The sequence below is a fragment of the Grampus griseus genome (genome assembly GCF_964374135.1).
Source record: "Grampus griseus genome assembly, chromosome: 4".
NCBI classification, from domain to species: domain Eukaryota; kingdom Metazoa; phylum Chordata; class Mammalia; order Artiodactyla; family Delphinidae; genus Grampus; species Grampus griseus.
In genome coordinates, this window is record NC_138997.1 from 2,370,226 (window position 1) to 2,514,404 (window position 144,179).

At 39.7% G+C, this 144,179-nt stretch overlaps 1 protein-coding gene across 1 annotated transcript; it reads left to right on the forward strand.

The window, feature by feature from the left end:
* The first annotated feature begins 468 nt into the window (after window positions 1-468).
* TMEM144 (transmembrane protein 144) lies at window positions 469-49,362 on the forward strand. The gene is made up of 13 exons (XM_082653579.1): window positions 469-541; window positions 5,744-5,840; window positions 13,499-13,670; window positions 15,769-15,891; window positions 19,186-19,285; window positions 20,909-20,989; window positions 27,792-27,873; window positions 29,735-29,811; window positions 32,019-32,137; window positions 35,110-35,229; window positions 37,243-37,340; window positions 41,759-41,812; window positions 47,303-49,362. The coding sequence occupies exons 3-13, from the start codon at window positions 13,562-13,564 to the stop codon at window positions 47,384-47,386; spliced, it is 1,047 nt and encodes a 348-aa protein (XP_082509705.1). The 5' UTR covers window positions 469-541; window positions 5,744-5,840; window positions 13,499-13,561; the 3' UTR covers window positions 47,387-49,362.
* Window positions 49,363-144,179: the final 94,817 nt, after the last annotated feature.

Genomic DNA, 144,179 nt, shown 5'->3' on the forward strand with positions numbered 1-144,179 from the left:
AGTATTTTCATTTTCATTTTAGCTCAATATAAATTTTATTTCAAAAACTCTTCTTTGATGCCTTAGTTATTTAGAGGCGTGTTGTGTAATTTCCAATATTTGGGGATTTTCCAGCTATCTTTCTGTTATTTATTTCTAGTTTAATTTCATTGTGGTCTGAGAGCATACTTTGTGTGACACATATTCTTTTAAATGTGTTAAGATGTGTTGTACAGCCTAGAATGTAGCCTATTCTGGTTAACATTTTGTTTGAGCTTCCTGAGCTTCTATGTGAGGTTAGTGTTTTATGTGTTGTCTCTTGTGATTGGATGAAATACAAAACTGTCTTTCAGATCCAGATGATAATGGCGCTATTCAATTCAACTATATCCTCACTGATTTCATGCCTGCTGGATCTGTCCATTACCAATAGAGGGGTGCTGAAACTGCAAGTGTAATAGTGCATTTATGTCTCTTTCTCCCTGCAGTTTTACCTGGTTTTGCCTCATGTACTTTGATGCTCGTTTGTGAGGTTCAGACACAGGATTGTCGTGTCTTCTTGGTGAGTTGACCCTTTATCATTATGTATCCCTGAAAATTTCCTTGTTCTGAAGTCTGCTTTGTCTGAAATTAAAATGGCCATTCCAACTTTCTTCTAATTAGTGTTAGCACTGTGTATCTTTCTCCATTTTTAATCTGGGTCTTTATAATTAAAGTGGGTTTCTTGTAAACAACATGTAATTGGGTCCTATATGTTACTCACTCTGTCAGTCTTTATCTTTTAATGGTGTATTTAGACAATTCACATTTAAAGTGATTATTGATAGTGGTGGATTAATATGTACCATATACTTTTTTCTATTTGTTGCCCTTCTGCTTTGTTTTCTTTTTTTGTCTTCCCTCCTTTTTTCTGGCTTTAATCAGGGATTTATATGATTCTATTTTCTCTCCTCTCTTAGCATATTAATTATACTTTTTAAAAGATTTTAAGGGTTTCCCTAGAATATGCAGTAAACATTTATAACTATTCTAAATCCGCTTTCATATAACACTATACCTCTTCACAGGTAGTGCAGGTTCTTTATAATAAATTATTCCCAGTTCCTCCCTCTTATCCCTTATAACATTGCTGTCATTCATTTCACTTACCCATAAGCTATAATCACCCAACTTATTGTTGCTATTATTATTTTGAAGTGAACTATTAGATGAATTAAGAACAAAAATAAGGTCTTATTTTTACTTTCATTTATTCCTTTTCTCACGTTCTTCCTTTCTTCATGTAGATCCAAGTCTCTAACTATATCATTTTTCTTCTCTATGAAGAACTTCTTTTAACATTTCTTCCAAGGCAGGTCTACTCATGAAAAATTTCCTGTTTTTGTTGTCTGAGAAAGTCTATTTCCTCTCCACTTTCAAAGGATAATTACACTGGATACAGAATTCTACATTGGTGGATTTTTCTTTCAGCACTATAAATACTTCATTCCACTCTTCTTGTTTGCATGGTTTCTGAAGAGAGAAGTCTGATGTAATTCTATTCTTGCCTTGCCATAGGTAAGGTATATTTTTTCTTCCAGCTTCTTTCAATATTTTTTTTTGTCTGATATTCTACAACTTGAATATGATACACCCACATGTAGATATTTTTGTACTTATCCTGTTTGGTGTTTTCTGAGCTTCTTGAGTCTCTGGTTTGGTATCTGCCATCAATTCTGGAAAATTCTCAGCCACTATTACTTCAAATAATTCTTCTCCCTCCTCTCTTTACTGTCTGGTATTCCCATTACTTATATTTTACACTTTTTTGTAATTTTTTCATAGTTCTCGAATATTGTTCCTTTTTCAAAAAAAATCTTTTTTCTCTTTACACTTAAATTTGAGATGTTTCTATTGACATATCTTCAAGCTCATAGGTTATTTCTCAGCTGTGAAAAGCATTCTTCATTTTGTATTGTTTTTGTTTTCCAGCAGCTTCTTCTGATTCTTAGAGTCTTCATCTCTCTGCTTATATTACACATCTGTTCTTGCAAGTTGTAAACTTTTTCGAGTAGCGATCTTATCATGTTAATTATTTTAAGTACTTTAAATTCCCAGTCTGATCATTCCAAAACCTCTACCATATCAGAGTCTGGTTCTGATGCTTGTTTTATCTCTTCAGACTGTGTTTTTTTCTTGCCTTTTAGCAAGCATTCTAATTATTTACCAGCCACACATGATGTATCAGATAATAGGAACTGAGGTAAGCAGGTCTTTAGTGTGAGGTTTTATGTAAACATGGCCAAGAGTCGGGCTGTGTTTACTGTTTGCTGCGTCAGAGGTTCCACTTTCCTTTAACATCCTTTGTTCTGTCTGCTGTCTGCCCTTGTGTTTACTTAGAAACTCCTTTCTGAATGGTGTCTGTGTCCTGAAGCTCTCTCAGTTGTAATCCACTGTTATTGTACTGGAGAACTTTTAATAGATCGTAAGGTATTGGGAAGGAGAGGCGTTCTATAATCTTATGATTGAATCTCCCTTTTTATCCGGCAGGAATCCCCAGGCTATTACCTTCAGAATAGTTGTTCAGCTTTTTTCTTGTTGTGATGACAGGCATGACAAACTTCCAGCACCTTCAAATGTCCAAGTGGGAAGCAGCAGTTCTTTTTTTCCCTCATGTGAGAGAGGGTAGAAGAGGCACAAGTTATCTAATTGTTCTCCCTGGAGGTCAGATGGAGCTCTGATATTGAAGTTTCCCTTGAGGGCTAGCCTTTGTTTCAGGAAAAGGAAGCTTTGGGTATACTTTAAAATGATTGCTTTCTCCCTCCCCTTGCCAGAGGCAAGAGAGAATTTTTCTCTGATCTTCACAGGACAACCTTGTGGGGCTCCTGAAGGTAAAACTGGAAAGTGTGGGTGCTCCCCTAAGGCTGAGTCCTTGCTCCCCCAGAGTTTTCCATTCTCAATTAAGTCCACCCTCAGTCTCCAGCTATTCACAGATCACAGATTAAGTGTCTCCACCCATGACTGGCTCTTGTTCCTAGTCAGCTGGGATTGTCTTGAATTCATTCACCTATTTCTTCAGTTTTCAGGGAGGTGATTTGTCCTGGATTCTCTGGTAGATGTAAGAAGAATTGTTGATTTTCAGTTGGTTCAGCTTATCTCTTGTTGTGATGGCAGCAGTGACAGTTTCCAAGATCTTCATGCATCAGAGTGGAAACCTGAAGTCCTAATAATAATATTTTATATCCATTATATCTTTTGATGACATGAAAGGGTGCCAATGAAAGATTAGTCGATCTAAGAAAGAAATGGAAAATTTTATTCAAGCCAGTCTTGAGGATTATAACTGAGGAAGAGCATCTCAGAAAGCTCTAAGAACTATTGTGCCCATTAGAAGTCAAGGCACAGTTCTCTAAGTGTTTTCAGACAGAGGGCTGTACATCAAGTGACAAATTACTGGCAGTTTAGATGATCCAGATCTAATCGGCATCGTGGTGGGACATGTGATCCCCTACAAGGTCAGGAAGGAATGTTGTCTTTTAAGGAGCTGTCTTGTTAATGCTGGGAGAATGTTGCTCGTTGTGGTTGAGCAGGTATTCCTACAAATGGGGGAGGTCTGGCCGGTGCATAATGCGGATACACAATGCATAGTGCCGGCAGAGAGGGGGCCAAAGGTCAGAGAAGGCTTTTTTATGTTTAAATTTTTCTTGTCTTGCCATTAAATACAAATTTTTATTTCACAAGGTTGCGGAGCACAGGCTCCGGACGCGCAGGCTCAGCGGCCATGGCTCACGGGCCCAGCCGCTCTGCGGCATGTGGGATCTTCCCGGACCAGGGCACGAACCCGTGTCCCCTGCATCGGCAAGTGGACTCTCAACCACTGCGCCACCAGGGAAGCCCCACAGATCTTATTACTGGCATTTAACCTACAAGAAAACGGAGGCTGAAGGAGATTAAATAACTTTCCCAAAGACAAAGGGCCAGTAGATGAAGCATAACCCACATCTTCTAGACCTGCCAACACAGACATGTATGTTCAATCATTCATGCACCTGAAGCAGTGTGAAAGGAAAACTTCCACGTGAGAGAGGAGCGTCCACATTTCAGTTGGCTCTGTGGCCCGATATAAAAAGCCCTGCCCTGGGATATTCCATAATAAATGTCCTCCAGCCTGACTCAGACCCCAGCTCCCGTTTAGATTTTAGGGAATTCACAACAGTGGGAGTCTCAGCTTCTCAGTATGAATCTGGAGCAAGAACTAACCACGTGACCATTCACCGAGGTCTCTTGCAATCACAAAATGAAGCAGTGCTAGGCTGCATTTAGGCTCCATATTTTTGGAAGAGAGAGTTTGTCTATGCGTGTGTCTGTGGGTCTGTGGGTCTGGATATGTGAAAGAGGAAGTTATTTCATTACAATTTTTCTGAACTGCTAAATTAAGCCTCTCCCTTAAGTGAAAAGCCTTAGCTTCTTTGATTCTTTAAATGACATGACACGTTACCTTCCCACCTGCTTAAATACACTATAGCTTATGAATGTGAATAATATTTAAAGCAGGACTTCCTTCCAGGATTTCCTCTGCCTTCGGATTTTCCTTATGTTTTCTCGTGGTAACTCCACAACCATTACCAACCACTGCAATGTCTCCGTGTGCAATGTCACTTCCTCAGAGAGGCCTTCCTTGACCTCTTAGACAGGACAGAACCCAGCACTTCCTCTTTCTGAACCTACATGTTCATATCTGTGTCCCTCGCTATTCTGGAATCTTCATGAGGGTGGACTCTGCATACGTCACAGCTGCACCCCCAGGGCTGACAGTCTAGGATGGACCTTTCTGCAGGATAGAGATGTTCTATCATCTGCAAGTGATTGCTGAGCACTTGAAAAGTACAAGTGAACTACTGAATTTTTAATCCCAATTTAAATTTAAATAGCTATAAGCTGCTAGTGGCCACATATCAGATGGTGCTAGTGGCCACATATCAGACCACTAGAGGAGGACTAGAGCAATGTTTCTCAAAATCTAAATCAAGCTGTCAGGAATCTGCTTCTTGATCCATGCTCCAGGTAATTCTTACCAGCAGTAAAATGTCACAACTGCTGGTCTAGAATAGGCTTCTCAATCCTGGCTTCACATTAGACCCACCTGGAGGAGGTTTTAAAAGAGAACAGTGTCCCAGCCACACCCCTAGAGATTCAATTTCAGTTGGTCTGTTGTGGGGTTCAGGTATTAGTATTTTAAAAACGAAACAAGACAGAAACTCTCCCCTGGAGGCCGTTACAGGCAGTCAGGCTTGAGCATCTAGAAGATCTGTTCTCACTTGACCCTCAGAATAGACCAAATAAATACACAGATAAACGGTCTGGGGGCGTTTATAAAGGATCAGTGATTACAAGTGAAATCTTGTGATGTCCGAAGAGATAATTAGTGACATTAGTGGTTCAGATGAATTTCTTGACGTTCCATGAAAAAAAAAATTCAGCTTTAGATAATCTCTAACGACTGTGTGAAATTCCTTGTCCTTTTATCCATAAACGGTACAAATCATACCAAGCTCTGGGACATCTGGAGAGGGTGACACGCTCAGAGTTCCCTAAGCAATCATCTCTTAAAATACACAAAGGCCTCTCTAGTTTGCTGGTTGATTGACAGAGGGCCTGGTGACTTCACATGGAGTCACATGACCGTGCCCTGCCCAGCAGCTGGAAGAAGGTGTTTTCCAACCTGCCGCTCCGGGCAGGTCCCGGGTCTCCTTTGCTAAGTCCTCCCCGTTCCTCCCCCCTCCAGGTGCGTCGGTCACCGTCTCGGCGGTAAGGAACGGCGCCCGGACTAGCGCGGGAACGTGGGTGCCGGAGTCCCGCCCTCCCCTCCTGCAGGTGCACAGGTAAGGGTCCCACAGTAAGTCCAGACTGGCCGGGTGCCGGGCGCAGAGGGAATCAGGCGGGTGCAGGCTGGGCACCGGCGCGGGAGGCGGCCGCGCGGGTGCAGAGCCCAGGGAATTTCAGCCCCGGCCCTGGGCGCGGCGAGGACCGCAACTCAAGGAAACCCGAGCAGCTTTGCAGGGGGAGTGTCTGATGATTTTTCAAAACATGCTCCTGATTGAAAAAAAAATCAAGGCTCAGAATAAGTAGATTCAAGCACTGCTAATTTTAGCCAAGACACTGGAGGAGCTTGCCAGGGGATTTGAGGAAATTAACATGAAACTAAAACCGAATCTTAGGCGAAGAGGAGCAAACAATATTGATCAGCACGTACTAAACGCTAACAAAAAGGTCTCCGTAGAGAGAGGTTTACAGGAAAAGGTTTAAATTACTACGAGAGATTTAAGGGAGAAGCACTATTCAATGAAACAAAAGTACTAGAACAAAAATAAATGAATATAGTTTAACAATATATCAGCATATACTTACACATGTGAAAACTACTTTAGTCTAAAGTATATTAAGTTAATTTAAATTTTATTCAAAAGTAATTTGAGCCTTGTTAACTCAACAGGTTTGCATTTTAAAAAAACTGGGTCTAGTGTGTGCTAGAGTGATATTTTTTTCCTTTCCACAGAACTTCATTGATTTAGAATGAGGTAGATTCTTCCTTAAAGATAGTAAACATTGCCAACCCACAATGAAATCAGATCACATACTTCCTGAAATGTACCAGAGGGGCATGCAATAAACTTCATTTATCTGCAGGTAATAACTAAGTAACACTGGCTGATGTTCACTCAGCAGTCAAAATGCAGTGTATGCACCGTGATTAGCACACCAGATTATTCTTTCAAGGAAATCTGAGAGGTCTAGGGTTGTCAGTATTCTTCAGTGGAGACATCGTTTTGCTCATGTTGCAATTTTTTTAAGCGTAGACATTCTCTTCGCAATGTGCTTATAGAGGGGTTTTTTCCTTAGCTGATTTTAGTTCAAATGGAAACAAAATAAGTTTCTTAGCTGGACTTAATCACATGTCCTTAGTCCTGTGATATCCTTCCTGGATACCTCCTGCTCCTCTGACCTATTGCAGCTCTGGTATTTTAGCAACAATCCACTAGCTTGACCCTTGAGCCAAACCCACGTAAGCTATTGAGGGAAGCCACAGGGCTGAAACTTTCTTTGCATCTAATAGTAAGCCTATTATTATTTTTACTGAAGTAGTGTTACTGTGTCAGTGTTTAAATGTCTTAGCATCTCTTCCTCAACTATGGTCTTAACAGCATTTTGTTTTATTTTAAGAAAACACACAAAATTTTAAATAGATATCTTTTTTGCTAAAATTTATTCATCAATTTGAAGTTATTCCTGTTTGGGGTTAAACTATGTTTAATAATACCAAAGAAGATATATTGTAGGTAGTTGTATATTTGACAATTCTCTGCAAAGAACCCATAAGGAACAATACGTGAAAAAAAAATGAAACACCTTAAATGTAAATATTTATCATTGTAAAATAAAATAATAAGGAAAGGTAATTTCAGGTGTACTTTGTTCAATACACATCCACAAGAGGTTATCACTATAATATTAAATTTGGGGAAAAAACCCACTAGATTATTTTAAATTCCATTCCAGAAGATTTATGTAGAGAAGTGAATGTATCAAAAGATCAATGTGCAAACTGATTTCACAATGGTATTGTGGCATGACTCTGGTTACCTCCTGGGTTAAAAATGACTGTGTTATCTTTTTCTCATGTAGCTTGTACAACTAAAAAAGTGAATTATGCTCAACACGCTTTTCCAAATGTTATCTTATGAAAAATGTCTGGTTCTTAGCTATCTGGGTTTTGGCCCTTTAGGAAGCTAGCACTTTTTAATAAGCTCAGCAGTGTTGTCCAGTAGAATTTTCTGCAATGATAGGCGTGTTCTACGTATAACCTGCTCTGTCCAGCATGGTAGCTGCCGATTGTATGCAGCCGTTGAGCACTTGAAATGTAGTTAACTTAGCGAAGGAGCTGAGTTTTCTTCTTTTACTAAATTTTAATGAAAAGTTAGTTACCCGTATGTGACCAGTGGCTCCCGGATTGCACAAGCATCTGACTAGCTGTTCCCCTTTGTTCTGCTGGCTGGTTGATAGTATTGCGCAAGACACAACTGCTGATCTAGTGCTGTCGGGGAGTCCTGAAGGTATTTTTCAACAGCCTTCATCTGGAAGGGATTTAAGAGATATGTTTTTTTCATTTCATTTTTAATGCCATTTGTTGCTTTGTTTTCATATTACGAGCAATACACGTTCACTGCAGACTACCAGAAACACATAAAAGCGTAACGTAAAAATTTGCTATCTCCCATAATCCCCACCCTCCAGAGATAACTATTTTAGCATTTTGACACATTTCCTCCCAGTGTCTACCTATTTTTTTTTTCAATTGAGGTATACTTGACCTACATCACTCTGTTATTTCCAGGTGCACAATACAGTGGCTCGATATTTCTATGCATTACAAAAGGATCCCTACAATAAGTCCAGCTGCCATCTGTCACCACACAAAGTTATTACAATATAATTAACAACTTTCCCCTCACTGCACATTTCATCCTTATCCCTGGGACTCATTTATTTTGTAACTGGAAGTTTGTCCCTCTTAACTCTCTCACCTATTTCACTCACCCCCCGACCCTGTTCCCCTCTGGTGACCACCTAGTTGTTCTCTGTATCTAGGACTCTGTTCTTTGTTATGTTTGTTCCTTTGTTTTGTTTTTCAGAGTCCACATATTAGTGAAATCATATGGTATTTATTTTTCTCCATATGATTGATGTCACTTAGCCTAATAGCTTCTAGGTCCATCCATGTTTTCACAAGTGGCAAGATTTCCTTATTTTTATGGCTGAGTAATATTCCATGTTGTGTGTGTGTGTGCATGCATGTGTGTGTGTGTGTGCGTGTGTGTGTATATATATATGTGTGTGTGTGTGTGTGTGTGTGTGTGTATCACATCTTCTTTACCCATTCATCTGTTGCTGGGCACTTAGGATGCTTCCATATCTTGACTGTTGTAAACAATGCTGTAATGAATAGAGGTGTGCATATATCATTTTGAATCAGTGTTTTAGTTTTTCTTCAGAATGATACCAAGAAGTGGATTTTCTGGATGGTATGGCAGTTCTACTTTTAGTTTTTTTGAGGAACCTCCATACTGTTCTCCATAGTGGCTGCACCAATTTACATTCGCACCAACTGTGTAGAAGGCTTCCCTTTCTCCATACCCTCTCCAGCATTTGTGATTTATAGACTTTTTGATGATGGCTGTTCTGACAGGTGTGCGGTGATATATCATTGTGGTCTGATTTGCATTTCTCTGATGATTAGTGCTGTTGAGAATCTTTTCATGTATCTGTTGGCCAAGGGTGTGTCTTCTTTGGAAAAATGTCTATTCATATCCTCTGCCCATGTTTTAATTAGGTTATTTGTTTTTTGATATTGAGTTTTATGAGTCCTTTGTATATTTTGGATATTAACCTATTATGAGGTATATCATTTGCAAATATCTTCTCTGATTTAGTAGGCAGCCTTTTCATTTGATTGGTAGTTCCCATGCCGTGCAAAAACTTTTTAGTTAGAGTAGTCCCATTTGTTTCTGTTTTTTAAAGATTTGTTTATTTATTTATTTTTGGCTGCGTTGGGTCTTCGTTGCTGTGCGCGGGCTTTCTCTTGTTGCGGCAAACAGGGGCTACTCTTCGTTGTGGTGTGCAGGCTTCTAATTGCGGTGGTTTCTCTTGTTATGGAGCACGGGCTCTAGGTGTGCGGGCTTCAGTAGTTGTGGCACACAGGCTCAACAGTTGTGGCTTGCGGACTCTAGAGCAGAGGCTCAGTAGTTGTGGCGCACAGGCTTAGTTGCTCCGCGGCATGTGGGATCTTCCCAGACCAGGGCTCAAACCCGTGTCCCCTGCGTTAGCAGGTGGATTCTTAACCACTGCGCCACCAGGGAAGTCCCCCATTTGTTTTTTTATTTTTGCTTTTGTTTCCCTTGCCTGGAGAGATAGATTCAAAAAACTATTGCTAAGGCCAGTGTCAAACAGTGAACTGCCTATGTTTTCTTCTAGGAATTTTATGGTTTCAGGCCTCACATTTAAGTCCTTAATCCATTTTGAGTTTATTTTTGTACATGGTATGAGAAAGCAGTCCAGTTTGACTCTTTTTCATGTAGCTGTCCAGTTTACCCAAAACCGTTTATCAAAGAGGCTTTATTTTCCCCATTGTATATTCTTGCTTCCTTTGTCATAGATTAATTGACCACATGTGTGTAGATTTATTTCCGGGCTCTCTATTCTTTTCCATTGATCTATGTTTCTGTTTTGGTGCCAGTACCATATTGTTTTGATTACTGTAGCTTAGGAGTATGAAATCAGGGAGCATGATAACGCAAGCTTTTTTCTTTTTTCTCAAGAAAGAAAAAAGCTTGTGTCATCTTTGACTTCTTTCATCAGTATCTTATAGTTTACTGAATATGGGTATTTTTGCCTCCTTAAGTAGGTTTATTCCTAGGTATTTTATTCTTTTTACACGATAGTAAATGGGATTGTTTACTTAATTTTTCTTTGTGTTCTTTTGTTGTTAGTGTATAGCAATGCAAGAGATTTCTGTATATTAATTTTATATCCTGCAACTTTACCAAATTCATTGATTAGCTCTAGTAGTTTTCTGGTGGCATCTTTAGGATTTTCTATGTATAGTATCATGTCATCTGCAAACAGTGGCAGTTTTACTTCTTCCTTTGCGATTTGGATTCCTTTTCTTTCTTTATCTTCTCTGATTGCCGTGGCTAGGACTTCCAAAACTATGTTGAATTATAGTGGTGAGAGTGGGCACCCTTGTCTTGTTCCTGATCTTAGAGGAAATGCTTTCAGTTTTTCACCATTGAGAATGATATTGGCTGTGGGTTTGTCATATATGGCCTTTAGTATGTTGAGGTAGGTTCCCTCTATGCCCACTTTCTGGAGAGTTTTTATCATAATTGGGTGTTGAATTCTGTCAAAAGTTTTTTCTGCATCTTTTGAGATGATCATATGGTTTTTATTCTTCAATTTGTTAGTATGGTGTATCAGCTATTATTTTTTTAAATATGTTTTTCGCCCCTTTTCTCTCCCTTCTCATTCCTACACCCCTTAATGTGAATGTTAGTGTGTTTGATGTTGTCCCAGGGGTCTCTTAAGCTATCCTTCTTTGTTTTATTTCTGTTTTCTGTTTAGCTTGGGTGATTTCCACTGTTTTGTCTTCCAGTTCGATGATCCCTTCCTCTATATCATCTAATCTACTGTTATTTTTTTCTAGTGTATTTTTTATTTCAGTTATTGTGTTCTTCACCTCTCTTTGGTTCTCCTTTGTATTTTCTAACTCATTGTTAAAATTCTCACTGTTTCATCCATTCTTTCCTCAAGTTTGTTGAGCATCTCTCTGATCATTACCTAAACTCTGTATTGGGTAAATTGCTTACCTTCACTTCACTTAGCATTTCTTGTGGAGTTTTATCTTGTTTTTTCATTTTGAAAATATTCCTTTGTCACCTCATTTTTCTGGTTCTTTGTTTTTGTTCTTCTCTGTATTAGATAGGCTGGTTATATTTTCTGATCTTGGAAAAGTGGTCTTAAGTAGTAGACATCCTATTCATCCCAGCAGCACACTCCCCGCTGGTCACCAGAGATGTATTCTCTAGGGGTGCTTCTCATATGGGCTGCATGAGTCCTTTTGTTGTGTTAGGGCCAACTACTGTGGGTGCACTGGAAGGTGTGGCTGGCCCTCAGCCCAGTTGATTGCCAGGCCCTGCCTAGTGCAGAGGCTGCTGGCCACTGGTGGAAGGGGCCAAGTCCCAGGATGGCTGGCTATGGGGACCATGTTGTCCCAAGGCTGGTGCCCACTCACTGGTTGGTGAGGCCAGCTCCTAATGCAGCTGGCTGAAGTGCACCAGGGGGTCATGTGTCTAGTGCCAGCCCAAGTATGGAAGCAGAGACTCCGCTCTTAAAGAGAGAATGCAAAGTCTCACATGCTGTACTAGTGGTCTAACACTAGCTCCATGACCCCTAATGCAGAATCAAGTCCTGGGGTGGCTAGCTGCAAGCCAGGGGGTCCTGGAGCTAGTCTTGTCCTGCTGATAGGCAGGACCAGGTTCTGCAGATACTGGGGACTGGGGAGGGGGGCCACCTATGGCTTCTGCTGGCTTGCTAGTGGGTTGGACTAGTCTCTGCACTGCTGGCTGCTTGGCCTCGGACATCACAGGACTGGTGACAACTGGCCTTTGGGTGAGGCCAGATTCCAGTGCTGATAGGCTAGTGGGAGGACTTCAAAATGGTGCTTGCTAGCACCAGTGCCCTAGTGGCAGCATGAGCTCCTGAAAATGGCTGTTGCCAACATCTGTGACCCCAGGGTGAGAACTGCTTGCCTCCTGCCTCTCCAGGCGACTCTCCAAGATCAGCAAGAGGTCTGACCCAGGCTCCTTTCATATTACTGCCTCTGCCCTGGGTCTTGGAGTGTGTGAGCTTTTGCATGCACCCTCTAAGAGCAGAGGCTCTGTTTCCTACAGACCTCTGGTTTTCCCAAATGCAAGTCTCACTGACCTTCAAAGCTAGAAGTTCTGGGGACTCATCTTCTCTGTGCAGGATCCCCGGTCTGGGGAGCCCAATGTGGGGCTTAGACCCCTCGCTCCTTGGGGAAATCTCTGCAATTGTGATTATCCTACTGTTTGTGGTCACCTACCCACGGGTGTCGGTCTCGACTCTACTGTGTCTTCACCCCTCCTCCCATCACCTTGTGGTTCCTTCTTTATATCTTTAGTTGCAGATGATCTTTTCTGCTAGCCTTCAGGTCATTTTCATTGATAGTTTCTTTGTAAATAGTTGTGATTTTGGAAGGAGGTAGGCTCAGGGTCTTCCTTCTCCACCATCTTGGTCACCTTCAAGAGATTGTTAAAGAGATCTTTAGGAGATTCTTCTATCTGTTCAGTTTTTTAAAAAGTCACAAATATAATTTCATGAACTATTTAAACTAATACACACCTAGGTGGTGCTACTGTTGAAGAAAAGTGCCTTTACCTCTAGGGGATCCTGAGTATATAGCAACAATACAACTTAAATGTGCCCTTAAGCTCGTGTTAAATAGTAGAACAGCTTGTGCTCAGAAGGCACTGATAGGTCTCAAAGTCTTCACCCGTGCTTTGTCATTGACTTGTCACAACAACCAATTGAACTGAACAGGATCCTGGTCCACAAATCTTCATGATACAATCTACCCACACAGAAGAATTTCTTTACAATATCATACAAATTGTATCCAGGTTTTGGAAGAAGTTAGGTTTTCAAGCTCTGAAGACAAATTTTGCTTGTTTTATTGTTTGTTTTGTAGGTCAGTGATCAAAAAATATTTGTTGCCAACATAACTGAAAAAATGAATGAATGAACATGGGGTGTGAATGTAATACATAATTTCATAATGTCTTAACTTTTTATCTGGAAGGACTCTTTCCGTACTTTTGACAAACTCAATAAGTATCATGTATTGATGACAGTTTGCTCACAGATTCACAACTTTTTAATTGTTTCATTTTTATTCCTTTTATTTCAGAAGCTCTTGAAAAGTACATCAAGTTGAAAGTGAACCAGCTTGCTCTCGGGCAGGACCAGAGCCATGAGCAATAATGGAACAGACCTCACCACTGGTTTCATCTCCTCTATTGTAGCCATCCTTTTGTTTGGCTCAAACTTTGTACCACTTAAAAAATATGAGACTGGCGATGGTAGTTATGTTTCCTTCATTGTTAGTCTTAAATTAATTTTAAACGTGAAGTTCACTTTTTCTGTCTTTTTTAAATGATGGCTATAAAAATGAATTTTGCTGTACCTGAAGCCAAGTGAATAGAGCTTAAAAAAAATCATTTGGCAATGCCCATGCCATGTTATCTGACTGCTAGTCAGTATAGGATAACCTTAAGATTGTGTTTCATCATAAAGCTAGGATGGGGAAAGCCTTTTAGCCATATCTGTTATGTTTAGAAAAGAAGGAAGTTAGCTCTACTGATAACACTTGTTTTGCAAACACAAATTGCCACCACAATTGATATAATAGAAAACAATTTGCACCTAACACGAAATCTGTGTTTGCCTATGAGCAATGTTGACTCTGACAAACATTAGGTGAACACAGAAAACTGCACCCAGATGAACAAAGATGCATAGCAATGCACAAAATGTGCTCACACACACCCCTTCACACAACCACCAGGTCTGTTACACCACACCCTTACACATCTGGTGTTCAAACCCTCATTCACCACCTTCCCAATAATTCACAAGCTACAGCATTTCTGACATCCATTTGCATAAGCCAACTTCAGATCTTTTTTAAGGTAAAGTTCCATATTTATTGCAGCATTTGTGAATGTCTTAACCACTTAACCAGTGTAAAACTGCACTACCATCTTCTTAGGCTCCTATCTTTTCTTAATAAGTTGTTGATGGAGTTTCTGAGTGTTGTGTCCTTAGCCCCATTTTCCCCCTAAGCTCTGCAGGCTTTATCACATGATTTTACACAGTACGGTGATGTTTAGGAACACACATGTCACATTATGGTAGAACTGACTGTAATGTGAATTATAGGGAAGGAGAAGCAGTAGTTGTTTTTATCTACCTGCCTTTCCTGTTAAAGCCAGGAGGAGAAATTGGAGATGTTATGGTGAAAGCCTGGTGGGAGGCATTGTGTTTTCACTCCAATTTATGTCTTTTTTTTTTTTTCAACTTTATCTCAGCCTTTTTTCTTATGTCTTTATACCACTAAGACAATAGAGTTACAAATCCTTTCCCTCCAGAGCCTTTCTTCTTCTCCCCTTTGGAGTTAGAACAGGAATGAAAAGTGCTAAAAAAAAAAAATAACAAAAAACATACTAAGGGTTAGAGGACCTGACTTTTGGGTGTTCTACAAGAACTGTGTGATCCCAGACAAACCTTATCCACTCTTTTGTTCTCAGTTTCTCTTTTGTAAAATGAAGTTTCCTTTCATCTCTGTGTTCTTACTTTTTTGTCTTAGAGGTTAACAGCCTTTTTTTCTCTCCTCCACCGTGAGATTGAATAGAAATAGGGAAAATTTTCCAATAGAGTCAAAAGTGCTACACTGAGTTATAACTACCTTAGTATTTTTTCCAATGTCGATGTTTTCTGTATCCTTTTAATCCCTAAACCCTCCTTCTAAGCCTCAGAAAAGCACAGATACACCTCATATCACCATGTGACCTTCAAGTAACTGGCAGAGCATAGGAAGGGGAGTAGCCCTGACCTAGAAGGCTAATTCTCAGGTCTGGAATGTCTGACTCAGTGCAGACACTCAACTCCAAGTGCATGAGACCTACATATGGCCATAAAGGACTTTATGTTTATCCCAAAATGGCACATACGATCCCCAAAGTTTTAAATTACTATCATGCTATTGTGAAGTTCTTAATGCCTTGTCTTTGGTGAGGAATGGCACTAAGTATAGCATCTGAATAAAAGTATATAGTCTTGGTCTTGCCAACATTCTTTGGTAGAAAATTTTTGATCCCTGTTAAGCCGGAATGCACAGTGTAGAGCAAGCTTTGGAGTCCAGTTGAGTTTAAATTCCAGTTTTACAGACTGTTAGCTATTTGGACAAGTTGCTTCATCTCCGGTTCATTTTCTGTCTTTGAATTAGGGTTAATTATGATGCATAGTAGTTACAAGAAATATAATAAACATGTAAAGTGCCTGGCATAGAGGCATGCAATAAATTGTGACCATTACTATAATAATTCACTGATATTCCTAAGCGCACTAATTCCTTAGATCAGTTTGAACCAATGACACCAGTTTTTTTTTTTTTTCCAGGAATGTTTCTCCAGTGGGTACTTTGTGCTGCCATATGGTTGGTTGCCTTGGTGGTCAATCTGATATTACATTGCCCTAAGTTTTGGCCTTTTGCAATGGTTGGGGGCTGCATTTGGGCAACAGGTAATATTTGATATAATTTATTCTTTAATCACTTTATGCTATGATCCAAATAAATCTGGTTCCTAGTAGAAGGAAACTAAATGAACAATTTAGTTTCTTTCATTTATATGCTCCATAAATATTTTTGGTACGTTTCCTGACTCTTTCCTTTTAATGATTTCTTTCTTAGTTCCTGGTAGATAATTGTGATAGTAAAATTATTACTATATATTATATGTATAATTATATAAAATTATTATAGGAAAAATGTTTCACTTACTATCTGTTCAAGCATAACTCATGTATTAGTTTAAGTGCTCTGGTCTTTCTTTCTTTCTCTCCCATTATGTTTGTCAGAAAATATTTATTAAACAGTCGTTTCTACTACTATCATCTTTAGGACTTGTCCTTAAAAGTAGACAAACACAGACACATTATCATTTCAAAAGCACTGGCAGAAAAACAAAAGCAAACAAAAACCTTCCCTCTGTTGCCTTCTCACTGTTGCCTGAAGTTATATAACTAGAATTTACACCTTTGCTTGGCCAATCAGGAATGCTTTTCTTCTATTAATATAAATACACCCCAGGAGAGTTTTCTTCTCTTTAGCAAAGAGAATCCCAACTATCAAGGCTCTCTAGAGGCAATTTGATTAAAAGCAAATGAATTTTTAAACGTTAAAAATGTATTAGGTAACTACTTAATTTGAATCTCTACAGAATTAAGTGATTTAGTGAAGATGATGAGTTGGAGGACAAAAGAGTTAACTTTTAAATTTCCACTAGAGTTGTAATTATTATAGCTCACTTATACCTTCGTATGCTTATGATTGTCATGTCTAATGGGAGAGGGGAACAGAGAAAGCAACCATTCATCCTGCAGATCTTGACAACCACCATAGTATCTCTATTCACCCAGCAGGTCCCACTGGGAGTCGGTGGGTTAGAGTCTAGTTTGAGAACTGCTGCAGACGGGGATGCTGTAGGTTACAGTAGCTGATTGAATGTGGGGAGCAGAGGAAAGGGAGGACCCAATGGTAATGTAGGGATTTTCTCCTAAGTGATTAGGAGAGTGATGGTGTCATTGACTTGGATGAGGAAAACGGGGAAGAGAACGTGTCCGAAAGGGAAAATAATGAGTTCAGCTGGGACCTTTTGAGCTGAAAGTTCCTGGTGTTGGAAATTTCTTTTTTTTTTTCTTTTTATAAATTTATTTACTTTTGGCTGTGTTGGGTCTTCGTTGGTGCATGCAGGCTTTCTCTAGTAGTAGCGAGCGGGGGCTACTCTTCGTTGCGGTGCCCAGGCTTCTCATTGCAGTGGCTTCTCTTGTTGCGGAGCACGGGCTCTAGGCGTGTGGGCTTCAGTAGCTGTGGCTCACGGGCTCCAGAGCACAGCCTCAGTAGTTGTGGCGCAGGGGCTTAGCTGCTCCGCGGCACGTGGGATCTTCCCGGACCAGGGCTCGAACCCGTGTCCCCTGCATTGGCAGATGGATTCTTAACCACTGAGCCACCAGGGAAGCCCAGGAAATTTCTTATCGAGACTAAAACTCTGGAGAAGGTCCAGGCTAGCACTGGGAGCATGTGACTCTAGCTGATAGCTGAAATCATGAAACTAGTCAAGTACCCAAAAAAGAATATAGCAAGAGGAGGGGTGTGTTCTAGGGAAAATATTCAGAGGGCATCTAAATCCGGAAGGTCTGATGAGAAAGAGAAGCCAGAGAAAGAGAGAAACAGGAGGGAACTGGGAGATGAAGAGATCTTGGAAACCAAGAGAGGGAACCTTTCCAGAGGAGATTGACTGAGACCAGACAGCCAGTCAAGAACTGGAAAGACGAACCATGAATTTAGTCCTGAGCACGAAGCACTGGGTGCAGGACTCCAGAAGACAAGTGGGTGAGCATGGGAGAGCAAAGTCTGGGCCGTACTGGGACAGGGACATCTGCCAGCGGTTGGCCCTGGTTCGAGTCGTAGGGGATGGTCACTACCGATTTTATCATTGACCAGTTTCTGCAAAAAGACATAAAACAGAGACCTAGGCTAAGGACGAAGAGCATTGGTGCAGTTAGGCAAGGAGCTAATTCAACATTTTCTCTGTAGGATGTTGCCCTAAGCCTGGCTCTTTTAGCAGTCATAATCATGAGTTTAAATGCCAAAATATGTGGCTGTTTTATTTTTAAAATGACGAATTGTGCTTTACTAAGTTTGTCCAAATCCCATAAGCTTTTTTTTTTCATTTTTATTAAATCTTTATTTTGTTTTATTTTTTAAAATTTTTATTGGGGTGTAGTTGATTTACAATGTTGTGTTAGTTTCTGCTGTACAGCAAAGTGAATCAGTTATACATATACATATAACCACTCTTTTTTAAGCTTCTGTTCCCATATAGATCATTACAGAGAATTGAGTAGAGGTCCCTGTGCTGTACAGTATGTCCTTATTAGTTATCTATTTTATATATAGTAGTGTGTATACGTCAATCCCACTCTTCCAATTTATCCCTCCACCCCCACTTACCCCCTGATAACCATAAATTTATTTTCTACATCTGTAACTCTATTTCTGTTTTGCAGATAAGTTTATTTGTAGCCTTCTTTTAGGTTCCGCATGTGAGCAATATCATATGATATTTGTCTCTGTCTGACTTACTTCACTTAGTATGATCATCTCTAGGTCCATCCACATTGGTGCAAATGGCATCACTTCATTCCTTTTTATGGCTGAGTAATATCCCATTGTATATATGTACCACATCTTCTTTATCCATTCCTCTGTTGATGGACATTTAGGGTGCTTCCATGGCTACTGAAAATGCAAATCAAAACTACAATGAGGGGTGAGCTGTGACAAAGCGAGAGAGAGGCATGGACATATATACACTACCAAACTAAGGTAGATAGCTAGTGGGAAGCAGCCGCATAGCACAGGGATATCAGCTCGGTGCTTTGTGACCATCTAGAGGGGTGGGATAGAGAGGGTGGGAGGGAGGGAGACGCAAGAGGGAAGAGATATGGAAACATATGTATATGTATAGCTGATTCACTTTGTTATAAAGCAGAAACTAACACACCATTGTAAAGCAATTATACCCCAATAAAGATGTTAAAAAAAAACACAAAAAACTACAATGGGGTATCACCTCACACCGGTCAGAATGGCCATCATCAAAAAACCTGCAAACAATAAATGCTGGCGTAGATGTGGAGAAAAGGGAACCCTCCCATGAGCTTCAGCTGAAATTAAAATAAAAATTAATTCAATTGATAAACTTGTTTTCTGTATTGGAAATAACACCTTTCTCCTGTATATTTCATCTACAGGAAACATTGCGGTTGTCCCAATTATCAAAACCATTGGTTTGGGCCTTGGAATCTTAATCTGGGGATCATTTAATGCCTTAATCGGCTGGGCAAGCTCAAGGTAACACAAAGCAAAGTGTTTCAACTATGATTCTCTGCACTCACCCTCTGTGTAAGGCCAGTGCTAAGCATGGGACTAGCTGAGAGGAATAATGCTTGGTTCCTACCCTCACAGAGGCCACTACTGGTAAGGCATACACATAACATATGCTACCTTGAATTACTATTTCCCTTAAGTTCTAAAGAAGTGATCTGACACTCTGATCAAGATAAAGTAAAGAATTGTCTCTAGGGAACAAAGCAGGGAGAGAGAAAGGACACTGATATTTATGTTCCCTTTCTATGTGTGGCAGTTTGCTGGACATATTATATACATTATTCCCATCTCATTTTCACAACTGTATGAGGTAAGTGCTATCTTATAAGAGAACTGGCACACAAAGAAGATGAGGGACTTGCTGAAGTTCACAGAGCTAATCAGGCATGGTTCTAAAGCCCATATTCTTCCCTCTGGGGTCTGAGCCAGTGTCAGCAAACCCTGGTCCAGCTTCCCAGCCATTTTTGTAAATAAAGTGATATTGGAACACAGCCAAACACATCCGTTTAAGGAGTGTCTGCGGCTGCTTGTTCCCTATAATGGTAGAGGTGTGTAGTTGCAAGAGGCCACCTAGCCCGCAAAGCCTAAAATATGTACCCACTGGCCCTTAAAGGGAAAGTTTGCCAACCTGCAGCTCTAGAGCTGAGCTGTCCAGATCGGGTCACCGCAAGCCACATGTGGCCATGTGTATTTAAATTTAAATTAATTAAAATGTGACAAAGTTAAGCATCGAGTTCCTCGGCTGCGCTGGCCACGTGTCAAGTGCTCTATCACCGTATCTGGCGGAAGCTGCCCTATGGTCTGGTGCAGCCTGGGAACAGCTTCATCTTCTGAGAAGATCCTTTTGGACTGCACCACCCTCGGTCAGCATTAAGATGAACGTTCAAGTTGAGTTTGGGAAAATAAATAGAAAGGGGGCTTTCACTCTAACCTTGCTTTCCGGGCCCCTCTTCCCACTCAAAACACTACAACAACCTCAGTTATAACAAAGCCAGCTAAGTTCCAGTACATTCTTTCCTGTCCTTTCCTCATCCCCGCCCTGCTTTTTACAAGTGCTATTGTCTTTTTCCCGTCCTTGCCTCCTTTCTCTGGCCCTGGGTGGTTCACAGTGATGGTCGGTGATGATCAATACAACCTCAAGACATGGGGAAAAAAAAAAAAAGAATTTAAAGGGATGCCAAAGAGCAGCGATCTTTAACCAAGCAGTTATTGAATCTATTTCAAGTATTATACAAAGTAGCAGTCAACTCACCAGCATTCAATTACCCACTTAATCTATTTTTTCTTCCTTCTTCCTTAGTCTTAATGAGAAAGGGACTTTTCTTTTAGACAAGTACTTTTACATATACTAGCTCATTTAATCTTAAGAAACCTGTACGTGAGGTGTAATTGGAGGTGTAATTGTCCCAGTTTTAAACATGGGAAATTGAGGCCCAATAAAGATAGTTAACTTATCCAAGTCACAGGTAGGAGGTGAGGGACCTAGGATTTCAATCCAGGAATCTGACCCCGAGTCCATGGCCTTAAACACTGTGATGAACACATATTCAACAATATCTTCTTTGATATGACTCTTTCCATTTCCAGGTTTGGCTGGTTTGGAATGGATGCAGAAGAGGTGTCAAAACCACTGCTCAATTACATCGGAGCCGGGCTGTCAGTAGTAAGGTACCTGGCCATTTTTATGATTTAACTCTTCTTCCCAACATTCAGGACACTTGTTAAAGATCCTGATGTGTGGACATTGCTTTACACCCACGTCTCATCAATCAACATGATTTTTTCTCAGATTCTTCATTTACATTGACAGGCATGGCTTCAGGGGACAGAAAGTATCAGCTCTGGGGTCAGGGGCCCCAGCCTCAGTGGTCAAAAGCTCTGAGACCCTGGGAAACCTTTTAGCTGCTGTGAAGCTTATTTTCATTATCTGTAATATTCAGAAAAATCATAGCTCATAAATGAGGATCAAATGGAGTTAAAGTATTTTGCGAACTAGAAAATGCTATAAGTCAACGTTATTCTGGCTTCCTGACGCTCTGAAATAGCCACTGATTCTCTCTTATTACTCAGGTATTCTTTGCCACTCAGTTTCCACTTTCCTGTCACGTCACTCAGCTCTTCTCAACCCGCTCACGTAACCACTCTCTCACCTGTGACAACACACACTCATGTAAATACCTGTTTGGGGATGTCTAGTTATATTCACTGGCTGAATGGAAGTGTTCAGCCCATAAAACCATCACAGAATTAGGTCACCTTAGATTCGGTCCCTTTTCCTCTCTAGACTCCATCTGTGTTTCCTGTCAGCGCCTCTCATAATGGATAGTATTGCCTGCGAAGGTTTTAGTCTTTTTTATTCTTCAGGGAAAGAACACTGTATTTCCCTTCCTCCTGCAGTTGATGGCTTTTCTCCAAACACATTCAGCAACAATCTCTTTGTCGTTGAAATGTTGCCTTAGAGAGTTCTTCCAGGCCAATCGGAGAGGAAATAACATTGATTCTTCTAAAATAGCAGATTCTTGACATTTTTGGTTAGAGGCAATTTTGTATATTTTGTACAATTCACAGAGCATTCAAGCTTTGAAGAGCTCTCTCAGAAAACATTTCTTTACGCCCCAAAATTGGAATGTAGAATGCCTTCGTCTTGACTTAATGATAATTTGAGGCCAATTTATCCACTCCATCAGGCTTTGTTTTTCTCCACGTTCCTTCTCCCTTTAGAAAGTGTACATTCTCTAAAATTACAAATTATTCACGTTCTATCACTTCTACTTGTGTGACCTTGGGCAAATCACTTAATTTCTCTAAACCTTGGTTTCTTCATCTGGGGATAAAGTGGGGCTAATAATTGCACCAGCCTCATAGGATATTTTGAGGATTAAATAAATATGTTCAGTGCTATGTGTAGGGCTAGACACATGGCTAATGCTCTATATGGCGGGTAATTTTAATTACAACAGTCACTCTTTTAATTAATAACTATTTCATGTTTGGTTACTGTTACCCCTTTGGGTCTATGTTGTCCAACTCAACAGTTAACTAGCCAGCGTGTCTGGGAGTCACCCAACTTAGTCTGGATCTTGGTCTGAGGCAGGAAAAGGCAGTGATCTCTTCTGTGGTGCATCCTGGCTCTCTTCTAAGTTTCTTTTGTTGACCTGAAACAAATAGACGGCCAGATTGTCCCCAGCAAAAATGGGTTTATTCAGGACCAGCAGAGAATTGCAGTTCAGGGTCTGCGACCATGGCGAGCCAGTACAAGTCCCTCACATCAAGGGAAGGAGAACGCTTTTATAGAGAACACAAGGAAGTTGGGAGGGTTATAGTAAACGAGGCGTCCACGGCTGTCCATTGGCTGAGGCCTGGCCAGGAAGGAAGAGGGGTCTGTCTCTTTCCCGTTGGGCTCTGCTATGATCCCAGGGCATGTGAGCTCCCCATTCTGCTCTCTCGACTCTATTTAACTGAGTTTTCTGTTTGTTAATATTTTTTACCCTTTACTAAAAGGAATTTCTGGAACCTTTCCATTTTAACTCCGTTAAATCAGTTTGTTCTGAAAGGAATTCATTGAAATGACTTGGAGTTTCGTAGCCAGTATAAGGAAACTTGGAATCTGGTTACATTGGTTTAGGATGTTGCTTTTCTTTTTAAAATGGAAACAATTGCTCCCATCCTCTGGACAGTCAATTGTAAAGCATTGCTAAGGTCATCTCTAGCCTTACATCTTCCCTACGTGTTATCCAGGTTAAGTATCAGTCAGTTTCCATATCCAAAACCACCCCAGGCATCTTAAACAGCAGAGGATATAGCACAGGGAATTGTTGACAAAAAGTGTTATAAAGCCCAAAAGAGCAAAGGGAGAAGGTGGCATCACCCAAAGCCCCAGGGCACCCACCCCAGCTGGCACTGTGGGGAGAAATGTGTCTGCCCTGAGCTGCTGACACCCCTGCAGCCACCCAAGGCAAGATGATGCCCGACCCCACCCCACCCCCACCGCTGGCAAAGCCGGGATGAAGCACAATTTGGGCAAATGTAGTTTTCAGTCTTCTAGTCCCCATGGTTCAGGGTGGAAGTGGAGCGCATGCCAAGAAAAAAGTCCAGGACACTCTCTTAGACGTGCTTCAGTGAAGATCCAGGAGTCGGAGTTCTCAAGAAGACAGATTTCCTTTTCAATTAAAAAAAGGCTTTGAGGACTTCCCTGGTGGCGCAGTGGTTAAGAATCCACCTGCCAATGCAGGGGACACTGGTTCGAGCCCTGGTCCGGGAAGAGCCCACATGTCTCGGAGCAAATAAGCCCATGTGCCACAACTACTGAGCCTGCACTCTAGAGCGCTCAAGCCACAACTACTGAGCACACGTGCCACAACTACTGAGCACACGTGCCACAACTACTGAGCCCACGAGCCACAACGACTGAGCCTGTGTGCCACAACTACTGAAGCCCACGTGCCTAGATCCTGTGCTCCGTAACAAGAGAAGCCACAGCAGTGAGAAGCCCGCGCACCACAAGGAAGATTAGCCCCCACTCGCAGCAACTAGAGAAAGCCTGCAAACAGCAAGGAAGACCCAATGCAGCCAAAAATAAATAAATTAAAATTTAAAAAAAAAAGGCTTTGATTTATCCTTGAATCTACTCTCCGTTCTTTTCTCTACTTCCTTAACTTGCTTCCTCTGTAGAGTTGTGTTGTGAGGAAACCCAGATCTTTGATTCTAGCGGTTAGCTTTCTTCAGAGCCACAGTCCTTACGTAGAACTGCGAATCAGGCTAAACATCTCGACGTGCATGCCCCCCGGGTGCCTCCTACTCCGTCTCAGGTGGGGCTACCTGTGGAAGGGGACCCTGCCAGGTCAGGGTTTGTGCCAGCCCTGCACAAACCCTGGGCTGCTGGTTCCTTTCTATTTGCCCTCAACATTTCCCACTCAGAATTACTTTTCTTACTTTAGCCTTCCCTGAACACTGGTCCCTCTTCCTGCGTTCCTTCTCTCCGTAGAAGGTATTAGCCACAGTCATTCAAATTCAGAACCTCGGGCATCTTGAATTTTTTTTTCCTTTGTACCCGACCCCATATCAAATCCTGTAAAATTCTTTCTGAACCTTTCACAGGTTCCTCCTCTCCTTTCCCTCGGTCCCATACTACCTACCCACCTGTATACCATAAAAATCTCACATCTCAGTTCCCTAGTTCCATTCTTTCCTGTTGCCAGTATGACTTGCTTGTATCTGCTCTCAAATCAGGACATCACTCTTCTATTTAGGAAGCCCTGAAGGCTCCCCACTGGATTCAGAATAAATCTGTCTTGTTAATCCACCATGTCCTCCACAGTTAGAGATTCAGCACTTCTTCCTAGCACAGTTTCGCCCTGGGTTGTCAGTTCACTGACCCAGGATTACTTATCATACCCGACACTTCCTTCAGCCCCAAAAGCCCTTTCCTCTGCCTCCCTGAAATATCAGTTAAGATTTCCCATCCTGTATGAAGTTTTCTTGATTTTCTTCTTCCTAATTATCAATAGAATGGATCACCCCTAGTCTCCCATTGTATTTTGCACTTCTTCTATTACCCACATTCTCAGGGTCTGTGTTGTATTATTCAGACAATCCTCTTTATCCTTAAACTATGAGATCCTGTAGGACAAAGGCTGTTATTTTCTTTGTGCACCATTTCTCCCACCATCACTATCAGACTTCGCTGCACAGTGCTTGATATATAATAGATGCTTGTTGAAATCAGTTGTCAGTGTAGACACACACGTGAGTTTTACTAATAGTAAGTGTATAGGGTTGCAAATCTAGGGAAATTGGAAAGGTTGGAAGTATAGAGAAGTACCCTTGTGTATAACATATTGATTTATTTTTAAAGTTTCCCATGCTTTTGAAAGCATTCACAGACTCCATCATGGAACTTTGTGTTTGACACACTGTACCAAGTTCTTCAAGTCTGTAGCCCGGAAGACCTTGTAATCTATTTGGCTTTGTGTTCATATCCATAAGATACATCTCATTACCTTGTCCTAACTTAGTGCCACCAGATTCCCTCTTGACCTAATCGAGCTGGATTCTTCTTTCTGACTCACCCATTTCATGTCCAGTATACAGGCTCAGACCACTGATTCCTTAGTCTTCATTTCTTCCTCATGCTCAGCACCCCATCTCCCATCCAATTTGTAGTGAAACTTCTCAACTAACGTATTTTGAGATTTTATCATGTGCCAAAAAATACCCCGAGAATTTTGTAGCCATTACTATTTAATTCTCATCACAGTTCTGTAAAGTGGGTATATCTCCATTTTTTATTTTATTTATTTATTTTTATTTATTTATTTAAAAAAAATTTTGGCTGCATTGGGTCTTCATTGCTGCGCGCGGGCTTTCTCTAGTTGTGGCGAGCGGGGGCAACTCTTTGTTGTGGTGCACGGGCTTCTCATTGCAGTGGCTTCTCTTGTTGCGGAGCCCGGGCTCTAGGCACACAGGTTTCAGTAGTTGTGGCTCGTGGGCTCAGTAGTTGTGGCACGTGGGCTTCAGTAGTTGTGGCTCACGGGTTCTAGAGTGCAGACTCAGCAGTTGTGGTGCACGGACTTAGTTGCTCTGTGGCATGTGGGAGCTTCCCAGACCAAGGCTTGAACCTGTGTCCCCTGCATTGGCGGGTGATTCTCAACCACTGCGCCACCAGGGAAGTCCCTCCCCATTTTTTAGATGAAAAAAGTTGAGGGTCAGAGAGGTTAAGTGATTTGTTGGAGGGTCACACAGTTGTTTGAAGAAGCACTCTAGGGCTTTTCTCTGTGTCCTTCAAGTATATTTCTAACATATCATCCTCTATTGCTATTAGAAAAACAGATGGGTCTATACAAAGCAGAGGGTTTTCATGGTAACTTTGAGGAGAAAATGCAGTTGCAGTGTCTAATGTTAGCTTTGCGAATTAACATATATATGAGCACACACACATGCCTATTTAACAATTAAGATAGACACATATAATCAGGTTTTATGCATTCAATTTTACTGAGTGTCAGGTACTTCGAGGACCTTGAAGCAGATGGAAAATGTGGTTCCTATCTTCTATTGAATTGGAAAGTCTTTAGAGAAAAAAGATTACATGGACCTGTGGCAGATGGTCTGGACCGTGTGATGACGATTCTCAGTGTTTTGGGAATTCAGAGAAGAGGACAATAGGGGAGGACCAGCCGGGGGTGGGGCTCCCTCCTCACAGTCAGCACTTCACGTCTTCTCTAGTTTGGGTAAGAGGTGAGGACACGGTATGTCCAGCTAAGGAAGGCTCACAAGCGGGACGTACAAGCTTGGAGCAGGGGCTGGTCAGGGAAAGAAGTCCATGGGAGAATTATGTTGAGAAAGGTTGAACGGGGCATGAAGCAGAGAGCAGTAAAAATCAAAGCAAAACTTGAATTTCCTATGGAAGGGAATATGGAACCATTCACGTTTATAAAGCAGCCAAGAGACTGAACTAAGGAAGCTAACTCGACATTTTAAATTTTTGTACAAAAGATAGCATATCTGGGTTCACTAGTCTGCACTCAGCTACCTATACTATTTCAGTCTCATGTGTGCTTTGAAAACTTGTTATATTGCTTTAACTTTTGAACCATGCAAGTGTTTTTAAAAAGGAATATCAAAAGTATACCAAAGTTGTTAGTTTCCTTCAGTTAATTTAATATTTTAACATATTTTAGCATTTTGGCGTGGTTCAAAAGTCAAGGTCAGTGAGGCATTTGTTACAAAGATACTGGACATGAATAGTCAGTGCCTTGGGAGAGAGAGGTTAAAGGGCAAAAAGGCATTAGGCTTACGTGTGTTTTTATCTCTTAAAATATACTCTGGAGGTCTTTCCATATCAGAGCACAGAGGGCATCCTCATTCCTTTTTTGTGGCTGTGTCATATTCCACTGGATGATCATGAAGGTCGGCTCACCTGAGTGTGTCTGTGCTTGTGTTAGAGGTCCCGGAGCGGGACTGGTAGGGACAAGAGTGGACACACCTATGCCTTTAGTACATGGCCTCAGGGTCTCCCCTGCAGGGGTCACACAGTTCTGCACTCACACCAGTGGTACTTATCTCCTCGAGTTTGTCCAATTGAGGATGTTAAGCTTTGGGGGAGGGGGGTTGTCAATAGAACAGGTGAGATATATTATTTCAAGGTGTTTCCATTTGTGTTTTTTACCGTGTGATTCCAGGGTTAAGCATGAATAAAAAGAAAGATGGGGCCATTGACTGAAACAAGAAAATCAGGAGAAAGATCTGATTTGGGAGGGAAGCTTATGAGTCTAGCTTTTAAGCTGTTGTAATTGAAGACAAGGAGAGATGTCAAAGAGAACAGCGGTGCTGGAGAAATGGCAGGACCCCTGAAGAGGCAGTTTGGAAGTAATCATCGTATCATTAAGATACGATGTTTTCCCTTAAGTTCAGGCAACTTAATGTGAACCAGGGTTGTGATAAATGTCACTAAAATTTATTTTCTTTGCAGTGCTTTCATATTTTTGTTCATCAAAAGCAAAATACCAAATACCACATATTCTGTGGACACCACACCATTAATAACAGAGCATGTGAGTAGAGAATGAGAACCACCTTGATCTGAAACGTATAATTAAGACGAAAGGAAAATGCATGAATTTGAATGCAGATAAGCGGGTAATGGGGTATTTTTTTAAAATCAGGGCTATCTGAAATATTTTAGCATATTTATTATGGCTAGGTCTATGTAGCCATCAATATTTCCACAGTAAAGATGCTCAACAAATACAGAGGTCTACTTCTTTTTATTAACGGTAGATCCCTACTAGGAGATGTGCACACAAGCCCATATACTGAAGTAACTTAAGGATTTCCGCAGTACGGGAACACTGAATACTGAGAAGGAACACGAAAATGACTTTAGAAAGGGGGAGGAAGGAGGCTTTAAAGTAGGATTGGGAGAGGGCAGGGGCCACAGATAAGACAAAGCCAGTGAAAGGGTAAATCAAATCACACGAAAGTGGGAATTAGACTTGACTTTCTTCTATTTCTCTTTTCTGCCGTATCCCATTCCACTCAAAGGTGAAGACAGGAAATAAGTAAGGAGTCACTGTTTTGACCCTGAAGAATATAAATTAGTCTGGAATAGCAAGTCTAGGTTAAACAGGGGCAATCTTTACAAGACAGCCGCAGCACTAGTGCCAGCGGCTCCACATACAGAAGTGGTTCCAGGGCAAACCGCCACGGCCATGAGCACAGACTCCAGCACCACGGATGCTGAGTGTCTCGTGTGCCTGCCCAGGGCCCAGTGCTGGCTGCCGCCACCTCCCACCCACACACAGAGGCGCTGCCTCCCTGGAAGGCGCTGCCTCTACTCTTTACTTCAAAATGAATTGCTTCTTCCCCTTCCTTCTTCCCCTATCAAAACTTTTATCAACTAAGGTGACAGAAACCTTAGTTAAATTGACACTAAAGTCAAATGATAAGTAGCTTAGGTGTTAGAGGAAAGATGTATTGATCCGTAGGCGTCTCTGATCAGGGAGATGTTTCAGAGAGAATGAAGGAGTGGGATGGGGAGAAGGTGTCTGGTATTCCTTGCCCACTTTAGGGACCCAGATACCTCCTAACCACCTTCCCTGCAAACAAAGGGGGAAGAAAGGAAAATAAATGCAACTTGGCAAAAGCTACAGAGAGGGCTAACGACCTTAGATTTTTCCATCAAGACGGAAGTATGTAAGCAAACTTAAGTTTAAAGATACATAGAAAGTATTGGTTACGATGCTGCTATACATCACGAGCGGCTCGTGGGGTGAGAAAGCGTGATTGCCAAAGGAAAGCTTGACTTAGCACATAACGAAGAATTCAAAGGTACAATAGTTTCTCATCTCTTATGAAAGCTTTAGGAGTATGGCATCAAGGAAACTTCAGCTAGGAGACAAAGATGCTTACATTCAATAGTAGAAATATTCTGAATTTGCTCATAACTTTTCCTGACTTAGAATATTAGCTAATCTCAAAACAAGGCTGGAAATGTTTCGTTAGCTAATATAGTTAAAGAGGCTGGATGACAATATGCCTACTGATCTTAGGTATTCCACAGTAGAAGAGTCTAAGTTCTAATTTCTTTACAAGTTATTAAAATTTGCAAATAGAATGCAAGCATTAATAACTTTTGTTAGCTTTGACAGGTGTATCAAAATAGCCATTTAATAAACTGTGAAAAGCATTTGAACAGAGAAGTTGCCCACTGCCAGACCATTCTGAGTGACAGAGAAACAGAATCAGAAACATCTGAGTCTAGAGATGCCCACGGAATCAGTATGCAGGGTGACATGGTCATATTTTAAAGTGCGTTTGAGAGAGAAGAGAAAAACGCTGAACATCTTCTTGTCACCAGTGTGGTTATCAGTTGAATGCTGTTTTCCTTTTGATTTTTGCCAATGTTTTCAATAGGTGGTTAACAAAACTCAAGACCCCGATCCTGAACATTCCTGGGTGGATAAACTTTCTACAGTGCAAAACCGCTTAGTGTAAGAAAAGGTTCTCTTATTCTGTTTTATATTTGGTTAATGCAAGAGTGAAGTCATATTCATCTGAGTTCAAGACGAAAATGGTAACACAAGCTTTGACTTCCTAGCTCCATGGTAGAGAGACTTTCGGGTCGCTTGCTGAATTTTAAGGTACAGAGGACCTTGGTCTCGGTGCTCCAAGGAATTCCTAAGCCACTGCAGTGTCTCTAGCCAATAAGTAGCTGACAAAAGCAATCTCATTTTGCAGGACTTTCATGCCTAAAGTAAAAGTAAAGTTAAAAAAAAAAAAGAAAAAGCAAAGTAAAGTAAAACCATAGGCCACAGAGTATAATGGCCAGTATGCTCCCAGCCATCCCAGTCGAATTAGGGCCACGTCTCCATTACATTATCCAGGATGCTCTCCACTGGAAATCCCTCCACTCGTGTGTCAGACAGTTTTATAATCCCAAGATATTTATTGTCAAATACAGTAGAATATTTTGTGTCTGTGTAGGCCCTAGCGCCCACCCCCAATTCTTTGTATCAAGACCAGGAGAGTTAGGTTCAATGACAGCCCTTATATTTTAGGGTTTTGGGGGCTGACAGAGAAATATGAGAATGTTTATGTTTTATGTATGAAAATTTTGTATATTTTATATAAGAAATATGGATATGTAATAGTATGTAGCTTGCATTTTTCAGTTGAGGGATGTTTTAGACTTTCTGTGGTGACACCTCAAGAATAGGAGGCATGTCCTCTGTTAGTATATACAGTGACCTCACAGTGGGAAAGAGGCAGTACTGGGTGCATAATAGATGCTCAATAAATATTTGAATAAATGGAATGAATGAAAGAATGAACTAACCCACACGCTTTGGAAGAAATAAATACGTTGCTATTTTTGCTTTGGAATAAAATAGATATATCAAACAAAACATTTTTCACAAAGCATTGCCTTTGTTAAGGGAATATTTGTTAAGAAGAATGTTTTCAGTTGTCTCATTGGCCAGCCTAGTCTATTAATCTGGTCCGCATTTGGGACCCTCCTCCAGGACCAGATGGTCTAGGCCTCCCCAGGATGCAGGGGTTTCCATCATGAACAGAGCTCACTGGCCATGTGAGTACCTACAGTCTCATATTCCTTAAAACATCACTAAAATAGACTTCATTTTTTTGGGGGGGCCACACCCTGCGGCATGTGGGATCTTAGTTCCCCAGCCAGGGATCGAACCCATGACCCCTACAGTGGAAGCGTGGAGTCTTAACCACTGGACCATCAGGGAAGTCCCTAAGCATTTGTTTTCAAGCTTGGAAAGGTATGGTTTTTGCCTAAAACTCTTTCCTGTTTCATGCTATTGTTCTTTATATTAAGCCAAAGGGATTGTTGTAAAATATTATTCACCTCCCTGCCAAAACCACTGGAAGCCCTTGCTTCACGCAGATATGGCCCAAGTCTGAGGGATCAATGTGACCCTAGTGCTTAAGGCAAAACGTTTTCTTCTTACAGGAAGTAATGTTTTACCTGAAATATTCAAATGATTTTGTTAGGGAATTCCCTGGCGGTCCAGGGTTAGGACTTGGCGCTTTCACTGCAGGGGGCCGGGGTTTAATCCCTGATCTGGGAACTACGATCCCACAGGTTGTCAGCACAAAAAAAAAAAAAAAAAAAGGTTTCTTAAATTATGTTATTAAATCAGCACTTCCCCTTGACCATGCCTAAGACATAGGCAAGTCTGTGGATCTCAGCAGTTGTTTTGAACAAACGTGTGTTTGGTCCTTAGTCTATTCTGGTCATTATTATTATCTGTGCTATTGTCACAGAGGGTTAAAAAAGAAGCATAGGGCACGGTGTCAGTCTACAAATACTGCATAATTTAACAAGAGAGCCAGGTTTATTTATGTCGCCTGTAGAATATGATGGCAATACTCTCACCTACGTAATGACAATTTATCATGATAATCCACTGCAGCGTCTGTAAATCATGTCCTTCCACCATTAGATGGTGGAGGACGGAAGCTGCATCACAGCAAGGTGGCGTCAGATACCTCGACCCTGCAGGGCACTCCTGGGGCTTTTGTTTGTCACCCCACTTGAGATAGATGGGTGATGGCTACACAATGCCTTGTGATTTCCATTTTGAAGCATGCTTTTGATATGATCCCACGTGTGCGTTTGGCAGAAACATTGCTTTGGGCCCAGATGAATAGTGATTTATTTGTTTTTAAGGGGCTGCAGTCTCGCGGTAATATCTGGAATACTCTATGGATCCACATTTGTGCCAATCATTTACATCAAGGACCACAGCAAGAGAAATGATAGTATATATGCAGGGGCAAGTCAGAACGGTGAGAGGAAAAAGTTATTTTACTTTATAAATAAACTCACTACCCATGTATCTAGTTAAGAGTATAAAAAGAATGGGACTGTGGTGGATACTGGTACATAGATTTGTCGATGAAAATTCAATTAACAGTCAAGTTAAGAAGCGAAAAAAGGGAATTTTATCTGAGCCAAACTGAGGATTATAGCCCAGGGGACAGACTCTCAGAAGCTCTGGGAACCGTTCCACCTGTTAAAAGGCAAACGCACTGTCACATACGTTTCCGAGACAAAGGATCGTACATCAAAATGACGTACCGATATTTTACGTAAAGTTCACCAAGGACACATAGTCCACCGTAAGCAGCTGCAAAGGAGCAGCAGATCACCATGGCCCGCTGCAGAGCTGGGAAAGAACAAGTCTTTTAAGAAGTTATCATACATTGGTAGCATCAGGAGCAAAAAAGAAATTGATCTTTCCGGTCAGGCAAGCACTCCCATTCTGAGAAGCTCCAGTTAAAGTGTAATGCAGATGCGTACCTCACATTAGGGAGGGAGGAAGCCCAGACAGACACAGAGAGAATTTTATGTCTAGATTTTCTCGGCGTGCCTTAAAATAAAATTTCATTTCATCAGATTTGATCTTACTTTGTCATTGCAAGTGGTGAGTTAGAAGGGCACGGGAAACTAAAAATAAAGGACTGTTGGAATATTTTCATGTGATCTTTAACATACAAATAGAATCAATTTTAGGCAGGATTCGTTTCAGCTACTTGGATCTTAACACATGGTTTCTGGCTTTGCTGCAAGATTTGGAGATTATTTTCCAGTTTGATGATCTCTAGGAAAATATGTATTCTTCTCCTCTTTAAAAAAAAACAAAACAAAACCCTGAAGTGTAGCACATAGTACTTTAAAATCAAATAAAGGTCAAAATATAGCCTGCTTAGTATATCATTTTTCGAGCACAGAGTAACGCATTGAAAGGCCCAATGTAATGCTGCCAGATTATCTCAGTTTCTAGCGCTAGAATTAATCTCTCAAGACGTCACTTCCACACAGTGTGCAACAGCCTTCTGCAGGCTCCGAGGAGGTGAGAGTGTCTAATTCAGGATCCTGTGATTATACTGAAACGTGGCTTACACCCACGAAACGATAAAAGAATGATATCGTGGTTAAGACAGTTCTACATCCGTGGCACAGGAAATGAATGTCATCTGTGATCCAATAAGGGAGATTTCTGGAGGGCAAGTCATGAGGGAAAGATTGATGGAGAAGCTGGGATTTGAACTCTAAAGGAGCAGATAGACTTTGAGTGACTACCATGGTCTGTTTCTTCCTTTTTATACTCAGCCCCACGAACAGTACTCAAACTTTTATTAATTTCTGTCTTTTTTTAAAGATTTTATACAAATACCTTTTGTATTTTTATTCTTTTCATTTTAAAGGATAAAAACTAACAAAAGTAGAATAGCATAGGATAAATTAAGAGAGAAGGAAAAAAGAGTGACAAAAAAAAGAGCCATGAATGAGTCGAAAAACTGTGCTACACTTGTACACTTGCTAGTGATGAGTCATCATTTGGCTCTAAGATTTCTTACAGCCACAAAGGGAATCAGATCAGTCCCAGAATTCAGCAAACACAGGATAAAAACAACTAATTGTTCAGGAGTACAGTTGTTCTTGGTACTGGGACATAATAAACAATGTCCTCAACAATCTCTTCCCATAAATAGTACAATCAGTTCTTAGGGATCTTTCTTATGACAACTCAGATGTCGTCTGATAGAGATAACACTTTATTCCAATTTATTCAAAAATAATTCAAGGGGGCATATTTTTTTAATGTCACTTATTTAACAGTCACATAAATGGTATATGCTCTGTGCTGGGCACTGTTCTAGTTACAGTAATAACTCAAGGGACCCTCCTAGCAACCCTACTGGTTGGATACCATTATTATTCCGGTTTTACAATTGAGAAAATTAAGACAGAGAGAGAGTAGGTAACTTACCCAAGTCTCCAAGTTAACAAGTGGTGGATTGATGAGTCCCACCAGGTTGTCAGTGTTTTAATCACTAGATTACGCTGCCTTTTCTGGTGGTCTTTGGGTAGATGTGTTGTGATATGACTCAGAAGTAGGATTTAAGACTATAGAAGAAGAGACAAACCCTTTGACTTTCAAGATTTTCTGGCTAAACAGGGCCACTCATCTTTCTCCAAATTTAGTTGAGACATCGAGCCCAGTGTGACCTTCCCAGTCAAGAACCTGCATTACACCCATCTGTTTGGCCAAAGGACCCTCTGCTTTAAATAGTCAGTGGAGTTGGATTTCTCAGATATTGGGCCACCATCTGTGTTATTAACTCCCCCGTGTAATTAGGTTTATAGAAAACAAATAAAATCCTCTTTGGAATAACTTCCTGAATGTCCTTCTGTATAGCTGCCTGGGTGGCTGCCATCTGCAGCCTGGAAGCTTGTCTCCAGATTGATCAATACACCATAAAAAATGAGCACTTCTAAAATTTTTTTACACACCATCCCCCAACTACAGTCTACTTGGAGATTTGCTACAATGGCTATAGCCATCAGTAAAATTAGGTCTGATACCGATTCTTAAAAAAGGAAATATGTTCTTTGTTATAAAGCAGAAACTAACACACCATTGTAAAGCAATTATACTCCAATAAAGATGTAAAAAAAAATAAAAAAGGAGATATGAACGTTATAGTCACATAATGTTTGTTGTTTCTTATTTAGCTTTCCAAGATAATCATAAAAGCCAGTCTTTTAGATTTGATTATAGTAACTAACTTCTTACTATTTTAAATATGTTAATTAAAATTCTGTATAAATAACATGTAGATGATAAAAGAGAATTAATGCTTCCTTTACATTTAAAGTTGATTTGAGTGAGTTCGTTTTATTCTTAGGACTCTAGATGTATTTGAAATGACTAAACTGATATGCTTGAGAGTTTTCTAACCTGTATTTCCAGATTTAGACTACGTTTTTGCACACTTCAGTGGCATCTTCCTTGCAAGTACAGTCTACTTTCTGGCCTACTGTATAGCCATGAAAAATAATCCTAAACTATATCCCAAAGCAGTCTTGCCAGGTAAGAATATTAACGACAGAAACTCTTCTTACTCTGTGAAGTAAATCAGTGAAAGTATCATGCCCTATTCATTTAGCTTGAATAATCGTCTTCTGGAAACCAAGCCATTCTCTGTGTGAGTCCGTTTTTGTGTGTCTGTGTGCGTACGTGTTCATTCCCTCAGTGACTTTGGCCCAGTTCACCGCCAAATATGAAGGATTTAAAAAACATGAAACTGGGTTTGAAATGCCAAGTCATTATTACAGAACCTAGAACTTGAACAATGAATCTAAGATTGTTTCCTGTGCTGAAACATCTTGTGTATTGAGTATCAGACTTTAGTATTTCTTCTTCACCAACTAAGGATGTATATTGAGAGCCAGAGTCCTGGGGCTCTCTCTATATTTTTATTTATCTATCTATCTATCTATTTATTTATTTATGGCTGTGTTGGGACTTTGATGCTGCCCTCGGGCTCTCTCTCTTTGCAGTGATCGGGGGCTACTCTTCATTGAGATGCATGGGCTTCTCATTTTGGTGACTTTTCTTGTTGCAGAGCACAGGTTCTAGGCACGTGGGCTTCAGTAGTTGTGGCTCGTGGGCTCAGTAGTTGTGGCGCACAGGCTTAGTTGCTCCACAGCTTGTGGGATCTTCCTGGACCAGGGATTAAACCCATGCCCCCTGCATTGGCAGGTGAATTCTTAACCACTGCACCACCAGGGAAGTCCTGTATATATTTTTAAAGTGTCAACAAATATGAATCTCCAGTCACTTGGGAAAATAAACATTTTCTCCAAAAATTTAGGGGAAATTATTTTAAAGTTTAAAAAAGTTATGTTAAATGCACATGCTTTTGGATTTAATCAGTTAGGCATTGGTAAAAAAAAAAAGTGTATATATAATGAAAAGTTATAATTTCTCACTTATTTAAGAGTTTGCTGTAATTCGATATGGAATATAGATCCACCAGTAAAATTTTTTAAAGAACAAAATAAAGCATATGTCCGAGATTCACTTTGAGTGCCTGATTCATTTAAGCCAAAGTGTGCCACGGTACCACTATACCGTTATAGAAAATGGTAGGATATTTACTGAATGTCTAGCTAAAGTATCCTGAAAATTTTAGCTGCTATTTTTATTCAAATTCCAGGAGGGTTTTTTTCCCCCCTTAGCTAAGCATCATCTTGAATTTCACATATTTTTTATATTGTCACTAGGGAAAACATTTTCTCCAAAAAGTTAGGAGAAATTATTTTTGAGCTTAAAAATGGCATGTTAAATGTACATGCTTTTGAATTTAATCCACAAGGCATTGATGGTAATATATCTGTGTGTGTGCATATATATACATACACACACACATATATATAATGAGAAATTATATGTATTATAAATATAATGAGAAATTATAATTTCTCACTTATTTAAAAGTTTGCTATAATTCAATCTGGAATATAGGTCCACAAGTAAAGTCTTTTAAAGAACAAACTAAAGCATATGTCAGAGATTCACTTTGAGTGCCTAATTCATTGAAGACAAAGTGTGCCACGGTACCACTATACCATTTTAGAAAATGGTAAATATTTACTGAATGCCTAGCTAAAGTATCAAAACTTTTAGCTGCTATTTTTATTCAAATTCTAGGAGTCTTTTTCCCCTTAGCTAAGCATCATTCTGAATTTCACAGATTCTTATGGTCATGGTTTAGAGTAAATGGTGTTTGCAGAATATGTTCAGACCCAGTGTCTTCCCTGGGTCCCCCTCCACTACCCAATCTTTACCTCAACTACTATTTTGGGTACTTGATTTCATGTCAATAAGGTAAAAGGTGATCTTTATACCCACAGCAGTCAAGAAAAGAGAAATCATTTGGTTTCCAAAATGGTCCCAAAACATGGCTAAAAAACCCATGTTGGCCGTCAGTGTTGATAGGAGTGTGTTGATCTGAGCACTTTAACATTCCCGCTCTACCTGGAGTGTGGATTTTTCAGGAGGGGAGGTGGTTGGTAAACGTGTGGTGTGTGTGTGTTTCAGGATTCCTGTCTGGAATACTCTGGGCCATTGCTACCTGCTGTTGGTTCGTAGCGAACCACTCCCTCAGCGCTGTGGTCAGTTTTCCAATCATCACTGCTGTAAGTAGCTGAACTGCTTTTCCGAATTTTTGTTTTTCAAACGTAAATCTCATTTTTCTCAAGCATTCTTAGTGAATCACTGAAGCCTGTCATGGAGTTTAATTTTTCAGGAGTATAATTAGTATAACAGATTCATGTAGATAAACTGATACCCTCTAATCTCATGTCCTTGATCTCTAAGGGAATATTGCTAACCTCATTTTAGCAGGTTTGTTAATCTTTGATAACCTTGCAGTTTTTGTTCGGACGTTTTACCTAATTTCGTTTGGGATACATTGTAATTTGCTACTGATAACAATATTCATCTCTATATAACAGTTTATAGATGTAAAAAATGCTTTTGTGTGTATTATCACACTTGAATCTCATGACAGCCGTGTGAGACAGAAAGTATTTCGGCCCCTGTTCATAGGGCCCGTCAATATTTTAAGGAAGGCTTTCAGGAAGTGCTGAAGCAAAGTATTGTCTCTGGATGGTAGCATTTATCATGCATTCGTAATGCAGTTTGCTTCATCTGATGTTTTTAGGTGCCAATCATGTAGCACATAGGTAACAGAAAAACAAAAATGTTTCTTTTGACATAGGCAGGACAGGTATTGTCAGGCTTGCGCCCATTTTGAAGATGAGAAAATTGAGGCAATAGCTGACAGAGTCGTCTGAAAGAACATGGCTACGTGGACATCTCAGGGTTTCTCAGGAGAGAGTTTCTTGCATGCAGGACTACATTTTGCCTTTAGTATAGAATCCAATTTAGAATGTTTCAGGTTCCTTATGGTACTAGGACCGAGACACACACACACACACACACACACACACACACACACACACACACACACACGAATTAATTGCTTTAACGTTGAGCTCTTATTTCTACTCTAGTATCTTAGATTGTTAAGTTGTTTACCTGCCTCCCTGCTTCCTAAATCATCATCATAAACAAAATTTGCCTAAAACATTTTAGCAGCACACCTGTGCAAGCCTACAAAACTGATCTTTTCAAACACGTCGTCTGGTCTAAAATACAATTCCATAAAAGTTTGAAACATCCTTAAATTTTAATTTAAATTCTGGGTTTCAAACAGCATATTTTGACAGTTCTGTGTTCATAAAACTGTTGGCTTTATTTTTTATTTGAATTTAGTGGTACACTAAAGTGAACTATTTTAATAGGTTAGGTTTTTTTTAATTTAAAGGGCTCACATTTTGACATTCTTAATTTCTATTGCGGGAAAATGTTATCAACATTGAGCAAGTTATAAGGAATATATATATATATATTTTTTTTTTTTTTTTTTTTTTTTGCGGTACGCGGGCCTCTCACCGTTCTGGCCTCTCCCGTTGCGCAGCACAGGCTCCGGACGCGCAGGCTCAGCCGCCGTGGCTCACGGGCCCAGCAGCTCCGCGGCATGTGGGATCTTCCCAGACAGGGGCACGAACCTGCGTCCCCTGCATCGGCAGGCGGACTCTCAACCACTGTGCCACCAGGGAAGCCCTATGAGGAATATTTTTAAGTTTAAGTCCTCATCATTGGAATGGCGAAAGACCCAAATTTTTTCACAGAAAGGGTTTGTTTCTCATTATTTCAAAGATATTTAATGCTAGAAGTGACCATATAACAGGAAAATGTAATGGGCAATGGGATATATCACTTACCAGTGAAATGCTTAAAAGTAAATTTGTAGAGCAAAGTATACAGTATGATATGCACCTCGACTAGGGATGCAAATGTTATTTGACAGTCATATCCCACTACATAAGGAGGAATGACACATTAAAATAGATGCAGTCATTAATCACATCAAATTTAAGCAACTTTTTGTATAAAATACACAGATAGAATTAAGCCACACAAGACAAACAGAAATACAAATAGAAAATGAAAACTATGATACAAGTGAGAAAGTCAGCAAATAACACAGAGAGTAAATAGTTATGTGATTAAACACTGTTTTACTTTTGCTTGCAAAAGGGAGTGAGACAATGTGATAACTAATTCTTTTTAACTGGTAACATTATTTCCTCAGAAAAGACCAGTTATTTTCTAACACTAATATTTTGTTCGCTTTTGTTTTTTAAACACTAAATTCTTAATAGAATTTATCCTATGGAGCCTTATACAGGGGACGTGGAACAATAATAAATAATATTCTTCACAAAAATTTTATAGTAGATAGAGATATGGTTTTCCTCCTCCTGTTTCTTGTATTAAGTTATGGTAAAGACTTCGCACAAGACAGTAAAGCCCAATTCAGTGGAAATAAACGGCTACGGCAGGTGGGGTGTAGGCAAAGGGCCAGTGGAAGTGGTCACTGTGGCATTTGGAGACTCGCCCATCAGAAGCGTGATTCTCAAACACTGTGATGAAAGCAGGCGTCTCACCCACCACGTGTGGCTTCCTCTGGCCCCTGAGGATTGTTTCCAGGAGGGACAGGTATTTCCGGGAGGTGAGGGCCTAGGTCTTTATTGCTACTGGGCTCTTGCTTGGTTTCACTGTCATTAGTTCAAAGACAGCCTTATCTGTATGCAGAAAAGATTCGGCCCTGCCCTTCAGGATCTTACCTTCTTCTTCATTTTATTTTCATGGTAGAGCTAGACTGGTTTTAATTTTAACTTTTTTTGCTGGAAAATTTCAAAGATACCCATCACCCAGCTTTAACAATTCTGAATACGGTCAGTCTTGTTTCATCAAGAGTGCATTTTTCAAGTCCCAGCAGCATACCCTTTTACCCTAGGACATGTATTTCCATTCTTAGGACCCATTGGTGACTAGACTGAGAGTTCCTTGAAAGCAGCATCTACATTGTTTATTGGCAAATATTCCATTAAAAAGAAAAAAAGAAAAGGAAAAGAGAAAGGAAGGAGAACAGCCCACGTAGCAGGACAGCAGGCTGGGTACCTGTGGTCCCGGTCTTCCTCAAGGAATTGAACGGCCGAATCAGCTTCTCAGGAAGGTGGAGCCTCTCCAGATGGCTCACGCTCACCTTCTTTTCCAAGGCTGACTTATAAATGTGTAATTTGTACTCGTTTACGATAGAAAACTACGCAATCCCAGTGCCAGGACAGCTGTGACTCTTATTTAAGATGCCCTTCTCCGTTGACCGTCCTTTGCCAAACCAGGGTCCACGCACACTTAGACTTCTGCTTGGTACCTCTTGGTATTGTCTTCTCCCACGTACTCTGAAGGGATTAAAGAGGATAAAATTCTTGAGTGACTGTCATGACAGCATTAATATTTACACCCTATTCTATCATTTCCTCCCATCCTGCCCCAGGTCACTATGAATCTGCGAAAGGGCCCAGGTGCTTCTTGTTCGGTTTGGATTTTGAGGCTTAGGACCATACGTCATTGGTAGAAGACAGTTCCTTTGACCTATTTCTCTGGCTCTTTTGATCTTGACTTTTCCAGATCCCAATAAACAGAGAGTAGTGTGTTCCTATTGCTTTGCTCACCTGCCAGCAGTGGAGTCCAGCTTTGCTGAACCAGTCATGTAGACAGTTGGAGTGGTGGAGGGGAAAACAGGCTGGGATTGTTTATTTGAAACTCTTCCAGAGCGTGTGCAGGGTTTGAAAAGGAATCGTCAAAATGCTGATACAGTACACCTTCTACACAAAGACTGCAATTAATCTAAATTCCAGTGTTTTCCTTTCTCAGTGAAAAAAATTAATAAACTTTAATAGCTTCAAGTTTTCAGCTATTTCAGTTTTCAGAATCTTCCTTTTTCCATCTCATTTCTTCTCTTTTGTGCTGTATTATCTCATTCCTGTCTTTGTCTCCTGCTCACTAACCTGTTGTTTATTTTTCCTTACACGGTTTTCCCATCTTCCCATAATACTATCTGCAGCAATCACTAGAGCATAATGTGAGACATAGCTGATTACTGTGCAGTAATATCAGCTAAAGAGAACCTTAAAGTCCATGCTGCTCCCATATGCACATTATTTTTCAGGTCCAAAAGAACACACTAAAATTTCTTTAGTTATGATATTATCTAATGCCAAAGGAAGTTATAAGTTTATTCATACACGTTTTCCTCTTAAGCCCATTTCTAGAATCCTAAGGAACTAGTTCACTAGAAAAAATAAACTATTTGCTTATTAAAATATTTTATTATAAATTACATTAAAGAAACACATTGTATGGCATAAAATATTATAGCATCATCAAAATAATAAAAATGAAAACCATAGAGAAAAAAAAGGAAAAAAGTCTTCATTTTTTCACCTAACGCTACTTAGTTTAACTCAATGGTGAACTCAGATTGAGATTATGAAATTTTTTCCTGACAATATTGTTATATTTTTACAATAGAAGTTTATTTGAGGAAAGTGTCAGATCAGCTCTTCACCTTACTGTATTTGTGTAGAGTACAGTCACAGAAAAATAACCAATTTAAATAAAGTTCTTATTTTTTTTTAAGGGTCCAGGATTTATAGCTGCAATGTGGGGTGTCTTCATGTTTAAGGAAATACAGGTATGTACACGAAAGGTGCAGGTCCAGTTGAGAAGGGTATTTAATACTATGTGTTATTTTCGGAAAATTGCATGCAACATGAATGAATTTGACAGGTCAGATGTTCAAAGTGCTATCATCTCTAACTAGGAAAGAAGATATTAATGATGTGACAATTATTATGAACATGTTTTTCTCCACCCCAACTTCAGGGAAAAATGCTTTAGTTGACTTTATTTTCCTGTAAGAGATTTTGGTTAAATAATCCAATAAAATATGATAGAGGGGAAATTTTATCTACTGTAAAATATGGTAGATAAACAAGATGAAATATTTTTTATCCCAAAGATTAAAATATCCCTGAGGCAAATGGAATTTGGGAATAGATTTTCTGTTGGCTCTCATGCCTCCCAAGGTCTTCCATATCCAACCACAAGCTTTACAGGAAAACAGTGTGGTAATAGGTGACAACTACCTCTTCCCTCGAGTGTAAATGGTGCTGACATTTTTTTTTTTTTTAATTTATTTGGCTGTGCTGGGTCTTTGCTGCTGTACGCAGGCTTTCTCTAGTTGTGGCAAGCGGGGGCTACTCTTCGTTGTGGTGTGTGGGCTTCTCATTGTGGTGGCTTCTTTTGTTGTGGAGCACAGGCTCTAGGTGCACAGGCTTCAGTAGTTGTGGAACGGGAGCTCAGTAGTTGTGGCGCATGGGCTTAGTTGCTCCGTGGCATGTGGGATCTTCCTGGACCAGGGCTTGAACCCATGTCCCCCGCACTGGCAGGTGGATTCCTAACCATTGCACCAACAGGGAAGCCCCCAATGGTGTGGACTTAAAATTGCATTTATCAAATAGTTCTAGGATGTGTGTGTGTATTCTCATTAAAAATTGTTTTAGGATTTTTCCCCTTTACCTTTATTTGTGGAAAAAGTCTTCAGTTGAGCAATCTATCTGAGTAGTATTTTGTAATAGTTTTTACTAAAAAAATATATAAACTAGAGACACTGTCAAGGCATCATAGATATAATACTTTTTGTCTTAATAAGCAGCAAATAATTCCTATTTCTAAGAAGATCTGATGTTGCTAATCTCTGGGAGCCATAAAGTGAACATGTCACTGGATAATTCTTAAAATGATTATTCAGCTTTACATTTAAAACATCATTTCATTCATTCCAAATGAAATGTTTTGACTTAGAAAGCCATAAGATGTTAATACAAGTAAGATTTTCAGATTGAAGAAGTAACAAATTTGTTTAGAAGGTATTTGGATCATGGTCTTAATTTTTGTGTTTTTAAATTTACAAGACAATTTAAAACATTTATAGACCCATAAGTTACTTTTGTGCACATGGTTCTTACTTATTTTAGTTAGGGTTGCTTTCCACAGAAAGTAATTCTATGCCTAAGGCATGCTGTAAATCTCTTTGCCAATATTTCATCTGCCTCGTGAAGGATAACGATTTCTATAGAATTGGGTATTATCCAGCATAACACTCTGAAGCCTTAGAAAAGAACAAGTAAGTAACCATAGCTTATTTACAACTATAGATATAAATAAGCACAAACTAAGAATAGATTTATTATGAAGCATTTAAAAATTATTTTAGTCACTACCACAGTAATAATGATACTGAATTTAAAGTCTTCTTCCCTAGATACAAGAACTCCCTTGAGAGAGAGAATCCCTAACCATTGGGCCTCGTGTTAATTCTTCAGAGTCCTCTAAAAAGACACTAAGCACATTCAAAGAAATGTTTTTTTAAGACACCTCTTAAAAAATCAGCTCAGGCCAAATAGAGGAGGAACTTTGAAAAATGATAAAACATGAGCAAGTAGGGTTTAATTCAGGAATGCGAGGATGGTTCATAATATGCAAGTTAATTAATGTAATTTATTATACTATTAGATAAACAGAAAGAAACTCTGTGACAATATATATTCAAAAGGCACTTACTAAAATTAAAAACCAGTTTTTAATTAAGAAAACAACCTCTTACAATAGTAGAAACCTCTTACAAATAGGAGGAAGCTTTAGTTGATACAAGATGTCTATCAAAAAACAATAGCAAATATGTAACTAAGGTGAAACATAAGAGTTCTCTGTCAATTCTATCTCAATAGAACTGAAAAAAATAAGAGTTCTCTGTAAGTTGGAAGTCATAGATTCTCCATCATTGCTATTATTCAGTATTTTCTGGAGATCCTGGCCAGTGTGATAAGATAAAATTAAGAAATAAGAGGACTAGATAGAGGAGAGAAAATTGTCATTTGCATATAACATTCTCTTCTTTAAAAATTTAAGAGTATCAGCTGAAAATCTTGAGACCCAATAAGATCATTTACTAAGGCACTGAAATATAGGATAAATATTCAATCAATAGCTTTCCAATATGTCACCAAGAACCAATTAAAAAGAGGAAAATAAATGCTATTAATACCTACAAAAAATTATAAAAATAAAAGAAAATAATTAACAAGAAACGTGCTGGATTTATAAAATCTTTTCCTCTACTGCAGAAGTTTACTACAAAACATAAAAGACTATCAGAGCAAATAGGAGACTCATATGTCCCTGATGGGACGGCTCACTGTGGTTTAGGCAGCACCCCCAATTACATTCAGTGTAATTCAGATAAAATCCCAGTGTGTTTGATCTGCAGATTTGAGAGTGAGTGCAAAAGTTTGGCCAAGTATGTAAGTAAAAATAGAGAGAGGGCAAAGCTGAAAGCACAGCGAGTTTTGCTGACCTCTTAACTCTAGTTTAAAAAGCCTTACAAATCTGTCTACAAACAGAACTTAAGGTGTGTCCAGCGATACTTGTTCAATGCAGATACTGAGTTGCCTCTTGACAGCAACTTTAAAGGAAAGTTTTAAATACTTCCCATGCCAACGAGTTTAACAAAGAGTTATCAACTAGACAGTGATACCAAAATCCTATCTGAATTTTTTAAATTATTTTTCTTAAAAAGAAGATAAAACCGTAGAGCAAAACAAAACCAAGACGGTTACCTTTATGACTCATAGGTCCTATCAGCTATGTCTTGAAGCAGTCCTCAAAGACACGTATTTAAAAGTCTACAGCCTGGAGCAATAAGGACTTAATGGGAGATCCAAGCCCTTTTTGAGTGAAAGAGTTTAACGATTTTATTTCATTTTAATGACATCAGTGCTCTGTTTGTCCGCTTTGCCCTTGAGACCTTCTTTTATATCTGATATCTGTTCTTCTTTGGGAAGGTTGTTTTAGAATCTTATATTTAGCTATTGTAAACTAGACAGACATCATATTTTTAGCAACACATTTTAGTCAGTGTGTCCACAGAAATCCCAATGTAGGGGATTGTTACCACAGCAATTTACAGGTCCATAGCAACGCCCAGATAAAGAATGAGATGATTTGTCATTTTAGTAGCTGTCTCAGAAATCCAAGTTAAACACTTTTCTTTGCTTCGGGAAGGAATGTTAGCATGATCTTTCTAAGAGTCAACATTCACCTTTGACAAAGGAAAACTATTTTGCCCAAATATAATCAGTCTTTTTATCTAGGACACTAGGCAGTTTGGACAGATTCTTAACCTTAAAAGGGAAAAAATTTTACCCCCTAAGGACATTGTTCTTCTGTCTACATAGACAATAAAATAGAGAGCTTATGAGGTGTTCACATAATTAGGTGGTAAAGTGCTGATAAGTGAGGCCCCATATATTGTTCTTTATTTCAGTGATTGCATCAATTGGCTAATTTACAAAGCACATTTGGAAATTGCCCGAGTGTATTGATTCTTTGAACAAATATTTATTGAGCGCCCACTCTGCACCAATACTGGCATCTAGGCAAAGGCTGCAATCTTTAAGACTAAGAAAAAGATGTCAGGGACCCTTAACGCCTTCGTGCAGGAGTGTGTGTGTGTGTGTGTGTGTGTGTGTGTGTGTGTGTGTGTGTGTAAATAGGCTGCCCTGTGCCTGGCGAGGATTTGTGCTGTCTTTCACTTGTAGAGCTTGAATTAGAGTGACTTCTGGTAGGGTTGGTGCTGACAGTGAATCAGGTAATTCAACCAGCCCAACCCAACTTGCAAAGACCACTGTGGTCATCAAACAGACGCAAAATCACCCACTTTAACCCAACTGTTTATTAAGATGAAAAAAAAGGGGATATACCTTTTTGACTATATATTAATTGTCATTAATCTTAAAAAAAAGCTGGTAATAGTATCATATGATTTGACTATCAGGAGATCTCAGTGTAATTGAGACCCTATATTACTTGCCTCAGAGTATTGGGTCTATATTTAAAGAGCTATATAGACAGACTGGCAATCATTCAGAAGGAGACATCCAGGACCGTGCGGGAGCTTGAAACCGTTCCATTTGAAAGATAGTCAAAGGAGCTAAAATACTGACCAGGGAAAAAGATGCTTCAGGGATAAAAGACATTTATTTTTCAATGTTTGAGGGTTTATCTTGTGGAAGAGAGATTAGAATTGATCTATCCGTACCCCTAGAGATTGGACTTATGAGAAATACAATATTTCTACTGCGCACAAGACGGTATTTCTTTGTTAAGGTACAGAGGGACTGGCTGCAGTGGGAAGTGGTCCTCCGTGCTTCCATCTTTAAGACAACATAGCTGGGCGAGTAAGCTCCATCTCTGTTTTTCCCTTGCCCTTTAGACTGGTCTCTGTCTCTCCGTCTTCACTGCATTGTTTCCGCCCAGGAGGACTGCAATCACCTTCTCATTGGTCCCCTTGCATCCCTCCTGGCTCCCTCCAATCTGTTCACCATCTGCAAAAGCGTGGGCTTTACAAAATGCAAATCCCATCTTTTCGCCACACCCAGCTCTGCCCATTCCTCCGATGTTTTCCCACTGCTTGGAAAAATAAAACCAAAAGTAGAGCATGGCCTCTGAGATGCCTGTGTGCTCAGGCCCATAGCTTCCAACCTCATCGAGCTCCACCTAACTCACGGCTGTAGCCTCTTGGACCTTCTCTTAATCCCTGGCGAGTACCATGTTTCTCTTGCAGCAGAGCTCTAAACACACATTCCTTCCACCCAGGATCTCTACCAGCTGCCCTCCTTCCCTATTCAGTTCATTGATACTTAGAAGCTCAACTCAACCTCAAACCTCCCACCTTAAGATTCCTTGGTAACACACAAACAGCCTTGGGCGTTTGCTTATTAGCCTCTCTCTGTCTTTTAACAAGCCTTTCTGTAATGATTTTATTCATTTCTGTCTCCCATATTATGTGAGTAACTGAATAGGGGCACGTTTTTGTTCACCGTTTTAACCCCAGCAAGTGTGGATGCATAGTGGGAGCGCACATGTGTTTACTGAACGGTTAAAGGATGGAGGATCTGTGGGGTTTCCAGAGAGTCAGGAAGATCAGGCAGAGGGGGTAGCAAAAAACATACAGGAGGTAGACCAGATGGTTACTAAGGTCCACAGCAATGTTGAGAGTCTGTGCTTTTTGCATATTTGGTTCAGGTTTTCTTAATGACAGTTATTCATTTTTATTACTTAGGGTCGACAAAACTACCTGCTGATGATACTTGCATTTTGCATCATCTTGGCTGGAGCCTTATGCACAGCTTTTTCTAAAATCTAACAACCACAAGGCCAGCAGATGGCAGCAGTGCTTGAGAACACATCTCTCCTGGACACAGAGACTGTGCTGAGAACAAGGTTCATGTTCATACAGCAAATGGATCTCCAACCATCCCGGATTAGGGTAAATGATATTTTTCCCCCACAAATGTGAGAATGAAGGAAAACACTTTCAGTCGAGCATAAAAATGAGAAATTCTTCTAATGAACTATTTATGAAGCATTACATCCAAGGATGCTGCTTTAACGACAATATGTACTTACTGGTGCATAATCTAGAAAACCGTGTGGATTTCGTATACAAAGAACTTGGTACATGTCCAAATTTCCAACATATGAACCTCATTAGTGAAGAGAGGCATAAAAATATTTGGGAAGGAGTGGGAAGAAGACTTATAGTGGAATTAGAATCCAAAGATATCTGGGGCCTTTGCGAGAAAAAGTAAATGTCAGAGTTGGTAACAGAATGTGAAAAGGGCCATTTCATTATTTTTAGCCCAGACTTATTTTAACCTCAAATGAATGTTGCCCAGTTCTCCATCACCCACCTGACTTAGCTCAAAGTGCCTTTTGATTATCTCCAGATAAAATCCATCCTCAGAGAACAAAAACTTCCACCGTTGAGAATGTGTGTAACACATATACATACATAAACAAGTACACACATGAATACACATGCATATATGTATGTACTACTCCAAATTGGGGGGAGATTCTAGAATTGGTGAAGTGAGAGTCTAGCTTATGGGAGTGAGAATTTTAAGGGACCAACACACTCCTTTAGATGTACAATTTAATTTTTTTTTCTGAAATATACTTTTCTAAAATCCCTCTTGTAACCGGTGGCTTTCTTCCTGTTTTAACTGGCGGTTTCCACCAGGTAAAAGAAAATCACAGAAAATGATAGTGTTCTTTAAGAAAACTGAAATGGAACTGCTAGTACAATGTTTATCACCGTGGTTCCCAAACTGTCAAAATAGTCGAATTAAAAAACCTGGAAGAGGGCTACCCTGGTGGCGCAGTGGTTGAGAGTCCGCCTGCCGATGCAGGGGACACGGGTTCGTGCCTCGGTCCGGGAAGATCCCATGTGCCGCGGAGCGGCTGGGCCCGTGAGCCATGGCCGCTGAGCCTGCGCGTCCGGAGCCTGTGCTCCGCAACGGGAGAGGCCACAACAGTGAGAGGCCCGCGTACCACAAAAAAAAAAAAAAACCTGGAAGAGTGCTGTGTCAATTTCACCCACTCCCTCTCCTAGAAGCACTTTACTTTGTTGCTAGGACAGGCAGAAGGTGTGTGACTCCCTAGCTAATCTGTATGGGTTCAAATCCCGCCTCTGCTTCATCTTAATTGTGTGACTTTGGATAAAGGTCCTGCACCCCCTGTATCAGATTCCCCATCTGTAAACTGGAGATAAGGGTAACATCCATCTCACATGGTTACTGGGATGTTCAAATTAGTGAAAATCTGTGAAGTATTTTCATGAGTGTCTGGTGCTTGGCAAATATATAATTCTTTTTTTTAATTCACTTTTGGCCGCACTGGGTCTTCGCTGCTGCGCGGGCTTTTCTCTAGTTGCGGCAAGCGGGGGCTACTATTCATTGCGGTGCACAGGCTTCTTATTGCGGTGGCTTCTCTTGTTGCGGAGCACAGGCTCTAGGCACGCGGGCTCAGTAGCTGTGGCTCGCGGGCTCTAGAGCGAGGGCTCAGTAGTTGTGGCACACGGGCTTAGTTGCTCCGCGGCATGTGGGATCTTCCTGGGCCAGGGCTTGAACCCGTGTCCCCTGCACTGGCAGGCAGATTCCTAACCACTGTGCCACCAGGGAAGTCCCTCTAATTCTTAGCTATTGTCATATGTCTTGTTTGAGAAAGAAAGCCTGTGTCTGTAGATTGGAGAATACTTTGTAAGAGCTACTCCTCTCACCACCATCCACACTCAAACAACTCCTTATGCCTCTGTAAGAGCTCAATTTAAAAATGATCCTGGAGTCCCTGTTTAATTGTTGAAATGTGAATATGAATAAATATTTGATTGTAACATCTTCCAAAAATTCATTTTAACCTAAAGTGTTGATATCTTTGAATCAACTGACATGATACGAAGCTATTTTTCTTGTTTAAATATATTTTAAAATTTTATATTAATGGCATTGAATTATTCTTTAGCTGAGGTTGCCAGTTTGTATGCAAAATTTTAAATGTGAAGTAAAGCAATTGCAGAGGAAAAATGCAAAAAAAAAAATCTTATTACCACTCCACAGTTTCTGCTACCAGATAGTGCCTATAATGTTAGGACAGTAGTGTGGGAGAGAACAAGCTTTTTCAAAATGCTTACCAAACAAACAACTTTTTATGTAGAGGTTAGTCTAAATGGGCAATTTCCAAATCTCCATTCCCTTCGCTTACCTTAGGAAGTTAATGCCCACGGTTCTTAAAGTTTGGGGGTTTCCTTTTTCCTTGTCTAGTGTGGTCAGATTCTTGTGTATGCATTCCTTGTGGCTTGGCTCTCTGTCTCTGCGTTCAGAGGGCAGTACCTTAGGAGGGCATAGCCCCCAATGAAGCTGGCTTCCAGATTGTGGTAATTTTCTACTATCAGAAGAAAAATGCCTGATTACCAAAAATCCCTAACGAGTTTTAAAGAATTAATAGTACAGACTTTCCCCTGAGCTACCAAACCTCCTTTTAGTCCTGTTACACTGATTTATTTGTGCTTATAGAGTTGCTACCTACTAGCCTTGCATGTATCACTATTGGGAGAGCTTCTGAAAAACACATTGAGTCAAAAAAGGTGAGTTGTAGAGATGGGTGCACGGTGTGATACCATTTAAATAAATTTTTAAAAATCAAAGAACTATGTACATTTTCTGTGAATCCATATGTATGCAACATATTAGAAAAACGTATGTACCGAACTCATAATAGTGAGAATAAAATGGTGACACTAGGTCAAGGTGACCTTGAGCATTACCTGTAATACTCTAATTTTTATGGCAATGAATTCATCTATGTGTTCTTTAATATGTGTCAAAGAATCAACGGCAGAAAATCTCAGAAGCATATGTCTAAATGTTAAAGTAATTCAAACTAGGTACTGTTTAAAATATCAAAGCAAGAATACACACACACGAACACACAAACTAAAAACACAAAGATCAGGACAAAACTGGGAAATTTTCCAGTGTGGGAGTCCCACCTCCTAAAGGTGGAAGCCAGAAACTCGCTTTCCTAGCCTCCCTGTGGTAGGATCTAAGGGTTTTTCTGACCATGGAGCCTCCAAGCCCAATTCCATGGTCCTGCGGGAGATTCTGTGAGCTACCTAATAGAGTTGTTGCAGAAATTTGGCCTCATTAAACAACAACAACAACAAAAACTCACAAATACCTTGTAGTCTATTTTAATCAACTTTAAGAGGTATAATTTGCATCCAATAAAATTCTCCCATTTTAAGTGAACAGTGCTATGAGCTTCAGCAAATATATATTCATGTAACCACCACTACACCCTAGATACAGAACGTTTCCAACAACCCAAAAAGTTCCCTTCTGCCTCTTTGTAGCTAACCGGTGATCTGTTTTCTGTCGTTCTAGATTACTTTTGCCTATTCTAACGTTTCATATAAATGGGATCATATACAATGTACCCTTCATATCTGATTTCTTTCATCTTCTAGCCATTTTCAAACAATTTTTACTGATCTGAAACAATTATAATGCATTCTCAATCGTTCTCCCTAGTGGAAGAAAGCAAAATAACAACTAAAGCAGAAATGATTAACATTTGGAATTGTCATATTTAAGTGTGTGATATGTCATGTTCCAGAAAGTCACCATTTTAAATTAATAGTATGGTTAAGAAGAATTCTTAGCTACCCTTTGAGTCCATCCCCACTCTATAATGTTCTCTTTTGAGGGGCTGTAAGATATTAAACTGCTTAAACTAGATGACCTCCATTTTCTACATGTTGAAAAAAAACGCCTGTTCTTGGGTTTCTTACAATGACCTAATGGATTATAATCTCTGGGGCTGGAAAGTATGAATTTGCATTTTTTACAAGTACTCTTGGTGATTCTTATCACACTTGTGCTCTAAAGTTTTTCTATTTGTGGCTTATACCTTGCTATCTAAAAGATTTCAAAGTACTAGGTTATTACAAAATAAAAAAGAATATTGTCTTCTACTCCTAGAGGAAAGAGAGAAGATATAAAAGAATAGGTATCCACTTAATTTTCTGAAGATTTTTAGGAGAAAAAAATGAAAGGTTTGAAACCATCCTGTTTATGTGGAATTTTTGGCAAAAAATAACAGTAATAATGACTGAGCATCATATTACCTTTTTTGGCTCAAACCACGTAACTTCCACACATCGAATCATCTCTGCCTGGTGGCCAAGTCTATTTTCACTTCAGATTATGCAGACTGATTCTTTCTCCAGTATAAAATCTCTAACACAATTCATGTTGACAGGATCCCATGAAAACAAACGAACAAAAATTCCAATTTCCAACTGGAGATTTTGCAAGAAGATCTAGTGAAGCAAATTTAAACACTTGAATACACTGTTGGGTAATACTATCATGTGGAGATTTTCATGATGTGTCTGAGACTCTAGTAAAAACAAGTTTATTATAAACACACAAAAGAACATGCAATTCTTAAGAGGTTCTCCTCTGGATCATACCTGATCGGACATTAATTCGAATTTCACTCACTTATCTTGAAGTCAAATTAAGCTCTATAGAAGTAAACATGTGGAAGTGTGTAAAAAACATGGTTCAGCCTTTTAAGAAATTTGTGCACAGTCTGAAAAAGGAAACTCAATAGATTCTCTCCATGTGTGTAATGCGTCTTTCAGCTGAAACCTGACACAGAGCTGTTGAAATACAAAGGAGGAGGGTAAGTTGTCATTGACTTGACTGGTCACAGCATTATGAGCTTGGTGGTCAGTTCATTCACAATAAATTTCTTAAATACATAAAACGTTTTAGTAAGTGATAAAATTCCATAAATTTTGATGGAGAAAAACATGGTAAGACTATGCTCGAAATAGTGTTTCTATTTGGTTCAAAATATGATATAGTAAGAGAAGGAAGCTTTGGGGAAACTTTGAGGTTTACTTTTATTGAGGCAATTGGTGAAATTTGCTGGGTGATAGGCCATGGGTAAGAGAAGGTCGGTGTGTGTGGACTGAACTGATGCTTCTTCACAGCAGCTCCTAACGATGTCTGCTGTATGAGGAATGGAAACCAGCAAAGAGCAAGGGGGAGTTGCCCTTTTCTGATCTTGCAGACAGCTCTCCACTGGTTTTCAGTGTATAAACATCTACAGAGAAGCTTCTTCATCTGTCTTACAGCCCCAGTGAAGAGTGGACACCCACTAATGACCCCACTGACATGCTGGGGAAAGACACCCAAGAACAGCTCTTTTGAGGACTTCCCTGGTGGTCCACTGGTTAAGACTCTGCAAGGGGGAAGGGGAGGGTGGGATGGATTGGGAAATTGGGATTGACATATATGCACTACTATGTATAAAATAGATAACTAATGAGAATCTACTGTAGAGCACAGGGAACTGTACTCGGTGCTCTGTGGCGACCTAAACGGGAAGGAAATCTAAATAAGAGGGGATCTATGTATACGTATAACTGACTCACTTTGCTGTACGGCAGAAACTGACACAGCAGTGTAAAGCAACTATACACCCTCCCCACCCCCGCAAAAAAAAAGACTCCATGCTTCCCTGGTCGGGGAACTAAGACCTCACAGGATGTCTAAAGCCCCACACCCGAGTACTCACCCCAAGGGGATTAGCATCTGAGATGCGACTGAAAGCAAATAGGAACAGTACATTGTAATGAAAAGCAGGTTCAGAGGAAACGTTACATTTTTGTTAGTAACAGGAAATATATCATACTTCGAAGACTATAGAGAAAATCACTGGATGGTGTTAGGGCCCCTACATACTACCAGCAGTGGAACTGTGGGCAGATCATTTGATTCCCCTGGATTTCATGTTTCTGTTTTTAAAGAAATAGTTTTTATTGTGCAAGTAGTAAAGTTCAAGTTTGAGAAATTTAAAATTGTCAATCAGAAAAATTATCTGACCAGAGTAACCACGAAGAGCACTAGGTATGATTGCTGGCTTAAGAGACTATAGCCTGATATACCGTGATAATAATGTACATGTCTGTGTTCCTAAAATATTCATTTTAATATGCCTGATAAATATGCATGGTAAAATTATTTAAGGCATTAAATAATTCATTGTCTACTTTTTAAGATTAAGTAGTGCAACAGATCGAGGAAAATATTCTTTCTTATTATTTCTGCATAAATTGTAACATATATAAATACCTAAATCCCAAGTATATAAGTGGTATTATCCAATACAATTTACTACTAACAGTTTAGAAAAGTGTAGAATTGGGACCTCTCCAAAAAAGAGCCATTCAACCTTAATAACTAGGGGAAATGTAGTCAGGTGAGTTAGTGAAAATGGGATATTCATACAAACTGAGGCACTTGGTTGCTCTACCTTTAGTTATTTTGACGTATGCTAAATAACCATTCATTTAATTCATCTGAAGAAATACATTTTCATATTTGACCACCAGGAGGCAGTATAGGCTTAGTTGTGATAGTCTTTATGTTAAAACATGTAAACTTTTTTTTTTTTTTAAGTTTGAGCTTCCTCACTCTTCCCCGTCCCCACCCCTGCCCTGCCTTGCCCTGCCTTGCCCTGCCTTGCCCTGCCTTGCCCTGCCTTGCACCTCTCTTCGGAAATGACTATAATTTGCCATCAGTGGATTTTTTTTTTTTTTTGCGGTACACGGGCCTCTCACTGCTGTGGCCTCTCCCGTTGTGGAGCACAGGCTCCGGACGCGCAGGCTCAGCGGCCATGGCTCACGGGCCCAGCCGCTCCGCGGCATGTGGGATCTTCCCAGACCGTGGCACGAACCCGCGTCCCCTGCATCGGCAGGCGGACTCTCAACCACTGCGCCACCAGGGAAGCCCCCATCAGTGGATTTAAAAACTATGCACTAGGAAAGAAAACTGCTATCTGCCTTATATCTTACATGTACCCGTCGAATCCCCAGTGTGACGTCTGCTTTTCAGTCTGTAAGTTTTCTCGCCTTTTCAGCTTTATTATTTGGACTTTATCATTTGGTTTCCTAGAAGTTGAACACATCACAGAATGAACCCACACCTAGAGTTGTTCAAACAGAAGGGTGTGTCGCCTTAGAATATTCAGGACCTAGAAGAATTCTCGCAGCCCGTGCTGCCAACACTGTGAGTAATGCCGAGCAAATACTGAGCTAGAAGTCTCGTAATTCTCTGAGCCGGTGACAGAACCGTCATTACTAAATCGTCAGGCTGAATTGCCTCAGGTTTCTCTAAGATGCTCTAATAATTCTTCAGCTTCATTAGGCATTTTAGGTCACAGAGACCTGGGACTATTTGCCCTGCTATTTTTGAAGAAGTTTTTGCAACCAAGAGGCAGGAATGTTTTCCCAATAGGCTATTAAGAAATCCTACGCTGTATCTGGATGGATTCTAAATATGGATTCTTAAGGGTCTTCCCATCACTGGTAGACTGGCTTGTGGAAGGCGAGTTCTCAGTTCCTATTTCCTGGGTACAGAACGATGTCTTACTAAGGTGAACTGTTTGACGTAAATGGAGTGGCAAATGAGCCTGATGTCTGTTTCAGCTCTTAAGTGCCTAGTGGAAAATTACCGTGAAACAAGTTCCACGGAGATAGGAAAGCTGGACATGTCTAAAATGCTCAGATCAGAAACGGAGATATTTTCCAGAATCTTCTTAATTTCTCTTCATTTACACAACAGAAGTCATTTAGAATCCTGTCTCTTCATTTACATCATCTTGTGACGCTTCCTATTGAGGACCTCAGGTCTGAAATTCCAAAATCACATATAGGTGTTGCCTTAGTAATAAAACCTTCAGCTTTCACATGGAAATATAACATAGTTCTTAAATAGGTGGTAAGAAAATATATATAATTAACTCTCACAATATATTCCAATAGGATTTTGTGCATTTTATTGGGGGTGGAGGGGTTGAATGACAACTTGGTATTTATCCCAGCACCATTTGTTGAAACATTCTGCTTTTCTCTGGTGTTCTGAAATGTTTTTAATGAATGCCAAATTCCTATAGGTACTTGAATAAATCTGTGGGTCCTGTAATCATTTTTTGTGCTAGGACCACCGAGTTGTAATGTACTGGTTCTTTGGGGGTTTTTTAATGTACGTTTCCTTTATTTATTTATTTATTTATTTATTTACTTATATTATTTTTGGCTGCGTTGGGTCTTTGTTGCTGCGCGTGGGCTTTCTCTAGTTATGGTGAGTGGGGGCTTCTCTTGTTGCAGAGCACGGGCTCTAGGCACGGGCTCAGTAGTTGTGGCTCACGGGCTCTAGAGCACAGGCTCAGTAGTTGTGGCGCACGGGCTTAGATGCTCCGCGGCATGTGGGATCTTCCCGGACCAGCAATGGAACCTGTCTCCCCTGCATTGGCAGGCGGATTCCTAACCACTGTGCCTCCAGGGAAGTGCTGTAGTTACTGTCTTAATAACATATATTAAAATTGTTTAGCTTGTCCATTATTGTTGTTATTCTCTTTCAGGTTATTCCAGGCTATTCTTGCATGCTTAATTTTCTGGATGAATTTAGAATAAGTCTATTAAGTTCCAAGCAAACGCATATAACAGCAATGAACATCTGTTTGTATTTTGTTTGGATGGCATCTGAATTTGTAGATTTACTTCAAATATTGAATTATATTTTAATAACAATTCAAATAATTCAATATATAAATTTCAAATATTGAGTCTTCCTATTCAAGAGCATCTAATATCTTTGCACATTTTTAAAATATTTTGGTTGTGCTACTGCATGATTTTCTATCTTATTATTATTGTTTTAGAGTACCAGTTCTTGGTTTTATCAATTCTACTAATCTTTCATATATCTGTTGTAATCATTTTAATACTCTTTATTTTTAATCTGAGTTAAGTGGTTAATTCAATGTTTTATTCTACTTCTTTTAGTAAGTATAAGTTCCTGGGCCTATTAATTTTTCTATAAATATGGTTTTAGACAAGTCACATAATTTTTGATATCTAGAGTTTTTATTTTCATTTTCTAGGGATTCTGTACTATCAATTTCAGTATCCTGCTTTACACAAGAATAATTAAGGCAGCACTTAAAAATGTCCAGGTGGTTAAAAATTTTAATTTTATTTTTCTACTTTCTATTTTTCACATAATTAATGCAATCTATATTCTTTCTATTTATTAAAATATACTGAAGAATTTTTTGTGCGCTAAGATAGGATCTTATTTCTATAAATGCTTAATGATGTTTGAAAATAAGGTGTCATAACTGTTCTCAGACTATTAAATTCAGTGTATACCTATTAAATCAACCTTATTTATTGTCTTTTTCATAGCCTTTAAACAAATATTTGGGACCCCTGCTGTAGACAACTTAAAAGTATAAAAGAATATTAAAAAAGAAATCACACACCATCCCATAAAACTTAGATATTACTATTAACATTTTAGTTTATTTTCAAGTGTTTCCTAAGGATATTTTATTTAATCATGCTATGCAGTATTAAATATTATTTTTCATTTATTTCTACATGAGTATTTCCTATGGTAAAAGAGAACATTTTAATTAACATTAACATTTTAATGGATATACAGCATTCCAATATATCCAAGTCATCACTGACCTAACCCTCTCCCTCTTGTAAAACACTTGGGTTGTTTCCAACTGTTACTATAATTAATCCTGTTATGAGAACCTCTGTGCTGGATCTTGGAAGTATCTATTTTCTTATATTAAAGTCCTGGAGAGTGAATTATAGGGCCAAAGAGTACAAACAATTTTAAGACTTTTAAAATGTATTGCCAAATTACTTTACAGATAAATTTGTTTTGTTTTGTTTTGTTTTGTTTTTTTGCGGTACGCGGGCCTCTCACTGTTGTGGCCTCCCCCATTGCGGAGCACAGGCTCCGGACGCGCAGGCTCAGCGGCCATGGCTCACGAGCCCAGCCGCTCTGCGGCATGTGGGATCCTCCCGGAACGGGGCACGAACCCGTGTCCCCTGCATCGGCAGGCGGACTCTCAACCACTGCGCCACCCGGGAAGCCCCTGAATACTATTTTAATCTTTCCAGTTGGATAATCAAACCTAAGCTCATTGTCATAATTTCCATTTTCAATGAGCCTGAATATTTCCTTATGTTTGTAGCCATTGACCTCTTCATAGGATGTATGTTGCCATCATCTTAATATAATTGGTCCATAGGGACCTGTATTCAAAGTTCCCACCAACTTGCCAATGAACTTCCAGTGTGCATCTCATTTGTAAGTTAGAAGTTGTTTATATTAGCTATAGGTTAGAATGGAACAAGAGAGCTGGCGCACTACCAAACTCTATGAGAACAACGCAAAAGAACTTTCTGCAAAGTTGAAGATGCTTTGTATTTGCACTGTCCATTATGGTAGCCACCAGCAACATGTGACCATTGAGCTCTTGAAATGTGGCTAATGTGACCAAGGAACTGAATTTTTTACTTTATTCCATTTCCAGTAATATTAATTTTAATAGCCACATATAGCTAGTGGTTGTCACACTTGACATCACAGCTCTCAGCCATTTGCCCATCTTAGGGAACGGGTCAGTCTACGTTTTGTAATTGGCCTACTAAATCCATAAGCAAGAGGGAAAAAAATAAGATCACAGGGCAAACTACAGAGTGTGAGTCAAGCTCAGTAAATGTAGTATAGACTCAATATATTTTTGTTGGTTTTGAATTGAAGTGGCCATGTTCATCTAGCATATTCATGTACAATAGTCATTAATACTTCTTCAGTGCTTACCCATGTACCGATCTGTGTCCCAGTGCCTTTCACATATTAACACACAATACTCACAGCAAGTCTTTAACATAGCTGCTCTCAGTTTCTCCATTCTACAGATTAAACAACTGAGGCACAAAGAGGCACTTACCTAGGGGCATACAGCTAGTAAGTGCGAGCGCTGGGATTCAAGCCCAGCTGGTCTGACTCCAGAATCCATGCCTTTATTTTATTTATTTCTTATTTATCTATTTGTGGCTGCGTTGGGTCTTCGTTGCTGCGCCTGGGCTTTCTCTAGTTGCAGCGAGCGGGGGCTACTCTGTGTTGTGGTGCGCGAGCTTCTCATAGCCCTGCCTGTATTTCTTGTCTGGCCTCTGATCAATTTCTATTGATTGGGGGAGGCCAAGAACCCTGGTCGGTATCAAAAGCCCTGTGCAGTCATATTCAAGACTATAATCAATACTGGAGAGAGGCAAACGCTGGTGGACAGGAAAGTTGCCTTAAATCAGAACGCCGGCAGTCTGGGGAGATGGCAGACTCAACTGTCTGCAAAACAACAACTCTGAAGATTCCGTTCAGCCGTGAAGGTTTTTAAAAGCAAAAAGGGAAGTGATCTCAGTGAATCACTGAGCTAGGGGGTCACAGCTGTCGCCGTCCCCCGCTGTGTACAGGCTGCCGACTTCTTGTGATCTTTCTCTAGATGCTGTCTTGTTCACACAGCTTGTTCATGAGGTTACTGAAGCTGGGGAAGGGATCTGGTCCTCTATTAATTATTTATTCTCAATTTCTACTTCTTTGATCTATGGAAACAACCAGCAAATTAGGCAAGGTATTGTGTGATCAAAAGATTTTGAAAGGTGTGCTAGGGCCGGAGATGAGTAGAGCGTCGGGGTGCCTCGTTTAAGGTTAGTGACAAGACCAAGGGGCCTCCAGCAGAGAGCTCCTTCCTGCCAAAGGCTGCTTACGATATCAGAGAGGCAAAAGTCTAAAACCCGATCCTGCCACCTACTAGTGCTGTAGTACTAGACCATTTGATTAACCTCCCTGAGCCTTGGTTTCTTCATCTATTACGAAGCCACATTATTGGCCAGAGTGCTGAAGACAATCTGTGAGACAGCAAAGTTCCAGAGGCTGGTCACACAAAGAGAGGATGAGCCCAGAGACAAAATGGCATCAGCAGTCATCAGACCAGGATGAACTCAGAAAACGACCAAACCCCAAATTGGGTTAACAGGGTTGCAGGGACAAAGCAAACGCAGCAACAGCTAGGATGAAGAAGTAATTTCAGTTGCATGCCAAAGTCACGGTAAAAGAAAGATGATGTACCTGTCAGAACTCAAAACAACCTAGGGGCAGGACAGAAATAAAGACGCAGACATAGAGAATGGACTTGAGGGCACGGGGAGGGGGAAGGGTAAACTGGGACGAAGTGAGAGAGTGGCATGGACATATATACACTACCAAATGTAAAATAGATAGCTAGTGGGAAGCAGCCACATGGCACAGGGAGATCAGCTCGGTGCTCTGTGACCACCAAGTGGGGTGGGATAGGGAGGGTGGGAGGGAGACGCAAGAGGGAGGGGATAGGGGGATATATGTATACGTATAGCTGATTCACTTTGTTATAAAGCAGAAACTAACACAACATTGTAAAGCAGTTATACTCCAATAAAGATGTTAAAAAAATAAAATAAAATAAAAATAGTGGAAAAAATAAAATAAAATACCAACTCCGCCTAGCACAGTTATTTGGAGGAACAAGGGATTAATGCAAACGAAAACATTATTATGCAAACTAACATCCTATAACATTAACTACCCATTAGTGTGTTTTCAGTGCCCTAATCAAGTATCTTAGGAGAGAGATTTCACTTACCTCATTATCCTAGGAAATATAAATGTAACTAGTAATCAAATTAATAGTTATTCTAAGAGGATGTCTTTGCTGCCTAAATTCAACAGGATTAAGACATGAAATCTCAGCACTTATTATTTAGGATTTTTATGTATTCTACTTTCTCTGATGGATATTTACTTTTGTCAGGGAGTGGGAAATTTCCCCTGGACCCCTCTTGAGTTCTTGTGGCTAGACTAATAAGAAAATTAACACAAGACAGAGTCACAGGTGAAAAAAAAGAAAGCAAGTATGAATTCATGCTCATGGAGGTCTCATAGAAATGGGACCTAAGAAGTGGTCAAAGCAGGCAGGTTTTATAATTTTTAGACAAAGAAACAATACATTTGTGAGGAATTGACAGGACAAAAAACTTAGGCTTTGGGCGTTCAATTAGTGAAGAATCTAAACAGTGTTTGGGCTTGGGGTAGTAAATTTAAAAACAAATATGGTTTGTTTATACAGGCTTCTCCGCCCAAATTCCCTGTCTCTGACAGTAAGGATGTCCTTGCACCTCTAGACGCAGGGAGATCACCTTTCACAGGGGAGGTTTATTTCCTGCTTTTCTGGGAGACAGAGAAGGGTCAATTTTCTTCTTGGATTGCCTGCTTCTCCAGAAACTTCTATTCAAAGTAATCCATATGCAATTGTGGCATATTTGGGGGAGGCCTGGCCTGAGCCCCGATTCTTTGTTTTTTAATATATAGCAATTGAGTTGTTCTTATACTAGATCAAGGGTCATCAATCCTGTATGCCAAAGTTAGCCACAGGGAATAACGATTTGTTGTGACATTAGGTTGCTTGCTTCTAGATACGTCAGCGCCACTTACGAAAGGGTGTGCAATGCAGTGACTGATACAAACAGACTAGCATTTTATTGACCCGAGTTAAACTCTAGCTCCACCACTTGGTATTTGGGTAAACTCTGGTACATTATGCCTTCTAAGCTTCAGTTTCTTCTTCATTTGTAAAGGTACATAAAAGAAAAATTCCGGGCTTCCCAGGGGGCGCAGTGGTTGAGAGTCTGCCTGCCGATGGGCAGGGACATGGGTTCGTGCCCCGGTCCGGGAAGATCCCACGTGCCGCGGAGCGGCTGGTCCCGTGAGCCATGGCCGCTGAGCCTGCGCGTCCGGAGCCTGTGCTCCGCAACGGGACAGGCCACAACAGTGAGAGGCCCACATACCTCAAAAAAAGAAAGAAAAATACCATGTTGCATAATGGGGGACCACAACGAGTTAAGTGTCCCAGGTAGGTGTTATAAAATGAGGCAGAAGAGGTAACTAGGAGCATAGGGGGCTGGTCATGGATCTGTAAGTCATTTCTAGAAAGCTTAGAATTTAGTCAAAGGCTGCCAACTTTTTCAAATGTGAGAACCCCCTTTTAACACTGATGAATTTAGGACCTCCACATGATGGTAACTGTGCTTTTAATATTCACATACATTAAAAATACACAATGTCTGGGCTTCCCTGGTGGCGCGGTGGTTGAGAATCTGCCTGCTAATGCAGGGGACACGGGTCTGAGCCCTGGTCTGGGAGGATCCCACATGCCGCGGAGCAAATAGGCCCGTGAGCCACAACTACTGAGCCTCCGCGTCTGGAGCCTGTGCTCCGCAACAAGAGAGGCTGCGACAGTGAGAGGACCGCGCACCGCGATGAAGAGTGGCCCCCGCTTGCCACAACTAGAGAAAGCCCTCGCACAGAAACGAAGACCCAACACAGCACAAGTAAAAGAATAAATTAATTAATAAACTCCTACCCCCAACATTAAAAAAATATATATACACAATGTCAAACATTACCACAAGTTCACCACAATTGAGGAAATTATTATTTATATTACTAGTCATAACATGCATCTACAAACTTTTGAAAAACAATCATGTAATTATGTATGATGTATTATTATTTTTGTTGAAGTATAGTTGATTTACAATAATTGTGTTAGTTTCAAGCAAAGTGATTCAGTTACACGTATGTTTTCATACTATATTCCATTATAGGTTATTACAAGATATTGAATCTAATTTCCTGTGCCTATGCAGTAAATCCTTGTTGTTTATCTATTTTATGTATAGTAGTGTGCATCTGTTAATCCCATACTCCTAATTTGCCCCTCCTTCCCTCCCTCTCCCCTTTGGTAACCACAAGTTTGTTTTCTATGTCTATGAGTCTGTTTCTGTTGTGTATGTAAACTGATTTGTATTATTTTCTAGATTCCACATACAAGTGATATCATATAGTATTTGTTTTTCTCTATCTGACTTACTTCACTAAGTATAACATTCTCTAGGTCCATCCATGTTGCTGAAAATGGCATTATTTCATTCTTTTTATGGCTAGGTAGTACTCTATTTTATATACAGAACACATCTTGTTTACCCATATTCATTTGTCCATGGACACTTAACTTGCTTTCATGTCTTGGTTATTGTAAATAGTGCTGCTATTACAGCACTATTATTGGGGTGTATGTATCTTTTCAGATTAGAGTTTTTATTTTTTCCAGATATATACCCAGGAGCAGGATTGCTAAATCATATGGTAGCTCTATTTTTAGTTTTTGAAGGAACCTCCATACTATTTTCTATAGTGGATATTTTTTCAGATTATAATCAAATTTTTCATCCAGCATAGATCTGCAAACATTAACCAAAATATCAAAATATCATCAAAGGTTTATAGGCTACAAACTGGGTACTCTACTCTAGTCCATGAAAAGTCAATGAAGCTTTCAAACTCTAGAGAGAGATGGTCAGAACTGCACGACAGAGCAAGACCCTGGACAAGGAGAGCTGAAGTGGGTACGGGGTCAATTGTTCATTTGAGATTTCCTGCATGAGGGCAGTGAAAACGTGAAATGCTCGAGAGTTAACTGATAGCATAGGAACGGTGAAGGAAGGGGAAGAGTGAAGGCTAAACACAGGAATGACCAGTAAATGCTGATGACATTAGCAAGTAGGAAGAGACTTAGAAGGGAAGGTGGTCCGTTCGTTCTGGACATGCTGATTGGAGCTGCCATGAAGCAGGAAGATGCACAGTGGACAGTAGATAAACACTTCAAAGTTGGAGGAGTCCACAGCGCAGAGTGATAGCCTCAAGCTCATGAGGTCACACGGGGAGAGTGTAGAGAGTGAAAAAGAGGGATAATAGCATGAATTGTGGGAAAGGCCAAGATTTAAGGGGTTGGAAAGGGAAAGGAGAGTGTGAATGAGACAGAGAAGGGTTAGGGGCATCAAGGAAAGCCAGAAAAGTTTGGGACCCTTGAGTTCATGGTGAGGAGAGAGTCTGAGTAGAAAGGAACAGTGCAGTTCCTGCAGGATCACGTATCACCCTGGGCGGCCGCTACAAAGTAAGAAAATGAGACTGATGGAGTGAGAAGCAGCTCTAGAGACAACCTAGTCCAGTCAGAGCCCTCATTTTGCAGATAGGAAGTTGAAGTTCAGAGAGGTTTGGTGTCCACCGTGGGTGAACTATAAATGGCAGATCTGGAATCAGGGTCAATCCTGTAACAGCAAGACCAGGACTCACCAACCGGTACTGAAATCTGAGGGTATCAAGTGCCTGAGAGAAGTAGCCAGGTTGTTTTAAGATCAAAACTAAAGACGGTATAGTCCTTACGAAACCACTTTCATTTCTAGGGATTTTTTGGCCTGAGCATTTTATCAGCTTCAGCTCACTGGCTTTGCCTAATTTGCAAATCTGTAAAACCTGCAGTGGTGTTTTATCCCAACACAGAGACACTGTGTGTCCCTCGCATGGCTCCCTGCCAAGTCCAGGTCACAGTGACAGCAGAAGCCACTGCACAGGAAAGAGACAGCTATGAGACAACTGACGCATAACTGCAGCACCTGCCTAACACTTAAGGCCTGGACTGGCCCTCTCTCTCTACCCCCAAAGTGTGTGTGTGTGTGTACGCACATGTGCGTGTGGGTATCAACAGAGATGTTTAGATATATGCGACACTTTTATATTAGGGAAATTCTTATGTTGAATAATCCTGTGGTAAATATAAACAATTTGGAAGGGAATGCCAAGTTTGTTTCCACTTTTTACGGCAAAACTAGTGGAGTGAATGTTTTGCAGTCACTGTAAGTGTATACCTTTCACAGTTTTGACAGATATTTATGAGAATTTAACATCTTGATTCAAAATGTTTGAATATCATAAGTTTCATAAAGTTGAAACGTTTTAAGGTCTTCCTTTTTGAATGGTGTTTGCAGACTTTTTTTTATGGAAAGTATACGAGGTTTTTTTTTTTTTTTTTTTGAGAGCACAAAATATTTTATTTAACCATTTGCATTTAGGAAACATAGCAGCTCCCTCCTCAGAGGAAGCTTCTTGAGTCAAAAGTCGCTGGCAGTCAAACACAGAGAACGACGACGGGCAGGGCTGAGGAAGCTGAGGCCGCCAGGTGGGTCTCGGCCCAGGAACTGCACCGATCGCTGACCCTGGGACATGAGAGACTGCCTGTCAACAAGGTCAGCCTCTCCCAAAGGGACGAATCAGTGAAACATTCTGGAACTGAAATGATGGTTTCAAAGTCCCTTCTGGGTTTAATCTTACGAAATTCTATTCACAGTGGATTCTGGGAGGCCCTAATCCTTATGGCTGTTTAATAGGGAAATCTTATCAGAATCTAAATTTCACATAACATCTATACTTAAAATGTTTCCTTGCAGAAACTTTCTTAAAATTATTTTCTCAGCTCCTGGACTAAGAATCATTTTATAAGCAAACACTATCACTTCCCTGCAAAGCAGCTTTGCCTTCTCTCCCGGACAACTGAGAGCTTTTTAGCAATATACCAATTTCATTTGGAACAGTCTTCTGACTTGAACATTATTCTTTTGATCTTTTTTTATATTCACCAGCTGAAAAACAATGCAAGGGCATATCATTTATCTTTTGACTATAGAGAATTTCATTCTGTCTAGTAAGTCATTCTGTAGCCTCAAGTCACCTAACTTTAAAAAAGGCAGACTGCTTCAAAGAAACCAGCTGACCTTCCTAAAGATGCATCATTCATGACCCCCAGCTCTTCAACTAAGCTGCCTTGGATCTATGTGAAATAAACACAACCTGTTTCGAAATAAATTCCTGGCTACTGAACTGAGATACTGAAAGCACGCTCCTCTCCTGCCAGGGCCGTCGCCTCAAGCGTGAGTGTGTAAACCAACCGGCGTGTCAGGAAGCACCTGGGAGTCTATGCTCTGCCCACAGTCTCCCTCAGGGCAACTGCTAAGCGACGTACCTATCAGACACCGGGCACAAAGACAGCACAGACTCCAACTTCTCTAAGTACAGAATCTAACACATTTAGATGTTAAAAAAGGGAGTGTCTAAACACTTTAAGAAATGACAAAGAGCAAAAGGACACTCGGAAAAGATGTTTACAGAAGCAAGAAGGAACCGCACTAAAATTTGCACACCTATCCTAGACTACCCTAAACTTTCCGTACAATTTTGAGACTTACAGCAGTAACTGCTCTTAAGGGTGTATGAGTCACAAAGAACAAGAAATAATTGATTTTTTTTTTTTTTTTTTTTGCCTCTTGCTGTATCTTTGTAAGGTAACAGCGCCTGGAACCCTAAGAAAGGGCAGGGGGAAAAAAAACTGCAGGGAGGCTGAAACTTGCAAAAGTATCAACCTAGGAACAACTGTCTGTGACGCAGTTTGCTTCTTGCCGCAGCAGGGGATAGGAAATACCTCTCTGGTTAACATCTGCATCACGTGTATTTAAAACAAAATCTTAATAAGCAACTCACAGTCTCCAAACCACTTAACGCTTTTCAGGTAAAGGGGTAACAACTGATTTTAAATGGCTGTGTCACGTCCAGACGCTCTACCGTAGTACTTTCATCACGCAAAGGGCAGGCCGGCTTACACATTCCTCTGCCCCTTGACACAAAACACAGCGCTCGACCTCGGCTACAACCTCTTGGTCACCTCGCCATGACGTTACCACTAGACACAACAGGCTGGTCCTTGGTTCAGATGTCAATCTACCTCGTCGCCCGCGCGGCTCAGCAGAAACCCTTCAGCCAATGAACGCAGAACTTCAGAACCTTGGAAGCCAAGGGCACACTGAACTCCTACAGAGATTCCCTGTTCCTACTGCTTAAAAAGTTGCAGGTCTGGCTTTTCTTCCAGCCTTTGCAACACAACCCCACACTGAGGCCACCCACTGAGGCTAGTGTCCACGCAGCTGAGCCGGTAGCCCGTGCAGGCGAGGGCCACGTGGGCCTGAGCGGGCAGGCAGCCAGGGGGTCCGCTCGGCCCGCCCAGCCCGCAGGCCCCCGCGACCCGCGCTCCCGGCCTCCGGCGCCGCGCGCGGACACGGCAGCCGCCTGGGCACCCCCGGCTCCGAGTTTTGCTTTTGATCTCGAGTGCAATGCAAAGAAGTAGACCGTATACTGCGGATTCCATGTGAAACGAGCCTTCCAGAAAAAAAGAAATCAGTTCCTGTCCCACAGATTCTGAAGAGCGCACGGAGCACGATTCACAAAAAAAACAAGCACCCCAGTAATTTGCAGGGAACAAAACACAAGGCAAGGAGTGTAAGAGATGTCTTGCCTTCCCTGGGAAACAGGAGTGTTACTGAGTGCAAACTTGTAGCGCTCGCTGCACGACAGGCGGGTAAATCCAGAGACAAGGCGTTGGGACGAGGAGTTGTGACTTTATTCAGAAAGCCCGCAGACCAAGAAGATCGTGGACTCGTGTCGCAAAGAACCATCTTCCCCGACTTAGAATTCAGGACGCTTTTATATTGAAAGGGGAATCCGTGTTCCGCCAGACTCCGGAGGAGGTGTGTGAATTCCTTCCTTCCTGCGGCCATTCACCGGTGGGCCTGGTCAGGATGTTTCCTGGGAGCTAAAGGAAGGTATTTACTTAATGCTCATTACCTGGGGAGCAGGGTTAGGGTTAGGGTTAGGGTTAGGGCCCCCAGAGACGGGCCATTGTGTATAACTGAAGCTTCCAGGCACCATCCCTTTAGTGATGAACTTGCGATAGAGCCCAAAGGTTCTTCCCTGTTACAGACGCCGCTAGGGTGAAGGGTTGTACTGTTACTTCAGCAGTGGTGGGGAGGGGAGTTCTCTCTGATTTACAGAGCAGTATTTACTGTGAAGTGATGGCACATGTTTTGCTAAAGTTTCTCATATTTTCTCACATAACCCCGATTGTTTAATTTTATATATATATATTATATATATATATATATATATATATATATATTTTGCGGTACGCGGGCCTCTCACTGCTGTGGCCTCTGCCGTTGCGGAGCACAGGCTCCGGAGGAGCAGGCTCAGCGGCCATGGCTCACGGGCCCAGCCGCTCTGCGGCATGTGGGATCTTCCCGGACCAGGGCGCGAACCCGCGTCCCCTGCATCGGCAGGCAGACTCTCAACCACTGTGCCACCAGGGAAGCCCTAATTATATTTTAATATAACTGTTCAATGATAAAGCACACTATAATCAAGAGCTATGAAGCCATTATACAAACTTGCTACTTCCATTCCCCCAGGGTTTTTGAGGGGGGAGGGGGCTCAGTAGAAAATAGTTTTAATTCAGTAAAGGGGAAGAAAGATGTCAAAACATTGTACCAATTTACAGGTGAATTTAGTTAGGTTTCACAAATGTATTGAAGATAATTTATTTCCATAGGTTGAAATTTTTAAGGTCTAAAATTATATTCAGCTCTTGGAGGAATCTGTGCTCATGGCAAACTCGAAAACCTCTTCCACACAGAGAAAAGACAGTGGCTTTAAAACTTGATTAAAATACATAGATCAAACCAGATATCACAAGTAATACTGTTTTATTGTCACCATGTTACTGCATCCTTGGCCTCAAATGAAATAAATTTCCAAACATAAATCGCCTAGAGATCAGTGCTGTTCCTGAGCATTTCTCTGTGTTGGAGAGAAAGCACACGTGTGGACTGTGTCCCCTGAAAAAGGCACTATATGGGTTCTCGTGGAATACAGCTACCCCTGCCCCTGTAGTTACAAGAGGAGTGATGGTGTGTCTCAGGAACTACGCGGTCATCCGAGCCCAAGCCGAGTCTGGCTGCCGCTCTCATACTGACGTTCCAGGTCAAATCACTTCGCTCATTTGTTTCATTATCTTAAAGAAATTATAGGAGTACATCGCTGCAGCAAGAGCCCCAGTGTTATATTTATAACTCTAATTTCCTGAGAAAGGTACAGAGTCCCATACAAGATAAACCCAAGGAGTAATATGCCAAGACACATCGTAATCAAATTGACAAAAATTCAAGATAAAGAGAAAATATTAAAAGCAATACAGGAAAAGCAGCAAATAACATACAAGGGAATCCCCATAAGGCTATCAGCTGGTTTTTCAGCAGAAACTCTGCAGGCCAGAAGGGAGTGGCAAGATATATTTAAAGTGATGAGAGAGAAAAACCTACAACCAAGAATACTCTACCCAGCAAGGCTCTCGTTCAGATTTGTTGGAGAAATCAAAAGTTTTACAGACAAGAAAAAGCTAAAAGAATTCAGCGCCACCAAACCAGCTCTACAAGAAATGCTAAAGGAACTTCTCTAGGTGGAAAAGAAAAGGCCACAACTAGAAATAAGAAAAGTACAAAATGGGAAAGCTCACTGGTAAAGGCAAGCATACAGTAAAGGTAGGAAATCATCCTACCTAATATGATATCTAAACCAGGAATCATGAAGAGAGTGCAAATGCAGGATATTGGAAATGCATTTGAAATTAAGAGACAAGCAACTTAAAACAATCATATATATAGAGAGATTGCTATATTTTATATCCAGGAAAACTGATCAGCTCTCACTAATTCTAAAACATAGCTACAAATTCTTTTGAGTATTGATACACAGTCACATCACCTGTAAAGAATAGCAGTTTTCATTTGCTAGCCTTATTTCCTTTATTATTATTTTCTTTTCCAGTGCAACACTGAATAAAGTGGTGATAGCAGGTAATGTTGTCTTGTTCTTGCTATTAAAATCCACCATTATTGGAGCTTCCCTGGTGGCGCAGTGGTTGAGAGTCCGCCTGCCGATGCAGGGGACGCGGGTTCATGCCCCAGTTCCGGGAAGATCCCACGTGCTGCAGAGCGGTTGGGCCCGTGAGCCATGGCCGCTAAGCCTGCGCGTCCGGAGCCTGTGCTCCGCAACGGGAGAGGCCACAGCAATGAGAGGCCCGCATACCGCAAAAAAAAAAAAAAAAAAAAGAGCCACCATTATCTATGATATTTGCTATAATATTTCTGGTAGCTACTCTTATGAGATAAAGGAATTTTATTTTATACCTAATTTGTTTGAGGTTTTCTTTGTTCTTTTTAGTCACGACTAGTTTTTGTACTTTATCAATTCTTTGTCAGAAATAATGATATGATTTTCCTTTTTATATTTTTATTGTAGTGATTTATGTTAATTTTTCTAACGTTTAACCTTTTATTTTTTTGGATAAACTCAATTTGGTTGTGAATATCTACCCTACACATACTGGTTTCTCCAATATCACTAGATCCAGTTTAGTAATATTTTAAGATTGTATGTTAACTATAGGCAAATTTGGCTTGCGATTTTCCTGTTTTCTACTGCACTTGGTAGTTGCCAAGGGGATGATGAAATATAGCTCCTGTGCTTCTGGCTGCATCTGATGGTTTTATTGCCTAACCTCTGCTCCTCTGGATTCTGCCGTTCCCATGGGAACTGAGTAGCTAGTCTGTAGCTGACCCCACCTGTCAGCTCTAATGGAGAGAGTTGCAGTGTGGACAGCTTTGCTCACCCTCCCATGAAGCCCAACCCGCCCTCAGGGAGATCTAGGGAGCCCGGTCACACCTGGGATGCAGGGAGTGAAAAACAGGTTCGGGTCATGCATTCAAAGTCCAACCTTTCCATTTTATCCATTTAACATAGATATACCTATACAGGATATAATATCTGTATATATGAATTCTGTATTGCTTTAATTTGAGCCGTTCAATCTAAACCGATGTACAGGTGTACAATGACAAATTTAAATGCTTAGTTATTTTTCCCAACAAAGTATAAAATAAGCCTCGTCCGACAGTGGGATTTGCAAACTTTTGATGTTAATGGCTTTGCTCGCTTCCTGGCAGGGCAGTTCAGTACCCAATTTGTAACAGAGCCCGGAGGTTGAAAGTTACCTTTAAATACATGTACAAATAGTTGTCAAAAGTAATGTTATTAAAATACGTTTATTATCCCTGAAGAAAAAAAGAAGAAAACCCGTCACCACAGACCTTCTCAGTGACGCTGGTGTCCCCTCACCAGTGGGGCTTCTTGACCTGGTGAGCTGCGCCCTGCGGGTCTTCTGAGGGAGACATTACCATTCCTCATGCCCTGAACGCACCCCTTCCTCCTCGTTCTGCCTCTACTTCTTTAGTGCAGCGCATAGCTTTCCAGTCTTCTGGGTGCCGAGCTAAAAGGTATTGCAACTGGTCATGCCAGAGAGTCAAAACCTTCAGGGTAGAGATAAAGGCAGTTGCTGAGGACAAACATTGTTTCTGCAGCTTCTGTCCTCAAACAGGAGGAAACAGGCCACTTCTGCAGAGGGTGCAAGGGGATCTGTGGATTGAAGGTTCTCAAATGCCTCTACTCAGATCCATCTCATGTCCCAAGTGCCACTCTCCCTGAACAGAGCCCTGACCTTGGCATGGAGACTTCTCTGGGCTGAAAACTCAGCATCCCGACATCTCTTCCAATTGTACTTTAAGTCCTGTGCCTACATCACGGTTTACCAGGACTTCTGCTTGCAGAAAGTGAAAGTCTCTTGAAATATTGTCAAAAAGGTTCTTTGGGCTTCCCTGATGGCGCAGTGGTTAAGAATCCTCCTGCCAATGCAGGGGACACGGGTTCGAGCCCTGGTCCAGAAAGATCCCACATGCCGCGGAGCAATGAAGCCCGTACGCCACAACTACTGAAGCCCACACGCCACAGCTACTGAAGCCCGCATGAGCCCGTGCTCCGCAACAAGAGAAGCCACCGCAATGAGAAGCCCGTGCACCGCAACGAAGCTTAGCCCCCACTCACCGCAACTAGAGAAAGCCCGCGCACAGCAACGAAGACCCAACGCAGCCAAAAATAAATATTTTTTAAAAAGCTTCTTTGAATGTCACACTAAACTTGAGGTCGTTAATTAATATATCCAGGTCTGCCGTTTCTTCTTGTCAGTAAATAATTGGCAGTTAGCAGCAGACATCTAATTCCATCACCCTTATAGGTACAATTTCCCCCGACCCGTTCAGATGCTCAAGAAATTTCAATATCTAGTACATCCTCTTTCATCTGTAGCCCATCCCAATTCACCACAGGTGAAAGTCTTTGCAAATCTTATCGATACAGCAGTCTAGGGGCTATCAATACTTCATCCACCACCAATAATGGGATTCCCTTTTGCCATCCAGTTGAAATTAAGCAAATCCTATCTTTATGGTCTGTTTCATAGGCCCATGCATGGTACCACCGTCTTAGATGTGATTCCCAAGAAGCAGAGCCTGACAAGAAGATCGTTGTTCAAGATTCATTGAGTGAGTATTCTCATGAGGAGAGGAAGGAAGACGGGGTGAGGAAGGGAAAAAAAAACGCTAAGAGGAATGTGGTTTCAGCCTGATCTCACAGGAAGGGTTGAGTGCACAAATCACCCTGTAGGGTTGGTTACCCTTCAGGTAAGAAGACTGGCCTTTTGTGCCCCCTTGTCATTCAGACATCGGCTGTGGACTGCCCCTGGAGAGGGCGCAAAAGTTTCCAGGTGACCTGGGTACCATCATCACAGGGCATTTCTTCAGAGAAGAGGGGAAGCCCTGAGCTGTCAGTAGCCAACACTCACAGCAGCTGAGTCATGGGTGTGTTAGTCAAATCAAGAGAATCCGGGCACTGCAGCAAACACCGTGATTGCGTTTCTAGGGTTGCCACCTGTTCTACGATCAGGAGGTCACTTGCTTCAGAACTATCATTTCACGGCTATAATCTGTCACCACAGTGAGAAAAAGACCACCCACAAGAAGCCACCACAAACAGAAAGTCCCTGTAACTTTGCTACCACTCTTGTCTCAAGATTCAAGCCGAGCTGTTACAGCCTGCATCCAAAAGAAAGACGCTCTCCACACTCACTGCCCCTCGGCATTGACAGAAAAATACCTCATGGTCCCTGGGACCCTGCTAACACTCCAGCGAGGGGAAGACACTCTCCACACTGCCCCTCAGCAGTGACAAAAAATACCTCATGGTCCCTGGGACTCTGCTAACACTCCAGCGAGGGGAAGACACTCTCCACGCTGCCCCTCAGCAGTGACAAAAAATACCTCATGGTCCCTGGGACTCTGCTAACACTCCAGCGAGGGGAAGACACTCTCCACGCTGCCCCTCAGCATTGACCAAAAAATACCTCATGGTCCCTGGGACTCTGCTAACACTCCAGCGAGAGGAAGACACTCTCCACGCTGCCCCTCAGCATTGACCAAAAAATACCTCATGGTCCCTGGGACGCTGCTAACACTCCAGTGAGGGGAAGACGCTCTCCACACTGCCCCTCAGCATTGACCAAAAGAAACCTCATGGTCCCTGGGACTCTGCTAACACTCCAGCGAGGGGAAGACACTCTCCACACTGCCTCTCAGCAGTGACAAAAAATACCTCATGGTCCCTGGGACTCTGCTAACACTCCAGTGAGGGGAAGAAAGTTCCACATCTCTGCTTGCCAACAGAAGCAGCAAAAACAGCCAGTCCAGATCCCTTGTGGGCACGTGTGACCGACTGAGCTTAAATCAGGGCTGGAATCTAACTGCGTGGGGCCCGGTAAACATTGTTTAGCTTCTCAGCCCCTTGGTTCTGGACGTCTCATCAAAAGGTGGGAGCAATGATGGTCAGCATCAGTCCACTAATCCATCTTCGTCCACTCTTGTTATTCAGAATCTATCTCCAGTATTTCAAGTTCCGAATAAGAACATCAGTACCAACAACAGGCTGACAACAAAAATATAATAATTCAACTTATCCCCAGGAAACACGTCTCAATCTTTATATGGCAGAAAATGTCTTAATTTTGCCTTTACTCTCAGGTTAGAGTTTAGCTGTGTAGAATTCTAGGTGAACAACAATTTTTACATCAGAACATTGAAATTACTATTTCACTGATTTGTAGTATTGACTGCAGCCCCTGAGAAACCTGTTGTCCGTCTAATCATCCTTCCTTTATAAGTTAGCTGGCTTTTCTCTCTGGCAGAAGAAGTTTTTGTCTTCTTATTTGGTTCTGCAATTTCACTGTGGTTTTTCTAGATGTCATTTATTTTTCTCTTTCCTCCCGGATCTTGGTGTACTCCTTTAACCTGAGAGCCGTCTTCAGTTCTAGGAAGCTCTCAGCCATTATCTCTTCTAAGACCACCCTTTGTCCTATCTTCCTGTTCTTTTTTCCTGGAATTTTATCAGCATATGCCTAGGGATCCTTTTATTCTCTCCTCTCTGAATCTTAGCAACTCTTTCATATTTTTCATCTCTTTATCTCTATGCCTAATTTTTCTCTGTGCTTTCATCATTAATCTTTCAATGAACTTTTTCAATTCAATGATTACACTGTTCACACTTTTAGTTGCATTTTTAAAACTTCAGTTTCTGTAAATTTAACTATTCTTAACATTTTTTGGGGGGAGGAGTGTTTCCAAAATTACCTGTTCTTTCCTCTACGCCTAGTTTTGACCCCTTGGTCGCTCAGATGTTTTTATGTCTACAATATTTATGCATGTAAATGTTCCCATTTATTGCATTTTCTGAATCTTGTTAATGTCACTTGTTCCTGCTGGTTTTTGTCATTTTTACTATATGTGGGAGATGAGCTTACTTTCCAGAGTAGTTCAGTGTTAAATCTGCTTGGAGCAACTTGAACCAGTACTTCTGCTTTCTAGTCTCTTATAAATATTTCCATTGTCATTAAAGGAAAAAACAAAACAAAAATGAAAACTTCAAACTATAGAGATAAAGGAGAACCATGTATGCAGCAGAAATTAACACAACATTATAAATCAACTATGCTTCAATAAAAAAAATGTTTAAAAGGAGAAAAAAATAAAATAAAAGTTCTTTTTAGTTGAAAAAGCAGTTCAGTGTTCTCTGTGTTGTGGGAGAATTTCTAGAGTAATTGTGAGTTTCTTCTTTCAAGGGTCTGGTGGGTTTCATAAGTTTAGGACCAACTTTCTGCCAGGTTTGCACCTCGGTGCCCTGAGCCCTGTGGGGAGCTCAGCTCCAACCCTCTGCACAAAGCCACTTCTAGCCCCAATTCCCTTGGCTGGCCTTCATGCGTCAGCTAATTCACTGACCTGGGCTGGAATTCCCTCTTCATCACTTTACCTGATGGTTCTCCTTGCTTTGAAGCTCAAGTATACACAAGGGTTTGGGGGTTTTGTTGTTGTTCGATTTATTTTTGTAATTTTTATATATGGAAACTTGCAAAGGATTTCCCATACCTGCTCAGTCTGTCCTAGCAATCAAAAGTATTCTCCATGACCAACAGGTCTTCCATATCCTGAAAAAGAACAAAAGGGCAGTGGCAGTATCCCTCTAGGAATTTGGTGAAGCAGAATTGTTAGCAATAAAACAGTTTCTTGAGCTGATCTTAACTTGTCACCTCCTAGATAGGAGACGGATGGTCCCTGGGGGAGGAGACAGAACCCCATTGTACTTTATTTCCCCTTACTACACCCACAGTTGTTACTGGTAAAATCGTATTTGGGTGGAAGAATAAAGTATCTGTCTATGCCAAATACATTTGCAGTTAAGATGAGATGTTATACCATCCTGTAGTAAGAAAAGTCATTTCTTTTTATTCTATAACCAAGGTCTTGGATAAACAAAACTTAGTGAGAACAGGCCCAGTTGCTGGATTTCCTGATAATGTGAAAACGTATTTCTCACACAGAGAATCCTTTCAGCCCCTTGTCATGCTTCACACTCCACCTCAGCCCCCTCTCCATCCTCCCCCACTCAGCACAGGAGTGTCATCCTGCAAGGCTGCTGCGTCTTCCCAGAGACTCGTCTGCCCAGCCCCCACATGGCAGCAGATCAAGACAAGGCCAGCAACCCCACTGCGTAATGAGTAAGGATGATTTCAGGGACCACTGGCCTGCCTTGTGGACCTGCACCAAGGCTGCCCAAGACTCCTGCTGGCGTTGTTTAGATTTCTGCAGCTGAGAAGTGCAGCCATCCCAGATGTGCACACACGTTTCTGTGATATAGAAACCCTTGGAAGCGGGCCCGAGGGAGCTCTCCCGCCATGTGACATGAAGTGGGCATTACCATTTTTTCCCCCTTAAAAAGAGGGAATAGTCAATAAGTCTGGACCCTCCTGGGCCCAAGACCCCCTTCTACCTGCTCTCCACATGTGTGCAGCAAGTTAAATATTAAGGTTTTAAATTATAGAAGGTTTTCTTTCTTCATTTTCTATACTGATTTGGTTTTGATACCATTCTCTAAATTATTTTTTGTAGATGTTAACTCACTATTTCTTCTTCGGTCTTCTAAAAATGCTAGGATCAAGTAAAATAGGACGGAGACTTTTTTTTCCAAAATTAGTTTCTTTGTTTTGACATCAACCAGCTACAGGTCCACGACAGGTGGGCTGACGTCTAAAAATATGTTAGCAGATACACTTTGCATAATACTAAATTAAGGAATCCACCACTAACACAAATGCCTTTGCAATTAAAATGAAACATTTGTTCTTGGTCTTGTTGTTCTTAATATCAACCAATATATAGAGAATTAAGTAATTTTTTAGAGGAACTAACATGCCCTGATTGAGAGCAAACTCCAGGAGTTTTTCTTAGGAAACATGCTTCTATATTTTAAGATTAAGCTCAGAACTTAATCTCCTTCTTAGTCCTGGGAAACACACTAGAACTTGAAATCGGGTGTTTTGGAGTGAGATGTTTTGGAGTGGGAATATGTGTTCTCTTTGAAAATGCAATTTGAATATATGTGTTAACCATGTTATAACTCTGCTGCTTGCTTTAGAGACTGCTTTTCCTAAGTGGATTTAACTTTAGCAGGACTCAGCACTAAATTTCACCTCCTTGAAATGTGTTTGTGTTACTGACCAAGAAGTTCTCAATATGTATCAGTCAGAAGCTGAATGTCCTACTTGATTATGGATTCAAGCTAGATGGTAAAGTTTAAGAAAGCACTGGACTGGGTTTGGCTACACTTAGCATACATGACTCAGAGATGGCTCTAGATAGAGTCATAAAAATATTCACATACCAAACACTATTCTAGGTTCTGGGGTCTGTGTTGTGGTCTCATATTTAGTCTCATGGAGGCTACCTTTCAATTAGAGAGACAGAAAATAAACAAAGGCGCGCACGTGCACACACACGCACGCACGCAAACAAGAATGTCAGATAGTTCTAAGATCAACGGAGAAGGTGAAACACGTAATGTGATGGTGAAAAGACAGGTGGAAATAAGAGACTATGTAAAGTGGGTCATCAGGGAAGGACGTTCTGCAGAGGGGCTACTGTGCTAAGGCCTGTTGTTGAGAAGAGGCCAGAGGGAAAACCCAGTGGAAAAGCATCCAGGCAGAGAGAACCACAGGAGCAGAGGCCCTGAGAAGAAACAAGCCAGGGAAGGTGAGGGGTAGAAAGATGATCCGTGTGAATAAAGTACGTGAGGCAGGAAGGAGGAGGTTATAAGTGGAGATTGGACAGCTGAGCTGCAACAGAACCGTATGGGGCCTTGCACCTGTCCATAGGCACTTTGAACCTGATTTTAAATGTGACAACATGGAGAGGGTGTGGAGAAAAGGGAACCCTCCTACACTGTCGGTGGGAATGCAAGTTGGTGCAGCCACTGTGGAGAACAGTATGGAGGTTCCTCAGAAACTAAAAATAGAGCTACCATATGACCCAGCAATCCCACTCCTGGGCATATATCTGGAGAAAAACATGTTTTGAAAAGACACATGCACCCCAGTGTTCACTGCAGCACTATTTACAATAGCCAAGACATGGAAGCAACCTAAATGTCCATCGACAGAGGAATACATAAAGATGCAGTAGATATATACGATGGAATATTACTCAGCCATAAAAAACAATGAAATAATGCTGTTTGCAGCAACATGGATGGACTTAGAGATTATCACACTAAGTGAAGTAAGCCAGAGAGAGAAAGACAAATACCATGTGATATCACTTGTATGTGGAATCAAAATATGACACGAACAAACCAATCTATGAAAAAAAAACAGAATCGGGGACAGAGAAAACAGACTGGTGGTTGCCAAGAGGGAGGGGTGTGGGGAGGGATGGACTGGGAGTTTGGGGTCAGCAGATGCAAACTAGTGTATAAAAGATGAATAAACAACAAGGTCCTACTGTACAGCACAGGCAACTATATTCAATATCCTTTGATAAACCATCATGGAAAAAATATTTTATAAAATGAATGTATACATATGTATAACTGAATCACTTTGCTGTACAGGAGTAACTAACACCTTGTAAATCAACCATACTTCAATTAAATAAATAAATAGATATGACAGCAAGTCATTTGGGGGTTTGAAGGAAGGAGTTTCCGTGGCTGTATTTATAGGATCCCAATATATGTGAGAATCAACTCTAATATTTGTACCCTTGTATTTTCTTCAGAGCATTTATTATAACATTATTTAATTGCTGGTGGGTGTCTTTTTTTTAATGTCTGCCTTCTCCCTGGAAGCCCCATGAGGGTAGGAAAGAGAATGTTTTGTCTCCCACTGAATACCCAGAAGCTAAGCGAGAGTCTCTATACATACACCATGGGTGCTCACCCAACACGCGCTGGTGGATGAATGACTAGATGTTAGACGTCTATTTCCAATTCCTCTTAAGGTCACAGGACACTGAAATTGCCCTCTCCAAAATAACTACAAGACAGCTGCACCGAAGAATCGATTCCAGGCACCATCCCAACGTTCTCAGCAGGACTGCACACGCTGAGCCCAGAAAATACATATTTTTATGTACTTTTCAATATTTGAAATCAGTGTACTTGTTTCTGATAAAACATAGAGAACTCAAAGAATAAAAAATATTCCCCACACAGAAAGAAAATAAGACAGAGCTCAACAGATAGGATTTTAATAGCTATTGTTTTATGTGGTAGAAGCTCTGTAATGGTTTCTGTCATGAACTGAAACCACTGACAGAAGTTTCTGTCAGTTCAGTGAATTGAACAGGCCAAAACTACATTTCTAAATAAAAGCACTGAAAGGGATTTTATGGCCATTTCCTTCCAGCAATTCTGCCCTGGATAGAACCATTACAGCCTAAAACTTTGAAACAATAAACCCACAGTAGTTTTGTTCAAGGAGAGACTGAATCTTTCTGCTCTAAAGATACTTAGAATCATTTCAGAAAATCAAACCTGTGTATGCCTTCCTAGAAAGAAATCGTTATAGTGACCATGTTTATGGCCACTGCCAGCCTCTCTCCTCAAGTGGCTACATGCTGACTCCACCCAAACCTCCAGTTCTCCTGTGTGTATGTCTGCGTATTTCAGTGTTGGCTTTTTCACTTCTTTATTTTTTAATTCCACCAGCCACCAAGTCATATTCAAAACTGCCAAGGGCGATCACTAAAAACAAATCACAGACAGGTCATAAGAATGGGCATGTCAGCATTTATCTTTCGTAATTTCAGGATATTGAAACATATAATTGCTTATAGTAGCCATAAGTTTGCTCCTTTTTGTCTGAACAGGTGACTTACAAACAAAGAGATGTATCAGAATTTCCCAAGAAGTATTTTTGTTTAGTTTTGGTTTGTTTTCTTGTTTCAAAATACACATGCGCCTCTGTTCTAAGTTAAATCTCTGAAAGTAGGATCTGGGCAAGTGTACTTCTTTCCGTTTTTGTTTTGATATCATTTTAAACCTATAAGAAGGCTAAGAGAATAATACAAAAAACTGCCACCTACTCTTTATTCAGAATTCTCGTTCTTTTGCTGCATAACCAGTCCCCCAAAAGTTAGTTACTTAAACTAGCCGTGATTTTTTTTAGATCGCAGATCTGCAACCTGGACAGATCTCAGAGAGAAGGCTTATCTCTGCTCCAGACAGCATCAGCTGCGGTACTGACCCAGCTGGACCAACTCTGGGATGGGTCCTCCTTTGCCTGGCAGGTTGGTGCTGCCGTGAACTCCGAGCCCAGCCAGCGCTGGGCTGTGGACCTCAGTCCCCGCCACTGTGCTCGCTACGCGGGCTTCCGCACGACCTGCTCGAGCCACCTCTGAGTGTGGCGGCTGGTCTGAGACTGAGCCAGGCACAGCTGTACTGCCTTTTATTATTCACCCTGGAGAGTCATGTAGCATCATTTCTGCCACGGACATGCCCACCCAAATAGAGAGGGGGGAAATAGACCCCTTATATTGGTAAAAGAATATGGAATGAGAGCTATTATTGCCAGCATTTTTGCTAAATGCAATGTTCCACAGCTGGAATCAACAATTATTTACATTGTGCCCCATTTACTTTATCATTGTCCCTAACTATCTATATATTTATTTATCTATCTCTACAGAGATACAGAATGTCTATATATACATAGACTACATATACTTAAGTGTGTATTTCCTAAAAACAAGAGCATTATCTTTTGTTACCAAAGTCAGGAAATTTAATGTTGATCCATTACTGTTGTCTAATCCACAGTCCACATTTGAATGTTATCAACCGTTCCTTCCCTTTCCTCTGTATCCATAAAGGATCTTATCAGGCATGTGTATTTCTTAAATCTCCAAAGGTGCGTCTGGTGGGCACTCTTAGTCTAGAATAACACGTGAATATTTGGAGACAGACCCAAGTGTAAATCCCAGCTTTGTCACTGACCAGGAGCATAACCTTTGGCCAATTACTTTAGCTCTCTCTGTCTCAATTTCCTCATTAATAAAAGTGGGGAAATTGTTGGCTACACTATAGAATGGAGGGGAAATCTGCATGGTGCCTGCTTCCCAGCAAATCTTAGCTTTATCTCTTTCACTCATTAAAACTACTAACTGATCACACAAAATGGGGTGCTGGAGGGGACAGGGACATGCCACCTTTCAGCCTCCCTCACTTAACTCTAACCGCATAGGACAGCAGTTCAGCAAGAATTCAATCATGCTTTTACCAAGGCTGCAGTCGCTTACGTGGGGTGTAATGTTTGGAGCGTGTGCACCGATTCACTCCCACGTGAGCCAATTAGCTTCTGTTCTGCGCGCTGATCTCAAACCCCAGCAGCTTTCTTTCCTGCCCAGACAACTAGAGAACTAAGCAAGAGCAGCTGAGTGAAGGGTAACAAAGCCATGCCCTCTTAGTACTCATCACACAGCAGCGTCTCCCAAACAGCAAGATGGCTTTTCATGGTTTATTTGATAAGTACTGAAAAGAAAGAGCAAGTATTACTTCCTCCCTGGTCTCTCATTACTATTTAAATGTAAACTAAAGGAAGAAATTCTTATTGCTTATTTTCGTCCTGTTAAATATGCCCTAGGATGCCCGCTGCTATTGGCTCGGCTGTTTACTCATAGCTCCTCAGAGTTCTATGGGTCTGTCCTGCCAGCGATGTCATGTGAAGTGCCTTTATTAATTTTTACACGCCTTGATGATGTCATCGCTAAATAACCCTTTTTACTATATATAAACATTTTAGTTAAAAGGTCCCTAAGCAACTTGATCCATTTTATCAAGAGTCATCAGACTTTGGAATGACATTTCTTTTTTTAACATCTCTATTGGAGTATAATTGCTTTACAATGGTGCGTTAGTTTCTGCTTTATAACAAAGTGAATCAGCTATACATATACATATATCCCCATATCCCCTCCCTCTTGCATCTCCCTCCCACCCTCCCTATTCCATCCCTCCAGGTGGTCACAAAGCACCGAGCTGATCTCCCTGTGCTATGCGGCTGCTTCCCACTAGCTATCTATTTTACATTTGGTAGTGTATATATGTCCATGCCACTCTCCCACTTCGTCCCAGCTTACCCTTCCCCCTCCCCGTGTCCTCAAGTCCATTCTCTATGTCTGCATCTTTATTCCTGTCCTGCCCCTAGGTTCCTCAGAACCTTTTTTTTTTTTAGATTCCATATATATGTGTTAGCATACAGTATTTGTTTTTCTCTTTCCGACTTACTTCACTCTGTATGACAGTCTCTAAGTCCAACCTGCGCATCATCTCTCTGTGTGGCACAGACTGCCCTCTGCACTGTGTGGACACTGCCATCTCTGCAACAACAAGCAATCTCCCTGAGCAGGTCTGGTGTGATGAGCACTGGCCAGGGAAGTTCTGCATGGGCAGCCCCATCTCCTGTCAACACCTGGAGAAGTCTCACCTGAGCTCTGCTTCTACAGATATCCTGAAGAGATGGAAAAGGAAGAGCAGGCCATTGCTGGAAAGGACGTAACCAAGGAAGAATGTCAGGGTGAATGGGCTGCTCCAGCCCCCGAGTTCACTGCTACCCAACCCAAGGTCGAGACTGGTCTGCAGGTGTGCGGACCTCCCTGCTAGAGAGAGGTGACCAGCCTGCACTGAGCTCTGCCTGCAGCTAACAGGCCCTGCCTGCACCCCACCAAGTGACCTCAGCTGTTTTCTGTTCTGAGACAGAAAACAACAATTATTGGTAAGGCTATGGAGCAATAGAATTTCTGTACACTGCTTGTAGGAATATAAGTTAACACATCACTTTGAGAACACTTGGTCAGTATTTATTCAAACTGAACATATACCTACCTTATGACCTAGCAGTTGTACACATACTCACCAGAAATTCATGTACTTATTCACCAAAAATGTGGAGAAGAATATTCTCTGTGTTGCTATTCTTTTTATTGCTATTTACGACTGAGCAAAACTAAAAACTACCCAAATGACCATCAACTGCAGAATGAATCAAGTGTGCTATTTTTCACAGTGGAACATAATGAACACATTGAGAAGGGGTGAACTCTGGGCGCACACAAGAATGACTCTTCCAAACATAACGCTGTCATGCTGAGTGCAGTAAGCCAGACAGAGAAAGACAAATATCATATGATATCACTTATATGTGGAATCTAAAAAAATGGTACAAATGAACTTATTTACAAAGGAGAAATAGACTCACAGACATAGAAACAAACTTATGGTTACCAAGGGGGAAAGGAGGGAGGAAGATAAATTGGGAGATTGAGATTGACATATACACACTACTATACATAAAATAGAAAACTAATAAGAACCTGCTGTACAGCACAGGGAACTCTATCCAATGCTCTGTGGTGACCTAAATGGGAAGGAAATCTAAAAAAGAGGGGATATATGTATATGTAAAGCTGATGCACTTTGCTGTACAGCAGAAACTAACACAACGTTGCAAAGCAACTCTACTCCAATAAAAATTAATTTTAAGAAAACCACAAGAAAACACATAACATTGAATGAAAGGAGCCGTACAGAAAAGTGTGCATGTTAGGTGATTCATCAGTGTAAAGCCCAAGGCCGTGCATAACTAATCCATGATGCGAGACATGTCTCCCCTGGAGGACGGTAGTGACTTGGCCAGGGTGGAGGGGCCTTGAAGAGAGTTTCTGGGCATATATAGTGATGTGTTTCTTGATCCTGGTGCCATTCACAAGTTTGGTTCATTTCTGGCAATTCATCCATCTGCACACATGTAGGATTGGTGTACTTTTCTCTCATATGCTATCCTTCAATAAAAATTGTTTTTAACTTTATGGTGATTTCATTCGAGTAAGAGTATTTTCTAAGTTTACTAACTAAGAAATAATGTGTGATTATTTGGATGGAAGAGTCTGTGTACTTCCACCGTGCATCAGATTTTCCTTTTACTTTCTCTGAGACAAACTCATGTATTTAGTATGGTACAGAGGAGTTATCGATGCAAATGCTTACGCCTGACAAAGCCTCCCCCATCACTCATTTCCTTTTTTGACTCTTATTATACAGTAAATATTTGATTTTAAGTAAGAAAACGATATGTTCAAGATGGAAAGAATAAAACTTTTTATAGCTTCTCTTTTCTGAGAAACCAGATGTCAGGAAGAATAAATTAAGTAAAATTAAAATTACATTTATGGGTGGGGAGAACCTTAATTCCACTGTGATTATTGACTACATAGTTGAATGCCCCCCTTTCTAAAGTATATATCCTTACATTTAAATTACTTACATACTTTTAGAATCCACAAATGACATAAACTTCACTGAGAAATATTTTTAAAGTAAAGTAAATTATGTGAGAGTACATTCCTTCGTTCACAATACATTAAAAAAAAGGAGCCTTTTCTCTTTGAACCAAGGAAGCTATCTTTCCATCATATGTACATAAAATAAATCCCCATCACCACAAAGGGGTTCCCTTGAGCCCTCTCATTGTTAATTCCCTCCCCCCACCCCAAAACCCTGGTAACTAACTACTTATCTGCTTCCCATTACTACAGTAATGCCTTTTCCAAAATGTCATTAAGCGAAATCATGGAGTATGTAGTCTTCCGTATCTGGCTTTTTTCACTGAGCTTAATATTTTTGAGATTCACACGGGTTGTTAAATGTATCCATAGCTTATCCCTTTATTATCTGGATTTATCACATTTGTTTATCCATTCACCAGTGGATAGACATTTGGGTATTATCCAGTTTGGATCTATTATGAATAGATAAATAAAGCTTCCATGAACATTTACATATAAGTGTACGTGTGGACAAATATTTTCATGTCACTTAAGTAAATACCTAGGAGTGAGCTTGTTGGGTCATACAGTATTTTTAACTTTATAGGACGCTGCCAAAATGTACTGCAAAGTGACTACACTATTTTGCATTCCTCTCAGCAACGTATGAGAGTTCCAACTTCCTCATAGACCTGCTAAAACTTGGAATTGCCAGGCTCTTTAATTTTGTCATTTTAGTACATGTATGGAATTCTCATTATGGTTTAAATTTGCACGGCTAATACTATTAGCATCTATTCATGTGTTTGTCTTCTTTGATAAAGTGTCTGTTCAAATCCCTTACCCAGTTTTTAAATTGGGCTTTTGACTTCTTGTTATTGAGTTGTAAAGTTGTTTATATATTCTAATAAAAGACATAAGTCTTCTATCAGATATATGTGTTGCAAATAATTTTTTTTCCCTAGGCTGTAGTTTGACTTTTAATTTTCGTGACCTTGTCTTGACGTTTTCCCTTCTGGTATCATGCTCCTTCAGTCATTCATTCATTGCTCATTCAGCAAATGTGTGTTTGGTGCCTATTAGCCCTCACAGTACAATCAAAATTTTTTAAAAAAGAGCTTTCTCCTTTTCCACGGGAAAATGACCTTGGGTTAACCATCTCATACTGTTTCCCTGGAAATGTGAAATGTCAGCTATGTTACTAGTCAACACAATTTATGGCAAAAATGATGCCTGGTTGGAAACAATATTAGCACAGGAGGACGGGAGTGGACTACAGATACCTGGTGGGAAGCCACAGCTTCGGGGCTTCCCTGAGGGCACTGCTCTGGAATGGGCATACTTCTTGGGGATTTCTAGAAGACATTCTCACGGGACAAATACTATGGGCCGTGGACCTGCTAAGCGAGGGTGGTACCTGCACCCACCCCTGTGGTCTCTTTCCCTTGAAGAGCTAGAGAAGAGGTTCCCACAGAAACTCCTGCTGGTGACGCACTTGATGCTGTGTTCCCATCGACTCTGATGTGTGCCTGGTGTCACGATGGCTCATCGTATCCCACACATGTATCTGGCTTGCTGAACCCAAGACCACTGCCGCTGGTCAAGCAGAGCGTGTGGTTTGGACCCCAACACATGACGCACAGAAAGCTGAGTGACCACAAAGCCCTCGCTTCGGTCTCCATCATCTGACCTCCTCGAAGGGGAGACAGACGACAAAGACTCAGCATCACGGCAGGTGGGGCACTCTGTTGACAATGAAGTCACGTGTGGGAAATAGAGAAGGACAATGACAAGGGGCTGGCATGTTATAGAGTGTGCAGGGAGGGCTCTGTGACAGGGACCTCTGAGCAGAGATTTCAAGGACATGAGGTAGCAGCTTAGGTGGATATCTGGGCGAGAGCTTTCCAGGCACAGAAAATAGCAAGGGCACTGGTCCTTAGCAGAAGTGTGCTTAGCGTGTGCAAGAAACAACAAGGAGCTGGCGTGGCAGAGCAGAGATGGAGCTGGGAGGCCGTCAAGCTTTGGGAGGGCAGATCTTATCTATAGGGCTTTGTAAGCCAGCTGAGTCCAAAGGAGGCATCGCAGGTTCTGAGAGGGGGCGGGACCAGGCTGCTATATGGAGAACAGACGTGAGACTCAGGGTGGAGGTGGGCAAACCAGTGAAGCTACTGCAGTGATCACATGGAAGGCAGTGTGGGAGCCACTAGGACACTGCACTCCAAGGGGTGAAAAGTGGTCAGACTCCAGGTGAGTTTTGAAGGCCGGGTTTTGTTTCCAGATTAACTTTTTCTTATGAGGAAAAAGAAAAATGAGTCAAGGTTGATTGTAAGGCTTGTGATTTAAGCATCCAGAGGGGTATGTTGCCGCCAATTAAAATGGGGAAAATCGGGGGTTTCCCTGGTGGTGCAGCGGTTGAGAGTCCGCCTGCCGATGCAAGGGGCACGGGTTCGTGCCCCGGTCCGGGAAGATGCCACATGCCGCGGAGCGGCTGGGCCCGTGAGCCATGGCTGCTGAGCCTGCGCATCCAGAGCTTGTGCTCCGCAACGGGAGAGGCCACAACAGTGAGAGGCCCGCGTACCGCAAAAAAAAAAAAAAAAAAAAAAAAGGGGAAAATCGGAAGAGCAATTTTGGAAGGAAAATTGAGAGGCCCTGTTGCCCATTTTAAAATGCCCGTTAGACATCTATCGAGAGATGCTGTATAGATTGTCAGATGGAAGAGGTTCTGGAAAGTTTGTGAATAAAGGTATAAATTCCAGAGTCATCAGGATATGGATGGTATTTGAAACCAAAGCAGTCCAAGAGCTGGGCCCAGATACTTATTAATTGTTAATTTAATCGAGCACAAGAATTTCAATGGATTTACACATTTTTCAGGTTTTAATTCTGCTTGGGAATTTCATCATTTTTCGGTAAAGAGGCATGAGCACAAAGAGCTCTATAAAAATAAGTGTAGAGTACACAGTCCTTGCTTTGCATGTGTGTTACTAACAAAAAGACGACTCCAGAAATGCAGTACTCCCATCAGGACAGGGACCTTAGAAAATACTTTTTTCTCAATTTGCTTCAAAGGAAAAAAAAGCCTTCATTCTAGAATGCTTACATTCATGGCAGGATATGGTTCACATAAAAGTGGACTGTTATTCAACATGAAACATTCTAGGCAACTTAATTTTTATTGTCTCCAACACCTGTTGTTAGGAAAGAGAAAACAAAATGTGCACAAATGTCACATGTGCAGGGTCACCATGACCGGTGGCTTGATTTACATTCTCTATGAAAACAATCAGAGCAAAGACTGCTTAGAGCCAGCATATCTAGATTCAAGCATCAAAAGGTAAAAGTTGCCGGGCTACAAGAAGGGAGGGCTTCCAGCTCTGCCTGGGAGATAGGAACTGAGGGTCCAGGAGGAGCAGAGTCTTACTTTTCACTGTATCCCATTGTGCTCATCCTGCCCAGATTCCTTTTTTAAGGAAATACCGTGTTTGATAAAATATAAATCAACTTCAATTAATTAAATCAAAATGAAGTCTAAGATGTTAATGGAACTGGAGATACTGATGTCAGCAGCTCCTATGGAGCCAAAAAGTCCCGATGGCTTCAATCACCATTAAGTTTATGGCTTTAGGTTCTATCAACCGGACGAACGTTTCCTTTTCCCTCTTTCTTTGGCCCCCGCAAAACAACCTTTAACTTCAGTGCTTTAGGTGCAGTTAATTTGTTTTCTTTTCCTCTTTTCTATTAGCCCCTGCAAGACAAGCTTCTAAGTGGATTGAGAATTCTAGCTAGATTGGCAACCTTAAAGAACATAAACATTTGAGAGATTATGATTTCTTACCATATGCAGCTCAAAAAATAAATGACACTAAAGAGCAAAAGTGCTTATGGTTGGCTGTTGAACAACACGGGTTTGAATTGCTTGGGTCCACTTGTAGGGGCATATTTTTCCATAGTAAATACTACATTGATCCATGACTGGTTGAATCCATGGTACAAGGAGCCCGAGGTACCCAGGGCGACTGTAAGTTAAAATGTCGGGGGGTGGAGTCTCCCGGAATCCCACGGTGTTCAAGGGTCAACTGTATTTTTTAAATGAAACAAAACGTGCATGTGTGGGGGAAACTATCTGGCTTCTTTCTATGTCTCCAGATTATTCTTTGGGGGACCCTTTGCAAAACGCTTTAAGCACCTACTCAACCCAGCACACAGACCAGTGTGGTTCTAACTGATACATCACAGAGTTTTTATCTGCATGTTATTAATTTCTCTCTCCTTTCTGCATCTTTTCCCTTTGCCTCTTCTCTAGTATTCTGTACACATCTGTACACATGTGTATTCTGCCCACACACTCATGCGCCCAACCCTAGATAATAATTTGTGACGAGGATAACGGACAATTCGCATCACCCTGCTGTGTGACGACCATCTGACAAGCAAAAGGTATGGCACAGGGCATTTAAAGGTAAGGAAACTATTTCACCGCGAGTGTAATATAACAGATAAGCCAGCTTATCTCCATAAAAGATTAGTTCAGATACTGAGCCATGATGTGTTTGAATTCATTTAGGGGTCCTGCTGATATCTGGGGATGTTCATCATCCCTAAGTGATGATGCGCTGTGTGCTTCTCCTCCCCTGGGCTAGAACACCAAATATCTTGCCGTTAGATTCCCTTTGTTTCTTCAACTTTTCAAGCTACTTATTTTAGAGTGTCCATGCTCACATCCTGTGTCTTCTGTCTGTAGAATCTTTTTGCTTCCTTATGTTAAAATTGGATAATATGGGGTCTGCAGATGGAGATGCCACAGCAACCTGTGACACTACTTGGCTTTGCTGTTCTCTTCTAAGTATCCCACCCCACCCCTCTCCTGTTCCAGATGTTTGTATTTAGATGTGTGATGGGAAGGGAATTTTTTTAATTTTTAAGCTTATAAAATCTTCATGACAGCCTGTTTCTCTGAGTCAGAATTAAACTAGGACCTGGTGTGACTCCCATGTCATGGGGCTTTCATGAGACAAAATCTTTTGGTCTTCCCACTAAAGAGTCTATATATTTCTTTAAGTTACTCAGGGACTCAGAGTCACAGCTACATAGTCACTGGATTCTGGTTGTCATAATAGAAAATATCTCTGATTCTTTTCTGCCATTTTTTGGCCAGTTTCGTGAAGCACCCAGAATAAGAACACCACCCTAGCTCTTTTGCTCCCTCTGAAATCACTTGTTAGTCTCCAAAATGCAAAGGGAATTTTTTTTTCTTTCTGGAAAACATATATCTGGGTAAAGCTTTTAAAACTAGAACTGGATATTTTGTTAATTCAAACTCAAATTTAGTGACTATACTAGCACACAAAAGGGAAGAGGCTCCTTTAATAGGCTTTTTATTGTGGTAAATGTATGACTATAATTTAACCATTTATAATCCAAGAAACAATATGTTGTTTACATCAAAAACAATTCTAATATCTTTTCTTTGTCTTAAATCAGCTTCAGTAAGGTATTCAAAGTGACATTCATGTATTTTAACATATTTATACTCCTGAGAAGCCATCATCACAGTCAACGTAAAGAACACATCAATCACTCCCTAAAGTTTCCCAATGCCCCACTGGTAGTCCCGCCCTCCTGTTCCACTGCAATGGCCTTTCCTCTATCCTCAGGCACTTACTAGAATTTTATATAAATAGAATCATGTGATATGTAATCTTTTTAGTTTGGATTCTTTCACTCAGGATGATGATCTTGAGATTCACCCATGTGTTGTATGCTGAGTGTTAACCTATTATGTGGATTTACCGCAACTTATTTATTCACCTACTGATGAACATTCAGGCTGCTCCCAATATTAGACTATAACAGATGAAGATGTTATGAATGTTTGTCTTCAAATATTTGTGTGAACATGTGCTTTCATGACTCTTGCATAAATACCTAGGTGTAGAATGGCTGGATTATAAGGTAGGTGTATGTATAACTTTTTGCCAAACAGTTCTCCTACATGGTTGTGCTGTTTTCCATTCATACCAGGAGTTTATGAGAGTTCCAGCTGTTCTACATCGTTGCCAACACAAGACGTGGACAGGCTTTTTAATTTTAGCAATTCTAGTGGCTCTATAGCAGTATCCCAATGTGGATTTAATTTACACGATGATGAGCATCTTTTCATATGCTTGCTTGCCATTCATAAGTCTTGGATGAAGAGTCTATTAAATCTTTTGACTATTTCTATTGGAGTGCTTATTTTCTTATGAGGTATTGAACATTTTTTATGTATTCTGGGTAGAAGTACTTTATTAGATATGTGATTGCAAATATTTTCCCCAGTTTTGAGCTCATGATATTTTAACCGTATCTTTTGGAGAGCAGTTCTCACTTTTGATTAAATCCAATTAATCAATTTATTTTTGGGGGGATGTTGCTCTTGGTGTTGTATCTAAGAAATCTTTGGTCTCCATCTTTTGGTGTCATAGCTAAAAGATCCAAGATCACAAGATCTCTTCCTATACATTTTACAGGTTTAGATTTTATATTTAGGTCTATAATCCATTTTGAGCTAACTTCTGTATACTGTACCAGGTATGAATCAAAGTTCATTCATCTGCGCACAGATGTCCAATTGTTCCAACACCATTTGTGGAAAAGACTATTTTTTTTCTCCATTGAATTTGCCTTGATACCTTTGTCAACCCTCAAATAACCATTATATGTGAGTCCCTTTCTGGACTCTTTATTAAGTTCCAGTGATAGGTCTATTTCACACCATGACTACAGTGTCTTGATTCCTATAGATTTATAAGAGTTTTAAAGTCAGGTAGTTTATGTCTTTCAACTTTATTATTCTTTCCAACATGGTTTGACCTATTCTCTTCCTTTGAATTTCAATATGAATTTTAGAATCAACCTGTCAATTTCTACAAAAATGTCTCCTGGGGTTTTGATTGAAACTGCCTTGGATCTATCAGTCATTTGGAGGGTGGGGGAAATTACATCTTAACAGTATTGAATCTCTGATCCATGAACATGGTAAATCTCTCCATTTATTCAGGTCTGTCTTAATTTTCATCAGCAGTGTTTTGTATTTCTAATGACAGTGCAGTGCCTGGAACCCAACAGTAATTTTGTCATCTTTTGTTGAACGGAATGGAAATAAACCTATAATGAGAGAAATCAAGCCTTATCGTCAACTTTTAATAAAAGTATACAGTGTATAATAGCCCTGCAAAAATTATCCTGATTATCAATACACGTTAACAAGAATGCCATTTAGAATGTTATACAACTTCATACTGATTAGATAACATCTGCTTAGACAAGCTTAGTAAATTCTCAAATCAATCTTGGTGTAGTTGCTAAATAGGTTAATATTTTAAATTCCCTTTTGAACCTGTTCCGTTTCCCTTCTTAACTTCTTTTTCCCTGGAGGGGCTGGTATAGAGTTAGCCTTTCTTTATGTAAATCTCACTATTAATTCTCCTTTTGTGTATTCAGGCAACCAATAGCCACACTCTCACCCATTCTTTGCCCTCTGCTCCCGCTTCATGAATAACTGACTCCGTAACTATTACCAGACCATCCTACTCAGGGGGCCGCAACGCTCACGAAGCATAGAACTGAACTGATTTCTCCCATGCTGCAATTCGCATTCAGTACCTGGAACAAACATTACAAGCCCTTGTTTCCCTTCTCTTACTCCACAACTATACATGAAGCAGGTTTATACATATTTTAACTGATGCAGACCATTGTGCTTTTCTTTCCTTAAATAAAGTCCATCTTGAAATGGATCACTGATTTCTTTCTTTCATCTGAATAGAAATTATACCATATATCTTTAAATTTTTATTTTTTAGATGCCTTAGTTAGGGATAACAATATAATCTATAGGACCACATAATAAGAGAAATGGAAAAAAACAAAACTTAAATCATTAAGTTATGGTACTACTACCTACTAGAAGGAAACACAGGAATTTGAGAAAACTTATATAAAAAGGGTTTAATTTACTATAAAAACCTTAAGCTGTGAGTTCTGATTTAAGGGTCAGAAGAAAAAACGGCTACTGGTGGTTGTATGCCTCTTGTGACTTGCTGACGGGAGGAATTAAAGTTAGAATTGAAGTGTATATATAGCCCTGAAGAACAGATCATCTGAAATAGTTATTTTAAAGAAATATGCTGTAGTAGATTTTAACCAAGTTTTCATAATAGAAAGTAGAAATAAATAGACCAGAATCTATTAAGGATATATTGAATGTTTGCTTTGAATCTAATAAGAGGAAAATCAGCCTAATTTTATAGTTTCCTGTTTTTTGCATTTTAAAGATTTTGCCCTTAAATGTCGTTGTTTTCCTTCAGCTAGTTTGAGCTGTCTTGCTGGAGGGCTATTTTTATGAAATGGAACCTTGGACCAACAAGATAGGAATTGTCTTCGTTAGAGGAATTTACTCCCATCCAGGATGGGACACTTGTCATCAAGAGATAAAGGTAACATTATTACAGGAGAGAAAGAAGAAATGTTTCAACACATCTGTTGAAATCTATTTGACAGTGAAGAGAGTCGACTCTAAAATGACATCATTTTCTATAATCCAAAGAGGCATCTAATTTATCTGGAAGCCAGTAGTTTTCACTCCTGATCACCAGCGTCTCCGAGATTCCAAAACAACCTCAGGGTCAAGGCTTAGTTGTTCACCCGCGGGGGCCAAGATTGGTCTTTATCAAGTAATCAACCAACTCAGGGAGGATGAGAAGATAATGCAATAGTTTACGTATCCTAAAAACAATGAGTAAATTATAGTTTTACATGTTAAGGAAAAACTAAAACAGGGCACGATTTCTCAGGGCACAATCCACAAGTGCCTTCAACAGAAGTAGCTGAGGGAACTCTAGAATCTACTTTTGTATCAAGCTCCCCAACTAACTGTCATGCACATTAAAATTTGAGGGTCATTGTTCTGAAGTTTCTCACTTGAACCACTAGCCAATACGAAAAGTACAAAATGCTTCTTGTACAGTATACACAGTACACAAGAAACAAGAAAGGAGTTAAAAGAGGAGAAATCTGTGTGGGCTGCTATCAGAAGATGACATTGAACATACATAACTTAGGCTGAAACTTCAGAGAGAAGAAGAAGATGCTTCTTCTAGATTTTAGAAGCAGAGTGATACAAGGCAAAGAGAGGCATGTGTAAGCCTGCAACGTGAAAAGTCTGAAAAGAGAGTGGCCAGAATCTTATATGGGACATAGTCTGGGTGATGGGCAAGGTAAAATCATATAGATCATGTATGGCTTGATGTAGTATTCATCTTCTTAAATTTGATGATAATTTGATTGAAAAAAAACAGGTAAGGAATTAGATCTAGCAACAGTATAAATAATTATTTATATATATGTGAATAGCAATGGGAAAAAAAAAAACAGAGGTAAGGAGTTTGGCTAAGTAACTGCTTCAGAAAAGATGCACTGAAGGGAAGAGAGAGGTCCAGGCTTGGTGTGTGACAGGTCGTCTCAGTGTCCTGCTACAGAGACTGAATAAGTGTGAGAGAATGTATTCTATCTCCGCTGATTATTCCTTATACCACAGAGTATAGCCAAGAATTTACTGGGGTTTTTTTTTTTCATTTCATTGGAAAAAAACATAAGAACAGAACAAAATCTAAAGGGTCAATTTGTTTTATTGTCATTAATAAATAACTCCAAATATCTAGTAGCCAAAAGATTTCACAAGCATTATTTTTCCAATAAACAAATCAGACTTGAGAAGAGCCTTTGCTGTTAAATATGGAACCCAATTAAGACAGTAAAGATACCAATTTTCCAATCACTGCCATCTCACTGCCTATAATGCACATTTTGAGTCATTGAATTGGCACATAACACATAAAATAAAGATTAAGTCAATCTTTAGTAATCCAGATGTTAAAAATAAACACATTCTGAGAGATTTCCTTTTCTGCATTACATGCCTGTCTAAAGGACTTCTTGGCTTCATAAAATTGAGTCTGTCATCTATCTTTTCTTCTAAAGACCCTATGCAAATTCACTCTATTGTCAATGCAGTAAAAACTCTTGCTATATTATATTTTTAGGACCTGATGTTGCATACATTTTGGAAACTCTTCCCCTGAAAAGGAATTCTAAGACCAAAACACTTAGAAAATGTTGAGAAATACCACGAAAAATCATTTTAATGACTTGAGGCCATGATGGCAGGGGAAAGCAATCAATCTAAAGGGAAATCTATGCAAGGAAGTGGATGAGACTGTTTCTGGTAATGTGTACGTGAAGGGATACCACTTATCAGTAAGGTTTTTGTGGACCCAATACTAGCATTATGCATGTAGCATGTGATGTCGACACCTCTCCCCTCAGCCCCCTTGAGTGCACCTGAAGCTGAGGTCCACACACCTGGGAAGCTAACTTCCTACCTCAAGGATCTGTTTCTCTTCTATGTTTGAGGTTGATTTTTGACCCTTACAGGACGACGAAGTACTGGAGGGCTGAAGAGTTAAGATCACAATGACCACCTTCAAACAACAGGGGACGAGATTTGGTGGGTAAATGTGCCAAACTTCCTATCCTCCAGAGGGACAGGCCAGGGTTGCTCCACATAGTTTCTGAAAGCGTCTCCCACAAGGCTGAACCCCAACTGCACACAGCAATAGCCTGCTCACTACACAAACTCTTTTGGCTTTTCTTCTTTCTCTCTCCCTCTTTCCCACTTCATTGGCTTGGATCTCCCTCAAAGGTTCATTTCTTGGAGGAATTCAAACTAAGCAATGTACTAATAAAAAATGAGAGATGAGTCTAGAAGGTGTCTCCAAGAAACTCCACTGCTACACAGAATTAAATTAAATCAGATATCCAAGGGCATCCAACACATAAGGCGTAATTTATTTCAACACTTCTTTAACATTAATAGGCTATATTATTGATTTAGGAAATTAAATTTTCATGTTTATTACACATTCCCAGAAATTTATTAGTGGCCCTTAGGCATATATTTTGCAAGTATTATAGTCATCAGACAGGACTTGGGTGTCAGCCCCTAATCAATATGGTCTGGAATATATTGGGAAAACTGCTTACCATTTTTAATACCTAAGATGTCCATGAAGAAACACGTCAACAATAGCATGTTTAAAGGGCTTGACAAAAATCTTGCTAAATGGGGACTTCGCTGGTTGAAGAGACATGCTAGTGCGATAACTAGGGCTTAGAGTAGAAAAGTTAAGAAGATGAAAGGGAATGTAGAGAGATCTTCCTAGTTTCTTTAAGATTCTGTATATGCTTCCTCGGTGCAAAAGCACTCAGGGTTAGGAGCTCTCTTGTTTCCCATCTTTACTTGCTCTCTCTTCTTCCTGTCCACTGACCTAGACTCTGAGTCAATTTTTTTTCCATCAGAGCAGATATTAGAAATGGAAACACTAACAGGATAGTTGTGAAGGCAGAAAGCTATCAAACACTGGTCTGCTCAAACCACCCTCATTCCCCCCTCTTTCCTATCCCCAAATTTCCACCTTCAAGCAACCTTTTTCCCAAATTTATTTTTTATTAATTTTTATTGGAGTATAGTTGCTTTACAATGTTGTGTTAGTTTCTGCTGTACAGAAAAGTGAATCAGTTATATGTATACATATATCCTCTCTTTTTTAGATTCTTTTCCCATATAGGTCATTACACAGTACTGAGTCAAGTTCCCTGTGCTATTCAGCAGGTTCTCATTAGTTACCTATTTTATACATAGTAGTGTGTATATGTCAATCCCAATATTCTAATTCATCCCACCACCACCCCTTCCCCCCTTGGTAACTATAAGTTTGTTCTCTACATCTGTGACTCAATTTCTGCTTTGCAAGTGAGTTAATCTGTACCATTTTTCTAGATACCACATCTAAGCTATATTATACGGTAATTGTTTTTCTCTTGAAACTGTTCTGGTATTGGGAACAAGTTGCTGAAAACTTGGCATATTTTGAAACTTTGATAATCCAAACCTAGTTTTTCCAAATTGAGAATTGGGGCTTGGGGGTGGATAATATCTACCTAAAATGAATAATTTACAACAAATGTGCTTTTTGGGGTTTTTTTGCTTTAATGTCTCCTTTTAATTTAGCAATATTACCTCTAATATTTTTGTAGAGGTCTCCAAAACTACGCCTAATGTATAATGACAATTATGAGGAATTCTTCATAGTATTTCATCACTTCTAACTTCCTTTCCAAAGTTACTGATTTTAAAGCTTGTTTTTCAGCACTAAAAGGAGTACCACCAGTTAAACAGTATTTGGATACCTTTTTATGTCATCTAAAAATATTTTCAATCGTGATAACAGTGAATGGTAAAATAACAGCAAAGTGGTCACCACAACCCCTCATACAAGTCCCCATTCCATGAACAATAGCTGGGTTCCCAAGATGCTGACCTAGGGATGGACATTTCTATTTATCAGCTGAAGTGGTGTCATGTGACAGTAGTGTAAACAGTTTGCAAGTCACTTGCCAGACCAGCCTTGAAATAGTCTTTGTTTTTATGTGCTATACATAATACACATTATCTCACATTTTTCAAAAAGAGAGATTGCATTAATATTTTATGTTACTTGGTTGACAATTCCCATAAAATAAGATAGACATTGTGTTTAAATGAAATTTTCAGAAAAATTCTAAATCACAAAATTGTCTGTGTTCAAGATTGATGGTAAATTAAAAGCTGGTCTCTAGTAACATGACAATCCAAAATTTTTTATGAGTCTTATGACCACTAAGCATGAATTCTGATCTACGATATTAACATGATAAGAACATGTAAGAAACAAAGTAAATAAATGAGAAGTTTAAAAAATAAGTCGTCTGGATAACCTGCACTTAGGTAGAGTTGGAATTCTGTTCCTGCTGGCTTTGCCAGGAAGTTTTTTGTTGGAGATAACAGTGCTCAGTAAAAAAGAGTAAGTAAATAAGAAGAATAAGGAAAAGCAATTGCCTAATCTCTTCTGGAGTCCTGGCAATAAGTATAATGAGATGTAAAAACATGTGAGTATTCTGTTATAATCATAGCTTTAACTAAACAAAAAACATACTTTACTGGTACTAAAATTTCCTCCAAGTCAATAAACTTTATATGTTTATTTTAGATGTAAGCTATAATATTTTAACAAGAAATCAACTTTATTCCCACATCTGTTTAGCCCAGCATGGCCTTTGAAATTTTGATAAATAATTTGGTAAAAGTGAAAGTAAATTTGCCTTCCATTGTAGTCATATTAATTTTCTGAACAAAAAAAATTTATTCAGGGAACATTTTGACTCTACAAAGGATACATTTCTCTATAATTATAGCCCCTTATCTTGCTTGGCTGAGCAAAGGTAAGAAAGAAACTGCTCTGCATGTAGAGAGATAAGCTAAGTACACAGAAAATAAGAAGGTATGCTGGATATTAATAGAAAAGCTGGATATGAAAAACTATTCTCCATTTAGTTAACTATGCTATGAAATAATAAAATGATTACAAACTGGAAAAATTGACTTTGCAGGCATCTTTGGTATTGTGTATTTAAAAAGCATCACTTGCTCTTTTCCCATTTAGTTTTTAAGTGAAATGAACTAACATTAGAAATCCTTGGACTTTGAAAACGAACCTTTTTTTATTTTTTTTTTTATACAGCAAGTTCTTATTAGTTATCCATTTTATACATATTAGTGTATATGTCAATTCATCACACCAGCACCATCACACCGTCAATCAAGTCCAGGAAGCACAGAGAGTCCCATACAGTAAAAATCCAAGGAGAGACCTGCCAAGACACATATTAATCAAACTATCAAAAATTAAATACAAAGAAAAAATATTAAAAGCAGCAAGGGAAAGGCAACAAATAACATACAAGGGAATCCCCATAAGGTTAACAGCTAATCTTTCAGCAGAAACTCTGCAAGCCAGAAGGTTGTGGCAGACATATTTAAAGTGATGAAATGGAAAAACCTACAACAAAGATTACTCTACCCAGCAAGGATCTCACTCAGATTTGACGGAGAAATTAAAACCTTTACAGACAAGCAAAAGCTAAGAGAATTCAGCACCACCAAGCCAGCTTTACAACCAGTGCTAAAGGAACTTCTCTAGGCAGGAAACACAACAGAAGGAAAAGACCTACAACAACAAACCTAAAACAATTAAGAAAACGATAATAGGAACATACATATCAATAATTACCTTAAATGTAAATGGATTAGATGCTCCATCCAAAAGACACAGGCTGGCTTAATGGATACAAAAACAAAACCCATATATATGCTGTCTACAAGACACCCACTTCAGACCTATGGACACATACAAACTGAAAGTGAGGGGATGGAAAATGATATTCCATGAAAATGGAAATCAAAAGAAAGCTGGAGCAGCAATTCTCATATCAGAAAAAATCGACCTTAAAATAAAGACTATTACAAGAGACAAAGAGGGACACTACATAATGATCAAGGGATCAATCCAAGAAGAAGATATAACAATTGTAAATATTTATACACCCAACATAGGAGCAGCTCATTACATAAGGCAAATACTAACAGCCATAAACGGGGAAATCGACGGTAACACAATCATAGTAGGTGACGTTAACACCCCACTTTCACCAATGGACAGATCATCCAAAATGAAAATAAATAAGGAAAAACAAGCTTTAAATGACACATTAAACAAGATGGACTTAATTGATATTTATAGGACATTCCATCCACAAACAGAATACACATTCTTCTCAAGTGCTCATGGAACATTCTTCAGGATACATCATATCTTGGGGCACAAATCAAGCCTTGGTAAAATTAATAAAATTGAAATCAGATCAAGTATCTTTTCCCACAACAATGCTACGAGACTAGATATCAATTACAGGAAAAAATCTTACAAACACAGGGAGGCTAAACAATACACTACTTAATAACCAAGGGATCACTGAAGAAATCAAACAGGAAAACAAAAAATACCTAGGAACAAATGGCAATGAAAACACAATGAACTAAACTTATGGGATGCAGCAAAAGTGGTTCTAAGAGGGAAGTTTATAGCAATAAAATCTTACCTCAAGAAACAAGAAAGGCAGAAATTAACACACCATTGTAAAGTAATTATACTCCAATAAAGATGTTAAAAAAAAAAGAAACAAGAAACATCTCAAATAAACAACCTAAACTTACACCTAAAGCAATTAGAGAAAGAAGAACAAAGAACCCCCAAAGTCAGCAGAAGGAAAGAAATCATAAAGATCAGATCAGAAACAAAGGAAAAAGAAATGAAGAAAATGAGAGCAAAGATCAATAAAACTAAAAGCTGGTTCTTTGAGAAGATAAACAAAATTCACAAGCCATTAGCCAGACTCATTAAGAAAAAGGGGAGAAGACTCAAATCAATAGAATTAGAAATGAAAAAGGAGAAGTAACAACTGACGCTGCAGAAATACAAAGGAAAATAAGAGGCTACTACAAGCAACTATGTGCCAATAAAATGGACAACCTGGAAGAAATGGACAAATTCTTAGAAAAGCACAACCTTCCGAGACTGAACCAGGAAGAAATGGAAAATATAAAGAGACCAATCAGAAGCACTGAAATTGAAACTGTGATTAAAAATCTTCCAACACACAAAAACCCAGGACCAGATGGCTTCACAGGCGAATTCTATGCAACATTTAGAGAAGAGCTAACACCTATTCTTCTCAAACTTTTCCAAAATATAGGAGAGGGAGGAACACCCCCAAACTCATTCTACGAGGCCACGATCACCCTGATACCAAAACCAGACAAAGATGTCACGAAGAAAGAAAACTACAGGCCAGTATCACTGATGAACATCGATGCAAAAATCCTCAACAAAATAGTAGCAAACAGAATCCAACAGCACACCTAAAGCATCATACACCGTGACCAAGTGGGGTTTATCTCAGGAATGCAAGGACACTTCAATATATGCAAATCAATCAATGTGATACACCATATTAATTAATTGAAGGATAAAAACCATATGATCATCGCAATAGATGCAGAGAAAGCTTTCAACAAAATTTAACACCCATTTATGATTTAAAAAAAAAACCCTCCAGAGAGTAGGCATAGAGGAAACTTACCTCAACATAATAAAGGCCGTATATGACAAACCCACAGCCAACACTGTTCGCAATGGTGAAAAACTGAAACCATTTCCACTAAGATCAGGAACAAGACAAGGTTGCCCACTCTCACCACTATTATTCAACATAGTTTTGGAGGTTTTAGCCACAGCAATCAGAGAAGAAGAAGAAAAACAGAAATCCAAATCAGAAAAGAAGTAAAACTGTCACTGCTTGCAGATGACATGATATTATACTTAGAGAATCCTAAAGATGCTACCAGAAAACTACTAGAGCTAATGAATGAATTTGATAAAGTAGCAGGATATAAAATTAATGCACAGAAATCTCTGGCATTACTATACACTAATTATGAAAAATCTGAAAGAAATTAAGGAAACACTCCCATTTACAATTGCAATAAAAAGAATAAAATACCTAGGAATAAATCTATCTAAGGACACAAAAGACCTATATGCAGAAAACTATAGAACACTGATGAAAGAAAGTAAAGATGATACAAACAGATGGAGAGATATACCATGTTCTTGGATTGGAAGAATCAACATTGTGAAAATGACTCTACTACCCAAAGCAATTGACAGATTCGATGAAATCCCTATCAAACTACCACTGGCATTTTTCACAGAACTAGAACAAAAAATTTCACAATTTGTATGGAAACAAAAAAGACCCTGAATAGCCAAAGCAATCTTGAGAAAGAAAAATGGAGCTGGAGAAATCTGGCTTCCTGACCTCAGACAAAACTAAAAAACTACAGTAATCAAGACAGTATGGTACTGGCACAAAAACAGAAATATAGATCAAAGAAACAGGATAGAAAGCCCAGAGATAAACCCATGCACATATGCTTACCTTATCTTTAATAAGGGAAGCAAGAATATACAATGGAAAAAGACAGCCTCTTCAATAAGTGGTGCTGGGAAAACTGGACAGCCACATGTAAAATAATGAAATTAGAACACTCCCTAACACCATACACAAAAATAAACTCAAAATGGATTAAAGACCTAAATGTAAGGCCAGACACTGTAAAACTCTTAGAGGCAGAAAACATAGGCAGAAAATATAGTCATTTACGCTATGACATAAATCACAGCAAGATCTTTTTTGACCCACCTCCTAGAGAAATGGAAATAAAAAAATAAATAAATAAATGGGACCTAATGAAACTTAAAAGCTTTTGAACAGCAAAGAAAACCATAAACAAGATGAAAAGATAAACCTCAGAATGGGAAAAATTATTTGCAAATGAAGCAACTGACACAGGATTAATTTCCAAAATATACAAGCAGTTCATGCAGCTCAATATCCAAAAAACAAACAACCCAATCCAAAAATGAGCAGAAGACCTAAATAGACATTTCTCCAAAGAAGATATACAGTTTACTAACAAACACATGAAAGGGTGCTCAACATCACTAATCATTAGAGAAATGTAAATCAAAATTACAATGAGATATCACCTCACACGAGTCAGAATGGCCATCATCAAAAAATCTACAAACAATAAATGCTGGAGAGGGTGTGGAGAAAAGGGAACCCTCCTTGCACTGTTGGTGGGAATGTAAATTGATACTGCCACTATGGAGGTTCCTTAAAAATCTAAAATTAGACCTACGATACGACCCAGCAATCCTACTACTGGGCATATACCCTGAGAAAACCATAATTCAAAATGAGTCATGTACCACAATGTTCATTGCAGCAATATTTACAATAGCCGAGACATGGAAGCAACCTAAGTGTCCATTGACAGATGAATGGATAAAGAAGATGTGGCACATATATACAATGGAATATTACTCAGCCATAAGAAGAAACGAAATTGAGTTATTTGTAGTGAGGTGGATGGACCTAGAGACTGTCATACAGAGTGAAGTCAGAAAGAGAAAAACAAATACCATATGCTAACACATATATATGGAATCTACAAAAACAAAGTGCTTCTGAAGAACTTAGAGGCAGGACAGGAATAAAGAGGCAGACATAGAGAATAGACTTAAGGACACGGGGAGGGGGAAGGGTAAGCTGAGACGAAGTGAGAGAGCGGCATGGAGATATATACACTACCAAATGTAAAATAGATAGCTAGTGGGAAGCAGCTGCATGGCACAGGGAGATCAGCTCGGTGCTTTGTGACCACCTAGAGGGGTGGGGTAGGGAGGGTGGGAGGGAGACGCAAGAGGGAGGGGATATGGTTATATATGTATACGTGTAGCTGCTTCACTTTGTTATACAGCAGAAACTAACACACCAATGTAAAGCAATTATACTCCAATAAAGATGCTAATATATATATATGACCTTATAACACATAGAATATACTTTGTATGTATAAGCAAAATAGTGAGCTCTGAAGTCTCTTGCAATCACACCTTTCTTTAAATGGTTTTGTCTCCAATTTGCAATGCATTTAGACTCATTCATTTTAGTGTATTTTTAATTCTTAAATATTGCTTTTTTAATTTTTATTTTGTGAATATACATATACTTACACAATTCTGAAGTTGAAATTTTATAACTAAATATAAATTTAACCAAACATAAATAAAGTCTTATTTCCATCTCTCCCTTATTGACGTTGTTGCCCCCTACCATAGGTGGTACCATGTAAAAATTTACCATGTTAAATTTTAGCATATCCTTTCAGTATTTCATTTTGCAGATAAACAGATATACGCACACATGCACACTCTCCCGCTTTCCTACACAAAAGATGATATGTCTTAAAGGTGTCAGTCTGCACCTTGCTTTATTCACTTAAGGATGTATCCTGATACCCACACCACATTGTTGTGTAGAGGATTTTCCTCATTCCTTTACATGTCTACCTAGTATTCCACTGTGAGGTGTACTACACATTCGGGATGTGTTTGTTTTTTCTCTACTATTATTACATATATATGCATTTGCATTTGTATATATTTACTTATAAATATGTGATTCTTTACTATATTACACATACATAACACATATTGTATATACAAATAACACTACGAATAATCTTTTGCTGACACCAGTCCTATTTATACTGATGTGTTCTTGGATTATATTCCTAGAAATTGGAATCAATTTAATCTCCAAAATATCAGAGAATATTTGAATATATTCAAATATATTCGAATATATTCAGAGAATAAATGAATATGTAATTTGGAAAAATACTGCCAATTTTCCTTTTATGGGGGACATAACCATTTTGCATTCCCACCACACCATATGAGAGTGCCTAGTTCATCAAAACCTTGCCAACAGTATGTACTGCCAAACATTTGAAATGTTGCCAACCTGATAAATGAGAAGTAGTACCTCAATATAGTTTTAATTTGCATTTCTTCTATTGTGAGTTTGAGGATCTTTAAATATCTTTAAAGATGATTAAACTCGACACATGTACACTACCAAATGTAAAATAGATAGCTAGTGGGAAGCAGCCACATAGCACAGGGAGATCAGCTCGGTGCTTTGTGACCACCTAGAGGGGTAGGATAGGGAGGGTGGGAGGGAGACACAAGGGTGAGGGGATATGGGGATATATGTATACATATAGCTGATTCACTTTGTTATACAACAGAAACTAACACAACATTGTAAAGCAATTATACTCCAATAAAGATGTTAAAAAAAATCATTAAACTCAATTTTTACTTCTTCTTGTCAACTATCATATCATTTGCCCATTTTTATATCTCTATTTGTCTTTCTCTTTCTTATTTTTAGTACCACCTTTAAATATTAGAAATACAAGATACAAATATTTTCTTCACAATGTGTGATTTTTCTTTTGTTTGTTTATGGTTATTTGCCATGCAATTGTTTCTAAGTAGTCAAATATATCAATCCTTCCTTAAATGAGAGAGTCATGAAGTTTTAGCTGTATTCCCAACAATGGTAATAAATTTTGGATAATTCATTGTCTTACCCAGACACTATTGCAAACAATGAATAATATCTCAAAAAATGAATATAGTTAAAAACCAGTTTGTGACACTAATGATATCACTATTCTACCTAACGATCAAATTGAGTGCACAATTTTGACTTTATTAGTACTTTTGTTCAGCCACATTTTATGATATTATCATCTGCACCAATCCCCTCATTTTACTAAGGACATAACTGAGACTCAGAGAAGTGGGCTGGTTTCCCAGCACTCACCCACTGAATTAGGGGAGGTAGTTCTTGGGTTGGAACCAGTGTTCCTAATTCTTCCCATACTGTCTTAACTTAGGGCTTCTTGGTTTCTATATTCATAAATCACCATGATAAGTATAAAGAACTATGTTCTTTATACTTTACTTCTTAATGAACAAACCTGCCTTTTCATATCTTACCTCTTTTTTGGAAACCTAACTAGGAGTTATTTGTAGTTTTTCTTGCTTAATGGAGAAAAGACAAAGGTGGGAACACAAAGATGACATTCGCAGTCTCTTGGTTACACATCCTTCTTTCCACATGCTGTGAAGAAAAACTGCCAGGTAGATATCATTTCCCAGGTTTCTTACGCCACCTTTCCCAATATGGTAGGTTGTGTTTTCCTGCAATTTCTCTCTCTCTCAACTAGATATTTAAAAGTAATGAATTTTCCTTGCGAAAACTGCCTGAGATAGTTCAAGTTTCTCATTTTGGTGGCTCTGTCTATAGAGCATCCGCATTCACAGCGAGGGAAAGTAAATCACTGATAGTAAGTCTTCCTCACTGGAGAGTCTAAGGAAAGTAATCCAAAGCACATGGGTCACAGAACAGTGAGGGGCAATTCCAGGAAGGAGAAATCCAGAGAAAGGGCAGCCCCACATCTGGTGAATAAACCTGGACCAAGTCTTTAGATGACGCCTGAACCACGTATGCCTTGGGCATCAGGAAGCCGACTTAATGAAGATCTGTGCTGTAACCACTGAAGCTATGAAAGTTTCTAGTTTGAACAAAACCAAGCTAAGTGTTTGCTAAAATAAAGCATATACACTCTTTAGACGAATACAGCAGAACCCAGTACCCACAAAATAATGTTCACAATATCGAAGAAGAAATACACAATTACCTGATGTACACAGAACTAGGATAGTTTGACCAATACTCAAGAATAAGAAAAATAGCAATTAACGTGACTAATCCTGAGATAACCTAGATGTTGGAAACACAAGACAATAAATTTAAAACATAAAACACTCATCACAGAAATAGAAAATATGAAAAGAACAAAAAAATTAAACCAGAAATAAACAGCACCTAAAATTTTAAAAATAAAAAGTGTTAGATGGGCTTAGTAACATAATTTAGTTAACAGAAGAAAAATATATTAAATTTAAAGAGAGATCAATAGAAAGGAGAGAAATTTTTAAAAATTAAAAAAAAATTTTTTTTAATTTTTTAAATTTTTTTTTAAAATTTTTAAAAAACCTGGCATCAGGTGTATATAATAATATCAAAATTATATGACATATATTAATTTATAAGTAAAAGAAGCGCAATGAAATCCAAGCATAATAACTATGGAGAAAATCACACGTAAACACATCATAGTCAAACTGCTGAAGACCAAAGATAACAAGAAAACTTTGAAGGCAGCCAGAAACAAAACAATCCATTAAATATTGGGAGAAAAGAAAGTTTTAGGCCAGGGATTACTCATCAGAAACCCTGGAGTCCAGAATATATTGGTACAATATTTAAAGTGAAAAATAAAATAAAATAAAAGTAATGGGTTTTCCTCTGTTCTACTAAAGTTGGCTCTTACCACACTGTTTAACCATATTATTATAACTTTTAATTCAGCCTAATCGCACAAATATTGCTTTCAATAATTAATATGAGCACTCTTTAGAACGTGTTAGAAGCCGGAGAAGAGAAAAAATTAATCAGTAAGAAGGAAGAATATTTATATTTTATCTTTAGCCAGAGATAAATTCAATCATCCATTTCCTACACACACACACACACACACACACACACACACACACACACACATCCCTACTTCTTATTGATGACTGTTTACACTCGCTCCTATGATTCTACTTTCTTTCTCTACTACATTTGTTCCAACTTCACTGTCTTTGATTTTACTTTTTCTCATATTTTCTAATCCAAAATTGACCAGATGGTTAAGAAACCCAAGATACCAAGTGCTCCATGGATTTCTTTACAAAGCAGTAAATATGCCATGTGTTTTCGTTAATAAAAAGAGCCAAAATTACTTACCATGATCTTTTTTACAGCCTTGGTCATTAATATTTTTAAATATTTCTTATTCACCACTTTCATAAAAACAAATTATTCAGACAATGACTCATTATTGTACAATTTCCTTAACTAGCAATTACTTTATTCTCTTTTTAATAAGAACTGAAATATGTATTTTGCTTAAAACGTTTTTTATTCCATAACCAAGCAAAGCATGTTTTAGAAGAATTCATCAAATCACCCACTGTATGGAAGAAGTATCATAAATTATAGTGCTATGTTTTAAAAAATGTAAATACAGTTCTCCATTGCTAATGCAAGTTTAATAGACTGATTCATCACAGGCCCATTAAATTACTGAGAGTAATTGAAGGACTTCTCTGGTAGTACATTGGTTAAGACTCCGTACTCCCAATGCAGGGGGTACAGGTTTGATCCCTGGTCAGGGAAGATCCCGCATGATGCATGGCACAGCCAAAAAATTAAATAAATTTCACAAGTGATATGTGAAAATATTTTTTTAAAAAAGAGTAATTGAGACTAAAGTGATCAAGATCTTATTCAATCATAAGTATCACTGACCAACGAAAGCTAGTAAGAAGAGCAAAATACATCTATTGTTTTTCTCATAACTGAATATCTAGAGTTCAGTAAATATCAACTAAATAACCCCCTCCAATTAATATTTTAAATTATAGATCAAAGTACAAATTCTAGACTGTAATAAATAAAAACACATCCACGGTCAAGTAATTAATTTTATAACATCGCAAGTCATTTTCACAAGTTACCAGACCTTTGGAATATTTTTGAGCCTGAAAGCCTTGCCTCTCTGTTCTTTTATAATAAGTCTCCCTTGGCCAAGCTATTATCTTACCTTTTTCTCAACTCCATGTCTTTTAAAACTAAGAGAATCTGCCCAAAGCATCATACAAGTTTTCAAAGCATGTTTGGCCTAAAACATTCAACTACATGAATCAAAATTGACTATTTTACCAAAATTTTCCAGACAAGTATTGATACCTCAATTTTTGAGTTTCCTTCGCTTCTGTAACATATACTTACTATATGCAAAATCTAACATGTGTTATTTATGTAATGCAGGCACTTTTTAAAGCCATAGCTGGTGGAGTGAATTGAATTGTATTCCCCCAACAGATATGGCTGGGTCCTGACCCTGGTTTCAGTGAATGTAACCTTACTTGGAAACAGGGTCTTTGCAACTTTAATGAAGCTAAGATCTCAAGATGAGCTCATCCTGGATTTAGAGTGAGCCATAAATTCAATGACTGGTATCCTTTAGAAAAGTTAGAGAAGTTTGAGACACAGACTCACAGAGTAGAAGGTGATGTGAAGATGGAGAAGAGATGGGTGTGATGAGTTAAGAGATATCAAAGATTGCCAGCAGCTTCCAGAAGCCAGGAGACAGACAGAGAAGACAACTGTGGGGGAATATACATTTTTGTTGTTTTCAGCCACCAAATTTGTGGTAATTTGTTAGAGCAGCCTTAGGAAACTAATACAAATGGTTAAACAGTAAGACAAGCAGTAGTTGCAAAAACTAGTTATTCATACGCACAAGGTGTATAAGATACACCAGTTTCCAGTTTCTACCTGCAGTTTTACTTATACAAATTTACAAATCAATACTTCCAATACTATTTACAGTTTTGAAGCTGGGTGGCTGACATAATCCTCCAAATTGTAGAGGCCACTTGGAAAATATCCTCTTTTCTTTTTACGGTAGCCTGCCTTATCTCTCAGATTGTTTCCTTTTGCTCTGTCTCCAAAAAAGAGTTTCACTCAGTTCTCCAAGGGCAAATTTGGAGAAGACATTTCCCCTGGTTCTCTAGAGAACGTCGTTGGCAATACAAAGAAAGAGATGTTTCTGATGCTGTCTGGGTGGAAGAGGAGCAGATACCTAGACAATTACTCTGTTCTCTCAGCCTCAGTTACAGAAGAAAGACCCTTGGTCCCTGGAAGAACAATATTCCTCAAAAACATACCTGAGTACTCTTGGTTGAATTCTCTGATAGTCTATGGCTATTTTGAGTCAGATAGTTATTCTCTCCTGAAGTGTAATATAGTCTGGGCAATATATTCTCATGAAAGAAGAGTATAAATCATAGAATGTTCCCAATGCACCCATCTTAGAAGCCTTTCATTCATTTGTTCAGTAAACACTTATTTAGCCTCTGCTTTGACTCAGGCACTGCAATAGGTATAGTAAACACAAAACCATTCAAGAAATAACCTTTTCTTGGCCAACAGGTAAAGTGAAATAAATGCTCAACACTACTAATCATCAGAGAAATGGAAATCAAAGCCATAATGAGATACCACTTCACATGTGTCAGAATGTCTATCTTTAAAATGTCTACCAATAACAAATGTTGGTGAGGATGTGTAGAAAAGGGAACCCTCATAAACTGTTGGTAGAAATGTAAATTGGTGCAGCCACTATGGAAAACAGTATAGATGTTCCTCAAAAAAACTAAAAATAGAGCTACCATGTGATCCAGATATTCCATTCCTGAGTATTTACCTGAAGAAAATGAAAACTAAAATTCAAAAAGGAACATGCACCCCAATGTTTATAGCAACAATATTTACAATAGCAAAGGTATGAAAGCAAACTAAATGTCCATCAGCAGATGATTGGCTTAAGAAGATGTGGTATATATATACCATGGAATATCACTCAGCCATAAAAAAGAATGCAATTTTGCCATTTGCAGCAATATGGATGGACTTAGAGAGTATCATGCTAAGTGAAATAAGTCAGAGAAAGACAAATACTCTATGTTATCACTTATATGTGGAATCTAAAAATTTTTTTTAATGAACATATATAAGAAAACAGAAACAGACTCAGATATAGAGAACAAACTAGTCGTTACCAGTGGGGAGAGGGAAGAGGGGAGGGTCAAGATAGGGGTATGGGATTAAGAGACACAAACTACTGTGTATAAAATAAATAAGCAACAAGGATATATTGTACAGCCCAGGGAAATACAGCCATTATTTTCTAATAACTTTAAATGGAGTATAAGCTATAAAAATATTGAATTACTATGTTGTGCACCTGAAACTAATATAATATTGTAAATCAATTATACTTCAATAAAATAAAATGACTCTGGAAAAGAAAATAATTGGATCTTTCCCTCAAGTGGCTAGAGGAATCGGAAAATAAGAAAATAAATTACAGTGTGGGATTAAAAAGAACCATTACAGAGATGTGGACAAAATGTTATGAAAACAAAACAAGAAAATGGAGCAATAAACTCTGCCTGAAAGCACTTAGAAAGAGATCACCCTCCAGACTTCCAGGAGGGACCCACAGAGGTGGCTACTCCCATGTGAGAGATGAAGATGGTGGAGGGAAAATAAGGACAAAGGCGAGGGGTGTGCAATGTTCCAGGATTCTCACGCACCTTGCAAAGGGGGAGCGTGTGTTCTCCGGCCCTAAAGGGAGAGTTAGCCTTATTCAAATTAATCCAATCTGCATACTTGTCACGGTGAGGATTAAGCTGTTGGAATCTGAATCGGCAATGCCAAGAGGGAAAGAATCGGCTAGAAACAGCCACGTTGGAAGCCGTAGGTCTCCTTCTGGGTCTCGGTGGCCTCTCTGTAGAGCCCCTTGGTGCTGTCGACTGAGTATTCCCCAGGAAAGCCTGGGGCCACATACCCAGGACATGACACATGGCTTCACATCATTGAAGAAGAAAATGTTCCAGAAGAGAAGCAGCTCTAGCCCAAACAGAGGGAAAAAATCAAGCCCATCACAAAAAAGAGAGAGAGAGATTCTAAATTAAAACGTTCACATTCCTTCATGCTGAGTATATTCAATTTTGGTTGTCAGATCACCTTGGTTAACTATTGCTTATCCCTGCACTTATATGTTCCTGTGTGGAAGATGTATAGAGGCATTTCTATAAAGGGATGCAACTAGGTTTTAAACAAACCTGAATGAACCTGCAGCTGTAAGTGAAGGGGTCTCTCTTCATAACCACCCAAGAAGGTCATCTACTATTGTGGTGAGATGCTCATCTACAAATGAAACTTAGCTCTTTATCTTTTCCCCTTCTCTGGCTGGAAGTGTGGCAGACAGCCCCCCAGAGGTGGGGGATTGGAGGTGGCTCCAATTCCAAGGGGAGCGTGGGCATTTTGGAATAATCAGAGGCTGATGCCAAGAACAGGAGGAGATGGCTTTTGAGGCACAGAAGGTAGCCCTTTCAGAAGGCAAGTGTTTCCAAAAATGAAAGCTTTCGAAAGAATATCTTTTAAGAAGGTGTTTAATAGTTCCATGCTACAGTAAAAGGGAGTTTATTCAAACTATTTAAAAGTTTTTATGAACAAAAGCTGCTTGTCTCCCAGTGATCCCTGAGAGCATGGGAAAGGGGATTTGTTGTTGGATTCCTGAGAGGGGGATGCTTCACTCAACCCTGGACCAGTGCCCCAAGCATCTGGAACCCTGGGAGTTGGGTAGTTACAGAACTGAGCGGTGAGAACTGGCATTAAAGATGTGTTGCTATAACTACATCAGAAGGGAAAGGGAGGGTGAACTCACCCAGCTGAATCTCCATCTACCAACACAGGAAGTTAAAGAGAAGGTCTTAAATTGAACAATAAAAATAACTGTTGGCACATATTATTGAGAACTATGGAAATAAACACCAGAGGTAACAGCTGAAGGAGTTGTGAATGGTTGTCTATGGACACCAGGAAAGAAGGGCAGAGACAGTCAAGCCAAGAGGCATCCTTTTAAAAATATAAACCTTTATTATAAATAATGAGCATTCATTCCTTTTGCAAAAATGTTTAACTTCAAAGAACCAAAAGGAAAACATACTGTATTATCTAAAAAAAAAATCCAGAACTGATGTTTGATTTAACTAATGATAATGAGGTACATTTTATATAAATCAGTGTGCTTTCATCCCTTTAAAAAAATCTAGTAATTTAATATTTTTTCTATAACTCTTCACTAACTGGTAAGAAGTCCACATACTCTCAGATTTATAACCAAGCACAGGAGGTTAGCAGCTGAGGTACACTGGTCAGAGTTGATTAAGGATCTCTCTTTTTTTTAGATTCCATATATATGTGTTAGCATACAGTATTTGTTTTTCTCTTTCTGACTTACTTCACTATGTATGACAGACTCTAGGTCCATCCACCTCACTACAAATAACTCAATTTTGTTTCTTTTTATGGTAGAGTAATACTTCATTGTATATATGTGCCACGTCTTCTTTATCCATTCATCTGTCAATGGACACTTAGGTTGTTCCCATGTCCTGGCTATTGTAAATAGTGCTGCAATGAATATTGTGGCAGATGTCTCTTTTTGAATTATGGTTTTCTCAGGATATATGCCCAGTAGTGGGATTGCTGGGTCATATGGTATCTAAAAACAAGAAAAAGGAAATTGTCCTGGGGCAGGACAGGAATAAAGATGCAGACATAGAGAATGGACTTAAGGACACAGGGAGGCGGAAGGGTACGCTGGGACGAAGTCAGAGAGTAGCACTGACATATATACACTACCAAATGTAAAATAGATAGCTAGTGGGAAGCAGCCACATAGCACAGGGAGGTCAGCTCGGTGCTTTTTGACCACCTAGAGGCGTGGGATAGGGAGGGTCAGGGGGAGACGCAAGAGGGAGGGGATATGGGGATATATGTATACATATAGATGATTCACTTTGTTATACAGCAGAAACTAACACAGCATTGTAAAGCATTTATGCTCCAGTAAAGATGTTAATGGTTCTGAAGAACCTAGGGGCAGACAAACCTATAATTCGAAAAGATACGTGAACTCCTATGTTCACAGCACCACTATTTACAATAGCCAAGACACAGAAACAACCTAAATACCCATTGACAGATGAACGGTTAAAGGCGATGTGGTACAGATATACAATGGAATATTACTCAGCCATAAAAAAGAATGAAATAATGCCATTTGCAGCAACATGGATGGACCTAGAGATTGTCATACTAAGTGAAGTAAGTCAGACAGAGAAAGACAAATATCATATGATATCACTTATACTTGGAATCCAAAATATTACACAAATGAACTTATCTATGAAACAGACTCACAGACTACCATCTTATGGAAAAAACCAAACGAAATTTTTGGCCAACCCAATATGTGTGTGTGTGTGTGTGTGTGTGTGTGTGTGTGTGTAACTGAATCACTTTAGTGTATGGCAGAAATTAACACAACACTGTAAATCAACTATACTTCAATTAAAAAAACAAAACAACAGTGATACCTAGGCCCTATGCCTGATAAATTAAATTCAAATAACTGGGTGTAGGACCCAGGCTTTGGTATTGTTTAAATCCTCCCAGATGGTTCTAGTATGACCCTAAGTTTACTAACCACTACTGTAGACATTTGTTTCTGTGGTGGCTCTGGTGTCAGGTATGCAGTTTGGTGATTATGTCACAGAGGGCCCAGAAGAATATTTTCATCTCTGCTTGGTCCTTCCCTGTGCCAAGGTCTTGAAACATGCTACTGTAGACTGAATGTTTGTGTCTCTCCAAAATTCATACGTGAAACTCAATGTGATGGTATTAGGAGGTGAGGCATTTGTGAGAGGATTAGGTTATAAGGGTGGAGCCCTCATGAGTGGGATTAGTGCCCTTATAAAAGAGAGTCCAGAGAGCTCCCTCCTTCTATACACCATGTGAGGATACAGTGAGAAGGCAGTCATCTCTGAACATCTATGACATCAAATCTGTTGGTGCCTGTATCTCAGGATTCCCAGCCTGCAGATCTGTGAAAAATAAATGCTTGTTGTTTAAGTCACCCAGTCTAAGGTATTTTGTTATATCAGTACAAACAGACTAACACAATGTCTACTCCAATAATGGAATCTATATTTATGCTTCTTTTATTACAAAGGCTTTTGTTGCTACTTCTTTGGTTTTTTATCAGAATATCCAATGTTTGGCAGGCCCCAGTAAAACAGATAGAATGGAGAGAAACAATAAATAATCAAGGAAAATAAAAATGTACACCTGACATAGGCAGATAATAGGAAACATCAAAAACCTCCCTCATTAAAACTTATGAAAATTGTCTCAGTTCTTTAATTTATTTTGCTTGCACCAGTCCCCAGACACCCCAGATCTGAAACCAGCTGCCTTGGGACCCACAGGCCCATAGTCAGCTCTGCTATGGGACTCAACCTCACCCATGAGTGGGCAGGCACCAGACCCAGACCCTGGTCCATGCAGCCAGCTGCAACAGCACTTGGCCCTGCCACCACTACCTACAGTAGTCCACGCTGCCACAACAGAATAGAAGGGCCCACTCAACCCACATAGAGGGCACACTTGGTAATATAGCTCTGGTGACCAGAGGGGTGTGCACTGCTGGGTCCCCTAGTATGTCTCCTACATAAGGCTATTTCTCCAAGACAGAGAATTATAACCAACCTACCTAATACATAAAAATGAAAACAGAGAATTAGGCAAAATTATGTGACAAAGAATGTTCCAAATGAAGGAAGAAGATAAAACCCCAGAAGAACTAAGCGAAGTAGAGATAAGCAATCTACACAATCAAGAGTTCAAAGTAATGATCATAAACTCAGGAGAGGAATCAATAAACACAGAGAGAAGTTTAACAAGAATTAGAAAATAGAAAGAAGAACCAAACAGAGCTGAGGATTACAGTAACAGAAATGTAAAAACACACTAGAAAGAGTCAACAGTAGATTTGATGATACAGAGGAACGGATCAGTGAACTGGAAGAGTAGTGGAAACCACTGATCTGAACGGAAAAAAAAAAAGGAATTTTTAAAAATGAGGACAGTTTAAGGGACCTCTGGGACAACATCAAGAGAGCTATCATTCACATGATAGGAGTCCCAGAGGAGAGGAGAGAAAAAGGCAGAAAATTTATTTGAAGCAATAATAGCTGCAAACTTCCCTAACTTGGGAAAGGAAACAGATATCCAGGTCCAGGAAACACAGAAAGTCCTGGTCAAGACAAACTCAAAGAGGCCCACACTGAGACATATTATAATTAAAATAGCAGAAAATAAAGATAGAGAGAAACTTAAAAGAAGCAAGAGAAAAACAACTAGTTAAGTACAACGGAAAAACCATAAGACTGCCAGCTGACTTTTCAGCAGAAACTCTGCATGCCAGAAGAGAGTGGCATGATATATTTATAGTGATGAAAGGAAAAAACTACAACCAAGATTTCTCAGCCTCATGAGGATGTCATTCAGATTTGAAGGAGAGACAGAGAGTTTAACAGACAAGTAAAAGCTAAGAGGAAAGGAAAGGAAAAATATTATTGGTAAAGGAAAATACACAGTAAAGGTAGTAGATCAATGACTTAAAAAGCTAGTAGTAAGAATAAAAGACAAAATTAGTAAAATCATCTATACCTACAAAAATGGTTAAGAGAGACACACACACAAAAATAAAAAAGATGTAAAAGTTGACATCAAAAATATTAAGCATGGGGGGTGGTAAGATGCAATGTTGTTAGAATGCATTTGAACTAAAATATCATCAACTTAAAATAAGCTATATATATGTATATAACATATATATGTGGCTAAATATAAACTTCAAGGTCACCACAAGCCAAAAATCTATAATAGATACACACACAAAAAGAGAAAGGAATGCAAACATAACACAGTGATAGTCACCAATCACAAAGGAAGAGCTCAAAAAAGAAAGGAATAGACAGAAACTATGAAAAAATAAGGAACCAATTAACTGAATGGCAATAAGTATATATGTGTAAATAATCACTTTAAATGTAAATGGGCTAAATGCTCCAATCAGAAGACACAGACTGGCTGAATGGATACAAAACAAGACCTGTATATATGCTGTCTACAAAAGAGTTACTTCAAATCTAAAAACACACCCAGACTGACAGTGAGGGGGTGTTAAAAGGCACTCTATGCAAATGGAGACAAGAAGAAGGCTGGAGTAATAAGACTACAATCAGACAAAATAGACTTTAAAACAAAGACTAAAAGGGAAAAAGAAGGACCTTAAATAATGATAAAAACATTGATCCTACCAGAAGATATAACAAGTGTAAATATATATGCACCCAAAATAGGACCACCTAAATACATAAAGCAAACATTAACAAACATAAAGGGAAAAACTGACAGTAATACCATAATAGTAAGGGACTTTTAACACCCTACTTACAGGTTATCCAGACAGAAAATCAATTTAAAAACACTGACCTTAAGTGACACATTAGTCAAATGGACTTGACAGACATATATATATATATACATTCCATCCAAAAGCAGCAAAATATACATTACTTTCAAGTGTACATGGAACATTCTCCAGGATAGATCACATGCTAGGCCAGAAAACATGTCTCAATAAATTTAAGAAGGTTGAAATCATATCAAGTATCTTTTCTCACCACATTTCTATGATACTAGAAATCAACTATAAGAAAAATAATGCAAAAATCACAAACACATGGAAGCTAAATAATATGCTACTAAACAAAAAATTGTTCACTAAAAAAATCAAAAAGGAAATAAAAAATATCTGGGGACAAATGAAAATGGAAATGCCATTTTCTAAAACCTATAGGATGCAGCAAAAGCAGTTCTAAGAGGGAAGTTTACAGTGATACACACCTACCTTAGTAAATGAAATCTCAAATAAACAACCTAACTTTACACCTAAGGGAATTAGAAATAAAATAACTAATAAAACCCAAATTTAGTAAGAGGAAAGAAATAATAAATAGCAAAGCAGAAATAAATGAATAGAGACTTTAAAAAACTAGAAAAGATCAATGAAACTAAGAGTTGATTCTTTGAAGAGATAAACAAAATTGATAAACTTTTAGCTATACTCATTAAGAGTAAAGAGAGAGGGCCCAAATATATAATCAGAAATGAAAAAAGAGATGTTATGACAGACACCACAGAAATACAAGGGATCATAAAGAAATTACTGTGAACCATTATATGACAATAAAATTGACAACCTAGAAGAAATGGATAAATTCCTAGAAATGTACACTCTCCCAAGACTGAATCATAGAGAAATACAAAATATTAACAGACCAATTACCAATAATGAAATTAACTCCAAAAAAAAATCTCCCAAGAAAATCCAAGACCAGATGGTTTCATAGATAAATTCTACAAAACATTTTAAAAGAGTTAACATCTATCCTTTTCAAACTATTCCCAAAAAATTGCATAAGAAGCAATGATTCTGAACTCATTTTACAAATAACGATTCTAAATTCATTTTACAACTCATTTTACAAAGTTACTGATTCTGAACTTTGTCTGGTTTGGCATCACCCGGATACCAAACCAGGCAAAGACACCACAAAAAAAAAGAAAATTATAGGTCAATATCATTTATGAACATAGATGCACAAATTCTCAACCAAATATTACCTAACCAAATTCAACAATACATTAAAAGGATCATACACCATGATCAAGTGAGATTTATCCCCAGATGCAAAGATGGTTAATACCAGCAAATCAGTCAGTGTGACACACCACATTAACAGACTGAAGAATAAAAATCGTATGATCATTTCTATAGATGTAGAAAAATCTTTTAACAAAAATTCAACATCCATTTATGAAAAAAACTCTTTTAACAAATAGGTCTAGAGGGAATATACCTCAATATAATATAAGCCATACATGACAAACCTACAGCCAACATTATATTAAACAGTGAAATGCTGAAAGCATTTTCTCTAAGATCAGGAGCAAGACAAGAATGCCCATTCTTACCAGTTTATTCAACATAGTATTGGAAATCCTAGCCAGAGTAATTAGACAAGAAAAAGAAATAAAAGGAATCAAATTAGAATGGAAGAATTAAAACTCTCACTGTTTGCAGATGCCATGATGCTATATATAGACAATCTAAAGTCTCTACCAAAAAAATTTAAAACTAATAAATGAATTCAGTAAAGTTGCAGAATACAAAACTAACAAACAGAAATCTGTTGTGTTTCTATACACTAGCAGCAAACTATTTGAAAGAGAAATGAAGAAAACAATTCAATTTACAACTGCATCAAAGAGAATCAAATATCTAGGAATAAATCTAATTAAGGAGGTAAAAGACCTGTACTTAGAAAATTATAAGACACTGATGAAAGAAATTGAATACGATACAAAACAAATGGAAAGATACATCATGTTCATGAATTGGGAGAATTAATATTGTTAAAATGACCATACTACCCAAGGTAATCTACAGATTCAATGCAATCCATATCAAAATACAAATGGCATTTTTCACAGAACTAGAATAAGTAATTCTAAAATTTGTATGCAGCCACAAAAGATCCTGACTAGCCAAAACAATCTTGAGAAAGAAGAACAAAGCTGAAGGTATCACAATCCCTGATTTCAAACTATACTACAAAGTTACACTAATCAAAATGCTATGGTGGGGCTTCCCTGGTGGCGCAGTGGTTGAGAGTCCACCTGCCGATGCAGGGGTCACGGGTTTGTGCCCCAGTCTGGTAGGATCCCACATGCCGCAGAGCGGCTGGGCCCGTGAGCCATGGCCGCTGGGCCTGTGCATCCAGAGCCTGTGCTCCACAACAGTGAGAGGCCCGCGTACTGGAAAAAAAAAAAAATGCTATGGTGTTGGCAAAAAATCAGACACATAGATCAATGGAACAGAATAGAGTCCAGAGATAGATCCACACTTATATGGTCTATTAATCTACAACAAAGGGGCAAGAATATACAATGGGGAAAAGACAGCTTCTTCAGTGAATGGTGTTGGGGAAAATGTATGGCTACATACAAAAAAAATCAAAGTAGACTACTTTCTCATACCATATACAAAAATAAGCCAAAAATTGATTAAAATTTAAATGTAAAGCCTGAAACAATAAAACTCCTAGAAGAAAACATAAGCACTCTTTGACATCAATCTTAGCAATGATTTTTGATCTATCTCCTCAGGCAAGGGAAACAAAAGCAAAAATGAATAAGTGAGACCACATCAAACTAAAAAGCTTTAGCACAGCATTGGAAACTATCAACAAAATTAAAAGGCAGCCATTTAATGAGAGAATATATTTGAAAAACACATGTCTGATAAGATGTTAATAACTGAAATGTACAAAAAATTCATCCAGCTCAACATCCAAAAAAACCCCAAAAAACCTGAATAAAAAATGGGCAGAGAACCTGATCAGACATTTTTCCAAAGAAGATATACAGATGGCCAGCAGACATATTAAAAGATGCTTAACATCTCTAATCATCAGGGAAATGAAAATTAAGACCACAATGAGATATCACTTCACACCTTTTAGAATGGCTACTATCAAAAAGACAACAAGTAACAAGCATTGGTGATGTCCACTCTAGCCAGTATTATTCAACATAGTTTGGAAAGTTTTAGCCACAGTGTCAGAGAAGAAAAAGAAATAAAAGAATCCAAATTGGAAAAGAAGAAGTAAAACTGTCACTGTTTGCAGTTGACATGATACTATACACAGAAAATCCTAAAGAGGCCACCAGAAAACTACTAGTTCTCACCAACGAATCTGGTAAAGTTGTAGGATACAAAATTAATGCACAAAAATCTCTTGCATTCTTATATACTAACAATGAAAGATCAGAAAGAGAAATTAAAGGAAACTATCCCATTTACCATCATGACAAAAAGAATAAAATACCTAGGAATAAACCTACCTAAGGAGGCAAAAGACCTGTACTCAGAAAACTATAAAACAATGATCAAAGAAGTCAAACATGACACAAACAGAGGGAGAGATATACAATGTTCTTGGATTGGAAGAATCAATATTGTGAAAGTGACCATACTACCCAAAACAATCTACAGTTTCAATGCAATCCCTATCAAATAACCAATGGCATTTTTCACAGAACTAGAACAAAAAAATTTGCAGTTTGTATGGAAACACATAAGATCCTGAATAGCTAAAGCAATCATGAGAAATAAAAATGGAGCTGGAGGAATCAGGCTCCCTGACTTCAGACTATACTACAAAGCTACAGTGATCAAGACAGTATGGTACTGGCACAAAAACAGAAATATAGATCCAAAGAACAGGACAGAAAGCCCAGAGATAAACCCACGAACTTATGGTCAACTAATCGATGACAAAGGAGGCAAGGATATACAATGGAGAAAAGACAGTCTTCAATAAGTGGTGCTGGGAAAACTGGACAGCTACATGTAAAAGAATGAAATTAGAACACTCCCTAACACTATACACAAAAATAAACTCAAAATGGATTAAAGAACTAAATGTAAGACCAGACACTATAAAATTCTTAGAGGAAAACATAGGAAAAACACTCTTTGACATAAATCACAGCAAGATCTTTTTTGACTCACCTTCTAGGGTAATGGAAATAAAAACCAAAATTAAAAAATGGGACCTAATGAAACTTAAAAGCTTTTGCACAGCAAAGGAAACCATAAACAATATGAAAAGACAACCCTCAGAATGGGAGAAAATATTTGCAAATGAAGCAATGGGCAAAGGATTAATCTCCAAAATATACAAGCAGCTCATGCAGCTCAATATCAAAAAAACAAACAACCCTATCAAAAAATGGGCAGAAGACCTAAATAGACATTTCTCCAAAGAAGAGATACAGATGGCCAAGAGGCACATGAAAAGCTGCTCAACATCACTAATATTAGAGAAATGCAAATCAAAACTACAATGAGGTATCACCTCACACCAGTCAGAATGGCCACCATCAAAAAATCTAGAAACAATAAATGCTGGAGAGGGAGTGGAGAAAAGGGAACCCTCTTGCACTGTTGGTGAGAATATAAATTGATACAGTCACTATGCAGAACAGTATGGAAGTTCCTTAAAAAACTAAAAATAGAACTACCATACAACCCAGCAATCCCACTACTGGGCATATACCCTGAGAAAACCATAATTCAAAAAGATACATGCACCCCAATGTTCATTGCAGCACTATTTACAAAAGCCACGATATGGAAGCAACCTAAATATCCATTGGCAGATGAATGGATAAAGAAGATGTGGTATGTTTATACAACGGAATATTACTCAGCTATAAGAAGGAGTAAAACTGGGTCATTTGTAGAGATGTGGATGGACCTAGAATCTGTCATACAGAGTGAAGTAAGTCAGAAAGAGAAAAACGAATATTGTATATTAATGCATATATGTGGAATCTAGAAAAACAGTACAGGTGAACCTATTTGCAAGGCAGGAATAGAGACGAAGATGTAGAGAACAGACATGTGGACACAGTGGGGAAAGGGGAGGGTGGGACGCATTGGGAGATTAGGATTGACATATATACACTACCATGTGCAAAACAGCTAGTGGGAATGTGCTGTATAGCACAGGGAGCTCAGTTCGGTGCTCTGCGACGACCTAGATGGGTAGGATGGAGGGAGGTCCAAGAAGGAGAGGATATATGTATACATATAGCTGACTCACTTTGCCGTACAGCAGAAATTAACACAATATTGTAAAGCAACTACTCCAATTAAGAAAAAGGTACTAGACAAGAAGCCCTGGGGTGTAAGAGTTGGACTTAATATTTTTTATCTTTATACCAATCAGTAGTCCCTTGACCAGAGTAAATATTAAGATCTAATAATACAATGGAGAATAAAATAAACCCATAAGGAAGAAAAAAATTACAATTCCTCCTCCCTATTATTAGCTGACAATATCTTAGGGTCAAATACATGTGAATATCCAGGCTTTAATTTTCATTTCCAGGGTTCCTCTGCTAAATATTGTGTCTCCAACATTAAAGTCTGAGCACCTGGAAACGAGTGTCAAAAATGGAAAGAAAAAAAAAAAAAAAAAAAGGAAAGATATACAGGTATGTTTTATATTTATGTTTTTTTCTCTTTGTTTTTTCTTTTTCTTTTGCCCTACCCAGGTACGTGGGGAGTTTCTTGCCTTTTGGGAGGTCTGAGGTCTTCTGCCAGCGTTCAGTGGGTGTTCTGTAGGAGTTGTTCTACTTGTAGATGTATGTCTGATGTATTTGTGGGGAGGAAGGTGATCTCCATGTCTCATTCCTCTGCCATCTTCCCAAAATTCCCCATCCCTTAAGACTTTGAACCAGTGATTTTTTTTTAAGCTGAAAGTCTTTATTCATTAGCATAAAGAGATGAAAAATATTGATAGAGTCAATTCAGTAAGCATGTATGGTACATGAACAAGGCAAAAAGCATTATTCTAGGCACAGTAAGGAATAAAAATCTAAATAAGATGCAGTCTCTTCAGGTATCTCACTAGCTAGTAGAGGACCTGACACAATGACCAACTGCCATAGAAGGTGAACCTTAATTGTCATATTGGAGCAGATGCAGTGAGAGATTCTTCCACATGAGATTTTTGCTGCAGAGATCATTACACCTAATTCTCTGATTTTTGAGTATATAAACCCACAGACAGATGGTACCCCACAGGTTTGAGGAGAGCTCTTCTCCCAATCTTCCCATGAACAGAGCAGCTCTCCCAATAGCTACCTTCCTTTTCACACCCTAACCATCCGTCAGACACCATCCACGAGCCTGATAATGTTTTCTTTTCCAGCAGATTGTGGGGCAAGCTGCACTTTTTAGGTGTTCCAAGGGACTGAGTCAGGATTAGCTGTCATTTCCGGAAGATGGCAAGACACCTGTTCTTTAAAAGAGGCTCTGCTTTTGAAATGGAAGCCTCAGATTTCAATGCAAATTGTCATACGGAGAAGTGAGATCAGGGAACTTATAAAACTCCCGATGCTTTAAAGGAAGCAGAATGAAGTAAAAATAAATAAATAAAAGACTTGACTGGGTGGTTTTGAAGGACTAGCTTATAGCTGAACTAGCTTATCACAGGACTGGCTTATAAAACAAGGCAACTTCTTTTCTGCCTGCCATGCTGCCAGACACCCAGTAATTTTTTTCCAGATACTATTAAGTTCCCTCATTCTAAATCCATACATGCCTGTATGTTTTTTTTAAAAGGGATGGATCTTACAGATATTAACTGAATTATTTTGTGCTATAGCCTCTCTCTGTCCCAAAAACATGGACAACAAGCCTTTATGGATCAAATCTATTAAAATCCCTTGATTTCCATCTCTACTAAATCAAAGCTACTTTACTGAGCAGGTAGGTCTCTAATCCTGTCTTCTTATCAGCAGACACTAGCCAAGAGCTGTTAAGTGGTGCTCAGGGGATGCTACTGTGAAGACCAAAGGACCACTCAGGGCTCATCTGTAAGCTGTTCTTTGAAGTTCCTCTCTAGACCCGATGTTTCTCTGACAGATTGGGGTAGATCACAGGCCATGTCCTTCTGCCACTTCAAACATTCGAGACAATAAAATCCCAAACCACTGGACCTGTTTTTAATTTGAAATCTATTAGCCTTTATCGTAAAGTAAGGCATGTTTATTATAGAAAAAATGAAAAAATGCAAATAAACAAAAATAAAATACATTTTAAATATTTATAATTCCAACTACCCATAGCAATTATTGTTAACTCTTTGGTATATGTAGTTGCAGACTTTTCTGCACACCAAAAAATATTCTAACACTATGTCTACTGTTTTGAATCACAATATCCTGACAACTTTCATCTAACAAATACACTTGTACAGCAGACTTTTTTTCAAATGGCTGCATAGTATTCCACTGCACAAATAGACATACATTAATTTATTTAGCTAATTAGCGATATTTTTGTAAATACAAATAGATATGTCCTTGTCTTCTTATTACAAACAGCATTTCAAGGTATGTATCTGGTGCTAAGTATCTGTACATCTCTTTAGTTATTTCCTTAAGAATATCTATATTTTAAAACACTAGATTTTTCCGTATGTTTTCTTATTTTCTTAAACAAGAAAGAGTAAGACAAAGTATCATAGAATCTTTGACATATTTGAATAGAGCTCTGTTTCATGATTAATGATTTATTTGCAGTTTTTAAGTCATATGTTCTTAAAAGGTCATTGTAATTATTTACAATTTATATGCATGCATCAGAAAAGCATTAAAGGTGAAAGAGAGATGAGAAACCATACAGAGAAAGAAGAGAGTTAATTTTAATATTCTTACAGCCAAGGTAAAAAGAATACATTACAGGTGAGGAAATTCTCATTGTCTGATAGAAAGAAGTGCATCAATTCAAGAGAGTCAAACATTTTGTCTGGCAATAGGGATAAAATATGTATCCCATGGGTCTTTGTATAAAGATATTGACCAATGAAATTTTTTTCATCCAACATGTCTTATTCATAAAGTCAAGGGCACGATATAAAATTTATTTCAGGAAAAACATTTTTATAGGAAAAGCTAATCTAGTCCAAGTAGATGGCTTTTGATCTAACTTGCTACAAGGATAGAACCTAGAGGAACTTATCTTAATGGTGTCCTATACGGCTTCTTTCCAGCATCTCTCATTTTAATCAGAAACTGGAAGGAGCTAAATAAGCTAGGGACTCCAGCACTGCCTGACCACAGGATAAACGTCTACCTCAAATCTTTGAATTTGGTCAAAAGCCTACATAACCACTATGCTGAGCCCCAGAGAGCAAGAAGTAGGTGACTGGGCCTGGAAGTATTTAAGGACAGCTATAATTGTCAACGAGCTGCCTTGACCATAGAGGAATTTCAAGATCGTTTGGGTAGAATGAAGGTTGCCAACTCGGAGGTCACTAACTGTGTAACGGGGCCAGGCGTGAACAGCGGGAAACTGGGGATGCTTACCTGAAGGCTTCACATTCACAGACAACAACAGTGTGGCAGCCAAGCCCCTGGCAGATTTGGGGCTGTAGGAAGCCAGCTGGGCGATAACCCATCTGGAGCAGCCATGCTTCCTGTTGAGCCAACAGAAAAGGAGTTCACTACAAAGTATACAGCCAATTTGCCGAATAAAAATATTCCAAGTATTCGCTATTTGAATACTGGACTTCATCAGCCAAGAAAACCTATTTTAGTTCTCTTATCAGTAGCAGGCAATCAGAAAGAAGGGCTCCTTCTAATCTATGATAGTACCACCACATCATCAGTATAGAGATTTGTCTGCTCTTCTAATATTTGCTGTAACAAAGGGATAGGCATGCAATTAATGTAAATAACAACAATAATCAGACTATTGATTTGTGTTAATAAGAAGAGAGAATAGAATATAGTTTTCTGTTATTTCCATTTGAAATGGATCAGAACACCATCTTATCCATCTTGGCTTTGGAGAGAGTAGCATGAAGAATTCTTAAGCCCTAGAAAGTTCCCTGTGCCATCGCGGCTTCCTTCTCTCTGTAGTTTAGCCATTTTTTGATATAAACAGTCAGACTGAAAGACGCACTATTGAGGAGCAGAATAAACTTGAGAGAGAAGCAATGACTTTTAACCTTACTCTAAGGTCAAAGCAAATATTTCTGGAAAAATAACCCATGGGGAGATCATCTTTGAATAAAGATTTTCTATGGCTCAGTTTCTCACAGAGTTGATTCCAGGCATTCCATTCTTTCCACACTTAAGTTAACAAATGAATCCTTAAACATGTGACATTTTTAAAACTATAAGATTTTCTTTAAATTAGATTAAAATAAGTCCTAGTCAAGTTAGTACACACTGATGCTTCTATACTACCCTTTACAAAAGATTAAATTCACAAGAGAAGAAAAACACCTATCAACATAGAATTTCCCTTATCTTTACCTTTGCCTCTACCCCATTTTTTTTCAAGAGTCTAGACCAACACCGTTTAATGGTTTAGCTACTAGCCACATGATAGCATCTATATTTAAATTTAAATCAAAATTAATTGAAATTAAAAGTTCAGCTCCTTAGTCCTATAAGCCACATATCAAAGCTCAGTGGCCACGTGTGTACTGGGTACCATATTGGATGGCACGTACTTAAAACATTTTCATCACAGAAAGTTCTTTTGGACATCCGTGGGCTAGATAACATAAAAAGCCACCAGAACCTTGCTCATAGAGAAAATTACATAGAAACTTGCTGGGGGAAACAATTTTCTTATAAATACACCTGCTGATTGAGGAGTCTCAATTTGTTGGAGTTTAATTACAAAATGACATTTTTCTTTCAACTATGCCCACCAGCAATCTTGGATCAAATCTGCCTCGCCAGCTGGGTGATTGCTACCTTAACAATGTCTTAATTCTAAAATGATTCTCGGTTGCTAAAACAATCTTTTTTTCAGTAATCAGGATTTGATGCTATTCATTTTCCTAAAAGTTAAATCTCACACTTGACTCAAAACTCTTGCCCTCTCTTACCCTCTTCCCCCGCCCCACACAAGTTTTAGTCTTTGAAGCAGAGGGGGAGTATGATTTGTCCCAGAGGCACCTCCTTTTCTTCCTTCTTACAGATATTTGCTGTTCTGATTTGAAAACAAAATGGAAATGGGAATGAGGGTGACAACATTTTTATGTAATTGTCTCCACAATGCTGGTTGAGAGGGTCCCTACTTTACTTCTAGTTTAGGCTGATTCCATCTGGTGACGGTGACCTCCGCATAAGTGATGTACATGTGAAGTTTCACACTGGACCTCTCTGTGTCTGAAATACTGCCAGTCTACCAAGAGCCCCTCCAAAGGGCCACATGTCTTCTTCAACTTTACCATGACGTGTCTTCAAACATCAGGAGACACGGTCAAGCATCTCCCTCTTCTTTCCCAAAGTGAGGGAGGAGAACTGAAAAGAAAAGTGTTGGGGAGCAAAAACCTTTCCCCTACACACTTAGGTTAAGTACCTGGGGGCCTGCAAATTAACCCAACCAAAGACAGATTTAACAGGAGAAAAGGCACACAATTTTTATTAATATATATGTGCAGAGGAGTTCACAGAAAATCAAAGAGGTGATTAGACTCGGGGGTTATATATCCTTTTAACAAAGGAAAGAGAGCTTGGCCTTTTAGGGACAACAAATCGTAGGGAAATGACTTGGAAATATATGGGGGAACTAATGGAAAATAAGAGCTACAGCAAGTCTCCCACATAAGAGCCTTCAAGTGGGAACTTTCAAAGATGAGAACGTGCGTTCGTATGTCCAATCACATAAGTTAGTTCACGTGTCTGGTGAACATTGTCATGTGTGTGCATCCTCTACAAGTGGTTGTGCTTTTGTGTACTTTAATGTACAGTACTGTATAGAGTACAGTAGTACAGCACCTTTATTTCAAGCCCATGATGTCCGGAAGCAAGTGTAGAAGCATCAGTAATGTAGCTGGTACTGCTGAGAAGCGCCAAGCAATAATGATGGAAAACAAAAGTGAAAATAACTGAGAGTGGAGTGAGGTGAAAAGATGGTACACGAAGGTCGCAGCAGCCATTCAGAATGCAATCCAGTGCTACCATGTTATCTGTGATGAGAAAAAAAGAGCTACTACCCAGACATCACTGGATCGTTTTTTCAAGGGGGTAGATAGAACTGAATCCAGCAAGGAACCAGAACCTGTGCCGTCAGAGTCAGGCGTGAGTGACATTGCAGCTTTCCCTCCATCTCCTGTTGCTGACGACCCTTCAGCTCTACCATCTCCCACCCGCCTCCCTCCTCCAGTCAGTAACTCTTCTCTCCTGTTCACTCGATGCCAGCCCCTGGATGCCAGCTGTTGTGCTGTACTACTGTACTTTTCAAGGTGCTGTACTGTAAGATTAAAAATGTTTTCTTTTTTGTGTGTTTGTTTGTTTTTCGTGTATTATTTGTGTGAAAAGTATTATAAACCTATTCCATTACGGTACTAGATAGCCGACTGTGTTAGTTGGGTACCTAGGCTAACTTGGTTGGATTTATGAACAAATTGGACTTACGAACGTGCTCTCGGAATGAAACTCGTTTGTATGAAGGGGACTTACTGTATATTAGTAAGATTGTTTATGCAAACTCATCTTGGTGTCAACTTCCCTTCTTCAGTGATGAGTTGTTCTTCTCACCCCAGTGTGTTGGGGGCGACACCTTCCTCAAAGGGAAATGTGTGCCCTGCTTTTAGGCAGATAGGGAAAGGGCAGAGGCTTCACCCCATGTTTGCTTTTTCTCGATCGTCTTCGGTTCAAAATAATGCTTATGACAAAGTGGCATGTTTTGGGGTGGCATATTCTAGTATCTTTAAAAAGCATTCATACTTTTAGCTACGGAAGGACTCTGCAGATTCTGCAGCTAAGTAAATATGTAGAAGAAAATGTTTCAGTCTCCCCTTTTTTAAGACACCCCAATCTTCATGAGGATTTTATTGAAGCTGACTCACTTGGTTCCATGGATGGAAAAGCATCATTGTCTCCTCCTTCAAGGGCAGGGGAGGCAAGAACCTCCAGCCATAAATTGTGGATGTCCTCCCTTCCTGAAATTCCAGGACAGCGTGAGGGAATGGAGATGGGGAGGGAGTGGGTGGAAGAGAGATGGTGACTAGAGGTGGTGGCGGGAATCAAAGCCACTTAGTAAGCCCTGGTAGCTATTAGGGGCTTAGGAATTCTTAGTGCCTTGTGTCTTCAGCTTTGGGTTTCAGCCACAATTCCAAGACAACAAGAAAGTCAAACTCCAACATCCTCTTACATAGGCAGTAGATATTAAAATCAGCCTTAAATTTATGCCTTTAATTTCTCATCCAGCCATAATAAAGAAGTTTTAGTCATGTGGAGGTATGTTCCAGGACAGTTTCCAAGTCAGAATAAGTAAAACCATTTGCCTTTTGATGCTTAGTATTTTATAGTTTCAAATATGCTGTTTGCAACCAACCCTAAGGGTGAAAGACTCTAATTCATCTGGGTGGAGAAAAAACGTAACCAACCAGTTTCTCACGGTGAGAGGCCATGAGATGGAGCCAGCCAGCAGCTGAGAACCGGCAGTCAGTTCACAGGAGACGAGGCCCCAGTGTCCACAGTTCTACCTGGAAACTTGAGGACTGCCCCTGCGTAATAAATATTTATCACTACATCTGAATGAATCAACATTAACATAGTGGTTAGAAGCCTGGGCTCCGGGGTCAAAGGCCTGAGCTGATATTTCATCTCTTGTTAACTCTGAACCTGAGTCAGCTGCAGAACTTTCTGAGTCTCTGTGACATCCTATGATCATGTGTTTTGGGTAGCTTTGACTCTTTATACTATTGTATATTACAAATATTAATATACGATAGTATATTATACAAATCCAGGGCTTGCATTACGGTTAAACAGTTGTTATTAAATTTCACAATACATTCTAACAGAATCAGAATACATGGATTTTTTTAAAACTATTTTTTCTTTTCTACATTTATACATTTGGTCTTGAGCACTTGCCCAATTATTTTCTTGGGATAAATTCCAGTGAAGGAAATTGTTGTGTCCAGGGGAACGTGTATTTTATTTATGTTTTTATTTTATTTTATTTTTTTAACATCTTTATTGGAGGATAATTGCTTTACACTGGTGTGTCAGATTCTGCTGTATAACAAAGTGAATCAGCTATACGTACACATATATCCCCATATCCCCTCCCTCTTGTGTCTCCCTCCCACCCTCCCTATCCCACCCCTCTAGGTGGTCACAAAGCACCGAGCTAATCTCCCTGTGCCATGTGGCTGCTTCCCACTAGCTATCTATTTTACATTTGGAAGTGTATATATGCCCATGCCACTCTCTCACTTCGTCCCAGCTTACCCTTCCCCCTCCCTGTGTCCTCAAGTCCATTCTCTACAACTGCCTCTTTATTCCTGTCCTGTCCCTAGGTTCTTCAGAACCATTTTTTTTAGATTCCATATATATGTGTTAGTATACAGCATTTGTTTTTCTCTTTCTGACTTACTTCACTCCATATGACAGACTCTAGGTCCATTCACCTCACTACAAATAACTCAATTTCGTTTCTTTTTATGGCTGAGTAATATTTCATTGTATTTATGTGCCACATCTTCTTTATCCATTCATCTGTTGATGGACATTTAGTTTGCTTCCATGATCTGGCTATTGTAAATAGTGCTGCAATGAACATTGGGGTGCATGTGTCTTTTCGAGTTGTGGTTTTCTCTGGGTATATGCCCAGTAATGGGATTGCTGGGGCATATGGTAGTTCTAGTTTTAGTTTTTTAAGGAACCTCCATACTGTTCTCCATAGTGGCTGTATCAGTTTACATTCCCACCAACAGTGCAAGAGAGTTCCCTTTTCTCCACACCCTCTCCAGCACTTATTGTTTGTAAATTTTTTGATGATGGCCATTCTGACTGGTGTGAGGTGATACCTCATTGTATTTTTGATTTGCATTTCTCTAATAATTAGTGATGTTGAGTATCCTCTCATGTGTTTGTTGGTTATCTGTATATCTTCTTTGGAGAAATGTCTGTTTAGGTCTTCTGCCCATTTTTGGATTAGGTTGTTTGTTTTATTGATACTGAGCTACATGGGCTTCTTGTATATTTTGGACATTAATCCTTTGTCAGTTGCTTCATTTGCAAATATTTTCTCCCATTCTGAGGGTGGTCTTTTCGTCTTGTTTATGGTTTCCTTTGCTGTGCAAAAGCTTTGAAGTTTCATTAGGTCCCATTTGTTTATTTTTGGTTTTATTTCCATTTCTCTGGAAGGTGGGTCAAAAAGGATCTTGCTGTGAAGCACCCATGAATTATTTTAAATGCTGTAGAAGGAGAAGGAGGAGGGGGAGGGGGAGACGGGGGAGGAGAAAACTTCCAAGAAAACATTTGACAGCATAACTTGTGATCAGTAAGTCTGTCATTTGCCTCACACACTACCCATCCTCTGGACGGCACTCCTCTCCTTTGCTGGGTTGCACTTTGTAATGGGATTTTTTGTTCAGGCACCACACCATTTTTGGTGCAGTATTCCTTTTTTTTTAGAAGTCCTATTACCATGTGACATTTTTCCAGATTGCTTTGTCCATAGGAGCCACTGAGATCAACCGTTTTTTTGAAATGCATACCTTTTATGCAAATGAGAATATCGCAAGGATTCAGGTCACAAAGTTTGACCTAAGAACACACTTAATACAATCAGGCCTCCATATCTGCGGGTTCCTCATCCACAGATTCCACCAATTACAGAACAAAAATACTTGAAAATTTTTTAAATTCCACAAAATTCCAAAAAGCAGGACTTGAATTTGCCACGCGTGCTGGCAACTATTCCCATAGCATTTGCCTTGTATCTACAACTATTTCCACAGCATTTACATTGTATCAGGTATTATAAGTGACCTCGAGATGATTTAAAGTACACAGGAGGATGTGCATAGGTCATATGCAAATGCTACACTATCTCATACGAGGGACTTGAGCATCTGTGGATTTTGGTAATTGAGTAGGGGGTGGTCCTGGACCACTCCCTGCCCCCCACCCCATGGATGCTGAGGGATGACTGTGCTAAGAAGAGCCTCCTGTGTCTGTTTTTCTCTCCAACCCACTATTTGTAGCATCACTAGAATAAGGGGAAATCTTTTCACTGAGAAAAAATCGGAAAGCGGAATAATCTTTTTAAAATTCAAGTAAAAAATGAATTTATTTTCCAAATTCTTGTTGACTAACAAAATTCTATAATCAAATTAAAGGTAGTTTATATGAGAAGATAAGGGTGGAAAAAATAATATAGGCACCGCTGTGGCCTGACTTGTATCCCCCCAAAATTTACATGTTGAAACCCTAACCCCCAATGTGATGCTATTTAGAGATGGGACTTTAGGAAGATAATTAGATTTAGGTGAGGTCATGAGAATGCGGCCTTCGTGATGGAATTAACGACTCTATAAGAAGAGATACCAGAGTGCTCTGTCTCTTTCAATCCCCACCATATGAGGACACAGTGAGAAGGTGGCCACCCACAGCCAAGAAGAGGGTCCTCACTAAAAAATGACCACTCTGGCTCCCTGCTCTCAGAAGTCCCAGTCGCAAGAACTGTGAGAAATAACTGTGTGTTGTTTAAGCTGCCCAGTCTGCAGTATTTGGTTACAGCAGCCCAGCTGACTGAGACAGCATTCCACATACTTTTATTATCAATGAAAGGTTTTTACAATGTTGAAATAAATGTGTGTATTGTTATAGAAATACAGGTATATTACTTTGAGTGGAATCCCTGGACACTTAGAAACAAGGCACAAAAAGAAAAATATATTATTCTAGAATAATTTGTGAATATCTAAGTAAAAAGAGATGGTCATGTTCCATTGGCTCCCTGTCTGAGGGTCATGTGAGTCTAGTGCTGACCGAGCAAAACCTCCTGGAACTGAGCACACAGTGGGAGGACAGACCAATCCCCGGCTGAGATTCACTCAGAATCTACCTGCCGTACTGGTTGACAAACAAATTCAGTTCAAATATAAGAGGTTTAGACCTTCCTCACTACTGTGAAAGATTGAAATAAAAATATAGTGCCGAGTTTGGGGTTGACATATACACACTACTATATTTAAAGTAGATAACCAACAAGGACCTACTGTATAGCACAGGGAACACTGCTCAATATTCTGTAATAACCTAAATGGGGAAAGAATCTGAAAAAGAATAGATATATGTTTATGTATAACTGAATCACTTTGCTGTGCACCTGAAACTAACGCAACATTGTAAATCAACTATAGTCCAATGTAAAATAAATTTTTTTTAAAATACAGTGCCAATACGATATAATTGAATAAGGCTCTTCGATCACTACATGTGAGATTCACACTGAGCCACTTCCTGAAGACCTTGGGTTAATTGCTTAACTCCTCTGGAATTCAGTTTCCTCATCTGTAAAGATGAAAATGGGAATAATAGGCCTGCATCACTGAGTTGTGAGGATGCTAGGAAGGTGCCTGGGTTACAGCAAACTCCCCACTGATGTTTAATGCCCTGACATATCTGAATACGTAATATGGTTCATAAACTAACATTCATCCAGAAAACTAAACACAGACTCCAAAGACTCCGGAAAGCTTTAACAAATCTTTTTTTTTTTTTCAGACCCTACTGAGAACTCAGTAGGACTTTTACCAGTAAAAAATACATCCCCACTATGGAAACAGTAAGATATGGAGAATTCCATATCATTCCATATCATTCCAAACATAAGATATGGAGAATTTTCGTAGCATATATTTATTGATCCACAATTTTGGATGAGAATTGAAGAAATTCAGAAAAAAAATGTTCATCGCGTGTATGTGATTAGTTTTGTCAGAACACAGATATAATTGAAACAACTATATTTTAATTTTGATACGTTTTACAAAATTATACATATCTTCCCAATGGTCATGAATCAGTTTTCATTACAGACTTAAAGTAATTTTTTAAAAATTCAGGCAAAGAAGCTTGGATTTAAGAAGTATTTAATTGTTCTTTCATGGTACCATTTTACATTCCAAACACATTGCTTTTTTTTTTTGTAATCTTAAAATCCTTTATAGCTTAAAAAATAATAGCCGTCATCTGAGCCTTCAATGAGTATAGTAGTAACATCAAAGATCACTGATCACAGCTCATCATTACAAATATAATAATAATAAAAAAACTTGTAATATTGCAAGAATTATCAAAATGTGACATAGAGACATGAAGTGAGCAAATGTTCTTGGAAAAAAATGACATCAATAGACTTGCTCAACACAAAGAGTTGCCAAAAACCTTCAATTTGTAAAAAAAAAAAAAAAAAAAAAAATGCAGTGTCTGTGAAGCGCAATAAAGTGCAGAGCAATAAAATGAGGCCTGCCTGTATCTTCTTTTAGCTCCATAAGGGGGTTTTATATCTCTCAACATACAAGCTCCTATGATCATTTGTTTATTCACCTAATTATAGCTCTAACGTATGTTCCAAAAGGATATGTTGTTGGAATTAACTAGCCAAATAAGTATTGAGAAATCGAATCCAACTCTCATACCTAGCCATTCTGTAGAGATAAAGAAAAAATTGGCCACACCTCACAGGCCCTTATTAAAAGTGTTAATTTTTACACTTGGGAAAGGCCAGCTGTTAGATTTAGAACCGAAATGAAATATTTCTAGGAGGCAGTGCCTCATCGTTGGTGCTTCTTTCCAATATTGCCATTGAAGACGACCCACTTTGTTTGAAAAATATTTACTTCAAATTTCCAACGCAACCAACTCTAGGAGCTGCTGCTTTTTTAATGTCATTAAAGAGACATACAAATATTTTGAAATTTTAAACATGTCCTCAAGAATCATTTTATGAGTATTTATAAAATGATTCAACCTGAAGGAGATGTAGGTGATATAAAAAGAAATTTCATGTAAACTCAATGTCTTTGCTGAGGTGAAAAAAAAAGTTAAAAACTGAATTCTATAGGAGCCTGCACGTTAAGAGATATAAAACCAAACACATGCTTTTTTGTTCAATCTGAAAATTTCTGCCTTTTATGGGAGCGTTTCGACTATTGGGGGATTGTACCTTCAGGACCTTTAGGGTGTTCTTTTCGCCCTTGGCCTCAGGTACTTTTCTTACACACACGCACTGGTCTATTCTCAGGGAAAGACTCTAGGGGACCCTCTACAGATCTTTGAAGTTCTCTGAAGCTCCCTTCTCTCTGCCTTGTAAATTTTTTTATTGAGATATACTTGTCGTATAACACTGTGTGCGTTCAAGATGTACAACGTGTTGATGTAACACATTTATATATTGCAATATGATGACAGCTGTGGCTTTATTTTACACCTCTGCCACGTATAATTATCATTGCTCTTTTGTGGTAAGAAATATTAAGATATAGTCTCTTAGCAGCTTTGAAGTTTATAATACAGTGATGTTGATGATAATTGCTATCCTGTGCGTTAAATCCCCAGAGCTCATTCACCTTCTAGCGGCAAGTTTGTACCCTTTGACCAAAATCTCCCCCAACCCCAGCTCCTGGTAACCACCACGCTAGTCTCTGTTTCTACGAGTTCAGCTTTCTTAGATTCCACAGGTGAGTGGTATCCTGCAGTATGTGTCTTTCTCTGTCTGACTTCTCTCACCATGCACAACGCCCCCAAACTTTCATGCCTCAGCCTACCCAATCTCCATCATCTCAACTCAGGGTACCATGACCTCCACCTGGCCACCCCTCTGCCTCTGCCACAGCCTGAAAACTCTCTCAGGCAGTGAACCAGGGCCATGGCAGGCCTCACCTCACCTGTTTCTCCCCTCTCAGGGATTCTTGTCCTCTGTCGCTTGATGGCCCACGTCTTGAGCAGTCATTGTTTCATGTATTAGGTCCAGTTTTTGGTGTTCAAGCAAAAGGCTAAATCCAGTTCCCTGTTACTACAAAAGGCCTCTCTCCTTGATTTCTGAGATTAAAATGAGCACCTGCCCTGGGAGAGCCTTGGTTGTCCTCTCCCCATTGATGGACATGGAACCTTTGATTCCCTTCAGTTTACTCCGCGATGCTTCCCAACGCCATGAATGGCCAGTCTCACTACTGCTCCAGTGGGATGGTGGTGGCCCAGGGATGGTCCTCTAGCCTCTTCCTCACCACAGCCCGGCATGCTCTCGGGCGGGGTCTCCACGGCACGGAAGGAGGAGACACCAGTGCAAGCCCAGTGAGCATATTCAAAGACCCCTTGCCCTTGACCGCTGACTTGACTATCATCTTCTCATTGTATAGTTTTTAATTTTTATTTTATATAGGAGTAGAGTTGATTAACAATGTTGTGTTAGTTTCAGATGTACAGCAAAGTGATTCAGTTATACATATACGTGTATCTATCCTTTTTCAAATTCTTTTCTCATTTAGGTTGTTAAAGAACATTGAGCAGAGTTCCCTGTGCTCTACAGTAGGTCCTTGTACTTTTATTTAAACTCAGCGCTATTCATTCCCTTTACACATTGTGTATAAACTATCTTAGAGAAAAACTGCATGCACTTCAGCTTTTCATGTCTTCTTCCTTCCCCACCCAAGGCCCTCCCCTATCATTTACAGCCCGGGAAGAATGCAACCCAAGGTCCCTATGCTCTCCAGCCTCCACTCACCACCACCACCCAGATCCACTTGGTACCCCAAGGGGTCTCAATGCACATCTGGGGGGAAGCCAGGCCACATCTCCATGCCCTGCTTACACCCCTAACAGTGGCCCTCAGCCCTGCAGCCACAGGGGGAGCAACTCAAGCTCAGCTGAGCCTGCAGTGATCCATCTGGGGAAGATGCCTGAGTGGGCATCAAAGGCAGGCTTGGAGCTTGAACGCCAGCCTGTGAATTTCTACAGGGAGAATTGGGGGCGGGGAGAGAAGCAAGAGGGAGGAGCTCCTGGTGGCAGGTGCCCTGGCCCCATGAGGGGGATGGCACCCAGGGCTCTAAGGCCAGAGCTGCCCCACTGTAAACCTCTCCTTAAGGAACCATATCTAAAGGTACTTAACTATTTAAATGCTTCTGGTAAGAAACCTGCTTCTCTGTACCTAATGTGAATTCCTTGGAAAAAAAATCAGACTCATAAATTTAGTGGCAGCAAATCTAGAAAAACCTGAAGGCTTCAGCAGAAAAATCATCCCCTCACTGGTGAAGTGGCTTTCTGGCAGACAGTGACTAAAATAACGAGGTGTCTGGCGGGCAGATCGCAAGAACTAAAATGAAATAAAGTGTGCTTCTTCACAAAGTATTGGCCATCATTCTAACCAGCATTTGCTTATGAGCTATGGTTGTATTTGTCTGCAGTGAATGGGCTCCAGGAACTTTGATTCCCATGATGGGGCTTGAATGCCCAGCGAATGTCTTCATGTAGACGTGAGCCCTCCAGGGAGCTCCTGATGCACCTGGAAACCATCATAGGAAGAAACGCTCTCTGCCAAAGCTTCCCTTCCATCCATTTCACTGCAAGCACTTGCCCAAACTGCACCAGCATCTAAGTTTGTCATGTGGAAATAAAAGGAAATCTTCCAGATAAAGAGCTGACCACGCGCTGCCAAGATAATTCGTCACTAGGTTTGTTTACACACATTCACAGCTGACTGAAATGCAGTTTATTATTCCTTTGGGCTAAGCGAAACTTCTCACTTTGGCAAAACAATCCAAAAGGGCTTTTATCAACTAGCAAGATATTTTTATTGCCTTGGGTCAGTGACAGAATTAAGAGATTTGTTTACGTGTTTCTTCTATTACATTTTTAGATGAAATTCACAAACCAAACAGGAAGCCTGGCTTCATCAACCCACAACAGAAGGAAAGTGTCATATCCGAAAAGAACTTGTAAAACTTTTTAAAAAGTAACATAATGTTTGCAACGTATTACAGTGACAGTAAGAGACAGAAACTGGGTTTGATTGAAAGTCACACGACAGCATCACACACTGACATTTTACACAGAAAACTTACTTCCTATCTCCAGAGGAAGACATAGAGAGATGGCAGTAACTTTCAAAGCGAAAAATGATTGGAAATTATCTTTAAACTCCTGCTGGGCACACATATTGCTGTGTCTGACAGTAATGCTAGCTGAAAGTTAAATGAATCTTACCAGAAAATTGGCAAAATGGAGACATTCGAATAAAATATATAAACCTTTATGTCTTTGACTTGTCTGAGAACTTGAACGTCTTCTGAGATTCAAAAAGACATAGGACTGGGCTTCCCTGGTGGTGCAGTGGTTGAGAGTCCGCCTACCGATGCAGGGGACGCGGGTTCGTGCCCCGGTCCGGGAAGATTCCACGTGCCGCGGAGCGGCTGGGCCCGTGAGCCATGGCCACTGAACCTGCGCATCTGGAGCCTGTGCTCCGCAACAGGAGAGGCCACAACAGTGAGAGGCCCGCGTACCGCAGAAAAAAAAAAAGAATAGCGGCCGATACGATATACATAAAATAGATAATTGTAACTAAACATGGTTTTTTGTTTAAAAACCGCTAACCATCATCTGAGCCTTCCGGGAGTCATAATCTTTTGCAGTAGTAACATCAAAAATCACTGATCCCAGATCACCATGACAAATTGAATAAAAATGGAAAACTTTGAAACATTACTAGAACTACCGAAGTGTGACACAGAGACGTGAAGTGAGGGAGCCAATGCTGTTGGGAAAGTGGTGTCAACAGATTTGTTTGATGTGGGATTGCCAAGGACCTTCAGTCTGTAAAACAATGACACACGGTATCTGCAAAGTGCAACAAAGTGAAGCACAATAAATTGGGGTATGTCTATAATTGCTTCCATAATGAGTTTCCAGTTTTTATCTCGTTTCTTCCTCACAGCAACGCTTTAAAAGTAGGTATTAACCTTCTCGTTTTTCAGACGAGAAAACAAGTTTAGAGAAGTTAATTGATCTCGCTCAGGGTGAAATCAGTAGACAACAGAAAGGACGTTTGATTTCAAGTCTATCTACCTCTGAAGGAGGTAATCTTACTGCATTACTTTATCCTGACCTGCCCCCCCCCAGGTTAAAAATAAACCAGTAAGGTGAACTTTTAATACACAGTCTTTTGTTAGAAAGCGTTGGTAATAAGGATCTGAATTCTCGTTCCCAGGAGAGGGTGACAGGTCTCCAAGCCGGGCCCCTGCTGTGTGCGTGTGGTGGACCGGGTTGTGGATTGTACCTGTGAGCTCATATCTGGTATGAGGGTCAAAGCTTTCCTGCCAGGCTGAGCTAGACTCAGGGCTGCCAAACGGTGTGGCAAGAGGCAGCCATTCATGGGAGTCGTCAGGTCGGATAACAGCTGGTAAGAAGCAGGGGGTTACGTCACGAAGATGAAGGGAAGCCCTTCCTTCCATGTACTAACACTCACATGCTCTCCTGCCTCTTGTAAGCACCCTGGTGATTGTATCAGGCCCACCTGGATAACTCAGGACCCTCCTCTCACCTCCAGAGCTTCAGTGTCTCACACCTACAAAGTCCTTCCGCCGTATACGGATACATCCTCAGATTCCAGGGATTAAGATGTAGACACGGGATGGAGGATAATTTAGCCTACCATGGGCACGGGCAAGCATGCTTCTAATTCAAGCAACAGAACGCATGGAGAACACCACAGCCCAACATGCAAACCAGTTAGGAAGCAGCAAACCACATGCCCATCCTTCAGTGTTTCATCCCCCCCACAGCTTGTCCGGACTTCCTTCCCTAAGTCATGCACATGAGTGTTGAAGGATGACTGTGTGCATAAAAGCAGGTGTGGCAAACAGCAAAGGAAATCTTCATTGAGAGCCTACTGTGTGCCATGGACTGGGCACCAGGGATACAGCAGTGAAGTGCTCATTCAAGAGAGGCTGACTCGGGGGGATGATTAGTTTCTTGGTACAAAACAATTTTAGTTTATTATCCTATTACATTTTCCAACAGCCCTTTTTGTCTTTCTCCTAATAACCTATTTCTCTTGATCTTTCTCCTCTGGTTTAGTGCTCCTTGGTTGGGAGGTTTTTTTTACTTATACATATGAAAGAGAGGCATTAAGTAGCATCTTAACGATCCTCTGGGTCTCATCAAGAAACCAAAATAGAAAAGCTATTTTAAGCACATCAAGTTTTAAACCTTCTTCCAGAAAAAGTAATTCCCTTGGCAAGGGGGATAAATTAGGAGTTGGGATTAACAGATACACACTACTATATATAAGAGATAACCAACAAGGACCTACTGTATAGCACAGGGAACTCTACTGAATATCTTGTAATAAGGTATAATGGAAAAGAATCTGAAAAAGAATATTGTAACACACACACACATATATACACATACATATACAACTGAGTCACTCTGGTGTATAAACAACACGACATTTGTAAATCAACTATACTTCAATTAAAAAGTCACTGAAGGGCTTCCTTGGTGGCGCAGTGGTTGAGAGTCCGCCTGCCGATGCAGGGGACACAGGTTCGTGCCCCGGTCCGGGAAGATCCCACATGCCGCGGAGCAGCTGGGCCCGTGAGCCATGGCCACTGAGCCTGCGCGTCCGGAGCCTGTGCTCCGCAATGGGAGAGTCCACAACAGTGAGAGGCCCGTGCACCGCAAAAAAAAAAAAAAAAAAAAAAAAAAAAAAAGTCACTGAAAAAATTGACTTTACCATAAATTACAAAAAAAGAAAAGAAAAAGTAATCTCCCTTTTCAAGGCATGGAGAAAACCCTGCACTGAGCCAGTACAGAAGATCTAGAAAGTAGCAGGTGGACGGAGCCACAGCTGCAAGCAGCACGCATGTGCTCTTTGTGGACTCAGTAAGCGTGTCAGTCAGGGTTTAACTAGAGAATCAGGACCACGACGACTAATAGGGAATAAGGGATTCATCACTAGGATTAAGCTTAACGACAGTGGGAGAAGGTGAGGAAAGAAAACTCCAGAAGAAGGTAGGCTTGGGGAATCAGAGAAGCCTCAGTCCCCAGGAACACAGAGAGAGCTGGTCTGTGCAAAGCTGTGTGTCTGCATCTGGCCGCGAGTCTGAAGCCGCCGTAGCTCGGCTGAGCCAGAGAGAGAGAAAAATCTGGCTGCTAAACTGGAGAAATCAAGGGAAAACTCGAACCCATGAAGAGCAGCTGGAACTCACAAAGACGGACGAACTGAAACCCACCGGAACCAGTAGGGCTGTGCCTCTGTCCCCATGGCAACTCCAGAGATGCGCAGAGATACCTGCACCCTTCACCACAAGGCAGTGCTGAAGCTGAAGGAGGACGCCCCGCCCCCAGGTACATCCGCAGACCGTGGGCTGCAGCAGAGCCTGGAGGCTGCACTGAACCTTCCCAGTGTCATCACCGCGGCTCTCTTAACCTCGCACACGTGGCACCCGTTTCTCCTGTGGCCAAACCTAGCCCAGAATCACAAGGAAAGGAGATTCCAGCACAACTTTCCCGTATGTGTGCAATTCATTCAGTCTCATTACCCATGTCTACTGTACATCAATTCTTACTTTGTCGCCTTTCCTATCCTAACATTCCCCAAATCCTCCAAAGCAGTGCTTCTCAAACTTGAGTGTGTATAAGTCACCTGGGAATCTTCCTAAAAAGCATAGTCCAGCCCAGTAAGTGGCGGATGGGGCCTGAGAGTCTGCATGACGGACATACCATGTCTTTACACAATGAGATTTAACCCTCAGAAACCAACATGCTGCGGTAGCAGTTTTCAAACTGTGCTCCAGGGGACTTCCCTAGTGGTCCAACAGTTAAGACTCCTCACTTCCGCTTCAGGGGGCGTCGGTTCAATCCCTGGTCCGGGAAATAAGATCCCGAATTCAGCGCTGCCCCCCAAAAATAAATAAATAAATAATAATAAAATAATAATAAAACAAAATCTTTAAAAAAACAATGAAAATTAAATTTTCATGCGCAGAAAAATATACATGAATTCCCTGATTGAGCAACAAAGACTAAAAATCAGTTGAATTTGAATGACCTTGCACCTAGTTGAAAATCTATTTTAGCATTGTTTTTGAAGAATGGAAATTAAATACTCCACTCTGCATTATCTGCACTGCACTATGAAAACAATCTTGGAATAACACATTGAGAGCATAGGCTTGTTGATCACTTTATTAGCGACCTTTGCCTATTGGGTAATACCAGATTTTCCTCAAATATGTTTAATAGATTAACTGGCTTCCCATCATGACTTTGGGCTAATCACTAAACTTAGAGATTTTACTTCTGTATCTATATTCAATTCAATTCAACAAATATTCACTGGTGCTAAGTATATAACAGATGAAATGCCTTAGGATACAGCAGGGTTAAGTCACAGTTTCTGTTTGTGAAGAGATTTGCTTTCTATTAGGAAGAATAAAATGACTGGCCTTAAAAATCTAAGAGGGAGAGGGGGATGTAAAAAGGACAAGTGTGCAGGAGTGCAAAGAGAAAAGGGATGACCATTTGGGATGGTCTACTTGGGATGACCAGGAAGACCTCAGGAAGGAATTGGTATTGGAAGGGACTCTTCAAAGGATGGATAGGATCTCTCCTATTCACAAATGGGCAGGGAAAGAGTTTCTGGTGAAAGACACAGGGCGAGGAAAGGAAATTAGAGAAATAGAGGTATATGGAGAACAAGATGTATGAGACAGGATTCGAACAGGGCAGCAGAGTCACCGTGAGTGTTACAGAATCTGGATTTGCAGTAGGAGCTGGGTCTCACACAGCTGTGAGAGGAGCCTGGAAATGAGGCTCCGAAGGAGGTTTTGCAACTGTCAATCTGAGAACCAGGCACATTAGCAGCAAACTGGCCTGGAAGGGGGTGTTCCTGGGAGGAGGACACCTGGGAGGGGGCTCCTGGGAGGGGAAGTCCTGGGAGGGGGCTCCTGGGAGGGGAAGTCCTCGGAGGGGGGGTCTTGGGAGGGGGACCCCTGGGAGGGGAACACCTGGGAGGGAACACGGCAGAGGCATGATTTCCATGGTGTGGAATTTATTCTTAATTAGTTCCCAAGGGGCTCATCGCCAGTGACGTGAGAGTGATGCTGGAGGTCTATTTTTTGCAGGTTCAGGTTGAAAAGCCCGAGACAGATCTCAAACTATCCAGTCCAGCCTGGGAAAATATCTCTGGGCAGGACATCCTAATCCGTTCAGCCTTGAAACGTCCTTATTTAAGAGAGCTCCACGGCAAGGCTGTCCTGCTGGTGTATTTGAAAGGGGTTCGGGTGCTGAGACGTTAATCCTCCAAGGCTACAGGTCTGTGCACTGGCAGCCAGGGAGCTCCTAGACCAGTTGCCTCGGGGCGCGAGCATCTCTATCCAGGGCCCCTAGGAGGTGACCTAGCAGAGTGATGACTGGCCCAGCAGCCCTCCCAGTGCAAGCAGCGAGCGTGATGTGTTACAGCTTGCCCTTGCTGTGTCCCCATGGAGCAGTGAACCGGTGAGCGGTGTGCCAGCACCTGTGTGTCTCTTTCAGCCGCCAGCTATAGCGTCATGTCTGCCCATCACGGACGAGGAGCTACAGAACCGCTGGAGTTCATGTCCTAGATGCCCACGGAGCACAGCAGGCAGCCTAAGTGTCCTAGCAGGAGTGGGAAGGGGACAGGGAGGAAGATAAGTTCTTGGCGGGAAAATAACCTAGGCAGTGGCTCTCAACCTTTGCTTTCGCAGATGTGTAATTATTCTGTGCGTCTGTGACTAATTTGCTGCTTTTCTGATTCAAACCAGCTCCAGGTGATGGCCTTTAAAACACACCCACATTCTGAAAATTAGAACCTCATCATTAGTTTGAAATTCTGATACAAAGTAGTTCAAGTAGATTCAAAAATCCATTAACAGTAAAAATAATTTCAATGTTTCATCTCTGAGGGAAAGAAAAGAGGAAGGGCTGCTTGAAATACAATTTCAACTGTCACAAATACTTTACTGGAATGGTTGAAGAAAACAGTTTTAATATTTTAAATCATATACCTATGTGATCAGAATTTTTCTTTGATGGTGACCATCAAGGCAGTGAAGATATCATCCCCCAAAATTATTCATCAGGGATTAAATACAACCATCGAAAGCATAGAACCTAATACTAAATATTATGTTCATGAAAGCAAGTACAAGTTTCTCCTTTAAAAGATTGTATTTGGAAATTTTAAGCACATTCGATACTGAATACCTATAAAGAATATATGTATATCATATAAAATAAGTCTAGTTGATCTTTTCACTAAACACGGTATAATTGCCTTCAGATCCCGTCCTGTTTACTGCAGTTCATTGCACATTGTAATTTTAAACTTTTCTATGTACTCCATAATGTTAAAAATAAAATGGTTATAAGGGACTATTTTTGAGAGTGAAGGTTAGGACATTTGGGGGGTCAGAGAGACACAAAGGAATCCTGCAGCTCCAATTCTCCGTAGCCCAACATTATATCCCAAGGGCTGGCAACACCAGGAAGAATATTGACCATTGGGACCCCTGGATGAGGGCTCCTCTGCAACTACACGTCTGACCCAAGTTCATCAAGTGCAAATGGTGTTGAGGAGTAGCTAATAAGTCGTCCTCTCAGTATCAGTCTTCCTCTGAAGACTATCTTTTTTTCTTTAATTTTTTAAATTGAAGTATGGTTGATTTACAGTGTTGTTTAGTTTATGGTGTACAACAAAGTGATTCAGTTATACATATACATATATATGCATATTCTTTTTCAGATTCTTCTCACAGCTTATTACAAGATACTGAGTAAAGTTCCCTGTGCTATAGAGTAGGTCCTTGTTGTTTATCTATTTTATATACAGTAGTGTGTATCCGCTAATCCCAAACTCCTAATTTATCCCTCCCATCCCCTTTCCCCTTTGGTAACCATAAGATTGTTTTCTATGCCTGTGAGTCTGTTTCTGTTTTGTAAATAAGTTCATTTGTATCATTTTTTTAGATTCCACATATGTGATATCACATGATATTTATCTTTCTCTGTCTGCCTTACTTCACTCACTATGATAATCTCTAGGTCCATCCATGTTGCTGCAAATGGCATTATTTTATTCACTTTTATGGCTAATATTCCATTGTATATATATATATCTCTCTCTCACATCTGCTTTATCCATTCCTTTGTTGATGGACACTTAGGTTGTTTCTATATCTTGGCTACTGTAAATAGTGATGCTATGAACATTGGGGTGCATGTATCTTTTCGAATTATCATCTTCTCCAGATATATGCTCAGGAGTGGAATTGCAGGATCATATGGTAACTCTATTTTTAGTCTTTAAGGAACCTCCGTACTGTTCTCCATAGTGGCTGCACCAACATACATTCCCACCAACAGCGTAGGAGGGTTCCCTTTTCTCCAGCATTTGTTATTAGTAGACTTTTTGATGAAGACTAATTATCTTAATGGAGTCCTTTAAAAGTTGTAGATTGGAAACTGCGTTTTAAGAAGCCTATCTGGCTGCAGCTATACATGGTGCAGCAGAAAGGGGGAAAACTAAGGAAGGAAGGGGACGTGTGCTCTTGCAACAGTCTGAGAACAAGAGTGATGATGCAGCATCAGAGTAGAGCAGGTGTGGAAAAGAGAAATGAGGTTCTCGAGGCACCCTGCAGACAACATCTTCACAACTTGGATGTAAGGGAAAAAGAAAAGTTGGAAGAAGTCAAATATGACTGAAAGCTGGATCTTCAAGAGGATGGTAAAAGAAAAATTAAGGAAGAAAAAGGAAGTGTTGGTTTCAGGAGGAGAATGATGTATTGGGATCCAGACAGGCTGAATTCAGATCCAGAGAGAAAACAATATAGACTGTCCATCCAGAATATCAAATAGTATTCAGAATACGAGCAGAAACATGCTCAAATATGCAGCATCATTTTCAAACAGAAGGAAGAACAAATTGAATTGATAGTAAGTAATAGTAACTCAGACAATAATAATTCAGGTAAAGGTTTTGGAGATTCAGGAAGTGTTTTCCATGTTTCGTGTTCTTCCTCTGGACAGGCTTGTAAATGGTTTTCACTCCCCAGCTGTACCCCAAGCCTGAGGGTTACCTCATATAGGCAACATGTAAAGGCGCTGGGAAATTTGTTGGCCTGTGATATGCTTTTAAAAAATATTTTTCATGTCTAAAATCTTTTCAATTTGTAGTATTTTCTTAAAATGATTTTTCCTTTTTTACTACTCAGCCATAAAAAAGAACAAAATAATGCCACTTTCAGCAACATGGATGCAGCTAGAGATT

What these genes read in the sequence shown, in the direction of transcription:
- TMEM144 (XM_082653579.1), top strand. Translation starts at nt 13,562, where the DNA reads ATGAGCAATAATGGAACAGACCTCACCACTGGTTTCATCTCCTCTATT. An exon ending in TCCCAAAGCAGTCTTGCCAG is followed by an intron (nt 35,230 to 37,242) that starts GTAAGAATATTA and finishes TGTGTGTTTCAG; the next exon opens with GATTCCTGTCTGGAATACTC. An exon ending in GTTTTCCAATCATCACTGCT is followed by an intron (nt 37,341 to 41,758) that starts GTAAGTAGCTGA and finishes TTTTTTTTTAAG; the next exon opens with GGTCCAGGATTTATAGCTGC.